This window comes from Anas acuta, chromosome 2 (genome assembly GCF_963932015.1).
Source record: "Anas acuta chromosome 2, bAnaAcu1.1, whole genome shotgun sequence".
Classification (NCBI taxonomy): domain Eukaryota; kingdom Metazoa; phylum Chordata; class Aves; order Anseriformes; family Anatidae; genus Anas; species Anas acuta.
The window spans coordinates 25,003,451-25,125,346 of record NC_088980.1 but is presented as its reverse complement, the minus strand read 5'-3'; the positions used below and the strand labels follow the sequence as shown (position 1 = coordinate 25,125,346).

The 121,896-nt window shown below is 37.7% G+C and overlaps 3 protein-coding genes across 4 annotated transcripts in view; 2 read left to right on the top strand and 1 right to left on the bottom strand.

Annotated features, from left to right (window-relative positions):
* Positions 1-3,816: 3,816 nt before the first annotated feature.
* On the bottom strand, positions 3,817-81,071 carry VPS50 (VPS50 subunit of EARP/GARPII complex). Its single transcript, XM_068673962.1, has 28 exons — positions 80,910-81,071; positions 78,930-78,998; positions 70,953-71,075; positions 70,271-70,342; positions 64,769-64,822; positions 62,447-62,517; positions 61,343-61,460; positions 61,226-61,261; positions 58,544-58,626; positions 54,238-54,280; positions 51,267-51,365; positions 48,824-48,964; positions 47,837-47,972; positions 42,976-43,073; positions 41,796-41,890; positions 41,024-41,122; positions 38,482-38,572; positions 37,164-37,340; positions 29,340-29,458; positions 27,993-28,099; positions 22,706-22,827; positions 19,156-19,236; positions 12,952-13,100; positions 11,726-11,822; positions 11,413-11,571; positions 8,924-9,045; positions 7,083-7,272; positions 3,817-4,561 (listed from the first exon to the last, which is right to left on the bottom strand). Exons 1-28 carry the CDS (start codon positions 80,940-80,942, stop codon positions 4,442-4,444), a joined length of 2,904 nt encoding a protein of 967 aa, XP_068530063.1. The 5' UTR covers positions 80,943-81,071; the 3' UTR covers positions 3,817-4,441.
* Positions 81,072-84,077: 3,006 nt separating this feature from the next.
* HEPACAM2 (HEPACAM family member 2) lies at positions 84,078-109,485 on the top strand. 2 transcript variants are annotated; one of them, XM_068673960.1, is made up of 10 exons: positions 84,080-84,234; positions 89,702-90,052; positions 90,944-91,228; positions 96,695-96,991; positions 101,694-101,819; positions 101,908-101,932; positions 102,058-102,095; positions 102,735-102,808; positions 105,476-105,594; positions 108,919-109,485. In XM_068673960.1, the coding sequence occupies exons 1-10, from the start codon at positions 84,165-84,167 to the stop codon at positions 108,926-108,928; spliced, it is 1,395 nt and encodes a 464-aa protein (XP_068530061.1). In that variant the 5' UTR covers positions 84,080-84,164; the 3' UTR covers positions 108,929-109,485. The 2 variants fall into 2 exon arrangements, with proteins under 2 accessions (XP_068530062.1, XP_068530061.1); XM_068673961.1 differs by lacking the exon at positions 108,919-109,485 and having other exon boundaries at positions 84,078-84,234; positions 105,476-105,598.
* Positions 109,486-118,492: 9,007 nt separating this feature from the next.
* Positions 118,493-121,896, top strand: part of LOC137852328 (sterile alpha motif domain-containing protein 9-like) — an 8,931-nt gene continuing 5,527 nt past the window's right edge. The window contains exons 1-3 of the mRNA XM_068673959.1: positions 118,493-118,651; positions 118,843-118,948; positions 120,896-121,896. The exon at positions 120,896-121,896 is cut by the window's right edge and continues 5,527 nt beyond it. Coding sequence (XP_068530060.1) covers positions 120,897-121,896 — 1,000 coding nt within the window. The 5' untranslated portion in view covers positions 118,493-118,651; positions 118,843-118,948; position 120,896. The remainder of the gene's footprint in view (positions 118,652-118,842; positions 118,949-120,895) is intronic.

Genomic DNA, 121,896 nt, shown 5'->3' with positions numbered 1-121,896 from the left:
GGTACATGTAACAGTGAACCTTTCATTTACTTATAAAAAGCTGCAGAAATAGCTGCAGTCATTCTGCGTATCTGCTCATCCATTAATTTTGTGCCTAGTTAAGAGGCATTTCACTGCACCTCTTCTAGAGCTTCAGCTTGCTCATACATTTTGCCTTCCAAAGATCAATGGCAGTTGTTTGCCAGCTTTAAGTCCAGCAATATTGAACTCCATGCAAATGAACCTAGCCATCTGTACATCCCTGCTCTGAAAGTTGTTTTTCCTTTCACATACGTACCCAGACTGAAAGTTTCAGACCAATCAAGCAGAGCTGAGGGCTAATGGAGGTACTTCATTTAACAGCACAACTGAGCAGATTCAAACTTAGTTCACATCCACTGTTTTTCATTTAGCTTAAGCATTTATTTTTTTTGGCAGGGCAGAATACTCCAGAAGGGCAATGGATGCACCACAGGGAAAAAGAGGTCACTTACCTCCTTCCTATGTTCTCAAATATGCACTTTATCACATAGCATATGATTTCTTCAATGCCTATTAAAAAACAAATGAAAAACCCCACACAGATCTGTCAGGCCTTTACTGCAGTTTAAAGGTGCTGCCTCACATCACGCCCTGGGATCTCATGGAAGAGCAGGAGGAGATCCTTAAGAACCGAGTCCCCACTGTGATGAAAAACAGCTCTGGCTCTGCAAAAACAAGGCGTCCAGAAATCTCCTTAAATAGCCAGCAAGCACGGAAACTCTGCAGTTTGCAAGCCATGTTATTTCCTTACTTGCACCATAACCGTGGTGTCTGGTGCAGTGTTTAGTTTTTACGCGATGCTGTTTCAAGCAGTGGTTATAAATAAAATAGATACTATCACCCACACACAATAAATCTGCATTTTTTTCTCCATCTATGTTTGCACCATTTATAATATAGCAGGTGCCTGCTGACATTCAGTCTTTCAAGGATTTTGGTAGAAGACAGCACTATTTATCAACTTTTCTTTTTTTTTTTTTTTTTTTTTTTTAACTGGCTTCATCTAAATTTCATGTTACCAAAGCACAGCTTGTGATACAGAAATTTCACAAACATTAACCATGAGCAAGTTCTCAAGCAGAAAGACCCCAAAATAGCACTTTCGTAGGAAAGTCTTCGTAATTGTGTGTACTCAGTGGCAGCAAGACGAGCCATGTCCAGAGCTTTGCATTAAATAGATTGCATCTTTGGTACCATGAGAGTTGCCTGGGCCATTCACATCTGTGAAAGCTGAAAGGGGAGGCCAACCTTTCACGGACGGCTTTGAGACAGCCACAGATGGCTCTTCCTTTTCTCCCCTAAAGGAGAATGGAAGAAAGAAGGAAGAGCATTCACAAGCTATAATCTACACCTCACGTTTAGACTTTGCTAAGCAAGGCAAGACTCTACACATGGGAAGACTCTCACATGGGGAAAAGGGAGCCCAGAATAGTCAACATCTAGAAATGTAGCTACTTGTCTGAAAGGTGAAGGGTTCAAGCCCCTGTTCACATCAGATATCGGACCTTACACGTGGAAGTGGGGTTCTCTTCACCCTATCCCCTCAGCTGAAGCACTGCTGGACCACGCTGGTCTTTCCCGTCAATGCCATTCTGCTTTGAGTAATTAAACCTAATCTGTAGCAAGGCATCCTGCACCAGGTCACACCAACCACCCAGTTCCCCCCTATTTTTGTCCCAATTGCTGTTTCTTCTGAGACTATCCTAAATGTTAGTTGCAACAGAGAAGCCAACTGTTGGCAAGCCAGCTGTAAGCGGATCAGGGCAGACACCGGCTTTGCTAACCAAAGACTTGAAAATTAGTCATCTGTGCTGCAGCTGAACTTGGAGGGTATCAGAGCACTCATTGAGGGACAGGATTTAAATTCTTCATTAGGCTAAAGGACTGACAGATGAATCATCCACCCCTGCAGTGCTGGTCATCCTCCTGGGGGATGACTGAAAGAAATCATCTTCTATTATTAAAGCATTCCAAAACCTTTCTCCAAAACACAAAGAATGTTTTAGACCATATTCTCTGTTATAAAAAGCAGTAAGAACAGAGGCTTTTCATTCCATAGGAGAATGAAGAATTAGAGAGATGCTCAAAAATGAATGGCTTGTGAGGAATTGTCATACCAGAGCACAGAAGCTACCAAACAGTAAACTGATAATTCTACATTCAGCCAAAACTCAGATTTATTAGTCAGTCAGGACTAGGCAACCTGTACACCATTTAAGCTACATGTAGCTTCTTCCTTAGCATCAATACTACACGGTAAGTGGAGGTTTCCGAGGCATATACAGAAGAAGATCAAAATTGCTTCACAGGTTTAATACTACACCTTGCACATTTTATTATTTGGGAGCTTCAAAATGAGCCAACCTACAGCTACCCTACGCACACACACACAAAAGCTCCTTACCATGATTCATGCAATTGCCCACCTCCTTCCTTGACCCTATGCTCCTTTCAGTGCTTGCACTCCTACCTTTTGGTAAGCAATCAAATTACAGCAACCTAAAGAGTTCAGAACAAATTAACCATGTGCTCAGTTCAACACAGCTACGGTAAAGTTAGTTAAATTCCTTTTTTTCAGCCACGAGAAGGAAATTGAAACAGATCTTACACTAATTGTCTCTGACACATTTCTGTTTCTTCCAAGAGCTCTTGTTCAGGATCTGACTTCAGGGCAGATACAGTGACGCAAAAGTCCCTGCTTTTAAAATGAACTACACTTTTTTTTTTTTTTTTTTTGAATGACCTTTTTAATGCAGGTAGAAGTGATTCAGCTTGAACACATACATTGACACTCTGCTAAACAAGTTTTTGATAGACTGACAGTGTGGTGTGTACAGAATGGAGCAAATTTTTGTTTTAAATCTTATTTCCTTTAAAATACAGGTGAAAAGGGGAGATGAATGCTACACAATCAGAATTTAAAATAGCAATTCTACTGTTCTGCTAAAGCTGTATACAGGCCTTCCAGGAACTTGCACAACAATGCTGAGACTTCTGACGATGAAATTAAACTATAGAAAAGGACAATTATCACAGTTCCACGAAACAGTTTTCTGCCATTAGGTACTGCTGTCTTTAAGTGCCAATTCCTGTAGCTGAATTAAAAAGTAAAAGGGCAAGTATGAAGCCCAAATTGAGGATTTACCATGTCGTATACATCAGTGGATTGTATCCTTCGTACATTATTTTACCCGTTAGCTCATTATGAGCATATTTCTTTTAAAAAGGCCTGAGAGGATTACAAACAAAATTATCATGTGATAAAATAAATCTAAAACACTGTATACTGAAAAACAAAAAGATGGAACAGAGCTTGAGTACGTTAGAGAAGTCTTAATTTTAGTTAGTTCAAACTACTTTAGGAGTCCTTCTGGTTCTGCCACAACAGTATCTGAGCAGTCTACAGGTATCTTGTGTACAAGCAATATTGCAAGAAAGTAAAAGTGTACACAAAATGCAAGTCCTTCTGCTGAAAGCAAAACTGAAAACCTCAGTAGTCAGTGATACTTTAGCAAATTGATTTCTAGGACAAATACCCAGCCGAACAATTTTGATGTGCTCAGGATCAGTACAGGTCAGGTATACAGCAGAGCAGAAAGTAGTAAGATAAACCATCCAAAACTTCAGCCAAAAAAAACTAACATTATTATTCCTATTCTCTAGCATTATTGCTTTGGGAACAGGAAATACTGGCATTGGCACAAAAGGGAAGTGACATGAGAGGAACAATACTAATTTCTATTGTAAGCGACATTTTGTGTTGTTGAATTAGGCAAATAAAGTCTCACAAATAACTCATATTAGTGTACAGTATTTATTACCTTCCATTAATCTGAAACCAATCATTTTGATATGGCTAAATTAATTCTGAAATAAACATTTTTAAATACATAAGATGATGAGAGACTTCAACATGAGAACATTTAATTGATCTGTACTCTTATCCCACATGCAAGGTATGTCATTCAAAGATATCATACATTTCCTTTCATTTTACACTGGTCCATAATAAAGAACAAATTCTCAGGAGGGAAGCAGTGAGGAAAAAAAGCATATTTTCAAGTAGCCCTTTTATTAAAAAAGGAGCATCAACTATATATTAAGCCAATGTGTTTCTCTCTGATTTTGATTTTACTTACAGTATACAGTTTTGCAAAATATACAGCTTACCAATGATACACAAAGAGAAGCCCTTTCCTAGGGGCAAGTAACAAAAAAGAATACAACAGAAAAGGATTCTACAGGTTAAAAAAGTTGTATTTTAGAACATTATGCCAATTCAGAGTCTCCATTGCTGGTAAGAAAGGTCATGCACAATGCTTTTTTAAGAGAATGTTGTCATTAGTCCATGAGAGATTTGTCTGCATGCTTCACATGAACAGAAAAAGGTACAAGTCACAAGGGAAGTAACTCTCTCCAGTTATCTTTTAGGCCTGTCTATGTCATCAATAGCAGCCAGCAGCTTCTGTCTTGCCTTCTTGTTGATGTGGGATCCCAAACAAACATTCACCAGATTTGTCAAGTGCTTAGTGGAATATTCCTGGCAAATAAAAGCAGATTATGTTATGGCAAACAATAAAAACAGTGGATAAAGATAGAAAACTAAAAACCAGACGTACACGCTGTGGACTTTTCAGCTGATAGCAGCAGTTGGTACACAAGGGAGACTTAAAATGGTAGTTAAGTCAGGCTTGGAGAGTTTTCATAGCTGAGACAGAGAAGCACAAATCTGTATTTTGCTACATGGCAGATTATAATGGAAAATGCCTGCGATTTTAGTAGTGTTGGACTAAGTTCACAGAAAATAATACTTATGTATTAAAATCATCTTTTTAATATATTTTCCATTCTTTGGGAGGTGTGGTCGGAAATACAAATATGCAGATTAGAAGTTTTTAAACACCAAACCATTTTTCTAACAAGCTGTGACAAAACTTGATTTTTTGATTTCTCATCTCTGATAAGCTTCTAAATACTTCTGTACAAAGGGTATTCAAACACCATTAATTTCAGTACATGATAAAGGAGGAAAAAATTGCAAAAATGTTAAGAAAAAAATTCTTAACACCTGTCAAAACACCACATTTGCCAGTACTACCTTTACCCTTAAACACCATCCAAACTGTAGCTTTCACCAGCGAGTTTAAACAAGAGTTTTTCCATATGGATCACCAAATGACAGCTCACAGTCTCTCTCATAGCTCCAGGTTTAACAAGAAAAATGATACTACCAAAGTATTTATTTCATCCATTTGTAGTTGGATCTAAAGTAATTGCAAAATACTCTAAATTATCTCTAAATGCTCCATTTTAAAAGACTTTCCACTTTAACAGTGGACCAGCTCCAACAGCATGCAACCATTACCCTCTATTAGTCCTGGTATGGTTAGGTTATGCTACCATGAAAGAATGCTAAATGCTTTCAGAACACAAGTGAAGACTTATCTCAGACAGCAATGTTGATCTGGATTCAGTTTTATTAATCAAAGAAAGAAAATGCAATGATTTTATCCACTGTGCCTTAAAACTTAGTTGAAACAATCCACTCCTAAAGGCCTAATTTTCCAGTTGTACTCTTAATGATCCAATTGTGCACTTTGGCATATTCAAAACAGAATACAAAAATTTTCAACTTCACTGAAGGCTAGAGGTTCATCACAGGAAATTTGGCTTAACTACTACTTCAGATCATTTTTGTAGCCCCATTTTTAGCAGCATTTAGTGTACTTATGCTCATCCCATTCATACATGTTTTAATGCTTCCTGGTATATGAACTACAGCAAGAAACCAGAACGGCTCAGCTGGCAAGCTTCTTTACTGTAATACTGTAGGGTGGAGTTATGGAAAGATTTTTGATTATCTTATGAAAATTTGCTATTTCAAATCACATTGTACTAGCTTTAGCTATGAGGCACTGATGGCTTCCAACTAAAATACAGTACACTTTTGCAGAGCTCAAACCAAAAATGGATTATGCATATGCACTGATGATTTCGCTTTGTTGATTCACTTGAATAAAGGAACAACTTTTATAGGGATGGTGTCTGAAGAACACATTGATAAATGACTTCAGTTAACTCTTTAGATTGTAAATGGTCAACTACCTACAGCAGAATTATCTTCACAAGTGAAAATAATGTCTGAAAATAACAGATATGGGCATATTGAAGAAATCTTACAGTCTCACTTTAAAAAAAATAATAAAGATATGTAATTTGGGGGGTTGGACTAGATGATCTTTCAAGGTCCCTTCCAATCCCTAACATTCTGTGATTCTGTAGGACTCATCAAGCTACCAAGTCTCTCCATCATCCAGTGCAGCCTTGGTCTTTAATGAACCACTGTTAATAGATTGCCCAGATGCTCCACAGAGCACTGACTGGCCATGATTTGCCAGATCTAAAATCCATTTTCAGCCTGTAAATTCCCTGACAATGAAGACCACCAAATAGCTTTCCTTAACAGCTGCATACACCAATGCAGGTGTTTCCTCTCCCTTATTGCTGTTCTAACCTCACAGCTGATTTAGAAAAAAGTTTGGGTCATTGCTTAGGCTATGAAACAGAGTTCACAGTGTATATAGGCTTCAGGTGCCTGGGATCCAGATGCTTCTTTTGCTGTAGCAGAGTTGCTACCTAAGGAGTGGAAAAAACTTTTCTTTGGGTTTCAACTCATCTCAGAACAGTGGGTAGATTTCTGCTCATATATATAGTTCATAGCACATCTTCCCAGGATGAACTCTATCAGCTATAGAGATAAGACACAGACTTAATAATGGTAAATGGTAGTAAGAGCAAATAAATTTATATTTTCCTTTTGTTCAAAAGTATGACTATTATTATTAATGAACAGCCTTCAAAGTCTCTGTTTGTACTTCTTGCAAATACATATTAACTTCATATGATAATAACCGTATACATACACACACATGTGCATATTGCATCCCATACAATATTATTATAACAAATTAATGTACACATGCATATGAGCATATTCATTTTTTAACACACAGAGGAACTGGTCATTTAGAGTTGTAAAAGATTACAAATTTAACTCTTACCCTGTGCTCCTTTATCCAGCGCTCCATGTCATTTTCTGTTAAGTAGTATGCTTTAATGTAGGTCTCCACAAATTCTTTATCTGGAATGGGCCTAATGTCTGTTAACTTTTCTAGTTTCATTAAAAACTGTTGAAAGTCCAGTTGCATCAAGGCACGTCCTTCATTGCTGCATTTCTTTACATTAGCATAACTGAAAAGAGGAACACAGTGGAAAGTAACAATTAGAAGGAAATAGAAATGAATCTTACTTCTCAAAGCTGTTTAACTTAGCCTTTCAAACCTTGAGGAGGAACATAATTAAGATTTTAAGTTAAAAGCAGACAAGAATGCCTCTTCGGATTTTTGATGCAGTTTTTATTTGCATTAGTATAATATGTTTTAGTCCCCCACATAGAACGGAAGCCCGCAATATGCAGTAATACTAAAACAAACAAAAAACACACGATAAAGCCACTAAAAATCCTACATCGAGCAGCTTAAGAATAAAAGTGGGATAAAGGAAATGAAATCAGTATTGATCAGTGTACTAGACAGTGGCTCTAGTCAAGTGATCATGATCATTGAAATGTGAAAGGTACCATGGCAATTTTAAGAATGATCAACAGGAGCTTGCTGAACTAATTGTGGAAGCATCAGACAGGTACAAAGCTATCTAAAATCACAGACAACAACCAGAAGATAAAGTGTGGCAGCACTGGCTAATCTCTCTGAGAAGTTAATGGTTTGATGAGAACAAACTGACAGAAAACTAGTGATAGGTTTGAGCTCAAAGAAGAAGGAACAATAGATGAGTTTAGGACAGGGAAATACTAGGAGGGAGTCCAGTGGGGTGATAGGCAACAAACTAAGGAAACAGTCTTTTTGAATGGATGAGAAACAAACCCATTGGTTGGTAGGAAATAGTGATGTTAGCCAGTTGAAAGGAAAAGAGTTGGGGAGAAGACAGTTGTTTTGTCCCATTTACTTTGATTTGTGGCATGATGTTAAAGTGGAAACAATTATCAAAAAGGAAGGATAGTTTTTTAGGACATCTTATGACGAAACTGGGAAGCTACATGGAGGTCACAGCTGGATTTAGTCTCCCTGAAGATAAAATTGGTCTCTCAGAGACTGCAAGCAGAGGGAGGGAAATAGACATGAATGTGAATGTGATGGCTTGACATAAGCAGTGGAAGCTGGTGATTCATAATACACAACTAACACTTGGAGAACAAGGATGCTGTTGGGGTCCTAAATTAGAGGAAACAGCAGAAGAGTGGGATGGAAAGAAGTGAAACAGGCAGTAGGAAGTGTAAAGTAGGAAGGTAAAGATAACCAAGAAAGATATATGTAAACAAAAGCTGAAAGAGTGAGACAGCACATATTCAACAATGCAGATGACAGCACAGACAGGTAGCAAGTGGACAAAACCGCAAAAATAAATGCAGCAGATGAAAAGACTACAATACTCAGGCTACAATAAAGACCCTGAAAAGACTGGGACACTCATGGAAAGGTAGGAATGAGCATAGCATAGCAGTTCCTGTCTAAGGTGTTTGAGTCCACATTTACCAAGCCAACTAGGACGCCTCTCCATTTCTGATGAAACTGGAGGGCTCCTGCTCTACAGCTATCCTAAGGTAACTGCTAGGGTTGACAACCTTCTTCCTTGCAACTGTCTTTCTTCCCAGCAAAGAAAAACAGCATCACCACTGAGATGCTGCAATCACACTTCAGCCCCTTAAACTCAACAGCTTACCAGTGCATTGCAAAAACTAGGACCTTTAAAACCATAATATATGCATTCTCATTACAGACATACATGTATTTACCCAAGACCAAGACTTCCACGAACTACTTACCCTTCCACAAGAGTTCTATTAGCTAAGCGAATGCAGTGCTCCCAAAGGATATTTGAGACTGGCAGTGGAATACGGACTCTCTTAGATACTTCATTCAACCTTCTGTTAAATTCTTCAAATTCCTGATGAAACATGAAAGGTCATTACTCCATCAGCATGAAAGAGACCGTGCTATATACATGCTTAGGAAAAAAAAAAACAAACAGATATGCACGTAAAACAAACACTGAAAAGTAAGAGCAAAGCAAAGAAGCCTAACAGGCACAGACTATAGAGACAGCCTGTGCAGAGTAGAAAGCATACCACATTCTAGTATATCATTCATAACATGACTTCAATAATTTTATTTAAAAAATAAAAAACGCTACTCTGGTTCTACAGAGGTGTAGGTAGTTCTCAGCAAAACTGAGACATCCAAAAATTAGCCAAGTATCTAATCCTTCAAATGCTGTTTCATTGCCTCACTCTCTAAACTCATCTTTAACTTTCTGAAAGCCAATATACAGCCCCTGAAGAAAATCCAGTGATAAGCTCTTTATCCCTCTAAATACCTGCCCCATCAGCATTCAGAGAGAAGCTCAGAAATATAGTAACCATTTTCATTCCTCAAACTTCTGCATTATAAAGCTTTTGGGTGCTTTAGGAAGAACTGAGAGCAGCCACTGAAAACAAACCAAATCCAGCAGTTTAGCCGGATACTGTGTTGCTAGATAACAGTTCAGAAACAGGCACCTGTTTCCACCTGGAAACATCAATGGACTTGAGCTGTTACTATAAGTGACAAACTAGTCATAACTGAAATTAATTACTGCTACAATGATTTTTGTGACTTACATAAAGCGAAATAGAAGTTGGCTGCCAGGAACTAATGCCTCTATCATTTAAAAAAAAAATCAAATAACTTTAAAATAAAGCAGACCTTGACACTGAACTGCATGCATAACGAGCAAAACCAGTTTGTACTGCAGCCTATTAAGGCCATACTTGTTCAACAAAATGCTTCCATTCCACAGCTGGAATCTAGCTTTTGTCCTTTTCCTATCAAGAATTCAGCAAGAGAACAAGAAAATAGCCACTCAGTTGGGAATTTCAATAACCATTTTAAGCTAGTATCTGACCAAATAACTGGTGTTTAACGCAAACTTTCTGAGAAATGTTGCAAGAGGAAGCACAGTACCACAATACCATGCCTTAACAGGCATACAGATGACTCTTGTGAAGATGCACATGCCTGTCACTCAGGACCAATGAAATTCTTGAACAATCCTCTTTTCCCAATTTATCCACTTCCATACATACTATGTGACAGAGTAAGGAATTCTGCATATGCGCACACACGGCTAAAAGCAGTTGGCTATTACGTTAACCATTCTGTTTACATCTGACACTCCTGGAGTCACACAGCAAATCACTAATTGCTAAGTAGTAATCTAAAAGCCTCAGTAGAAATTATTATTAGTTACAAAACATAGAGGCCATAAATTCAGAAAGGTTTTTAATTGCATTAGCTGGTTGTCCTGAAGCAGATTCATCAGCAGTTGCACATTCATAAAAGGGAAAAGTTCTACTGCAGTGACCAAATGCTATAAGTACAAACTGATTTCAAAAAGCCACAGCTGCATAAAGAAGGGTAGTCACAAAGATTCAGAGAAATTCACTGCAGTCTCCTCTTTTTTTTTTTTTGAAGCAGAGAATAGCTGTAAAGTACTAAAGTGTAATCAAATCTATTATTCAACACAGATGCTTAACTTTCTCTGTGATATATACCTCACAGATCTTTAGATTAATTTTTCTAGTTTCCCTGTGAGATTTACTGTAATTCCACAACTTCCTTCTAAAGACCTTTACAAATATAGTTTAGGCATAAATAAAAATCTAACAAAGGACTGTCACAAGAATTCATTCCATATGCCATAAGATACGGCAATTGTATAACCACTTCTACTGAATGCAATTGAGAAGTTGGCTGAATAACTTCTCATTTAGCTTCCTTTTAAAATGCTAACTTCTAAAGAAACCAACTTCAATTAGATAGCATACTATTATTAGTAGTGCTGGTCTGTCTGATAGCACCTGTGATACTGCTCAAAGACAACTGATATAATTATGCAGAACTGCAAACAGCCTTTGTTAAAACAAATAAACACACACCACTTCCTCAGGCCACTGTATTTTCCTATTTTCCTCAATGTTACTTCCATTTAATAGGCATTTACCTTCTATTCAGGACTTAGACATGAAACTCATTAACTTTTTGGGGTCACTTTCATCCACAACGTAGTCAAAAAATCAGCATTGAAAACAAACATTACTGTATTCTGCTAGTAGCAAGAATAATGAAAATTCTGGACAGATCTCCTTATAACAACTTAGTATTTGTCAGAATGCTGTATGGCTCTAGTCATGCTGCTTTAATAGCTTTAGTGAAGTATTACAGCAGTTTAATGTTTAAATAAGCTCTAGCACACTGTTTCTCAGAAAGTATTCACCTTTAAAAGAGCATCTACGTATACATTGTGTTGTGACATGATTTCCTTCACATCCCATTTTACATTAGTCATGAGAAGCAGCATCTGTTCATAATCAATGGCTTTAGCAGCAACAATCCAATAAACCGGTTTGCGTAGTTCACTGGCAGTTGACACTGTCTGAAATCGAATAAAAAGGAAATTCAATTCAGTAAATTTCTGGCTAATAAGAGCAACTCATAACTATGGTGCACAAATATGGGTACCACACAGTACAAGTTCCAAACTTTCTGTTTAAAAAAAAAATATCACCTGTGAATTACACAATTCTGACCTGAGAATAGAACTGCTGAAGAAAAGGCTTCTTGGCAGCTGGCATCACAGCATCAAGATGAGGTTGAAGAAACTCAAACTGCTCAGCCAGAAATACCCTTTGAAAACAAATGAAATTCACCATGAACTAAATGCAACATTTGGAATGCCTCTATACTTCTGTTCCACCACAGTTAAGATATTTGGAAATGATATGTAACCTTGGAAAATGTATTCCTGATAAGAACTATACATTTTTACGCTAACATGTCAATGTGTATGCTCAGTTCTGACAATTTTAAAATGTGATTGTGATCAAGAAAATACTTCAATAAAAACACTAAGGCTTGAATAGCAACAATTCAGATTTCTGTTTTACTCAGGATGTACTGCTACAGTCTGATCCAAAGCCTAGTAAAGTCAGTGGACAAGTGTCCCATGATTTTCATATGGCAGGGCAGTTTACATTAAAAAATCCATTTCAGAATTTCAAAATAACATTCCAAGTTACATACTTACTAGTGAACTTTTAAAAGACAGAAAATGAGATCAAATTCTTCAGCATGGGTAGGATTATTATTTTTATATATATAGTAATGTAACGAAGAAGTACATTTTTAACTAAGCATAAATGAACATTTAAAAAAATACAAACAACCTCATTTGGCAAAATATTTTAAAAACAAATTACTAATCTTTAACAGTGTCCTCTTCTGTGAGAGGAAAAAAAAATAAAATCTGATTCTTACTACTATTCTGACCAAATAAAGAACATTTTGTAAGAGTTTTGCATTCCTTGCTCATTATAATCTTCTTTTCACAGGTAAACTTCCACCTGTTGCCAAAAGTATCAGAAACAAAGTCAAGCCAATATGAACTAAACAGTTCTGAGTCTCATATTAAGTACTCAAATACTGATAGCTATGGTTTAAATGGCACATACATATTAAATACTCCCATTAGCCTCTTAAAAATTATATTTTTTCCTGTAAGATTTGGCTTTGTAATATCACAAATTACTGGACCAGCTGCAGTAAAATTTTATTGCTTGTGCTTGCAGGTGGTAAACCAAATGATCGGGTCCTGGTACCTTTAATTAAAAAATTACCTCTATTGCTCGTTATTAAAATCACATTCAGAAGTAGGAATTTTTGACCTCTGAAGAAGGTTTTGGCATGTAATCACAATCTCTTAAACGATCCTTAGCTTCCAGTGACCACAAAACACGGTGTACAGTAAATAACCTACAAGGATTCCGTGGCTACCACTCTCTCTGCCAAACCATACAGCGAGTTGCCAGACGTCAGAACTACTAGATGACTGAGATGTGGGCTTGGCACCTTCTCCTTTCTCTCTTCAGCAGCTGTGAGAGTTCCTGCGGGATCAGCAGAGACCTCCTAAAATAAAGAATTAAACAACTGAAAAAAAAAAACAACAATTGACTGGAAAACAGTAAGAATGGCGGTAACTGAGCAGTTTCAGATGGCTTCTTATCTGATAACGGAATGTTTCTAATTTTATGATTTAACTTAAATCAAGCCTGAATCCAAGGTGACAACCATGTTTTCTATTTCAACAGTATGGTGTTCAAACAAGTGAAAAATCACATCATGCAGATCAATATCTGTCTCAGGAAAAGTAAAAAAAAAAAAAAAAAAAAAAAAAAAAATATTGAACAAACTAATGCCCATACAAGCTTTAGCCCAACTGCCTACAGAGGGATTAACTTCTCACCCCTGGATACAGTTTCTTCAATATGACAGCAAACAAAGAGACAAATCAAAGGAATATTATTCATGTGTGGGCTTAACCACTCCTGTGATCTGTGGCTAACTTAGGTAAAATACATGTGATGTTTTTTTAAACAACACTAAGTTACCATTCCAGCACAACTTTTATCCTGCAGACAACTCAGTTGCAAAGAGCATGGAAAATGTTCACAGCAACAGAAAAAACACCTCTAGATTTGACAAGTATAAATATCAGTTACAGCTAGAAGAGGAATCACAGAAGGAACAAATTTCCAGAGCTACCACAGTGGTCTAACTAGGTGTATAAGTGGATACCACCTTATGCTTACCTATTTGCCAATATCAGATCAGGACATGAAAACATGAAAGTAGTTATGGCTTTACGTTTATTAGTCATACTATGCTTACTGCTTACACAGACTCTACAAAATATGGAAAGTGCTACAAAAGAAAAATGATACAAAACACAAATCAGGTGATGAAGGTTGGCATGATACAGCACTGAGTTCTTAACTAAGAGCCTTTCATGTCCCCAGGATAAACACTCTGTGGCCAACAGGTGGTATGACAAATCAGCCTGGTTCTATGATTCTAAGACATTACCTAACTCATTCCAAGTATTCCAAGGAAAAATACACGCTATAGATCTTGAAAAGCCAAGAGAGAAGGCACTGCATGCAACAGATGAACAGGTGAAAAGGAGGAAAGCAATGTGTAGGTTATTCTGGTGGAAAAACCTCACAGGGCCATTGTGGTTATAATGCAGCAATTAAAGGTGGAGCAGGAAAAAGAAATTATGTCAAGTTGAGTAAGGAGTTCGTGAGAAATTAAGCGATTCAGAATGAGCAGAAAAATCAGAACTTAAAATTCCTATAGAAAAAGCAGCACTAAAATGTATCTACAGACTGGATGAAAGCCAAGTCAAAAATTACATTAAGAACATAAGACAACTAGGACAATAATATTGTCCAACAAAACCAAAACGGTTTGAGATGCAGAGGACCAATGTCATTGCTAGTTTGCAATGAAATACTTATGAGTATTCTGTTCATCTGCCCCAAGTATCTCACTTTTGGAAGCTACAGCACCAGTTATGGCAGCTATCTTGCATACAGAGGTTATTCACAAACAGGTAATGGCAGTATCATGACTGAAGAAATATTTTGTGAAGATAAAGAAGTTGCTAAGAGACAGATAAAATATGGCATCAATTTCCCTTCCAAAACACAAATAATCATAGATCACAAACTGATTGATGCCACATACTGACTTGGGTTGTACTGGTCTCAGTGTATTAATTAACATGGTCACTACTCATCATTACTATTGCAAAAACACATTTCTGGTAGAAATGACAAACGTGAAGACAGAATGGGTGCAGATCTTTCTACACATCCTGCTTGGGGAACTGACAGCGAGGAGACAAGCTACACAGAAACAGACACTTGTTTCAATGTATTTGGCCTAATGAAAGCAGCAACTTGCCATTATATATTGCTCTTCTTTCCCTTTTAATACATCCCGCTGGTATGAATGAAACAACCTAGAGACTGCTGTTTCTGGAAAATCCAGATCATCTGTGCTGTTGTGTAGCAGGTATCTGTACTGAAGCTGTCTTACACTTGCTACAGAAGGGGCTGAATATGGAGTTGAGATGTACATACGAAGTTCAATGCAATGTACCCAAACAATTTTTTTTCCTCTTACCTCTCAGAAGATGAAACTACACCCTAATCCGCTTTAACACAAACACTTAAAGAACTTGCGTTTTTTTTATTCTTTTGAGTTTGCCAGCTAGTATTTCCTTGAAGCTACTTGGTTTTGCTTTGACACACCGAATTTGTTACTCAGTCAATGAGATCCCAGTACTCTTAAGCATTATTTACTATAACAAAACAAAGACAGTTCTGCTCAAAAGGCCCCTTTTATTTGTTTTTCACTAAACCTATTTCATTTATTTGGCATAAGAAGTTTCAGACCATAATTAAAGCACTGTCAATATTAGCAGTGCAGAAATTAATGTAAGCCATAGCTGGACAAAAACTCCTCAGTGGTATATTTACAGTGCTTTGAATCTGCTAGTACATTTAAAGCAGCAACACCCAAAGAACATGCTTGCTCAATCCTGTAAAGAGCTAAGCAACCAACTCTAAGATTGTTAGCCTGGAGCATCATACACTAGTCCTTCCATTACTGTCATTGTGACCACCTTACACAAAACATTCAAGATTAAAAATTTATGTATCATAAATACAGGGAGCAGGGACAGATTCACTTCCAAATGAAATGCAGTGTTTTGAGTGGAGAAGGAGGGGTTTTGTTTGTTTGTTATTGCTGTAAAACATAGGATTACTGTAATGTTAGTTGTATCGGTGCAGGAGCAGCATACATGTATGGACATTGAACATTCTGGATCCCAGCTGAGGTGTCAGATCATTGCCCCATGGTAAAGGGAGCATAGCTGAACATGTGTTTGTATTTCATCTTTTTCCTGTTCACAGTCTAAAACAGGAATTTAAACTACAGGTGGACTTGCTGCAGTTTATAGAATACAGTATAAAGTAGTTTCGCTGTGAGGTATTGCACTGTGAAACAGAGGAAGAGTGATTCAGCTATAGCTGAGTACTTACAGGGGACAGGGCCCTCCAGCCGAAGCAGGGGTATGTGATGCATAAGAAGGGACATGGGGAAGAGGGGAAATAACACTTTAAATACCTGCAGTCTTTTTGCTCAGTGATGAGTCAGAAACCCATCTCACTGTTTCTCGGTGCTCCAAATGAAAACTGGGATAGTACTTCCTTCACAAGTATGGTGACTATACTATAACCACAGTATATATTAAAAGAATACGCATTTCTTGTGCTGGAAGTAAAAACTTCGAACAGAGCAGCTCCATAAAAAGCTGCAGAGAATGCCTCCAATCAACCTCCATACTCCTCCTATTGAAGTTCTGGTCCAAGACAATCCCAAGCACAAATACAGGCTGGGTTGAAAATGGATTGAGAGCAGCCCTGAGGAGAAGGAGCTGGGGGTGGTGTTTGGTGAGCAGCTCAGCATGAGTTTGCAATGTATGCTGACAGCCCAGAAAGCCAACTGTATCAGGGCTGGAGAGGGAGGAGATTCCCCCCTTTTGCTCTGCTCTTGTGAGACCCCACCTGGAGCACGGTGTTCAGCTCTGGGGCTCCCAGCACAGGAAGGACATGGAGCTGTTAGAGGGAGTCCAGAGGAGGGCCATGAGGATTATCAGAGCTGGAGTACCTCTGCTATGAAGACAGGCTGAGGGAGCTGGGGTTGTTCAGCCTGGAGAAAAGAAGGCTCCAGGGAGGCCTTACAGTGGCCTGCCAGTACCTAAAAGGGGCCTACAGGAAAGCTGGGGAGGGACTCTATGTCAGGGAGAAGAGTGACAGGACAAGGAATAATGGCATTAAATTGAAAGAGGGTATGTTTTACATTAGATAGAAGGAGGAAATTCTTCACTCAGAGGGTGGTGATGCACTGGCACAGGCTGCCCAGAGAAGCTGTGGATGCCCCATCCCTGGAGGTGTTCAAGGCCAGGCTGGATGGGGCTTTGGGCAACCTGGTCTGGTGGAAGGTGGCCCTGCCCAGTGCAAGGGGGTTGGAAGTCAGTGATCTTTAAGGTCCCTTCCAACCCAAACCATTTTATGATTTTATGACGATTCTACAAAGACACAAAAGAGAAGGCAGCATGGCTTCACCTTGCCAAAAGCGGACCCTCCCTTCCATTTTGCTTTTTCTTTCACAAAGCAGGACTAAAATCCAGCCGCACAATAATAAAAGTAGTATCCTATGAAGGTATCTGATATAAACTAGACAGCATTAATTCAATCCCAAAAAGGATACTGAAACCTATCACGACAATTTTATTTTATTTAAAAGAAATGGCCTCTAACCCCCCCAACTTTTCCTCTTTCTCTTATCAACAAACATAAATAGACCTTCATTCACTTGCTATCTCTTTTAATAAATGAAGTCCAAGCTAGGAATGATCCAGTCAAAATTAATAAAGAGTCTTGACATAGACAATAGAGCTCAACCTTCACAAACACTAAGAGATGTGAGGAACTATTCCGATCTACATGAAGTTCTGACAAAGCATTAGTAACAGAATCAGAATAAACACCTGTTGGGACCAAATAAAATATTGAAAGACGCTGCCACTGGGAACCAAAATGTAGCAGAAATGATAGTCCTTAATAAAGTTATTATGAATAGAAAACAATGCAAAAAAAATCTTAACAGGCCATGAGACTGAATCCCACAACATAAACATGCAAAATATTTTCAGAAAGCAATTTACAACAAGCTAAGAAAAGAGACAGGAATTTTGAGAGGAGCACAGAACAATCCATACCGTCATGAGAAATAGCCATTTTATGACAGTAAAGTTTAGTCTTCATTTTCACAAATTCTTAATGATGATAACAATAAAAATACCCTGGAAACTTTTCCTTCCTCGTGAATCAAAAAGTAAAAAATTCTTACTGACAGCATAAAACCAGCATGTGTTCATAAGATATTAATAATCTTCACTGAATGTCTTGAAGTAGCAGTTGCTACTTAAGATTTCTTCCTCCTTTTAAATCTTACCTAGACCACAGCTATTTATTCCAAGTGACACTAGCGTTATCTGTAACAGCACTGTTAAATGACTGAGGAAGAAAAAGAAATCCAGTTATTTTTCCCAATTTACTCCTAGAAATATATTTTTTTTAAATTATATGACTGGAAAAAAGATCAAAACAATGCAAAGCATTATCAGGAATACTGACTACAGATTAAATTTAAAAAAATAATTCCAGGACTATATACTTTTCCAAAATCTTTAATGGATTAATCTGCAAGATCTTCCTAGATTTTTTCTTTTCTTTTCTGAATACATTGATTCTGAGATGAATATCAAGATGACTAGTTGGGTTTTTTTCTGTATTATAGAGGCCTAGGGTTAATAGTTCTCATGCTCCCTCTACTGACTTTGTAAGAAATGGCCCCAAAACCCTTTAAAATGTTTCTTGGAAAGAATGGTTTAGGATTCAACTGTTTTGAATGCTTCAAAGAATTGAAAAGGCACCTTAGTATGATTTTGTTGAATACCAAATCCCTGTGAAAGTTGTAGTAGATCATTTGTCTCCCACTTCTGCCTTGAAAAATAAATTCTTCCTCCAGCATACATGGGATTAATTACTGTACAACATATCTATGATACTCTTTAGAAATGTCTTCATAATGTTTCATGTGTTTTATATTTAAGTCCAAAAAAAAAAAGTATACAATTCCAATTTTGTGTACTTCTTAACAATATTGCTTCATAAACACTGCTCCTCATTTGAATCTACCAAATCTACCTGCTTACCCTTTGTAATGTGATGTGAAGGAACAGTAATCTACTACCAGTGTGACACAAGGATCATGTTCACTCTGCAATTTCTGCAAATAACACAAAGTGACTGACAGAGTCTAGTTTGTAAAATATGACAGAAAATTCCCTGATATTCAGAGATGACTTAACAAAGGGCTTAACTTACATCATGATATACTAAGAAGCTGTCTTTCTCATTACAGACATTGAATATGAGAAGAGAGAAAAAAGAAAATCAGTCAGCCATGATGAAATACAATTCCTGAATTTCTGACACAACCCTCTATTTCACTAAACATTAACAAAATCCAGGTAGGTACTTACCAGATCAATGAGGCTCTCCTGGATTCTGTTCAGTGTCGTGCGTAATCTGCTGCTACTGAGGCCCAATCCTGTTGATTCAAACTGGAAGAAATATTTAAGTTTGGAAAGGAACAGTCCTTAGTTTAAGCTTTACAGGGTTACAACAAAAGTTCACTGGATACAATTTACACATAAAAGTTTTAGTACATAACTGCAGCTATAACTGTACAAAATGAAAAGATGATCAACAGAGGTCACTGCACTCAACACTGCATTGATGATAAAGGATGACCTGAGTACATTTCATGAAGATGACAACTTACCATTCAAATCAATCAGTACACATCCTTTACTGCTGTAACACTTTAAGTGAACACAGGACTCTAGATTGCATCCTCTGGGACACCAGACTGAAATGGCACACAACTGTGCCCCAGCTGAGACTTGCATGCACACCACACACAAGCCAAATGGCCTTGACTTCTCTCTCAAACTGTAAATTTCTTCTAATCCCTTACTGAATATCTAACTTGCAGGTGTAGAGCTATACCATTGATCTTTATAAAACAATCATTATTACCTAGTGTTTTTAAAGATCGACCTGACAAATGTGCCATCTTCATGTTCACGGCTCAGCAGCATTATGGGGCAGGTGTTGAGCTGGGATAAATCAACACACTGATTCCCTGGTAAATGCAACGAATTATACCAGCTGAGGGGCTGATCTGATGTGTGATTAGTGTAGCTACTTACCTTCTACTTGCCATTACAAGGAAACAAGAACAAACTAACAAACCAAAGGCGGTGGAAATGGGACAACTACAAAACACACATCTAAGTCAAGAATCTGGAAGTATTTGAATACAGTTCTGGTATGTGATTCACACCCCAAAAAAAACAATCTACTGAACAATATTTAGAGCAATGAAGTTTACTGTATTAGACTTCCTTTCAGTGCACTAAATCAGGGAAAGAAATGTTTGAGTCCTCTTCCCTCTTTTAAATACAAAAATGAATAATTTAGGTCCCCATCTACTACATTTAACTTTTCTGACTTAAGTCCATCTGTCCTAATTTTCCCATATATTCAGTGAAAATTATATATATATATATATATAAAATATATATTTTTTTAATTGCACCTGCAATTTTCAGCCATTAAATTTCATTTTAAGGGAGTTGTTTCTGCACCATCGGAATACAGACTACACAGTCTGCCGTTATTCCTTTCTCTCTACCTTTCCATTACTAACTTTCAACAGCTATCAATAACTTTCAAGTACTTATTTTATAATAATATATTTATTGCTAAAAATGGCAATTTCATGTTACTGTGAAACATACAGGAATAATAATAAGAAACGCAAAAAAAAATCTTAAGTTTCCGTAAAACATTGCAGAGCTCTAGATTCAGCAGGCAACCTGTTACAGCTTGAAGCTGTACATCTGTATGTTTAAGAAAAGAAGGAAAAAATAATAAATAATAGGGAAAAAAGAGATTATTGTTTAGCATCTCCTCCTCCAGGCCAGAATTTCATGACTTTAAGCAGAATATATCACTCATCAGTATAACTCTTCTCTTGCTTCATCAGTAGAACTCTTCTCTTTTGCTATTTCTATATAAAGTGGTAGATATTCAAATGTCACAAATGACCTAGTAAACTTAGCATTACAGAATTTATAGAATAACTTCACTCATCACCAATTCAATGTGACACTTTATCTTTACAAAAAAAGGTTTAAGTGTTTTCTACAAGAATGGCCATTGGATTTACAAATTATAATAATGTGTTGTCAAAAAAAAATTAGTACCTTAAATTTATTCTGCTAAGGAAAACTATGCTGTGGCATGTTCATCAGTATTGTACACTTTCATGAGTATATATTAAATATATGTAATTTATTTTAATTTCAAATTAGGTTGTTCCATAATTTGAGATAAGTAGGAAAGACAGCCTTAATGAGGACTCCAGGAATTAAAAAGGTTTTGAAATAGTAATTTTGGTTATAATGGTGTGCAACTTTTGGCAGTGAAGAAAGCCAAATACTGACTACACAGGCTAATCATTCTAAAGAGTCCTGGAAAGAGCAATGACCTAGCATCATGACCGGACATAGAAGTCAACATATGTATTTTAAATCCCTGATTTCCACTGAACTGGCAACAAACTATGTACAATTGATCATTCCTCCTGTACTAACTCACATATATAACATAAGCACAGTATTTCAACCACTTAATGAAGTTATAATATTAGCATACTTTCAAGAAACCCATTCGATGCATGTTTTATAAATAAAAATTAGAACAGGAACACTGACAGTGGTCCAAATCACATACCATCAACCATCTCTACTTTTTAAGGGTTTGTAACATAATGGGAAGTGAGAACATTTAAGCAGCATTACAAGAGGGTTTATCTCATTCATAGACCCTTTGTAAGCATTATGTTTCCCACAGAAAATCATCTGTCAAAACAAAAACTAGGCACATTATGAAGACATCACAATTTTACCACCCATCTGCTATAATGTTTACCTGCCTAGCACTGTGCTGTTCTCTGAGAGAAGTAGAAAGTAAGGAACTTGGTATGGGCTTTAAAAACACAAAACAAACAGAAGGTGCAAATATATATAAGCACTGAATACCAGAGCAGCTGATTAAGCCAATGGAAATCAATTAGCTTAACAAAAACAAAACAAAAAAACACACACCCATCTTCTAAACACAAACAAATTGCAAATATATTTGTTCTGCCAAAGAGAACAGCTCAAAAACATTTAGAACCATATGCTGAGAGTCTGAAAATCCAATGCAATTTGCCAAAAGATGATGATGAATTTGGAACCCTATTACATTATTGCTTGTGAAGTAATTTAGGGGCCAAGAGAGGAGAAAATTGTTTTTACATGCAGCTTTTCATAAATGCTTTAAGACCATCCTGTTGAAAGTTGATCCATGTTACGTAAAGACATTGCCAACAAGCATTTATTTTAACTACAAGATCACTCAAAAAAAAAAAAAAAACACTAAAATGTTTTTGTTAATGCAATTAGCTTGACAGAGTAATAATATACCTGAAATACTGAATTTCAAACCTCTTAAACCTGAGCTGCTACTTAACCTTCATGGACACTTTCTCCTCTTTCTTGAGCTATTATCTAAGCTGGAGAAATACATATAGGAAAATCAAATCACTTTATCCTTTCTAGGCTCCAAGCCACCACGTGCTATTGCAGCCTACTCCTTTGCTCTCCACTTTCTTCCACTACTTCCAGGTACTTCACATTGTCTTTACTGTCTATTCAAAATACTGCTGGAAAAAAAGACCACAGAACGTATTCAAAACACAATCGGCTTCATGTCCCAGCAATAATGATGCTCCCTATACTTACTCCCCTTGTTGCTGATTTAATCAGCCTTTTCTAACTCCTGCATTCAGATCCATTCTGGTAACACTGATTCTCTGGAAGACCATATATTTGGTACCATCTTAAGTAAGGAGATCTCCTCTGTATTCTCATTCTATGTATATAATGATACTGTGAAACAAATTATGTTTCTACCCACCGTGTCATTTCGGCCAAAAAACGTATAGACTGCATACAGATAGTAGTCGAAGAGCTGAGACATGAAGTGGATCACATCAAACGCAATTGGTTTGAGAATATTCATCATCTGCATATATTTACCTTGAAAATTAAATACAGAAGATCAGTTTTCTCAGTACGAGTGCTACAAAGATAGTGGTGAGCTTGACAAACTCAAAGAAAATTTACAAAGTTTATTATTTAGCTTTGACTATTGATTAAGAGCAACTTAGCAATATTTTAGAGATTAGCAGGTTTAAAAATAAAGCTACATATTATGGCTAAGACACCATAAACAACTCAAGACTTCTCTAAGCATGGATGTTAAACCGTATCAAAATGTCATGAACAATTCTTGGCCTTCTGGTACCAAATTAAAAAAAAAAAAATAATAATCACTTTAAGTAATCTGTAGTGATATACAGAGCCACTGGAGACTTTACGCATTAGTGTGTGTTTGTGTTTATATACACTTGATATATACACTTTATATGTGCGCATATGGATAATTTTCGAACATTAACTTCTGAAAATAATAACTGAAAAAAAAAATCTCAGGACCTTTATCTATACGTCAGGTGAATCAAACAGATCACAGGCTTTGGACTCAAGAAGGAATTTTTTGCTAAAGGTTTAATCCACAGGGCCTATAGGTATTTTGTTTTCTAGCACAGGCATGTCTCTTTTCAAAAGGTCGTAAGAAAAGTGTACTTAATGAAAACCCCTGATTTTGCAGAGACCCTGGACTTCCAGTTAGCTAGCTCAGAAATGACATACTACTTGCCTTATTAACATTTTAAAAGCATAGAGTATAGTCAGCTTTGGGTTATTATAGTAACAGACAACAACTTTTGAACCAAAAAGTAAATGCAGTTCACCCAACATGTAGGATATAGCACATCATTTAACAACATTTCATATTCCAGACATGTTTTGACATGACAGGTTGGAAAAAAAACTGCATGAAGGTGCCAGAATCATTTCTTTTTCCTGTAGTCTGCAACACTGTTTAATCAAAGCTAACACTGTGCCCAGCAAAGTAACTTACTAATCAATATAGAAAATATGGTTTTATGTAGAGAAACAAAATCAGCTGTTAGTATCAGAGGGAGTAACTTGAATCTTTTAAGCAATTACTTGTGCTCATTAAAGATGACATTCATTTGATAAATACATGACACAGCAGTATGGTAAGAATGAAGCAAAAACCCGATATTGCTAATTCCCACGTTTCTATCTAGCTTAAACTCCCTGCTTGAACATCTGCGTCCCACTTTGCTAACACACAAGAATATATTTTGTTATTTTTGGAGATCTGACAAGGGTTGCAATATTTAATATTTGGCAGGTTACCCCACTTGTTAATTCTGCGCTTAATTATCAATGCTTTGGCCTACGGTATTATGAACAAGCTGAAAAGCAGACCTAAAAAGTTCCACTTAGCTACATTTGTTTTTCTGTGTTGGAAGACAATTCCAGCACAGTTCTGTGTGGAAATTTATGAATGTTTGGAAAGGATGACACCCTATCAAAGCAGCTGCCACCTTCATGTGTGTTATCGGAATATTCCATATTGCCACAGAGTGATTTTTTCCACTTTGTGCTAAACACATTTTTCAAACTTGCCTGCAACCTATACACAATATAAGGGTGATGTGTCACATTCTGGACAGTTAAGATTTCCAAATATCTGTGTAACTGGCATAAATGTTCAAGGTAGTCTCTCAGGCAGTGTCGTGCGCTTTTCCAAAGGGCTATACTCTGCTCAAGCACTGTCCCTATAAAACTCTTCTGTGGCCAAGAACATTTCTCTATTACTATGTCACTCAGCATCTTGACACAACAAGTGTGCCAAGAACATTTCCTCCCAGTTTCTCTCTCTCAGAGGATGCCAAATTTTAACATCTATACGTTGTTACCTAGTTGCACTAAAGTTCACAGTTTGGGTGAAAAGGGTGTACGAGAACATTTAAAAACAACACTAATATCCCAAACACGTGCCATGAATTTCCAGAAATACCACTTAAGAGTTTCAACAAGTCAAAGTAACTACACTTTCTAAAAACAATTCATAAAGGCCAAAACTGATGAACATTTGCCAGTTCTTTTTGTTGTTGTTTTGTTTTTAAGTATTTCCAGCACTTCTTCTGTCCTTAAAGGAAACAACTAGACAGTACTTTCTATCAGACTAATCTATTTAAATATGATCACTACAACCCAAAAGGTAAATAAAATGTATTCATAAAATATTCCTGTTGATGCACAGACCCTAGGTCAAAATATTCCATAAAAATTTAACACAGGTTCATTCTTCCTTTATGTTTTAAGTCAACATGCAAGAGTTTGATAGGAAAAAAATAACTCCATAAATTAATCTAATGGTTCCTTTATGCTGGAAACAGAGAAATAACTACCTGGTTATGGAAAACAAAATAAATTGAACCGTTCACTTGAAATTCAAATTAAAGAGTTAGAAAAGTTCCCACTTCAGTTATACACAGTAACTCATTTATGCTCTTTAATTATACTAAGACACACTTTGTTTTATTCATCTAGCCTCCAGAAAGAGCACTCAAGAATAGTTCGAAAATGATTATGAGCATTGCCATACTCTTTCACAGCAAGTACTACTACCTGCATATCAGCTATTCCTAAAAAGTGAGGCAACAAGTTCTTCTACTTGTTTGGGCAATTTAAAATCCCATCTTTATCTCACCCCAGATTTCCTGCCATAAACCTGGTTTTCTTTATGATTTATCTTTAACTAACATGGGGAAGCTGATCTACATCTAGTAGAGGTGATACTGACGGAAGATGATACGGGAGGCAGGAGTGTCAGTGACAACACGTAGCATGGACAAAAGCTGCTTAAGTACTTGCATTATTGCCACCAAATAAAATCTCTCTGAAATTACAGCCTTGTTTTCAAGGACCAAAACAGTAAGAGAGTACAGGCTTTCTGATCATGGGTATTGCATATGCAATTCACTTTGTCAAACGATCTGAAAAATAAGACCCTTACCCCACATTGGTTGCTTATGTCTCCTGCACAGAAGTCACAGAATATCCCAAATTGGAAGGGACCCACATGGATCACTAAGTCCAACTCCTGGCTAAGTCAAGCAGTTCCAGAAGACACCTGCCTGCATGTCATGTCCTAGTACAGTAAAGATATCCAGGGCAAGTACCATCTTCTGGAGCTACCAACTGTACTCCATTGATAACGAAGGGATCCCAGACACTCATCTCAGTTATGCTCCTTGGAACTGAACAGTGACTATGTACCATGGCATTTTCCTAGCCAAAATCCTGAGACAGTGTGAGACAGACCAAAGCCTTCCACAGCATTAGCAGAAACCATTGTTAAAAGATGGGCATGTTTCATGGCATCCCTGCATTCTGGGGAGAATGGACCAAACCTGGATCTCTTACAACCTCACATCATGATGCCTGGCTAAATCAGGTGAGCAACAACACGTTTACCTTTTTGTTTTACAGGGATGATTCAAGAGACGAGAGGGGAAATGCTAATAAAACTGATAGTCTGGCTAAATGGTGGTATCTTGTTTCTTGTTCCTGTAACCATTAACCATTAGTTAAAGAAATGTGTATAATGCCTCTGGGGATACAATCCGGAAGGACTGAATTAAGTATTTATATACTAAGACCAAAAATCATCACAAAGGATGGACACGCTGTCAACATCTATGGCAGAGGTGCAATATGCAGTTTATGTCTAACAGAAAAGCGGTGCAAAACAATCTGTTTCATTTATGATGTCAAAGGGTAGGTACTTCAAAAAAAAAAAAAAAAAAAAGATATAAATTAAGACAAAAGTTACGAGGCATCATAGTGTATTAGAAACATGAGAAAATGTAAAGAAACCAGAAGAAAAAATGACTAGGACAAGGCCAAGTGGAAAAAAGCAAAACTAATTCACTCAGAAAGTCATATTAAGAGCTAGAAGTATCAAAAGTCTTGCTGAAACTTAACGTGGCAAAACCAGGAGTTTTCTAATTACAGAAGATCAACAGAAACAAAGCAAAATGAGGCAGGAAACACACACAGAGACAATACAGACAAACAGGATAGCACCCTAAGCAAGAATGAATAGTTTGCCCAGGGTTTCCCTTGGGACAATGATACTGACAGTGGGAAAAGGGAGGAGAAGGGGGATAGGATGACTAATGGAACTGAACTGGCCACTTTCATACACACAAAGTGGGCTGGACAAAACCTTAACACAGACAAGTTAAAGAAATAAAGGAATCAGGACCATGAAAATGACCATGAAATAAGCAGTCTGGTAATCAGGGTAATAACCTGTATGTACGACAAGCAGTCAAGGCACATGTTGTACCAGTATGACTGAAAAACAGCAAATAAAAACATATCCAAGAAGAGGGAAATAGTCATTCAAACAATCTATTGCTTTAATTTGTAGGATGCAGGGCTTTAGATTAAGCTTTGAAGATAATACAGAAGTGACACAACCAGGAGGCGGCAAATGGAGGCAAAATTAGGATAAAACAAGTCATGGGTCTACTACAAGTGAACTGTACCAGACTAAGACATACATCCTTGTTAGGGAAGTTATTTGATTTTCTATACACAGTGTATTTCACCTATCTAGGATTTAGTCAAAGGGTTTAGTAAAAGAGAAGGCAGAATGAAGAGTGTTAAAAAGGGAAGTATCTGGAAAAACTACTAGTGGAGTTTCCAACAACTGGCCTCTTCTTTAATATTCTCATGCATGACTCTGGCACAAAAATATGAGTGTGATAATGGAAAAAAAAAAAAAAGAAGAGCTGGTACCAGAACAAAAAAGGATTGGCATAATGTACAGGAGGAACTGGAGGGCCTTGATGACTGCTGCAATAAGAATCAGATGAAATTCAGTAATACAAAATGTAAAGCCACGCATTTAGGGATCAATTAATTAAAAACATGCATCTTTCTGCATTAAATGCTCATCCTTTGGAAAAAAAAAATGGGAAAGTGAAGGACCTGCTGGCTGTACAAGCTCATTACAGAGTTACTGAACTGCCGGTGTAAGGAAGCTATGAGAAATTCTAATTGAGAGCAGGAAGCTGCAATACAACAGCTAAACAATCCAGTAAGATCTCATCCAAAGCACTGCACATTCAAAAAGACTAGACAGGGTCCAACTTTTTTTTTAATGTCTTAAAATTCATTTAGCATACATGCTAGAAACCAGAGGTTTGCATTAAAATAAAAACATATATTCTGACAATTGTTCTACGTACCAACAAGCCTTACTACATTCAGTGTAGTGTTTGTTAGGATAGGTGCATTCACTTTATTGAGGTTATAATCCGATCTCTTTCTGCTCCTCAGGGTTTCTCGAGAAACACTTAAAAGAAAAAAAAAGAAACACAAAGTATACCAAACATGACTACCTACTATATTCAAGGACATGCAAATAAAAATTAAGTAGAAAATAAAGCCCTTCTGCCCTACCTTCTCTCCCTCTTTTAACAGGAGGGTATGTCTTCCAGAGCAATATTTATGCCAAAGCAAGTTATGATTCAAACATTTAAAATAGCCTAGCCTAATTTACTGAAAACAGTACTAGAGAAAGGAGTTTCTAAGATACAGTCCAAGACTTGACTTCTGCATGTCTATGTCTGATCTCAGCAATCATTTTAACAACTCTGCATTCGCTTCACTGTTTATGAAGCAAAGAAAATTAAAATAATGTAGGCTATGACAAAACAGGAGCAGATTAGTGAGCTATAGCTAAAAAATGACTATCTAGAAATGGAAAAAATTCTGAGGCACATGAAGCTAAAAAGCCATTAATGTTATCATATGATGAAATTCTCTGCTATACCTCAAAACAATATTCTTCCAAAAATTCAGAACATTACAATTTCACAGTGACAGTGTAGTTATGACAGAGACTGCATTTATTTTTTTTTTTTTTACCATTATGTAATTTTCATTAATACCTCCACAAAGTCACTGAAATGAAGTAGCTTGTGATGTCTGATGAAACCATGCTAACGGTATTTTATCCTAGAGTGATTCTGTAAAAAACATTGCCCACCTTTGAACCAAGTGGTGCCTTTCTAGTCCTCCTGCAACTCACTACATACAAATAAGGTTAGCTTGCTTCAAAAATGCTGAATGAATATCTGTTACAGTGGCCTAGACAGACAATTGCTTGTTTCTTTTTTCATTTGTTTGAAATCTGTAAAAGACGACTGTTCTGCAAAAGCAGAAGCCCAAGCCTCAAGTCATTTGTCTGCACACAATTCCCTTTAAGACAAAAGAAATTATACATATGCACTACAACAGCTGTAGAAGAACCTTCAGTTAACATCTAATGCTTGATAATCAGTTTTCCACTATGTGCTTTAGAGAGCCTTTATCCTCCTTCAAAATCTTGCTTTCCAAAGTTTCTTTCTGCAGTAACAATGAAGAATTTATAGATTTCATGTACGGGAAGAGCTATGTGCTGAGGCCTTTCCAACTGTGCAGGCAGCATAAGGATTATTTGATCATTATTCTATTGTTGTAAAGTAGAGATTAAACAGAAGATGAACTAGAGTACTGAGACGAAAAGCATGAAAATGAGACAGTCTACCGACCTTTTCATAGGGGCATCTCCTGTCTGCTCATCTACATAGTCTCTTTTCAACTCTTCAGGAACATCACTGTCACTATCATACTCTTGATACGCACTTTTTTCTTGTTCATCCGATTCATACTGTAAAACAAGCAAAAAAAATTACTGCCATTATTTATATTGTTATACGCATGTATTTATACAAATAACTAACTTTACAAGTTGACAGGTGGCTGACAATATTCATTAAAAACGTATCAGACAAATTATACAAAACCAAATGTATTTTAAACAAACTTCAGGTATTAGCTATGAGTAAATATTTATCATCCTACTTCTCCCAGCTACTGATTTTTTTTTTTTTTTTTGCTTTCTTGTTGCTTTATCAAATACTCATCAGGTACCTGAGTTTTATTATTTGTTTCACAATCTGGGGAAAAAAAAAAAAAAAAAGAGTCAACATTGATCCAAGCAGTGGCAACAAAAGCTGGCACCACACCATCCTCAATTATTAATGCAAGGACCAAATTACTGCTTTACAAAAATACTTGCTTATACTACTCATATTTTTTCAAACGTTGTAGTTGGTTGCAAAATTGGTTTTACTATGTTCCAAAAGACATTTCTACTAGATAGTCTTTCAATCACTGAGCCTGTTAGAGACCAATGCTATTTTGACTAAGCACAAACACTTCAAAAAAATAATTAGTCAAATGCTACAAAAATACAATTATTTCTTATGGCTCCTATACAATTATTTCTTATGGCTCCTATAAAGTAAACACGCATTTTTTTTAATCACAGTTCTTTTTCAGTACATACTTTCTTCAGCTTTATGCAGTTCTATTTGTATTGACAGCAAGAAGAGTAATTTTGTATGTATCCTTCTGTTTTCTATATATAAACTTTGCAATGTACATGAAACAAAAAAAGCTACTGAGGAAGCAAGAAACAAGCTTCTGCAACCTGACTTGATATACCTTACCTTACAGAATAAATTAAAAAAAATAACACCCCACAATGGAGTGTAATATTCTAAGAAACACTCTAATGCTGTAAGTCAACTGTATCTGTGGAACAACTCAGTGGAGGTTACATCAAAAGCTTTTTCTTGCTCGTTTTCTTATAGAACTTGACCAGCGGGTATTTTGAGCATGCTTCTGTTTGTGCGTGTGCTGGTTCTGTCTTTCTTTGAAACATACAACATTTTTTATCTAGTTAAAGGCACAAGATCCTGATACTTGAACTACAGATCTAGTCATCAATTAAACAATTGTTTCCTCTTTGATGAAAGAAAGCCTCGTGAATCATTTGCATCATTTGTCACAGATCCCACAACACAGTCCAGAATAATCCTCTGAAAAATGTGAATGTGTAGCTAAATTAACAATATGTACGTGCCTTGAGATGTACTTCCTTCAACTGAGGGCCAGCATCTAATGTTAATTGCAACATTTGAAAAATAAGAAGCTTAAATAGTTACAGACATAACAATTGCTGCCTCCAAACACTCAGACACGATCTTAATCATCTGAACCTGTGTTCCTCTATTCAGTTGTTTCATTGCATTTCAAAGCTTGCAAGAAACTTCTGTTCAATTTAAGAATCAAAAGGTTAAACCTAATGAATGATGTGTGAAAAAAAAAAATGAGCAACACAGGCTACAGTATATATAACACAGTGTACGGTTCCAACAGTAGACATGTGTAGTGCCTGAATATGAGTTATGTGTAAAAATACTATTCAGAAATTAATAGACAATAAGTGCTTTTTATAGTTTATGAAACCACAAATACATAGTAGATGTGTACAACTGAGATTATTTTTTGTAAGAAACCTGACATTTGCCACTCTGAGAGTAATATTTAACATCAATCTCTTTTTAAAGTGTTCTGGCACTTCAGACACATTTATAAATAAGGAGATAAAGTTTTTCGCAAGGATAATTTCTTAACCCAGAAAACGTTAAAGGAAAACAAATCCTTGATGCTCTCTGGATATAAGTCATTTTCCTGAAGTCCTACACAGCATTAAGACTGCCCACCAGGCTCCAGAAAGCATTTTCACCTGAAGACAGACTATAATCATTTTTTCTCGGCTCTGGTGAGGCCGCACCTCGAGTACTGTGTTCAGTTTTGGGCCCCTCGCTACAAGAAGGACATCGAGGTGCTTGAGCGGGTCCAAAGAAGGGCGACGAAGCTGGTGAGGGGCCTGGAGAGCAAGTCCTATGAGGAGCGGCTGAAGGAGCTGGGCTTGTTCAGCCTAGAGAAGAGGAGGCTCAGGGGTGACCTTATTGCTCTGTATAAGTACATTAAAGGAGGCTGTAGCGAGGTGGGGGTTGGCCTGTTCTCCCATTTGCCTGGTGACAGGACGAGGGGGAATGGGCTAAAGTTACGCCAGGGGAGTTTTAGGTTAGATGTTAGGAAGAATTTCTTTACTGAAAGGGTTGTTAGGCACTGGAACGGGCTGCCCAGGGAGGTGGTGGAGTCACCATCCCTGGAAGTCTTCAAAAGACGTTTAGATGTAGAGCTTAGGGATATGGTTTAGTGGGGACTGTTAGTGTTAGGTCAGAGGTTGGACTCGATGATCTTGAGGTCTCTTCCAACCTAGAAATTCTGTGATTCTGTGATTCTGTGTGATTCTGTGTGATTCTTTCAACTTTCCAGAGGGAAAAAAACAGGAACATACACTAAGGTAATGCCAGTCTCTCAATCACCCAAAATACACTAGGAAATACATTTTTCAGTCGTCCATGGCAATTTCCCCCGAGTCCCAATGTATGCATGTTTTTAAAGCCACATACTGCACTATGAAAGCAGTATATTGAGAAGTATTCTTATGTATTAGAATGTATTAGAAACAGGCTAAAAAAAAATGTTGTGATCAGTAGTATTCACAGACAAAATTTATGCCTCATGAACAGTTCAGACAAATGAAAGTTATTATTAAAGCAGCTCTGTTGATTTCAAAATAGGACCTGGCTCCAGGCTTGACAAAGAGTCATAGTTTAACTAACTTGGCTGAAACATCTGCCTGGGAAATTATAACCATTTATTATGCATTAATAAGTAATGTGTTCCAATTCATTTAAAATCCAGTGATAGTGAAATGATATATTGACTACAAGCTGCTAACTACATACTGACATATGGATATGACAGTTGACATAGTAACTTTCTCAACATAATAGAATTACAACATTTTGAAAAACTGTTTTTTATATGTAAAAATATTTGATTAAGCCTCTTCAACCTAATGCTATTAGTAAGCTGGTAAACTTATTTATGACATAAAAATGCTGCATGATTTAAAATTCAGAAGTAATTCATAACTAGTAAACAGTGAACTTGTATTTCTAATATGCACAGTCTTCAATACGAGATCAAAAAGTTAACATGGTATCTCATGGTTATTAGCAATAATCATTTCATAAGTGTTTTAGTAGTCAACCCAAAGAAGCACATAGGATAATGATACATGTATCATTCATTGAAGATAAAAGAGTGCTATGAAACTAAGTTAACTGTATCACAGGAAAAATACGTTAGGGAGCTACAGAAAACAGACATAAAATATCTCACTAAAGCTCAAGATAAAAAAAAAAAAAAAAAAAAAAAAAAACAGACCAAAAAACCTGACATGCAGCACCCTAAGGCCTTTTCAGTTGTCCAGAGCTACAATAGCTAAGCAGATGATAAAAGATTTTAAAATTCTCAAAAGAGAGACTGATAATTCTTACCATCCTTCAAATCATTTGACAAGTAAATCATTTGATTTGTTTATATCTAGAGAATTGGCGTTGCAAGGGGATCTAGAAACATGTCTGCATTATCTGGAAACAATATTCTACAACCTCCTGAAATAATTTTAAGGACTAAAATGCATTCCCCTTCTGTAACTGATCACTTAAGAAACCAAAACATAAAGCCTTGTAGTTCTATGCTTTATTACCTAAGCAAGTTATTTTGTCTTCTATTTAAAAGATAATTATTTTTTGTAAGACCTTGGTTATTTCTGTGTGCTGACATGTTAGAGCAGCTCTTAACAGAGAGAGGACATGAGAAACTGAGAAATGTGAAACAGGAACAAAGATGATCACCGGGAGAGTACTCGCCAGGGTCACAAGAAGCCTTGGTTCTAGTACCAGCTGGGATACACATCCTGTACAACTACTGACAAATCATTTAGCCCATTCTGTGCCTCAGTTCTCTAAGTAAATGTGCATAGCACTTCCCTGGGTCACAAAGATTTCCGAAAGGATTTTATCCTTCAGTGACTGTGAGGTAACAGGCAAATACACTGATCGAAACCATCCAAGTGCCTTCTTAGTATTGTTAAACACCCTCGGCTGCATTCTCAGCATAATTCTTCCACTTTATTTAACATCTTATAATATTAAAGGCAGTTAGTTAACCACTTGCCACTGCATTAAACTCAAGTTATCGTATGGAATAAGTCTGTTTATATGTGGAGTTGCTAAAAGCATGTCAAATGAAGGACATGTTCACCACAAAAGACTTCTATAAGACATGAGGAAAAATTAGAGGCCTCCTTCTCCATAATCAATTATAACTTACATTAAGCAAACTGCATCTTAACTTTACATGTTAATTCAAAATTAAATGTAAGTTCTATATGCTGCTTCAAAGTTCTCCCAGTAACATTACCTTGGAGGCTAATAAAATTGTAATATGAATGACTATGAATCTAACCTACACTTCACAAGAACACTAATAAATCATATAATTGTTGCTTCACTTTTTCCACACAGAACATCCTGTCCCTCTGCTGTCAACAGAAGGCCAAAATTCATAACAGTTCTTCACCAGACACAAATTCAGATTTTATCGATTTAAAACATATTAAGGTTTCACTAATACAGAACACTCAATTGGCACACAGCATTGACAAAGAGGACACTGCAGCCAGCCTTGAAAGTCTGATAACATACAAGCCTACCAAATGGGACACTGTTCAAAATTAAATGCAGAGAAACTACATGGACTTTGCTGCACATGTAACACGCTAGCCCACTGCTAATTCTTGGGATGACGACTCCCTCTAGCCTGTTTCCCCAAAACCACAGCCTGCTACACTGCTGAACAGCTGAGGCAGCTGCTCACAGCTCTGCCAGAGAAGGAATGCAACTTTTTCTCTGCCACGGTGTTTGCAGCAATAGCAGCACCTGTGTGCAAATCAGGAGACAGCCCTTTGGTAACGAGCTAACAATTATTGTCTTAAGTATCTTAAGCTCTGGCTAGGACTGAGCTTAAAAAAAAATACCCTTAAAAAATACAGCAGTGAACAAACCATGCAAAAATAGTAGCATTTAAATACTGAGATTTATTCAACGGGGAAAGTTCAGAATAAAAACGTGTTTTTACCCAGGATGATTAGACAGCAGAATTTATCTATTACCTGTGGTGATAAGGTAACAAAGATAATGGAAAACTTACTGGATAATGATATTACTCATTTACAATTGCTCAGGCAGTGGGGGTGGCTTGTTTGTTTGTTTTTCTCCAAGGAAATTCTGTAACAAATATAGGAAAACCATTCCACACATTTAGGTTTTAAACTCATGCAGGTTATAAAGTGTCCCAGTAAGACTTACAGGACAGATTACCTCCCATGAGCCTGCAGTGTCTGTGCTAACCACTACCAGAAGCGGGATGCTGAAAGAGAAGAACCACTGGTCTCACATAACATGACAATCCTTGTGCTGCTAACAATAACTGCATGCAGAGTTGCTATTTGAAACACTGTAATCACTCAGAAAGCTAAAGTTTTTTTTGCTTTTAAGCCCTATTACTTCTCAAAATAGGTTCATCACTGGATAAAAGTGGCGGGGGGAATATACAACTGAAGACAGAAGAAGGTATCACTGACTGGTCTGCTTGGCAGCAATACAACAATTGAGACTGGCAAAAGCCAACCAAAAAGAACATTCAACATCTTCATCGATCAGTGTTTGCTACCTGATGTTTTCATCAGGTGATTTCACAATTATAAAAGCAAAAGCCTTGAGCTAGAAGAAAGATTCTGAAACATAAAATGTTATAACTGGAAAGAAAAAAAACAGTTCTGTTTCAACTTGAGTGTAAAGCTTTCAGATTTCTCATGCAAGTCTGCAGATAGAAAGAAAAGTTCCTTAACATATCTGCAATAAAGACAATTCTAGCCGCCTAGAACTGCAAGTACTCTGCTTACAAGCCAGTGCCCCAAAATACAAGGGCTGCCTGGATGTTGCATATACACTCATTTGCTAAAAGTGAATTGCATAGGTTGTTGAAATCATTGTTCAAAAGTTATTTTTTGTTGTTCTTGAGAAGTTCTTGACCCAGCCCCAGAAGCTAAAATCAATATCACTTCACATCTTCCTGCATATTCTACATGCAAGTAGTAGCCAGAAAAAAAAAAGAAAAAAAAACGGGTTCTGAAATATTTGAGTATTTTCTCATTGACATTCATAGTACAGGTCATGATGTGTTTCATTTGTTCAACCTTCAAAAGTAAGCTGGCTTGAACATACCACCTTTTCCTTAAGATATATATATATATATTTTTTTTTTTTTTTCCCTAGTCCTTTTTCTTCAGAAAAGTAAATAAATCTTGAAATGCATACCTACTCACAAACATATGCAGAAGTCTGAAATGAGGTCTTCAGCAGCAGGAGTTTTAATTTTGAAAACCTCAAAAGTACTGTGGGTTTTACCATTAACAACTATTTCACTGTGGATCTTTTAGCAAATACCTATCAAATGGCTGTCCAGATTCTACAAAGGATTGGTGTTGGTTTCTATATGGTACTGTCGAAATTAATGTTTTTCAGAATGACCTGGAACACATCTTTGCTTAACACACTCATTTGGAATCTACATTTAAATCTAACAGTGATAACTATGCAACTCCTCCCAGTTTACTGATAGAAAAAGGCAGAACATACATTCTTTTATATTCCTTGATACGAGAACAACTACTACCAGCTTCCTTTAAGCACAAAGCAACAATATTTCATGCCAATCAACTGTATAGTCTCTGCAAGTGACATAGTAGGAAAGTGGCTACAGTATTATACTCAGGCATGTGAGAGACAGATCAAGCTGCTTTGCAGGTGAAGTCCCACAGGGAAAACAAGAAAGGCAAAGCTGAAAACCACAAAGCATGACAAATAAACTGAATAAACTAAGCTCAACTCAACCTTATCACAAAAAAAAAAAAAAAAAAACAATAATTAAAAAATGTTACTTATCAAAGGGATAAACAAGAAGCAAAAGCTTTAACAAAAATATGTTAATACAGCATTTAAAGAATGGTATAAAGTTTGAAATTAAAATATATTCGACTACTGCTAGATTTGGTCAGAAATCTGATATACTGGAAGTTATTGTCCAGATTCACAACAGTAGATCCCATAGTAAAGTTAATGTCCTAAGCATTTAAATTATAAATAAAAACCTGTTTAATAAACATCAAATAATCCTTGGGAAATCATGCATGTGTAAACAAATACAACAGAAGGAGCAACCCATAATGACTCTTTCCTAAGAAGCCAGAAAGACATTCCTTCCAAAACAATAAAAATTACTTTCACAGCATCTAATCATGTTGTAAAAGAACCCACAGAAAAATACCAATTGCAATACCAAGTGCAACACATTTTGCTCTAGTTGCTCTAGCACTAGAGCAACCTGCCAAATTAAAGGAGTAAAGTGGCTTTAGAATTTACATAGTACAAGGATTGGTAAAATACTAAGGTACTGCAGTTTACCAACATTGACACGTGAAATAAATAACAATTTAATGAGAGGTAGATTTGGTTTTTATTCCCCGAAACACTCCATACCCCATTGGAAGCTAACACATCTTCTGTCTCATCATCTTTGCTGTCAGCCTGGATTTCAAATGGGTTTCCTCCATTACAGTACTGCTCAAATAAAGTTACTGCTGTTGAAATTGCTGAAGCAGGCTGCTTACTAGGTGACACAGATGGGGAACGTGACTGCTCCATGAACTTAAATTCCTATTAATAGAAATAAAGTACAATTTTAATCACCAGGAAGACAGTTTCAGTACTATTATGACTACAGTTCTATAAAAACAGAGTGTAACAACAAACTTGTGGGCAATTTAACCTGATATGAAATATTTTAGCCAAACCTTGCTTCTTATTTAAATATATTATTTATACTGGCTCAAGGTAACCTTGAAATTGGTAATCCTATACTGCTCATATTTTTGACTTTAGCAGTTATTGGATATGATATGTAATACACCTCCTGCATTCTGAAAGTATTCACTTGCTAAAACTCATTGAAAACAGTTTTGTTTGTTTTTTTTTAATTATTATTTCACAGAAATCAGGAAATAAAAAGACCTGTGATTTTATCCAAGAATATAGGTTTGTTTATTTGTTTTTACACAAGTTACCTTGTAATTTACTAAAGTAGAAATATTTTATTTCGTCCTTAAAAAGTTATTTTCAAAAACTTTGTACTGTCCAAATCCATTGCATATGAAGTTTCTGATGATTATCTTTTGCTTGACATTGCTCAGCTCTATCCCTTTCACACTTCAGTGATAGCTCCAATTATATGCACCCATGTTGGTAAAATGGGTGAAATTCACCCAATATATGATAAACTACACACAACAAAAATCTCTTTCAGACAGCAAATGAGGACATCTATTACTTGCTTTCAGTGGAACTTCACCACAGAAAAAAATACTTTTTTTCCCCCTGTCTCCAAATGAGCCTATGTGACCTACTTTTTCAGGTGTCAAAATTGGCACCAATTAGCGAGCACTACTGAATGTAATTATTTTTAGGCACGCTTTTTTCAGCATCTTACTCTCAGAATAATAATTTAGAAATGGAAAACTGACATATTAATGACACATTGAAACATGACAAATAAAGGCAAATATTATGCTTACAACTCTAGCATCTTACATAATCCACTAACAACCTAGAACAGGAATATTGCTGTTTTAAAAGCATATGAATCTAAAGTTTTCAATGCCCTGAAATGAAATTTACATTTTTTCAAAACCTACTACAATCATTTTCACAGTAGTTCACATATCATGCCACTTCTCAGAACACCTAGACTCCTAGCTATTAAAGTATCAATACATTTGTATGTGTTATTCAAAGAACGTACATGAAGCTGCAAAATACTAAAGCTGGATTTAACAGGGCAAAGTTCCCAGGTCTCGTTCTCCAAAAACATTCTTAATTCTTCAAGACGTGTTCTGAAATACAACAAATGAATATTCTTAATTGGCAGCAAGAACAAATCAGAAAGCAGACAAACTATGCAGTGAAAAATGCTTTCAAAAACATACAAGAAGTTACACTTGAAAACTGATACTTAAATTAACTTACTCGTTCTTTCAACTGACAAACCAGCTAAAAGCTGTGACTAGTAACGTGGCGTTTGTTGTATGGCACCTGTAAAGAAATTCTCAAAGAATGCCAGCCTCCAAAATTTGCAAACAATTGTGGTTTTCGTCACAACTATGAGAAAGGATTGTACAGTAATACTGTACTGTTTTTTCTCTCTGTAGACTAAAGAAAGCAGCACAACACACACAAACACTCCATCAGCACTACAGCTTCTGTTAGCCAAACGTAACACAGATGTTTCTTTCAATAAGCATACAAAAGCCAACGGATAAGGAAAGTGGAAAGAGCTAGATGTTTTACAGACATATAGCCATATAAGACTTAAATGGCTACTAATCACCTCTACTATACTTTGCTTCATATCTTAAGCTTAGTAGTAACATGAAAAAGTTATTAGGGAAATGTAATCAAGCCATTATGTCTCTGCATTGTTTTTATTATGCTTTTAATCATCAGAAAAGCCTCCATTCAGCCATAAGCAGAAATACCTTTAATAAAGAAAATCTTTATGCCACATAACCAGGAATTCACATAGAAATAAACAGCGAGTGCTTACTGAGGTCACATTGCTGCATCTTTTCGTCCTAATATACAGCATACTGTTTTGCTTAATGAATAGCAGTTGGTAAAGTATGCACTGGGTTTCTAATTAGGCAGTAAAATATTCTGGAAATAACATTATTTGAATAAACTGTAATCACTGCTACAATTACAATTTTCTTGCCTCGATATGTGCTGAATGATGACTGCAGTTCTCTGTGTCTATTTAAATTCACCAGTTAAATGCAAATAGACTTCATACTCCAATTTTAGAGGCACTAGCTTGCAGTTCTCACAGTGAAGACAAAAGAAACAACAGATAGATATATTCTAAAAAAACAGTTTCAGATTAAAATTCTTTCAGAGGAAGACTAAGGAGAAAGATTCGCAGAAAAGCAAACGTTTGAAAGCTACATAGCACAAGATTTCATACCATTGCAAAACTGAAATCAAGCCACTGAAGAAGTATTTTAACAGATGCTGCTGATTTTCACCAGCACACAAGTCTAGAAAGTGATGCAGGTCTCTCATGCTTTCTCTGAAAATCTTTGATGATTGGACACACCTTTTTTTACAAATGTATCAGAAAGAAAAGTGAAAAGAAAAGCATTCTAAAATCCCCTTCCTGATGTTCTCTGCCAAAAACCCATTCAGTTTTTCCAAATAACCAACCTTTATCCAACAAAAGGTTTCATGCATGCTCCAGCATTACATGCTCTTCTATACTTTTTGAATGATGCAACCAGTTCCTTTTAATGATTTCTTTATGCCACTGGTTCTCTAAAACACCACAACACACAGGAGGCCGCAAATGACACCATCAGTTGATTACTCCTGGACTCAGAGCATTTCAGTTCTATCTAACTTTTATGTATTAATGAATTCCTAAAAGCGCTAGCTTTTGTTCTCAATTAAGTACACAAGGGCAGTAAAAACCACATTAGCTTGATCTGAAAAGGCGAGACACAAAAGTTTTATATAAATCAACCTGGGGTATATAGCTGGAACTGTGGTGTGTTTTTTCTGTTTTGTTTTCTGCTGTGTTTCTCCCCCAAGTTTGAGGATGAAAACATCAGCCAATTAATCTCCACAGTACCCACACAGCACACAACAGGTAAAAGTATCAAAAAGTTAATGTGTATCTCATTAATAACTATTTCTTTTATTTTCACCTGAATGACCAAAAAAAAAAAAACACTACCTTAATAAGAAACACTAGTGATTTCAAAAAAAAATATATTGTTTTTTACATATTCTATCAATGTCCTTAATCTTTATTGTGTTAGAAGATAATTCAGAAAATTAGTCTGATTCCCTAATTTATTACCCTAATTTATTAGATAGGTCCATTAAACAATCAAAAATGTGATGGTCAAAACATTATTTATTTAACTAGTCACACAGGAACTGATCTTTCAAAGTATCTAAAAAAAATAAATAAATTGCCAGCAAGTATGGATGTGAGAGGAATTCACCCTCAGAACCCCAGGAAAAAGTTTAGGAGATGACCTGTAAAACTACTGAAATGTTACATAAAGTGTTTTTCATCCTTATTGAGATAGCAGAAACAAAAGCTTCTTCCCTTTTCCAGGGTTCAGAGCCCTATTCTCATGGCAACATATATTCCACTATGAATGCAATCCGTCAACCTCCATGCAGGAACATTATTCAGTGGAATTCCTATTGAAAACTTTAACAACTAAATACAACAAAATAAATGTCATTATTCTCATCTATTGCACATATTGTACTCTCACCTGTGGTATGTTTTGAAATAGTTAACACTTTGTTTTCTGATAGATTCTTGCAAAACTTCAGACTTACTGCCACAAAATTCTTCTCCAACTTGCATCAGCCTGAAATAATAAAAGAAAGTTTAGAAATATTTTATTTATTCATACTGCTGTTCCAATCTGAATTATGAGACTCACTCATTACCGCAAGAGTACACTCAATTCTATAACAACAGATCACTTAAGTTGCTTCACTAATTCCACAAAACTCCATGTCTCATTTCCCTCCAAATCCTATCACGATATCCCATATACACAGTGAGAAAGAGCCATAAGCAAAAGAAAATGTCTGCTTGTGATCCCATTACACAAGGTAAGCTGGACAGCTCACAGCCTGAACCCATCCTTTTATGACCAGACCAGAAGGATCCAGTAATAGTGCAGTACTGCTAGACTGTACATTTTGCGGCTCTTGATTGAGAAGCCCTTTAAAAGCTTTAAAAAAAATCAAAATTGTCAGATCTACACTCCTGGAATCTTAAAGCTGGCCAACACTACAGTCATATTGCACTTAAGCATTACTTGAGCAGCGAAGCAATTCATGCTTCATCCCAAATATATCCTTGGTGCAGGCAGAAAAAGAGAGAGACTAGCACTCAGGCTCCCACATGAAGAGGAAGTGCTCTTCTCTCTATACGAATTAGGCTGGCGTATCGGCCTTAGTTTACCATGCTGTCTTATCAGAGTTCAAGTTGGTCTGGATGTAGTAACTGGCCCTATAACCACATCAGTATACCTGCTGATTACATCAAGTACAAATATGAAGTCATCATATTTGAAGTTTGACAGATCCGTTCCCAGAAGATACGTTTTCACTTTCAGTTGAACATCCTACAAAAACAAACATTTCAGAATTATTTAATGAACCCTCAGAAAATTTATATGCAAAATATGAGGTTTTGTATGCTAAATACACTAAAGACATTAAGATAAATGCTCAGGTGCCAGGTTCATTAGCACTTCTCAGTTTGTTTCCACTTATAGCTTCTTTCTGAGGTCTAGTGTACAACTCCATTGTCTGTAACGTTAATGACTTGATGTTGACTTTCTTAAATAATAACATGATCAGTTTATTTAATAGTTTATAACACAAAGTCAATCCGAGACATTTTATAGTCCCTGCAAAAAGAGAGTGTTGGATTACAATTCTAGTATGTAAGAAGTTTACAGCTTTTTCATCATATGTTTTGGGGTCTTGCTACATAAACTGATTCAGCAATCAGTCTAGGAATATTATGAAACCAGGAAGATTTACAAGATTTCAGGATCTCTATAGCTCTACTTACACCAGAAAGGATACAGAAAAATCATTATTCAGCTCTGAATTTCAGTACTTCCAGTTTCGATTTTCTGTTTATCCCATTTTTTCTTCATTCTTCCATTTCCATACCTCCCACAAGCTATTCCAAACTGTAAGTAGTTCAGAGACACCACAGAACATGTTGGAGAAGGGGTCCATAAGCTCCTTGTAACCTATGCCCACGGAACTGAGGGTGTATTCCACTCTGCCCACGTTTATTAAATGGTTTGCAGCACTCCTTGTCATCATCAGCTAGGCCCAATTTAAACTCATTTCAAGAGGCAGGGAAACGTAAAGCAGTATTATGACTGTTCCAATAGAATAAAAGCACAAGATTGTGCTTTGGAGCACAAGATTGTGCTATGGAGCAGCAGACAGGCTGGGATAAGTGGGATCAGGCTGAGAGTTGTGTTACTGTGCTTTGGTATCTTGGCTGAGTTTCTAAGCAAAGTGACCAAAGTAGTTACTGAGTCATGGAAATTTCATTTCCATGGTTTTGATACACGCAGCTCAAAGCAGGTCACTTACAGCAATCCTCAGAGAGAGGGAAAAAAAAAAAAAAGATCAGTATAAATATAACTAATTTTTTAAATGTTTATACCACTGAAAAACGTACCTGCCATATTCGTGAAAGCCCATGTTCCAATTTCTTTTTTACATAGCTGCGGTCGAAACTGTTCTCCTCAGTTCCAATCACATTGCTGCCATCTGAAACTGAAGGTGCAAGGTATTACAGATATTTCCAAAAGCCTCAAAATATATCCTAGTTTTTGACCCATGACGAAACTTCTGCCTTAGCCATTACTATATCACCCACCATGCAAACTCCAGGAGAGCTCCATTGCTCTCAACTTTCAAAAAGAAATAAATAGAGCACTTACAAATACTACGTGCTAGTACAGACTGAAGAGCTCCTGATTACCATTATGTAAGGAAGATACCCATTCAATAAAATCAAAATAAGATGAGAGAGTAACTGATACTTCAAATGCAAAAGATAAAGTTCTTAGATATTCTAGCTTTGTAGACAAGAACCATAAAATTATGCGTTTCAGGAGCATGACCTTTAACTTTTTCCCTCAGTAAATTCTGGCTGCAATTCTGAGGGAAACTAATTAAACTTTTTACATGAACTATGCAAACAGTATAGTGTGCTTTTTTTTTTAAAAAAAAAAAAAACTCTCATACTAACCTATGCTTATGTATGAAATAATCTGATAATCATCTAGTGAGATGTCTTTCATTCTTTAATTCTAAAAACTTCATTTCTACAGCACTGGATCACCTTCCAGAAAAGCATTGTAATGCAGATAAACTTCTCCCATGCACGGTCCTCTCTGTCTCCACAGAGGTTATATTTTAACTGATATTTTAAAAAGGAGAAAGTAACACTTGACATGCAATTTTTGATCATACAGTTGTGGTTACACTTGTATTCTGTGATGGCAATGTCACATAATTTGCTTCACAGTCCGTGACTAGCACAGGAATGCTCTTGTCTTTTTGAGACTATACATACATATTCTCCCCATGGTAAAAACAAAAACAAAAAAAACACCTGTGATGCTCTCCTGAAGGCAATAATTCTGACAAATGTATTTTCCAAGACTGATTTATCATGGAAGATCAAATATATAAGCAGAAAGAATAACACAACTAGAGAAACACTAAGCAGATTTATCCTTTCCAATTCTTATGAGGAAACAGAAAGAGCTATCTTAGAGCATGCTATCATGCTACAGGAGTTTCTTCAACTTCTGCAGAGTGAAGCCAAGCCTAAAACAACCCAAATCTTTGACCTGTTCTCAAGACAAAGACTGTAGTCCTTGTCTTCACTGAACTGCCATTTACAAGGGAATGGATGGAGAGAAAGTCATACAGATACTATTGTTCAGCAACAATTCATGCAATATTATCTCCGGCAACCTCCTCTCCTGGTGCACCTGTGTTATGGCCAGTTATGGTAAGAGGTGCTGTTTCCAGTCTTTTAATGAACTGTGCTGCAGTTAATTTCATGCATGCTAATACTTGAATTTAGGATAACTTCCTTGGTCTGCAAGCATTTCCACTTTTTGCTTTGAGGAATTTGGAACAGGTGGCAGAATAATTTAATATTCATTATTTCAAGTAAAAAGAAGAATCTGAGGCTTGCAGGAGTTCTTCTTCTAGATGTCTGATTTGAATATAGTAATTTTTCAGGTTTCTCAGCATCTCTTTAAAATTAGTAAAGATAGCCTTCAGTTATAACAAAAGGTTCTTGTTTAATTTTTGCTAGGCAGAAGAAAAAAAAAAAAGACAATCAAATCACTGTCATCTAGATTTATTCTTTAAATACCAAGTGGGACTTGCACTGAATTTATGCAGTATTATAAATGGAATGCTTTGAAATTTAAAACAGTTGAAATTAAATATACATCCTACATCAGTTTCTTCTTGCATTTCTGTTGATCTTTTATAGCTATTAAATTTGCTACCAATTTTCACCTCCAGGTTTATACCTGTGAAATCAGGAGTTTTAAATGCTATAGTGATCATTTTCTTGCTCTCTTACAACACTTCTGTCAAATTATTGCCTCAGGAATGCACATGAATTACACCTCCGTAACAATAAATTTCATGAAATGTGAAGACCCAGCCCAACAGTGTGGAAAAAAGCAATGCAACTTTGAAGTTTACTCCACTTTGAATGAAGACAAAATGATCTGCTGATGTCCTTTCAATCTATTTTTCTCTCTGATACTGTACTACAAACACAGCATGTACTTTAACCATGACCAACAGTGCAATGAAAATTTTTCCAGCAAGCAGGAGTGAAAACCAAGAAATTGTGTCAATGTGCTGTTTACTATATGAACAGGAACTTTTTTATAAAAAGAAATTCAAACATAAGTAGCAATTTACTAAATACGATATAGAGGTAATTTCATGCTATAAAGTTTATACTTTCAGTTGTTAACTATCTTCAGTTATGATTAAACAAATCCTACATATCAACAATTAATTCTGCCTTACCTAACTTCTTTAATATAGTGTTGGAAAGTGTTGTTATTCAGGATTCATAGAACTATATATTTATATTGTGTGCGTTAGCATTTCCTGTATGACAAGATGTACTAAAATACATCTCATGCTTTAAATAATTTTGTTTATGATTTAATTTATATGTAGAGATAATCATCCATTTATTCCATTAAACTTCAAAAAAAAATAATCCCCTACGGAACAGGTCACACTGTAAGTTAAGGAAATGCAAATTCTAAACTCACTTTCAGGGCATTTTGGATACAAGGAAGAAATTATTTACTGTGAGGGTGATGAGGCAGTGGAAGAGGTTGCCCAGAGAAGCTGCAGATGCTCCATTCCTGGAGCAAGTTAAAGACCAGGTTAGATGAGGCCCTGAGCAACCTGATCTTGTGGGTGGTCTGCCTGCCTATGGCAGGGGAGGTGGAACTGGGTGATCTTTAAGGTCCCTTCTGACCTGAGCCATGCTATGATTCTTCTGTGTCCATGGTTCCTTCTGACATGCCATGACCTTCTATAGGAACTTTACTCTTTGACTTGAGAGTGTATCATAATTATTAAATTAATAAATATCGAATGAGACCATGTACAGGTTTAATAATCACTAAACGATGAGCAACAGCTTTTAGAAAGAAAGCAGACATTGGTAGATATTTATATTTCCTCTGAAATTAAATTGTACTTGTCAAACTCCCTGTTGTGTATTTAATCATTGCTGAGGTTTTTGAAAAAGTAATTCAGAAGCTTAAATAAATTCTAGTTGGATAGCACATTACAATTAAGCCACAAAGTCTCCAGCAACTTAAAAACTAAGCGACAGAAAATTTGGTGAATTTGTAGTAACCATACAAAAACACTCCACCACATGTTTTAGAAGCAAAACATTTAAAATGACTCATACGATCAAATATACCACTTTATTATGCTTAGTGTTTCCTTCAAATTGTTTGCCGGTGCAAACAATTTCCTTTCTTCAGGAGTATCAAAAGCAACTACACTATGGGGAACTATTTTTAAAATTACACATGGAGCTGAGCAAGTAGTCTACTGCAATAATTTTTCCATGTAATAAACTCTTTATGATACGTGCCTTATTTTACACTTCAAAGACTACAATAAAATCAAAACAAGAGATGTATGCATTTAAAATAGTTTCAGAAAGATGCATTATTAAGAATGAGAAACAGACTGAATATTTCTGCATCTCTTCTGCATTGCAATTCTGAATCTTAACTCCGAAATACTTAGAAAACTTTCATCAAAAATAACAGTTTCAATAAATTCATATCAGATTCCACATAAAACAAGGACTGAATAAAATACCTGCAATATTTTATCTCTAAATTTAAAGTAGGAAGACAATATCAATTAGTGTAAATTTCATTCTTTTTAAGACTTACAATCTGTGTTTCTTTAAAGAAATGCTAAATTTCAAATGAATTCTTGGAAGCACAGTCTTCCAACACCTTTTCTTAACTTCTATTTCCATTTTTTTCCCTTTTTTCCTGACAGTCTAATGTAAAAGATACAAGTTTTAAGCAAATCAGGCAAGGAAGAATAATTGCAGCAGCAATTCTACACTCCTTGCTCTTTGACAGAAGTATTTTTCTATGTGCAGATCAGTAAGAAATGAATAATCCTGATTCAAATAAATTGGAGTTTTGCATAAATCTCAATATTGTAAATTTCACAGTATGCCCTCTGCCAAACAGAAGCATCTTGGATTAGTGGAGAAATACATTAAAGTCTGTCCTTAGACATTTTATATTAATATAAAGTATGTCCATCAAAATGTACCCAGAGGACAGAGAGGACACATAAAAGTTATGTGTTTCTGCCCTAAGAACATAAACCGGAGCAACAGTAACACAAAACAGAATAATACTACAAAGTGTTTGCCTTTTCCTGTAAGTGTGTCAAGGAAATTGTTACCATATCTCAACATGTAGATGACATGCAACACTCAAAAAACTGGATTTCCTGAAAATCATGACAGTTACCTGTGACAGATTTATTCCCTACTGTTTATGTTGTGTTTCCTAATACACACTCCAGTATCCCAATCCACTATGTTTAATAAGCAATAAAAATTTCAATATTGATGAAAAAATCAGAAATTTCACATCACTCCCATGTTAAAGGGTACACTGCTCATCTCCTCAGATTTTTTACTCATCTGCCACAGCTGACTTCTTATTAAGCAACAAATACTGTTTAAAATAAAACTGTTTATGACTGTAGTAATGGCAAATACATGTATTCATTAACACACACAAAAAAAAAAGATTACTGAAAGCTACAAAAAAAATGGTATTAAAGTCCTTATTGCACACCATAAGTAACAATGCTGAAGGCAGCAAGCCAAGATTACATAGGTACCTAAGTACGAATTAATGACTTGAGCAACAGAAAAGCTATTTCCAAATAACAGAAGTTTTGTTTTGAAAATAATTTACCAGAAGATACAGTTGCTGTCTCATCTTGATCATGATTCTCATGCCACTGCATTGTTCGGTAATAGCTGAGCATGACTTCCCAGAGGGCTTTACAGAGATCAGCAAGGCATGGAATGTAGCTGTCTGATGTAATATGCTATAGAAAAACAAAATAATATTGTGAAACTGTTACCAATCATGTTCATCTTTTGCAAAGGCAAAATAAAACATAGAAAACCCTCCACATTCAAATAGTTCTGCTGCTGGATGCATATCAAAGTACCTGAGAGCTGACAAACGCCTGATCTCAGTCAGCTGATCTAGCACTGTCTAAAAACACAAAGTTTATTTCTTAGTGTCTTTTTTTGGAATTGACCAATCCAAAGGGATTTACCATACCTCTTTTATTTACAGAATGGCAGAGTAAATACAGAAGTGAAGCTGTACAATCAGCACATCTGACTAGGAAAGATGGGTACAACCACCCCTGAGACATGCAGGCACCAATGTTCAATAATATATTCGGACTTCAGTAATATATAGAAGCCATCCTGGCTGATGATCAAATGATGATCAAAGTGGTAAGTATGCAGTAGAAATTTCTAAGACAAGATGTCAGGTAAAGTGATTAATTTGAGAAGGGCTCTTGCTGGGTAAAGAGAAGAGTATAAAATTGCTCATCTGAGTGGGAACGATAAGTCACCTTTGCCTCACTTGATGCGAAGAAGACAAAGTTTTGAAGTGTTGGACTCCTATTTGTATCCCATGATTTATTTCTTTAAATTTTAGATGATATGTATGCTTACAATGAAGTGCTAAGATATAATTCCATCAAAATCAGTATTAAGCTGAAAACAACGAATCTCTCAATTAGCCTATGAGATGTATTAAGAAACTACTGTAGCTGCAGGGTTACTTTAATATCTGAGTACTTCCTTACTTAAAAGACACCTACAACAGAGGAAAAATTCAGATTAAAAAGTATACATTTATGCAAGAATCACATACCGTACAGAGGTCTTTGTACTGTAACTTCTGAAACTTGGTGTCTGTGTTTCCTGCACACAGCTCCACATATCCAAGAACTACTTGAAACACAGTGTTGTGAATGGCTTGAGTGAAGTGCATATGTAATTGGTCCATTGCTGTCTGAAAGAAAAGGAAAAGCAAAAAATCAAACAGTAAAATTCAATTTGTCATATGGCAGAGATTTCAAACTTCAGCCTTTACCAGTACTGAACACTGGATATTGTAAGCATGAGCTTCAATATCTGTTTTAAAAACATCTAATATAGGACTTACCTCAAAATATACTATATATTATATACTACATTGTAATGTACAAGAGTTCATGTATTACCAGGAAGAAGTTTCCCCGTCCATCCTCCCTGTATAACTCACTAGTTTTCTGATGTTATCACTACCAAATACTAATTTTATATAATACATTTAATTCTGTAATTTATTCATTCATTCACTTTCCCAGTCATTGACAGATACGCCTAAAAGCAATGGGTTGAGATCAGTACTATTTTTCCCTACTGGAAACACTTCCAACTGAAAAGAAAAATAATGCCTTTGCAATTAATAAAACTAAAATGACAGTTAGAGTCTTGAATACATCCTCTTGGTGCACTGAGTTCTTCCTTGCACAAAATAATGTAAGAAACAAGCAACAAGTGTTGCAGAAAGCCTGCACATCATACCAATAAATTTCTCCTTACTAAACCGTAATTTAATTATTTTTTTTTGCAATAAAAGCAAAATGTGAAGTTTATTTAAGAAGAAAAAACAACAACAAATATTTTTTCCATAAAAAAAGAATCATAGAATGGCTTTGGCTGGAAGGGACTTTAAAGTCTGTACCATGAATTATCTCATTTATCATTTGTTAAGTAACTGTATAACATTAGTCCACCTCAGACACCGAATTTTATTACCTTGTCTTGAAACAGTAAGAATCAGTATATATGGTATAACTGATGAAAAATCATTTCATGTACCAGGAGGAAAATTATCAGATCCTGTGGATTTGAAAACATTGTTTTGCTACTTGCTTTCTGACATTCTTAGGTAATGACCAGAGCTGAGAACTTCATTAGCACTGTAGGAAATGAATAAGCAACACTCCCTCTATCCAGTCACAAATAACCAATCTTTTGCAGCTAGTCCTAACTTGAATTAGTCAAAAAAATAAAAGGCAATTGAAAACATGAAAAGTACTGAAGACACTGAAGCTTCATGCCATTTTGTTTAATGAAGAGGGTCCAAAATGGGAGGGATTTCAATGATGCAACTAAATTGTTTTCAGGATAATTTCAAAACGCATACTTCAACAATAATAAAATAAAGTAGAAAACAAGTTACTCTACCATGAAAGCAAATAAAGCAAAATTGTGCAGCAAAATAATAATGTTCAGAAACTTCATTCCTTTCCAACAAAAATCTGCCTTTCTCAACCTATTGTGAACATATTATGCCTGCCTTTAAATTTTCTCATTCTATAAATAAAGAAATTGAATACAAAGAAACAACAAAGGAAAAGTCTAACAACTAATATTCTTCCCTAATGTTAAGTTGCAATCATTAGGTACTCCATCAATTCTGTACAATGTCAATGCATCAGAAAAGAAATCAATTTCTGTTCTATTGCAAAGCTATACTGTTTTAACAGTCAAACCACGGAAAAATAACTCAACTTTGCTATAAAGGTTCTAATTAGAAAGAAAGAAATAAAGAACAAACAAAAATTTAAGAACAAAACCAAAAAAGGCATCCTAATGTCAGTCTTGCTCCTGAATACTGGGAATCAACATTTAAAAACAAAAAAAATATTATAGAATGGAGTTCTCATCCTGTATTCAGCAGGAGACAGGCACTCTGATATGACTGCTAGAAGCTAAAGCCTTCTGGAGGAATCTCTTTTCTAAACCAGAATATTATTGCTACACTGGCACTGTCATGTTCAGCATCCCTATGTTATGAAAACAGATCACTGATGAGAACTGCCTGCAGGACTATCTCCTCTCCTTTTTGTCATGCCTTGTGTCACTTTTTGCTGCCAAAAAAAATCTTCTCACATCTTCATTCCTGTCACATTCAAGTACTATAAAATGGGAATGGATATATATACGGTGCTGGTTGTGCACAGCTCACTAACATGGACATAGCTACCAAAAAAAAAAAACAGCACTCACATTTCAAGGTATAATTTATAATGCATAAAACATTACATAAGGAGGTGAAATATGGAATTATTAGTTATATCATGTCCCAAAACCTACGTGTTATGGCATTACATGGCTTACATTTAGCACTTAGTGTTAAAATAACAGAGCCTTTGTAAGTGAGATTCATCAGCATTAGGATAATCAATTTCCTCCCCAGTACACAAAGCTTCACATTGTTACTCCACTGTTCTACACGATTTACTCAGCACACAAATACTAACCTGTGTTTTTCCAAGCAGCCTGTAAGCTTGCTGAACCTTTGTGTAATGACTTATATCGAAGTTCTTGCATATCTTGGAGAGCGCTACATCCAATTGCTCCTGTATAAATGAAGGCACAAAAATGTGTTAAACATTTAATATAAGCAATATACTTGGTTTGTTTTAACAATAACAGAAAAGGAAAATAAATGTATTTAAAGAATGCTGATAATTATGCTTGTATGCAGACAACACTGGACTATTTCAGGTGGTGTATCTTGCCACATGCAGCACTTCAGTCCAAAATTTCTGTCAGACAGCTGGCTTCACCATCTCCAAAAACAAGTACAGCAAAAAGTACTTTACGCCGCTAAAGTTGAATTCAAAGTGATGTTTACTTTGTGAAGGCCTAGCACCCCAATATCAGAGAGCTTGGATTTCAAATTTGGTCTACTCCCACTCATAAGAGAAACACAGATCTGGTGAAAAAATGAAAGGGCTCCATAGGTGTTTCAGCTCAAGCAATTCAGACTTCTTAAGCCTATAACTGCCATCTATTAAATGAAATTCCCGTTTTCTGACCTAAAAGTTCATTGTGAAATAAGTCACTTATGAAGCACTGTACTGGCACAATGACCAGAATTAGAGAAGAAAGCACTAACACACATCAACATGCAGTTACTAGTTCTGTCATCAGAGCAATGTCTGGACAAACATACTGAACAGCTTGACAGTAAATGAAGCCCATTTTTTATGTGCACTGAATGAAAAGATTTAACAGGATCATATACTTAATAACTAACTAATAAGCTTTCCAAGATTTTGACTGTGAAACTGAACACAATTTTCATTTAGACTCTAGTATGTTCTGAGATACACAGCCTCTAATTATTTTCAATCAACAATGCAAGAAACAAGGGCACAAATCAATAATTTATGCAGCTAAAAGATAGTTTCTCTCCTTACTAGCCACTTCAATTCTTATTAATTAAGAGCAATCCAACCTTACCCTTGCAAATCAAAATAAAAGGATTGTTTAGTCCCTGTATACTTTTACTCATTCCACTGGAAAGTTTACATGAAATATTTCATTAGCCACAAAATATTTATAGATTATTTATAGATAGATTTTTATAGATTTTGATCCCAAAGATTTGTGTTGCTTTTGTTTTAATGGTGTTTTTGGTTTGTTTTGTTTTTTGAAAAAAAAAAAAAAAAAGAAAAAAAATCAGTATTTTCCTTAAGCACAAAAAAGGAGGATAGAGTAAAATCAAAAACTCTGCATTTTGTTCCTCAAGATGGTAAAAGTACAAGCAATCTAAACAGTCAGATATTCCTCAGTGGAATTCCTCAATATGAAATTTCAACCACGTACTAGTATTAGGAAAAAAAAAAACTACTTTTCATATTTCATGCATAACAGCTTTACAGACAGAGAACCAGGAATATCAAATTGACCGTGAACAGAACACAAACACACAGTACATTAATTTTTCAGTTAGATTTTCCAGTATAGCCACCTTGTATTTTTTGTAACATTGTCTTTACTTTCATACTATTAAGGAAGAAAAAAGAAAAAAAAAAAAAGAATGGAGATGAACAGAGGCATTTGACTATCGAGAAAAGTCATTATTGAAGTAGTAATTAGTGGAATATGATTTAAATAAAATAAATAAATAAATAAATAAATACATAGGAAACTTGAATACGATTCTTTATCTAGCTATGTATCACTTACACCAACCAACATGTCACATCTTTCCAAACTTTGCTGGATTTGCTCTGCAAAGGTGTTACTGGGAGGAAGTAAAGATACATGTCTCCTTTTAAAGCAATTTCAGTGTTTGCTCACAAGGAATAAATGGTATCCTCTGAACATAACAGGAATGAAAATTGAGTGATCTTAAATAAAGATTAGTTTAATGACTGGACTAAGTGAGAGTGAGATGAAAACAGTTATCTCGTTAGCTCTTCGGAACCAGACATACTCTACAGAGATGCATATAGCAGGGAAAGAGTAAAACATCAAAGAAAAGCTTTGCAAAAAAAGTAAATTTACAAAATGCACAAATGAAAAGGTAACAAAGTTCTAATTGTACAGGGAATTAAATAACAAGGTACAATAATACATGTTCTTATCTGACTTTCCAAAGTGCAAATGGTCAGAGAGAGGTGTAGAGAACTGTTGCATTTGATATGCATTGATATGCATGAGATGCATCTCCTGATATGCATTACATACATAGAGATTACATGCACTACATATACATTATATATACCTACACTGTTCGACTTCTGACAAAAGCTTGCTCAAAATCACTTACTAATGGAGTAAAAAGAATTCCTTTTGTTCCTATTGTTCACAACCCCCCCTTTTTTTTGCCATCAATTTCCAGCAAGAAACCTACCATTTCATATTTATTTGCTTTTGTGATGCTATCTACCAACTTAAAGTGATGTTAGTTGTATCTTTCCTGGCTATTCAAGTCTTACTTGCTATGCCTTAGCATTGTCCATACCCAGAAGTTTCCAGTTTGCTGACCTCTAAAATTTCCAGTGAAACTGTCATCTCTCGTGTATTTTATCCAAACCTACTGGCATGCTGCTCCTGGTTGTTTTTCACAACTATTTAGGACAAGTTAAAGAATTCACAGCAGCTGATGGACTGAAAACCACTCTGCATATTCATCACACAGGGAACGTACCTTTGCTCCAGCACTTCTAGTATGACTTATCTATTTTATTGATTGCTTTACCACTTGAGTTGGCACAATTAGCAAGCTGGTATGATAGACTTGATACCATATTTTAAAGCATTTAAGTAGATTTCAGCACAAGAGGCTACACGAATAGCACAGGCTACAGTATTCCAAAGATTATACTTGAAAGAAACATACACATTCAGTAATTGCTAATAGCAGTGCATTTTAGAAAGCTCTAGTATCTAGAGGTTAACAACTAATATACACTGAACAAATATAATCATTCTTACCTCTATTTGCTCCAAAGTATCTTGCAGTTTTGAATTTAACTCACTATAAATGAAAGAAAAAAAGTTTAAAATCAAACTACTGATCATATTGACAGTGTTGTCTTCTTAACACTTCAAATTAAAGTATCTGTTACAGAAGCATATTATTCCAGCTTTATAATGCAACAGTGTTAAGAGAGCCCAGACAAGACCTCATCCTGCTGGGATTTACCCACATATTCAAAGGTATTCCCAACCCCGCAGAAACTTGTGTTCTAACATTTTGATTCAGCACTCTGGGCTACAGCAATACAGAAACAAAAAGGTAAAGGGCAGTCAAGTCTTTGCAAACTGTGGTACAGAACCTTTTACCCATTGCTCAGGAAACCCTTGAAGAAACACTGTGGGAAAAACATTTAAATTTTTAAAGAAAAGTCAGAACTTAAGCTTACATAACTCTCGGAAAATCTTTTTAAGACCGTCAGTTCACTTGTCTGAGCTGTACTTGGTATAGAACGATTAACAAAAAAAGCTACCATATTTTGGACAAAGAAAGGCACAACTGCTGCTCTCTAACAATTAGCTTCCAGAATTTTGGAATATCAGCCAAAAAAATACACAAGAAGGGGCTAATATGTTTTTGGTTTTGTTTGGGAGGGTCAAGAAAACAAAGACATCAGGGGGATATTCTCTTCAGCATAGAAAGCACGGAGTTCTGATGGGATAATCACCCTACCTAATTTAAGACAAATAACTTCTGTACTCTGAATCTTTTCCTAAGGGGCCTACATTACCTATCAAAAGACAGATTCTAGCTTCCTTATCTAGTTCTCTCCACTTAAATGATATGCTTATCACCACTCCTTTTTAGTTCTGTTAGATAAGCTGGATAGAGCATCTTCCTAAGAAAGGTTTAAACAGAAAATAAAAATTAAGAGAAAGAGTTGGCATTGAACACTAAAATCAAGTAGGCAGTAATTCTTTGTTGTTTATCCATATGTAACGAGCCTCCAGACAGAAAAACCTTTTTGGTTTGTATGTTGAAGTTAACTGGTCTAAAACGCAGAAGCTGTTGACATCAGCAAAACTTTTTTTTTTCACAGGCAGCCTTTGCACAGACTGAATAAATTAAGCAATTGTACTGATACAAGCCCTATTAAAAACTCACAAATCCCTTGATAGTAACAGGTACTGCATAAACATGAGAGGGATTCTTCTCAAATAAATGTCATGAACATGCTGCTGCTTGGTAGCATTTACCTTTTCTAATTTACTTTAAAATACACATGAATTTTTTACCTCAGCCAGGCAGCTGACATGCTCACACACATGAAGAGCTTGCCTCAGTTTGTAACCACCTGCTACCATAGGAGGCAGATTAGGGACTTGAGCCTTCATGTCACAAATCCCAGCAAATCTCCCAAGATCTGAGCCATTCTAGAAGGTGTATGCTCTCTATCTCTTGGAAGAGGACTTCAAAAGACTTTGCTCTACATGCAACACAGCCAAGGCAAGACCACCAACGTTTCCTACCTGTACTGTTTAGAGCAAATTCTGTGACATCGCTGTCTTCCCAATGAAGCAAGGGCTCAAGCAAGACTTTTAAATACACAGATTCACAGTTTATTTGTTCAATGAGTAGGTATCAAAGACGTATGCAAGTGTTTGCAAGAATACATCCCACACTTACACCAACCAATCTTGGAGAAGGAGATACAATCACAAGATTTCCTATGAAATGTAACTTTGATCAAGTATTGAACTGAAAATGTAGAAATGCAGCATCCAGCTAAAATTGTCTGTTTTCTAGTACCCAATTACTAAGATAATGCTTAGACATAATGGCTACAAGATTATTACGAAAGCCCATCTACCATAATTGAGACTTCATGAATTAAATGAATGCCTTGAATTAAAAAACGTATTAAAAGTATTTTTCACATCCTTATCCACAGAAATCTAAATTAGCATATTTTTAGAAGGTACATCTCCTGTGATATAATAGAAAGAACATTTAGACCCAGATGCAATAGACAGAGTGGTCCTATTATCTGACACTACAGTTTTCTAAGGGTTTTTGAAGGGAGTCTACTCCCATCATAACTAATCAACGAGCAGAAGGCAGATGACTTTGATTTCTATTTATAAACAAAAATGAATCACATAATGCAAGCATGGAATGCAACACAAGCACTGATCTGCTTCCCTTGGAAGAAGATAATGGAGAACAAAGATAAAAAAAATAGTCCAGCCTACTATGTTAAAGGAGGATGAGCTCTCTTAAAACCCAAGAGATCAGGAAAGCTGCAGTGCTTGTCTCTTCAGACTATGCACACAGCAAATTAAAAAATATATATATACACACACATACACACACTTCATATAAAGATTTAAATCCCCTGCTGATTAATAAGAGCTACACCTAACTCCTAGCAAGAAAAATCTGAAGGAATGCACTGATTCTTTTCATGTGCACAAATGAAAGTGATACTGTGAAAACGTCGTGGTAAGGTACAGAGGTGATAACTCTCATAAAGATCTGTAGGTAAAGTATGTTTTAAATGTCAGCGCTTGTCTGACTTTTTGATTAACTGTTTCTATTGTGGTCCCAAACAAAAATGCAAAAAATCTAGCCTAATCCCTGCTAGCAAGATGTTATTCCATACGATACATATTCTTTGGGATTTCAAGAAGTAAATCAGTGCACAACAATGAAAATATATGCTCTGAGGCTGAGATTTACTGTAAAAAATGTCCTACTCTCACAATCCACACAAAAATAAACTCACAAAAAAAACAATCTCAGAATAAAGAAGCAGTCCTGATTTTCTATCATCATTCTTTCTTTCAAGAAACTGTCTTCCTGGATGCAAGTACATCCTTTTGAGTGCAACAAAGTAAATCCTCACAACTATTTGTCACGTATCTTGTCAGTATGATAACAGATTTAAAATAATATGAATTTTGCAGTTAAATATTCCAAATGGCAAAAATATGAACTGTTAGTTTAAGTTCAAAATTTTGCTAGAGCGAACATAATGCAGTGGAAATTAAAAGCTGCAATGAAAGATTGAAGTGATTCAGCATTAAACTTTTTATATAACGTACATAAAACAAAATTTAACTTAATAACCTGAATCTCAAAAGTACATGTTTTTGCACATGAGTACTCTGAAGAGCCTAAGAAATCAAGCTGCCTTTTCAAGTTGAATAAATTTTCTTCTCCAAAAAAAGAAAAATGCAGGAGATACACATAATAGATTAGACAAGCCATAGAGCTTTGAAAAGAACAATATACTAAGGAGAGCTTCCTGAACAACAAAGACACTACAGATGACACCCAGGTGTGAAACACACTGCAGAATCCATCTCTCTATAGAATGTAGAGTCATGCAGAGCAGAAGTTGTTCAGGAGTCATCCTGCATCTTGACAACCTAATTACAACTGAGGGAAACCATGAAGCCATTTCTCATTCAAATAAATAAAGAATATTTTTCATTCACCACTATATATAGAAGGGATTCAAAATTTCAAAACGTTGGTGTTTTTTTGTTTGTTTGTTTTTGTTTTTTTTTGGGGGGGGAGTTGGAGGGAGGTAAAAGAGGGAAGTTGTATCAAGTAATGTAGGCTAATTTTGGCTGTATTTATATCCATGTACAAGTTTTATGGAACTAAAAAGAAAACAAAAATGAACTTTTCAATATGATACTTCAAAATAGAGAGAGGCTTATTTCCAGGCAGAACTTCTAACCTCATACACTTTTTAGTTGCATCTTCAGATCCTTAAACAACCATACCTCAAAAGGAGACCTAAACTGAAATCAAGCCTTATGGGTAATTACTCTGAAGTTGCAACAAACCATGCATTTATAGGACAGAGGGAGGCAAAGTCTATATATTCAGAGATTTTGGTCCTGCTAAGTCAAGCAGCATTCTGGTAGGAGCTCAAATAATGTCAGAATTTTACCCATAAATTTAAAACTCTAAAAATAACACAGAAAGAAAACCCAGATAATCTAATAATCTTCTTCATGGATGAAATGTCAAAAATCACCTTATTTTTCTCCTTTATTGTCCTATTTGGTATGACTTTGAACTTGACATTCACCCAATTCTTTAACATTGTGAAGACTTAGTAGTAGTAGGATGGGGTCACGACACTGCTGAGAGGATGTTTATGGTTTTATAAATGCCTCAACTTTACTTTTCTAAGCAGAAATTTAAATTTAAATCAAAACTGCTCTAGATAATCAGAATTAACCATCACTGTTTTGTACCATTTACAAATACTATCCGGAAGCTGAGATCAGCACAATGTCACCTCACCTTATACAACTGTAGTGTTTGAAAGTGCTGGCAGCTTTCTGGCATTCCAAGCACAGCTGAATAGCTCCTGGATAGTCCTCTTCCTTGGGATAAAAATAGAACAGAAAACTAATTTGACTTTTGAAGCAAACACCACAACACCCATTTTTGTTTACATGCTTATGTATAAAGACAAAGAACAAAATACTTCACCTCTTACATCTGTACAGTATCAAGTTGGAGGAAACTATTGGGGGTCTATTGCAAAAATTAATTTGCAAGCAATTTAGAGTTATAAACTGGCAACATGTTAGCAAGATCCAAAAACACTGCATATATTACATTATCTTATGCAAATGACTTGTTTGTTTACTCACAGATTCATACAAAACAGAGCAGAAGGCTCTTACTACAAAACAAATAACATTTTCCCACTTAATTTTCAAACCTTTGTTAATGCAATATGATCTATTTGTGAGCAGGGGAAGAGGTAAGTTCAGGCACTAGTCAGCTGCAGCCATAATTTACAAAACCAACAAAGAGACAACAGAGACACACTGAAATTAAGCACGAATAAACACATTCTATTTATTTTGACACATTTGATAACTAATTAGTACTGAATTTAAGACAAATGGTTCAGAGAAGGCCCCAGGACAAAAAAATATATATATATTTTTGGACGGAAAAAAAAAAACAACACAAACATATATAATTTACAAGAATTTCCAATAGACAGAAAAAAAATCCGTCAGAAAGTATATGAAGACACCAGGACAAAAGCAAACCAAAACCACACACAAGAGCATACAAGAGCCAAGATCTCGTCAACAGTGTCTTGGCTATAATTATTATTTTTGTATCCTATTAGATATGAGGCCATTAGATGAGTTCCTTTTTCTTGAAGAAAGGAAAATCCCCTTCAGTAGCCAAGAGCTTTCCTTTTTTTCCTAATTACATTCATTATATTATGTGCTTCAGAGGGCTCAAATGCAAAGCTGCTAATGAATTTTCAAATTCATTGACTGAAGAGCAAGAACACATGGGCAATTTATATTTAGCCATTACCATAAAGAAGTTTCTCAAATAAAACTGTTTTTAACAGCGACATTCTAATGTAGATCAAGTTTAGCTATTAAAAAAAAAAAATGCTTTATGCACTAGATGATAATAAAACAATACACTGGCTTAAAATGATTGCTGCAATTACAGCTCTTTGCATCTTTCTCCATTGGAAACCTGATGCTTGCTCCATTAAGTCTACCAGGGCTGTAAAGTAGCAAGTTCCATGCTCTCCTCATCACAAATTGCTAAGCCTGCTTCAGTAACACGTATTACTAATGTATTCCAGATGTGGCTCACCCCTTTCTGTTTCTGTCACCTCTGTTTTAGTTGGAACCCTACCTAAATGTTCATCTCTGTACGGCTATGACGTTTATTTTATATACTTGTGGATGTATGTGTGTATGCATATACATGTATGTAACTCGCATATTCCAACCTACTAACTTCCTCTCAGTAAAGATGATAAAATTGCTAATATCTGGGACACAGTATTTGGGAGAAGACACTTGACACAGTTCTAAAACTCCAGTTAGTCAGAAAGGGCAGTTTTAGCAGGTAAAAGTTTAAAGATCCCTGACAAATCTGACATTAGGGTCTGTGTGCAGATGCAACACCCACACCTCTGTCTCAAGACAACAACTACCAGCAGTGAAGATCTGATTTCCTGTGCAATACAACACAGCACAGAAATAAAAAGCTAATAAAAATCTAAGCTTAGTGAGCAGAAAATAACATTGGTGGAGCCTCAGGTGAATTAATAGGTTCTTGCTTGATAAAGAGTAACAAAGTGTGAGACAAGGTGTATTAAAGCGTATGGAATTAAAGAATCTTAAGGGTTAAAATTACTAAAATTCAATCTCCACATTTAGTAACTAGGGATTACCATAATGACATTCTATCCAACCTCAGCTAAAAATAATTGGCAAGCTACCGAGTCAAAATAGTCACACAATATCATCAAAATATAGCTGTTGATAAACTCTTCAATCTGACTTTCACACAATTTAAACATCTGAAGACAAGATCTTATTTTTGCCCTGCACAGTATCTGCTACATTTTAGGCAGTATATATACACGCCTTAACAGTAGAATTTTCAGCTTCATAGCCTGTGTGCTACAACATTTTCTACAATTGACTATTAAAAAGCCAAGCCACTAAATAAAGAGAGAAGTTCCCCCACTTCAAAATAAAATTCTAAGTAGGAAGGCCATATAAATTTGTAATATAATATACCAGTAGAAGTACTTTATTCAAACTAGGTATATCAAGAATCAGCTAAACCTTGCTTTCTTTTTTAATTCCAAATATGAAGCTAAAGCCAGAAAAGGAGTATAAGCAGAGGTGTAGGGAGGAGAGTGAAGACAGAACTCTCACTCAGCTAACTCAAGCCTAAGTTCTGAAACTAAGTTCTGAAGGATTGAGTCTTTGATAGAAAATACTGCCCTGTTCCCCTCCACGGGGGCTATTTAATTTGGTATGAAGTATTTCTCAAACATTTAAAACAAGAACAAAAATACTATTTCACAACAAAGACTCATCATAGCCTGTTCATAAAATGAAGGAAGGAAAGGACAAAATTAGGATGACTGATAGAAATAGAATAGCTTCAAGATACAATAGTCTGGGAGGGACTTACCTCTAGCATCTCACTTAAGCGTACATCAGTTCTTTGCTAAAAAGAGAGAGAAAACAGTGGTAACTACAAAGAAATGAAAAAATATTTTACTATTGACTGAAAAAAATCTTTACATACCAGTGTTTTTATTGTTCTCAGAGACTTCAGCAGTCCAATAAGCAACTGTCGTTTCCTTTGATTTGCAAGAAGTCCCAAACTAGTTTGTGTGAATCCCTCCTTTGCTATATTCAGGTGTCTGTAGAAGTTAACAATGAACAGGACATGCTTCCATAATATATAACATAAGGCTTACTTCAAATAAACACAAGTATGCACATCATCAGACATGCTAGAAAACAAAATTGCAAGCATTGTTAGGGAAACCCTGAAACTGAGATGACACCGTGTTTTAGTTTATGCCGCCAGGCAGCTAAGCACCACAGTCATCCGCTCTCCCTACCACCTCCCCTAGCGGAATGGGGGAGAGAATTAGGGGGAGGGAAGTAAAAGCTTGTGGGCTGAGAAAAAAGTTTAATAAGACAGAATAGAAAGAGAAATAATAATAACAATATGCACAATGCAAGTGATGCACAGTACAATTGCTCACCACCTGCTGACCAATGCCCATCCCATTCCCAGGCAGTGATCCCCCCACCCTGGCCAGCCACCTCCTATTCAGTGTTCAGCATGGCACCACAGGGTGTGGGGCATCCCTTTGGCCAGCCTGGGCCAGACGTCCTGGCTGTGTCCCCTTCCAGCTTCTGGTGCACTCCCAGCCTCTTTGCTGTCAGAACAGCATGAGAAGTTGAAAAGTCTTTGATTTAGTTTAAGCACTGCTCTGCAATAACTAAAACATCGGCATGTTATCAGCATTATTCTCATCCTAAATCCAAAACACAGCACCATACCAACTTCTAGGAGGAAAATTTACTCTATCTTAGCCAAACTCAGGACACACACCAACAGACTATTTAGAAGGTATGTTATCCCTTCTGCAGAACTTGTCTGTGGATCAATGGTATACCCCAAAAGGTGTCTGTTTAAATAGAACTTCCAATTGACAGTGGAAGTTGGAAAAAAAAAAAAAAAAGCAACTTGTACATTTTAGCCCATTTACTATTGCTAATTCCACTCAGCACATAAACAGGAAATATTATCAGCAAGTGACCTCCTGGGTTTACAAATGTCTTCTTAAATCCCTTTTTCCCCCTTTCAATTTCTGCCATTATTTAAGCAAGGTACCTTCTTCCATTTGCACAAATAACAGCCGCTAATTGAAGACCAGTCTGTAATGATGTAACACGCTCAAGTTCCTACAGAGAAACGAGAGGTTAAGTAAATATACAAGTTAAAGTTCTGCTACCTACCAGTGAAGACTAGCAATTAGATGGTTTATCTTGAGATGTTATAATGACTTTTTAGAGTTCCTTTATATATTACTTGCTTCATCTTTTTATATATGCTAAACACTGGTATGTAACATTAAAGCAAGCTATCTTTTCAAATAAAATTCTCCTTTGAAGGAAGATACTTGAAATACGTTTTCATTGCCTTGAGAGCCTCCTCATTTATATACTCCACATGCAGCCTAAGAGTCCATATATGATTAATAGAATACCCGCCCGCATAGTAATCAGGGACAGAAATACAGATTAATTTGCATTAATATGCCAAAGTGTAACAAAAACAAAACAAACAAAAAAACGTTTCACATATCATTCACACATTTCACATTTTCTTGTTTAGAAACATCTGCATTCTAAAAATTTAATAAATGTCATTTCATAATGAACGTTAATTGTATCCTGTTGAATTTCAGCTGAAAACTCTTCAGCACAAGCAACCTGAATTTAGCTTGATTTCAACTTTGTCAAGTGCCTAGCATAATCTCAACTCCGTCGAAAAAAAAAAAAAAAAAAAACTGTTTTTCATGTACATATTCGTTTTGTTAGTACTGCAGAGCAGTGAGCATTCTCTCCACTCTTAAATTTATGTTTTTAAAATACTCCTCATCATTTACAAACATATTGAGTGCTATCCATGGGAAGAAGGAAGACTTTCACTTTGAAAATTAAATTTATTTTGAAGATATGGCAAGTGAAAATAAGTTTAAAATTCAGTTCCGTTTAAGATCATCTCTTAGCTGGTCAGTCAAGAAAGATGTATCACAATCTCTCCAGCTGCTTAACCAAAATAGGATTACAGTAATGGCTTGTATGACAATGCTTTCTTCAGGACTCAAAGTATGACCCATCATAACCAGGAAGATGCAGAACAACCTCAAACAGATATTCTGAAAGACTGGAAGACTTCTTAATCTTTTGTATCATCACAAGTGCGTGGCTCTTGGCCCTGAATTATTTGACTAACACCAGAATACTACAACATATAAAGAAGACTTGGGGCAGTCACTCCGCTCAGCATGTGTGCAAACATGCCAGTCCCCCAGACATCAAGTTGAGACCAGAAGAAAATAGCTGAAGGGTCAGCAGCCAATGCACAAGACACTAAATTGCGAGCACTGGGAATGGTTAATTCTCCAAAGCTGCTAAGCCAATTTTTTTGTTCTCTTCAGCAAGGCCCTAGTTGGGTCTTTCCAAGTTGAGGGCCTCTCATGTACCTTTGTGATGGCAGACTTCTTATATTTTGCATTTATTTGAGACAGTAAATATAATTGGCCCAGTGTTTTGCCTTTGAGCTCAAGAAACAAGTACTGATGGGCCATCAGGGGAGCACACTAAAAAGGTTCTGCTGTGTGAGATGCTGTACACACAGAGAATTATCCATCACAGGGTAATTCTCAGACTACTTTCAAAACAATCCTGAGTTTTCCTTCTGCAGAGTTTTCTCAGTGTCATTTCCCGATAAATCAGATTTAATTAAAAAAAAAAAAAAAAAAAAAGATAAATCAGATAAAAGCAGGCTGAGCTGACCACATGTATAGGGTCATTATTAAAAGCAAATCGGTAGGAAAAAAAAAAAAAAAATCTCTTCAGAGAATCATTATGATAGCCGTTCTTCCAATTATGTTCTGGGAGGGAAGAGAAGCAGAATATTGGCATGGTAGTAGCTAAAGTAATTCCACTTCATTTTGCTCTCAGAGGTCCTTGACATGTTGAGACTCCATTTTCAGCTCAGCATTCTGATACTTTCCTCTCGTGATTGAGTGAGATCAGCAGAAGATTTCTGGTTAAGTTCTCTTAAAAAAGGTCATTGCTGTTTGCTCTTGCGTATAAAAATCTGAAACCATTCCTAAACACAGGTGCTCGAAAAGCTCCTCTTCGAGTCCATTACAGGCAGTGGTCAAGCATGTGAATTCATGTTTTCAGAAAACCGTCTTAATATAGTCATATGTAGAAGCATTTAGCATCCTGAAGAGCCCCCAGGTTAAAACACCCTTCATTCACCCGTTAGAGATCCAGGTTTAGCTAGAACAACTACTTCCAGCCAAGCACTAGCATCTCTTCTAACCAATTACTATACTTAATTCCAACTGAAACAAGAGCAGTATTATTAGGGGAGAAATTTGAGTGGTTTACTGTTAAAAAATGACAGTAGTCTTACCTCAACATATGCAGGTTGCTTTTCAAGAATCAAGTCTGCAACTTTCTTAGATACCTTAAAAACAAGAATACCAGAGGTGAAACACAGCAATCTCTATAAATAAGCCAGTCTCTATACTGAAGTTCTACAGTGTCTTTGTGATTGTGTCACTCCTGATGTTTTCAAACTTATTAATAAATATGCCAGCCATAACAAGTTTAAAAACCCTAGAAATCACATGGATCATTAAAGTAAAATGCTTATTTACAATTCCATCTAGGAATTTATGACCGTTTTTAAATTAGTCTCTTACTTCTCTGCTTGTTAAAGAACATGCTAGAATAAAAATAAGAATAAAATATGTAACTCCAACTGCTTACATTGCGTTTATGCTACTGCTAGACCAGAAACTTAAGGAAACCATTTACCATGGGGATCTAAGAAAGTCATGGTGACGCTTACCTTTCAGACAGATACCATATTAAATAAAATCCATGCCAAAATGAATATTCACCCTGTGCACATTACACCATTTCTTTAGTTCTCAGAACATGCATATTTCAAAATTTTCTCCATTGTTCTAAACTAACAGTAAGTGGAACACTCCTGAGGGCCCCTGCCCGCAATGAATTTAAGAATGAGCGTTGTTGCTTTGATCAGTCTCTTGTGCGCAAACAAAAAAAAATACAAAAATAAAAAAAAAGAAATCCAACATTAACAGTCATATGAATGTAAGCTTGAAAATAGTTTGTAGGTTTTGGTTGTTTGTTTATTGCAAACTGTTTGTTCAGTTTCAAACATGACAAAAACGTTATTGGCATTGCTCTATATTCTTCACAGGGACCAACACTTCCAGAAATGAAAATAAAGTAAAACTGGCTGTGACTGTCAGCCATCCCCAGGACACTTGTGGGAAAGAGCAATGAGGAGGATTTTTTGTTTTTTGGGTTTTGTTTTATACACAGCAGGTTTGGAAACTGCTTATTCAAACACAGTACAACATTGGGATCTTTACAATACAGCACTCCTGTAACACTCACAATGGCTCCACCAGTTCAGTTCCCATCCCTTGGAAGAGCACTTGCATGCAAATGGTCTTCAAAGGACTCTGATATTACAGCTTTGTTTTGCAGGACAGCAAAAGATCTGCTCCTTGTGATGCGCAGGAAAGGATGTTACGAAGCCAAAAGCTACAAGTCTGCACAATTTTGGGGCTCTCAGGAAGTTATGCTCTATACAGTCTATATCCTACGAAAATTTTCACTTCTTTTCAATCTCTTCTTCCATTTAGCCTTGTATATGTGTAAACTTTACAAGAGGCATATCCTTGTTAGCCATTCACGCCTCCAGCACAAATCTAACAGCTTTATTCTTCACTGTTAAGGGGATTCATTAAGCAGTACACATGAATAAGAGACGATGCATTTCATTTTCACTTTTCTCTATTTTTGTTGTTGTTTCGCAAGTTCTTGATTACTTAATACCAATAAAAACCTAAACACTGTCAACCATCTGCCACAGCCATTTTTGTTGTTTGCCTGAACTTACTGATGGTACTTATCTGAACTTACAAGCAATTCTTTTCTTTCTTTTGAATGAACCATCATATACTAGATTATTATATACATTTCCACATTTTCTCCCTGCTTTTGGCAGCTTCTATACTGCTGTGCTGATTAACTTTTTAATTCTTAACCTTTGTAACTCAGAAATGCAACTACTACCAATGAATGTGGTTGCTGAAAGCAGCTTCAATTATCAATGCATGCAAACTGCAATGTTTTTTGAGGAGACCAGAAAACAATTTTCTTTTTCCTAGCCACATCAGGAAAAAGTACTGTCTCCTGAAGGAAAAAGAAAATACAGTTGTGTATATCAGACTATTAATTAAAATGAAACCAAACAGATGTACAGGAAAAAAGCCTCCTAATTCAAATTATTTGTACCCAGATGACTACTCAAATTAAAGCTGTCATGATGCACATATTAAATAAGTGTTGAGTGGCTCAATGGAATTGAAAATGGTAATGGAATGGAGAAACTACAGAAAACATGGAGTCTATATTGAAACAAAGACATAACCAAAATCAGTAGTGCAAAAGTAGACAGTAACAGCCAGTGAGAACCGGAAGATCAGAGCTCTACTACAAATAATTTATTGTCATTTGAGTATTTTGTGTTATGGGAATTGAAAAGTTGGAACTCTCTCTAAATCACTATTGTAATTTCCTGGGTCAACTATACATTCAGCCACTGACACGAGAAATACAATATTTATCTTATTTCAAAAGTAGACTTCTTGAGTACTGTATCTAATTGTCTAGAACATGGGCCATATTTCCTGGAAAATATGCTCAGTTCTCTCCTCTATTATTTGTCAGCTTCATGTACTTTCCAATTCACGTCATGCCATGTACTGAAACTACTACTAATGCTCTTGAAGGCCTTGATGTCCACCAGTGCTGGTCACTCTTTAAGCGATGCCTCCTAGAAGCACAAGATCAGGCAATTCCTAAATATCGCAAGTCAGGCAGGCGTGGCAGGAGGCCGGCGTGGCTGACCAGGAACATTCTTATGGAGATTAGGCGGAAACAGAGAGTGTTTCGCTACTGGAAGGAGGGCCAGGTGACATGGAAAGAATACAGAGATGCTGTTCGTGTCTGTAGGAAGAAAATTCGTGTGGCTAAAGCACACCTAGAGTTGAAGCTGGCTGTGTCTGTGAGAGAAAATAAAAAGGTTTTTTTTAGATATGTGAATGGAAAAAGGAGAACTAAAGAATACATAGGGTCGCTCCTTGACAGGGAAGGTCTTCTCACAGATGATGACATAGGCAAAGCAGAGACGCTTAACGCCTTCTTTGCCTCTGTCTTCAATGCCGATGATGGGCTTCGGGACCCAGGGTGCCCCGAGCTGGAGGACCGGGACGGTGGGGATGACAAACTCCCAACCGACCCTGAACGTGTGCGGGATCTGCTACTCCACCTGGATCCCTACAAGTCCATGGGTCCGGATGGGATTCATCCCCAGGTGCTGAAGGAGCTGGCGGACATCATCGCGGAACCTCTCTCAATTATTTTTCAACGATCCTGGGAGTCTGGAGAGGTCCCGGTAGACTGGAAGCTGGCAAATGTTGTGCCGATTTTCAAGAAGGGTCAGAAAGAAGACCCTAGCAATTACAGGCCTGTCAGTCTCACATCAGTGCCTGGTAAAATCATGGAGAAGATGGTTCTCGAACGTATTGAGGCGCACCTGGGGGACAATGCAGTCATTGGTCCCAGCCAGCATGGGTTTGTGAAGGGTAGGTCCTGCCTAACTAACCTGATTTCCTTTTATGATAAGATCACCCGTATGGTGGACCAAGGGAAACCAGCTGATGTGATTTTTTTGGACTTCAGCAAGGCTTTTGACACGGTTTCCCATAGGATCCTACTGGACAAAATGTCCACCATACAGCTAAATAAAAACATCATACGATGGGTGAGCAATTGGCTAACGGGCAGGGCCCAAAGGGTTATGGTGAATGGGGCTGCGTCAGGCTGGCGGGCGGTCACCAGTGGGGTCCCTCAAGGCTCCATTTTAGGGCCGGTACTTTTCAATATTTTTATAAACGATCTGGATGTAGGAATAGAAGGCATTTTGAGCAAGTTTGCTGATGACACCAAACTTGGAGGAGTTGTGGACTCGAATGAGGGTGGAAAGGCCTTGCAGAGGGATCTGGATAGGTTGGAGAGCTGGGCGATCGCCAACCGCATGAAGTTCAATAAGAGCAAGTGCCGGGTCCTGCACCTGGGACGGGGAAACCCTGGCTGCACGTACAGACTGGGCGATGAGACGCTGGAGAGCAGCCTAGAAGAGAGGGATCTGGGGGTCGTGGTAGACAACAAGTTGAATATGAGCCGGCAGTGTGCCCTGGCAGCCAGGAGGGCCAACCGTGTCCTGGGGTGCATCAAGCACGGCATCGCTAGTAGGTCGAGGGAGGTGATTGTCCCGCTCTACTCTGCGCTGGTGCGGCCTCACCTCGAGTACTGTGTGCAGTTCTGGGCACCACAGTATAAAAAGGACATGAAACTGTTGGAGAGTGTCCAGAGGAGGGCTACAAAGATGGTGAAAGGCCTGGAGGGGAAGACGTACGAGGAACGGCTGAGGGCACTGGGCCTGTTCAGCCTGGAGAAGAGGAGGCTGAGGGGAGACCTCATCGCAGTCTACAACTTCCTCGTAAGGGGGTGTCGAGAGGCAGGAGACCTTTTCTCCATTAACACCAGCGACAGGACCCGCGGGAATGGAGTTAAGCTGAGGCAGGGGAAGTTTAGGCTGGACATCAGGAAGGGGTTCTTCACAGAGAGAGTGGTTGCACACTGGAACAGGCTCCCCAGGGAAGTGGTCACTGCACCGAGCCTGACTGAATTTAAGAAGAGATTGGACTGTGCACTTAGTCACATGGTCTGAACTTTTGGGTAGACCTGTGCGGTGTCAAGAGTTGGACTTGATGATCCTTAAGGGTCCCTTCCAACTCAGGATATTCTATGATTCTATGATTCTACTCCCGTGCTGTTTCCCACTGTGCATACAAAATGGCCAAAACATTGATAACATGTATTGGGATTGTTCAGCATATGCCTATGAAGTTGTCTCTCAGCCTTGAGTGTATTTCCTTGCTAAAATAGGTCACCACCAGATGTCCTCTTAGGCTCAACACCTCTTGGTGATGAAAGTGGAGTTTTCATTTGCCCAGCTTCTCACAACATTTCACAGGTTTATTCTGGGAAAAGACATCTTAGGCCAAAAGAACTTGTTCTTTGTGTATTGTTAGTGGTTTAATATTTTCTGATGTACATTTCATCTATTTAAAGATGTGAGTTAGAAATAATACTGTTATTTGCAGATACTCTCCAAATGCCAGCTAATACATTCATTTCCTGTTCATCTTCCAGAGAAAAAAAATCAATATTTAATGTATTTTTAAAAAGCCTGAGAAGTAAAAAATACCCTTCAGAATCTGCTACTCCGATTCCCCCATAAATTACAGTTATTACTCATTATTTCATTTCATAGTAAGTATATACCAGTACTTACTAGAAATACTTGGGGCCAAGTTAAAAAAAAAAAAAAATCAGCAAATGAAAAATAAGGTAAAAATACAGACTCTAGGGAAAGAGGCTGGTTTTTTTTTAAACATTTTGTGTTCTACATTGCCAAAAGTCTCTCAAAAAAGGGATTCTACAGCACTATTAAGTGCTGTGTTCAGCATTTATTTCTTGCAATACATTGGAAAAATTGAACTAAAAATAAAGTTTCTTTATTAACAGCCCATTTGATCCTTCTTACAATACTTATCACTTCTTAAGATTATACAATTTACTGATATGATTTTCCATTACAAAAGCACACAACAATATTAAAGCAAAAAATGCTTTTTTTTGAAAAAGTAAAAAAAAAAATCACTTTAACCTACAAGTATAGATAATTAAAAAAAAAAACTCTGAGTATAGTATAGAGTTTAGAATACTAAACACCTTTACTTACAGCAGCTTGCTGTTGTTTTAATTTGTCTCTGTACTCTTCCAGTTCTTGAAGACTAAGTACTGGAGGAAGCCTCTGAATGTGAATAACAAATAAAATTCAGTGAGAAATTAAAGTACATAAAATACATATGCAGTATTAACAAACCAATCAGTTTAATTAAAGAAACATTCTTATTGCTTCTGCAATCTAATTTGTATTCAAATAATGGATACTGAAATTAATCAGTGTTAAAAAGCATAATGTCATAATTTCCTCAAAGTTACGCCATTTTAAGACATACATATACATACACAAGTCCCTAGCCATTGAAACTATTAACTTCTCAGTCTATTAATTCCATCTGTTTAAAAAAATACCCAAAATACAGAATAGACATTTTTTCCTCCAACTATTCGGACTTTCTCCTAGTAGTTTAAATTTCTAAGTATGTTAGCACAGGCCTGATATTATCACATCACATTAAAAGAGACTCCATACTAATACCATAGGTTGGAAGCTCCATACAACTGCAAGAAGATTTGGGCATGGGGAGGGGCAACAAAAAAACAAAACAAAATCCACACTGTTTTGCATTAATTCAGGATATAAGAAATAAATGGAAAATGGATCACTGAAAGAAGCTGACTTTTGGCCTTCAATGTTTGGATACATTACTGCCTTTTCTTTTATAATGACAACTTACCTCTAATTCATACTTCACAATATCAAAGGAATCACTGGAAAAATAAACTTCTTCAATACTATTAATTATTTCTTGCTGAGCTTGAGGATCAGTTGGTTCTTCCCGTGATTCTCTGAGCTCCTCCTTCACAAAACAGAAAAAGAAGGATTTTCGTGACATAATATCACATCCTAGAAGGAACAATGCTTACCAAAACAACTATTTTCTGCAAGTCATTAAGAACTTTAGTACAAGAAGCAATAATTTCTTGAGAATAGAAAGATCTGTACACTGCAGCTTGCATTCCTCGTTACAAACAGCAAGACAGTCTAAACTTTCCAAAGAACAGTGCAAGTTTCATTGTCACAGATTACCTAAACATCTCTTCCTCAGTATTTATTTGTGGCATAAATGGATGCTGAGTCTGCAGTTTTTCTCCTGAAGCTTGGCATATTGTAGAATTTTTCATTAAAAGTAAAAGCTAAAATCTGATTTATTTATTTTTTAACCTGAAGAATTACCTTTGTAAACCTAGGGTAGACGGTGTCACTACACGCATAACTATTCCATTTAGCTCTCAGAATTCACTTTGGTAACTTTGATAAAAGACATGCCATTAAACACTTGACTTTTTTTTTTATATAGGCAAAATCATGACAGATCTGCTTCCTTTGCACAATATTAACACATTACAGATTTTTCTCCAACTAGCGGGGTGGTCTAAACAGGCAGGCACCAACAGCTTTGTGACAGCTAATATTCAAGATGTGCATTCTCCTCCCTCCTGGCACAATCTCACGTGGAAGGTTTTCTCAGGAGCCCAGCTGTGCCCACTCGTCACCACAAATTGAGTCTGAACCTCTCATCCTCCCATACTGGATTTTTCAACTAATATTTGAAGTTCAAGTGGGCTGTTCCCACTGAAAGAATGAAAACCTTTATTAGAGATTCAAAAGGGAAACATTCAGGGTAGAAGGAAGGGAGGGAAGGAAAGGCAAGTTAAAGGTCTGATCGTATTATTTGTTATTATAATTTAACCCTGACAAAGTGGTCCAGCAGACTGAAGTGTCCCATCAAGACCCCAAGCCTCTGACACAAGTTGCTACAGTGGGACAAGGTGCCCTTATTTCCATCACCAAGAACTCAAGAGCTTATTTCACCAGCTAAAGGCAGTGGATTTGAGATTAATTTACTGAACAATCACAAACTTCCTCATTTTGCACGTCCCTCGGTAACATCAAAGCCCGTACGTTACAAGGCAAAGCGAGATTTCACCCACACAGCAAGGTGCTGTTTTTCCTACACAAATAAACGCAACCAAGGTGCGACACGCGAACAATTTCCTAAAGCATCAAAAAGAGCCGCTGCTCCTCTGAAACAGCCTATTAAAAAAAAAAAAAAAGGAGGGGAGGGGGAACGGGCTGGCACGGCGGAGCCCAGGGCAGAGGCCGCCCCGCGGTGCTCGGGCGCCGCCCGCCGGGGGGCGGAGGCAGCGGCCTCCATCTTCTGGGGAGGCCGCGCAGGGCAGGAAGGCCTGAGGGGAACGGGGCACCCCGACAGCTCCTGTTCGCCTCACCCCCTTCTGCCTCACTGAGGGCACGTGAAGCAGAGCCCAGGCTGTCAGGGATGAGAAGGAACAGGTTCTTGAAAGAGGCTCCGGGGGGTATTTTTCGTTTAATCTGTGATTTTGAAGCTTCCATCGCATGAGGGCGCATGAAGCAGCAGATGATGCCTGCGTTCAGATTCAGTGGCAGGCTGCTCTTGCAACAGTTTCACTAACAAAACAACTCTGTCATCTAACCATATGTGTTCCTGTCCTTTACAACAAACAAAGTGTGTTTCCTGCTCGGCTTCCTAACAAATGGCAGCTTTATGCTGAACACAGAGCCCCTCTATAAATTAGTTTAACATTTTACAGTACACGAAGCTTTATCTATAAGAAACTAAAAATAAAAAACATCCAAGACAGGGTCAGCTTAATTTGTTCACTGAACCACTGCAAATGGAATCGCCTAATTTATCACCTGGATGTTTGGCTATAAGTTCCTGGCATGGCCATTTGTTTAAAAAAATAAATAAATCCAAGAAAGATTTTGAACAATCTGAATTTCTTGATGGTTTCTCGTCATGCTGGTAAAATATGTCAATGCCTTAAGTCAGTGGTGACTGATGTCCCCTAAACATACATTAAGGATACCATGGACACATGTTCTTTATGTGATTCTTTATGTCATTATTATTTATGTGATTCTTTATGTCATATTATTTGATTTTTACAATTTAGAGGCACTTAATAAATTGGGAGGACTGTTCTTAATATGAACGTTTCAATGAAGCCTAATCAGTGACCTTTTTATCTTTGTAGAATAACACATTTTTCAGCACAAAAATAACACTGAGGTTGGCATGGCTAGAAAAATTACTCAGAAACCATCTTCTCCTGTCTCAGAAAAACCATTTATCTCAGTGTTTCTCACAAAAACACTACCTGGGGAAATATTTATTAAATGGGCAGGCTTTTTCTTTATCTTATTCATTCTTTCTAGAAGAACAGTCAGTCCAGAGAGAGACTGGACTCTCCAGGATAAACTTAAGCTCCCATATAAATTACACCAGACTTTATGCCATGGTAAATTGCAGCTTCCAGTCCATTATGCTCCACTGGTTTCAAACAACTAACAGGCTCAAGACCAGTCTTTTCACTTACCACTGAAGGAAGCAAAAATCCTTGCCTAGTTTGCTGTTATTCAGTTTTCCTCATCCCTTCAATCAGGGATACAAAAAAAAAAAAAAGCTTACAATACGAAGCCCATTGTTTCAAGGGCCTCAGTAAAGGCCAGATTTAGCACTGTGGAGGTAGTATTTGCACACTGTGAACAGGCAGAGAGAGAAGCTTTATTAAATCCCTCAAGTCAGTTTTATACCTCAAAAATTTTATACCTCAAAACTATTGCCAATGAAAAAACTGCCTTTAAAAAATAGTTTAAAAAATTAACATTAAAAAACATTTAGCAGTAAGTTAATATGTAAATTCAGAAGTTCAAGAAGTATTCTGAATAGAAAAAGCTATAGAAATTTGGGATGGGAAAAATCACGTGATGATGACCGTGCAGAGAACTTCACTAAACCAAATCAGATACAAAGGAGATCAGAAAGAGTGACACATCAGCAAGGTGAACCCCAAAGTACTCCAGTCCAACTGCCCAGATTAATACATACATTCAGCAGTAGGAACTCTCCAACCAATAACCAGCCAACATAACATCTAAGATGCCACTTCGAATACTCATGTTTCCAAAGTTTTGCTCAGCAAGACACTTTACCTACTTAAAATTTGCATCATTTGTGGTGATGTGCAAATGTGACTTCTTTTTTCCCCTTTCCATGGTGTTTTGGACCATGCTTTCATTGAAAGACAATTTAACCTGTCAAACATGCTTCCTTGCAGGCCATGCTGAGTGCTACCCTAAGGATCAGGTCTCTCTTACATAATGCCACCTAAACAGATCCGTGAAAGACAGTTTCTGGGCAGGGTGCGAGGGCGAAAACAAAGAACTGTCTGTCTAACAGCTTACAAATTTGAAGAAACCGTTGCTAAATAAAAGTATTTGCATCCACAAACTTCTCACATTGTTTTGCCTTCCTGGTGTATGGAAATAGAAGTTTATGGGTCCAGGAGCCTACAGCAATTACTTGAACCGTATTTCAGAAGAGTCGCTTCATTGCAGACTCATCTGAAAGGCAGTTCAGGAAGTTCTAGATGACTTACCCAGATATTTCCCTGTGTGTCATACTCCCACTCTCTCTTTTGTTCTACGCTGCCTGCAACACGAAAAACAACATTGCTACTGAAGCATTACTAGTACAAAGTTGAAGCAAACACCTTCTGCATTCCACTAACACTCAACCAAAAGACTTGGGAAACAGACACCGAGAAGTGTTCATGATCAAGACAGTGTTAACAGAAACTGCTTAGAGACAGAAAAATCTAAAAAGCTTCTAACCTAATCAGAAGCTGAAGGTCAGCAATAGCTGATACACCTATATATGCATATATATAAACCCACCTCAAGGTAAAACATTTATTAGCTAATCCACAGCTGTGGAATGAAGTCCCACAGGGAAGTCTGTGGTGGTCCCTTGTCTTTCACGTGAAACATCCAGAACATTCTTTTCATCCTTCATTCTTCAATATGCATACAGAGTGCTCATTAAAAAACCTTCTCTCTACCAAAACAAACATGACACTGTGGAAACAATTCTCCTGATAGGCAGAGAGTAACAAAGCCTGACCAGACATTAGTCACACCACTTAATGCACACAGCTATCGTTGGGGAAATGGAAACCCACAACAGACTAAGAAATCTATATCTTCTCTATCTACAGGAAAAGAATTAAAAATAAACTTCCAGTATTGTTTACCACCATAAGCAACAAAGCCAACTAATTTCTCTGTATGGCATATGAGCTGATTATCATCAAGATAAAAATAACCTAATTCAAAATCATCTCATTATTAACCCTACACACTTGAAGTGTACAAAATATCCCTCTTAACCTTTTGTGGAGGGTGTATTGGGGTTCCCCATGACTGTAGGGTGCAGAGTAATGTCTGACTGTTTCAAGGTATGTCAGGAATGTGGAAGGCAGGGAATCTACCAAACAGAATTGTTATCAGCTTGGGGAAGAACAAAGCTGACAATCACAGAATGGTTCAAAAAACAGTACTGCAGTTCTATACCATCCTTAATACACACCATTTTCAACAACCAAAAGACACTGATATGCCAAGAATTGCAGTTCCCCAGCACAACCACAATCCAGATGGAGTAAGGTATCTCAACCCAAAGAAGACACAAAACCATTCTGCAGGCTACTCTTTCTTCTAGAAATTTTGCCTTTCAGTTCAGATTTACCTCACCTACAAACTCCATCTCTGACTTAATCCACTATACGTTTATTTCTCTGTGTTACGGAGTTGGTAGTATGGTTCTGTATTACAACAGAAAGTAAAGCAAGTTAGCTGGTGATTTATCTTCATATGATGCAAGCAGACCGGAATTTTTCAAGACAGTTACAGAACCTATTGGGAGTAATGGATAATGTGAGTGCATGCACGCAGGGGTATTCAGTAAAATAAAGGTAGTAAATCATTTCATTGTTTGGAAAAAAAAAAAAAAAGGAACAAAAGAAAATACAAAATCGAGGAGCACAGTCTCCACTTTCACATGCTTACCAGCAAGCCACTGGTCAGCAAGTAACTTTCAGATATCAAAACCCATGAGAATTTTGTTGGCTTTCCTCTCAGGAGATGTTTTCCCCTGAGGAGATCCTTTCCCCATTCTCTGTATTTTCCATTTGACTTTCAATTTAGTTCAACAGTCACCATTTCAAAGACACACTTTTGTCCCTAGAGTTATCATTATCTATCAACGGTTTGTGCTCTTTTGAATAATTCATGCTGACTCTGCAGTCCTTTATTCTGTACACCTTTCTACAACATTAACTTAGCATTTGAAACTTTGAGCAACACTTGTCCTAAATCAGTCTGGGGATTGCACTTTGGCTATGGAAGTGTGATGATGAAAGCGTAGCAACGTAACCATTCTATAGTCAAAACAGTATTTGGCTTGTGAGCATGAGACTTTTGTTATTCAAGATATGAAAACATTATTAAAATGTGGCAGCAGAGAACAATATACACTTTCAAAAAGCAGCCTGCAATATTATGATTAATATTATGTTTTTTCACTCATTGCCTTTAAAAACCTTTTTATTGCCTTTACTTTTGCATTCAAAAATGAATTCTCTTCACCAAATTTGTCCATTATTATAATATAATTATTGAGAGGGGTTAGCTTATATCCAGCAAAGCTACTTGAACCAACCTGTAATTACATTATTCTGATTTGTGACATCAGTACATTGCTATGGCATTGAATGTCGTTTTAGTTCAAAACAAACACGTATATCCAAGGGCTCAATGACTTTCAATTTCTGCTCAGTACTGAAACTGAATCTCCTTGAAGGTTACTCATACCACAAAAAGACAAAATCTTCCCCTTCCCGCTACCCAAAATTCCTGTTTTCAGCAAAGGGTATCAGGATCGATGCCCACAGTCCAGAAAACATATTACGGTGTCTCATCTGATGCCTTACCATTTGGAAAGTAAAATCATACAATGAAGGTTTTAGCAAAGTTAAGAAGGGATAGTAATATTAACCCTTCCTCTTAAAAGGAAAGGGATGGAAGTAAAATTACTGTGATATATGGCCTTGGACCATAGCCAGGAGATAAACTGATCAAAACACAGTAATTTTACTCAATATTCACCTGATTTAATGTTTTATCAGATAAATAGGTACCTGTACAAGAGATTAACTGAATATAGCTTTTTGAGAAGGAAAAAGCTAACGTAATCATCTCAGAATATTCAGATTCAGAATCTGAATATTCAGAATATATATTCTTAATACAGCAGTTATTTTTAAAACCACTCACCTAAAACATTTTGAAAGGGAATAAATGTTAGAAGAATTAAAAACTATAAAAGCTTCATACTATGGCACAGAAGAGAATAATACTCTAATTTTATCAGCTTTGTAAAAAAAATCAGGTGATGAGTCCTAATGTTGATGCAGTCTTGTCTTTTCAGCACAGAATTCCTCATTTTCAGGAGATTCTGTTCTGTCTGCAGAACAGTTGCTGATAACTTTCTCACGTTACAAAGGGTTGTAAGCATACAACTACCAGAACTCTTCCAAAAAATAACAAAAAAAAAATTGCAAATTGAGAGGTATTTGTTTTCCCGTTGTTATTGATACAAAGTGTAGGTTTACCAGACACATAACATCACACCGTTACAGAGCAGAGAGCCAACCAAGATACCCTGCATCTATTTTTACCTGGAGAGTCAACTTGGCAGAAAAGGCTATTTGAAATTGGATGCCCAGTGGGTGGCAGGAATTTGCAGTTTTGAAACCTGAGCCATGGAAATGTGACAGTTCTTTAAACGTCACTGCAACTGAATACTTTGAGTCTTTGAAATCAATATATTGGCCACTGTTTAACAGAATATTATGTACCAATTTAGAGATTGTTATATGATTTTTTTTAAACATGGAATAACACTGATTTTCTTGTCTGCCTTAGTACAAGCATCATATTACAATGTTATTACAATTACATCTCATATTACAATTACATCTCTTATGTAGAGAGAGAAATACAGGTTTTTTAAATGTAAAATAAGGCATCAAAATTCAGTTGAAGACAGTAACTTAGATAACTCATTGGTTAAAGGCAAGGTCCAAATTAGGAGAAGAGAGTAAGTATCATCCACAGTAAGTCTTGCAAATCATCTAGCAGTCAAATATTGCAACAATTTCTCCCTCATACACAGATTACTCAGCATGATCTGTGAGACGAGAGAGAGATGACATCATCTGAATAGTGAGATAAATAAAAAGTAAAATGATTTTTATTATTCTAAAGCTATAACATTTAAAGTAGAATATGAAGTTAATTGCATATGCTGAAGATGAAAACCATGAAATTCTGAAATATACTTACGGCACCAAAAGCATGCAAAGACCGAATACCAAGACTAGAACTATGCAGGCTACCCTTATATCATGTACTTTCCTAAGTGACAAAAAGCACTTCCTTCCCTTCTTCCCCCTCCACCCTGATTTGAGCAGGAAACCTAAAAATATTGAGATCAACATCCAGTGACAACTTCAAAGGTCCAAGAAAGAAATTTTAATGCACCCTCATTTTGACTTGACGCACTGTTTTGCCTCAAAATTCTAATTTTTTCATTAAAAAAAAAAAATCTAAAGGTATTCAGGAGGAAACAAAACCATCAAGAAGAACGGCAACAAATCTGGAGTTGTGACCAAAGGAAAAAAAAAAAGAAAAAAAGCAGCTAAGTGTCATTTAAATATAAAATGAAAAATTAAAACTGAAGGGGGTGGGAGGAGGTCATGTATCATACCTTACTAGGAATCCGTAAGTTTTCAATAGGACTGAGGTCATGGACACTCTCCTGAGGACTTCTTAGACCCTTTAAAAGAATTTTAAGTCAGTTAAGGTTGATTACTTTACATATCTTGCAACCAAACTGCCCAAGTCTTACCTGCTACTGAAGAAAAAAAAAAAAAAACACAAGTCCTTTAATAAATTACACTGACATAAGTCTGGAAGGCTAAACCTTTATTCTATAAAACCTTGAGGCCACTGGTATATAAATTATATTCCTCAAACATCTATGCACTTCCAGCTTTATGCAGTAAGTACCTTTTTAGGAGAGTTCACTAATATCCTCTTAACAAAGTCCACTTACATCTTCCTGCCAACTTCCAAATGTTTAAAAATGCAAGTGTGTCCAAAAAACACAACGTTTTTTGTTCCACAAACTTAATGGATTAATGCAATCAATCAAATTCAAGGCAAGTGCTACCTACCCTGCTGCATAACTATAATATTTTTCTAAGTTGGAAGATTTCTCAATTTACCGTATAAAACTATTAGGAATCATTTTCTGTACACATAACCAAGCTGAAAAAAAAGATGCATAACCAACATTAGCTCTTTTATATCGTTATTATTCTTTAAAACCCACAAAGCCACATAAATAGAATACACTCTATTAGACAAGCTTCGTACAGGAAGCATCAAGTAACCAGATGAGTACATGTTTGTTCAACATGATATGCATTTTATGAAGCAGTATCACAGAACATGTTTCTTAGCACATTCTCTGCTATCTTTCTAAGCAGAAGTCAACTTAAAAGTTCAAGTTTCAGATGTGGCTCTGACTCTACCCTTCCCTTGACCCCCTGGCAGTTCACATGAGCCCTGAGTCATAGTCAGATTTCTCTCAAATTCTCCCCAGTTGACACCAATGACAGTGTTTCTAAGCCCCTTTCACACCCCCTGGGTACCAATGCTTTCTCTGAACTGAAAGGAGCCATGCAATTGTGAGTGAGCTCACATTGAAAGAAGTGTGCTTTTATCCTCTGACAGTGTTTTACAAATTCATCATGTGAATGGTCGCTACGTCACTGCACAGTTGTTTCATTTTCCCCATATGCAAAACCTCTTCATTCTGGTTTTGGTTCTCAGATTCTCTTGGGCACGGTTTGAAAACACCCTCCCTTCCCAGTTACTGCCCCCAAAGGCTGTGAATCTGAAATTCAAGGTAACAAACAACCAAAAGCAACTGCTGCGGCTTCTCCTACTCCACACGAAATCTTCCACAACCACCTCAAAACTTTGCGTTGAAGGCAGCTTATTTCCATCAGCAGCAAAAAGTTGCACTTATTGAATGCTGGGTGGGCCTTTATCCCTCGCAAAGGTTGAGAATTGCCTAAATTGTATCATTTTCAGACCACACCATTTGCACATCGGGCGGGCTTCCAACAGCTCCTATTAGGTGGGGCCGAGGGCTGCTCGCTCACTGCTGGGCTGACTCCTGACAACAGGGGATGTACAACGTAAAAGAAGGCTCTAAACAGTGCCCCAGCCAAAATCTCATTACCCATCTATAGCAGTGTAATGGTACAGGGCCCAAAATGCTATTTGGGGAATTCGGCGTCCATGCTGGTCTCCATTTTAAACCCTGCCTCCTGCCCGTGCTCCGGGGACAGCGCTGGGAACCAAAGTTCAGCTCCTGGCTCTCCCACCGCCTCCTACAACCACCTGGGGCAGGCGATGAGCTGGCGGGCGGTGCTTAAGGCACTTTTTAAGCTCTGAAACCCAGACACGGGGCAAACAGGCTTCGCTTAACGACGCTCCGTGCACCTGAGCGACTCGGACACCGCCCTGTGAACGCTCCCGAGCCGCACACCCCGACACAACCCCTGGGGACGGCCGCTCGGCGGGCACAGCCGCCTGGCCATATTACAGCGCCACGGCCCGGCGCCCCTACAGCCGCACCTCACGCAGGGCACCCCGCCCGGCCCCGCTGCCTCACCTGCCGGGCCATCAGCGACTTGATCTTCTGCATGGCGCCGCCCCGGCAGCCCCGCACGGCCGCAGCCCCCTCACGGCAGCGGGCTCACGGCGGAGCCATGTTGGGCGCCACCTGACCGCGCCCGCCCGCTGCTCCCTGGGACCTGCAGTCCTCGGGCGGCGGAGCCGGGCTCGGCGCTGGGCAGGGCGGGGGCAGGCGAACTACAAGTCCCGTCAGCGCCGCGGCACGGCCGGGCCGGCAGGGAGGGAGCGGGGCTAAGGGCGGAGCGCGGCGCTGAGGGAGCGGCTGCCGGGGGGGGGGCGCCTCAGCCGTGCCCGAGGGGGCGGCTCTCGGTGGGCGGCCCCCCTGTGGAGGTGCCCCGGTGTGGAGCTGCCCCCCCGGTGCCGGGCAGCGCTGTGCCCGCGGGAGCCGCTCTGCTGAGCCCGGCTCGGGGGGTTTGAGGCGGGGGCTCCGCGAAGGGTCGCCAAGAAGCGATTTGTGGCTGGAGCCCTTCGCCCCCCTGCCCTGCTAGCGCGGTCCCTCGGAAGCCGTGTTGGTTCCCTGCCAGCCGAAGTGCCCCTCTGTAAACTTAATGTCGGCCTGTTTAGGCCTTGAAATCCATTCTCTGAGAAGACAAAATGAGGCACTGTCTAAAAGGACAGGCTGGCAAACCCACTTAGAGAACTGCAGCTTTCAGTTTGCCTCAGATCGTCTCAGACGTTACGCAGAGACAAGTGCATCAGGCCTGCTCCGGTGATGATGCAATTTTGCATGTCCAGAACAGGCCTGTGTGTCTCTGTGCTTAGTTGAGATACATAGAACAAATTAAAAAATAATTACATTATAAATCTATTTTGTGTCATTATTCAAAAAGGTAAAATTTATCATCCTTGCTTAACTGGAGATGACATACTCAATACTTACGCTACCAGTGCAAGCACTGTGACACGCTAATAGCTGCAGAAAGCAGCTATGTAGACATAGCAGCTATATACATTTAGCTGCAGAAAAGACCTTTTCTGCAAAAGAGCTCATCCTTTTGGGGATGACTGGAGTCCGCACACAGACCAGCTCAGCATACATTTCTTACGCCCCGTGTTTACGCCCCCCCCATCTGTTCAACTGCAGAGTATGTCAGGTGCTGCTCTGCCAGAGCTGACAGAGCCACGGAGTGAACTTTGCCACCCTTTCCAGCCTTGTCTGGCAAGAATTCTTTAGTTCTGGCTACCTTTCAGAATATCATCCATAATTATTTCTGTAGAAGGTCCTTGAGAAGCTTAGCCCACAACAAAATTATTTCTTAGTAATAACTAAAATTAGCGGAAACACTCAAAGTGTTCAGGATGTTGCTGCTACAAATAAAGTTGCTTTCATGCAGTTTTAATAGTCTTTTATTAAAAAGAAATGAGTGAGGTTTGATTTACTGTAAGTCTCAATGACATTTAACAACCAGCACAAACCAGAGTTTTATGGGAAAAAAAGAATGTATGGTTTTGGCTTCCGTTTTATTAGTGTGAGTTATTTGGTGTAAAAAAGTTCAGCATATTAATGACACCGGGAGTATAACCAAATGCTGGAATAAGGGGGCACACTTACTTGAAAAATATAACTATGCTAATGGAGGGGGGGGAGAGGAGGGGGTGGAGGTTGTTTGTTTGTTTTTAATTTTCTTTGCCCACATAGGTCATTTAAAACACTAATACAGATTTTATCCCAGTGAGAAAGCTCCCATTCACTTTGGTTAGAAATTAGCTGGAACACACAACCAATATTTTATTACATATTGAAACCAAGAAGATAATCATTTCTAACTCGGGTTCTATAAAAGGTTGCAATTTGATATATCTAGACTACAGTTAAGTGTATTAAACAGGTTTCAAACAACAGCATTTGGGAGGAGCAGGGCAGTGGGCACCTGAAGCCTTTGGGAATATGCACAAAATCCTCTTAATCTGCAGGCTTGTGTCAGGTGATGACATTATTTCTGGTGGGACCACTCACTCTACCTATGCTTCTGTTAACCTGAAATAACCCTCTTGTTTCTTACATTTTATTATATGGAGCTGCTAAAAATTCTGGAAGGCTCTGGGTATTTTCACCTTCCTTTAACTGAAATACACATTGAGTGTTCAGTCTTGCTGCTGGAGGCTTAGCAGCTTGCAGACCCCCTGCTCCTAACACCAGCACAGGCACCCACTGAGAAGCAGAAGCAATCCCCTGCATGAGGCAGGGTACAGCCAAGCCTAGTATTTATTAATCCATAACAGCCTAAGTACTGTATAGGGAAAACTTAAAGTGTATTTTTCTATGGATAAACCACCTCTGTCGATGCAAATATTTGCTGTTGCAAACTATTACTGCTCATGCAACTGTGGGAGGGTTCCAGGTTTGCCGCTGATTAGATTTGTACAGTGAGTGACAGCCTTGGACAGAATCCAGGTCATACATTAGTATTAATATTAAACTGATGTAGGTTCATGCAGAATAAACAGTAATCAGCAGCTAACTCAACAACTCTAGTAAGTTGTCCACTCTAGCCGCAGGATTCTGTTAGCAGACTCCTGATGGGCACTTCAATTTACATGTCGTTCAGAGAAAGGCAACAAAATCATCACTATTTCACTTATGTTAAAGAAAAAAGAAAAAAACAAAAACATATGGGCTAGAAAATGCTAGAAATGCTAAAAATGCTAGAAAATGCTAGGCATGGTGTTGCAATAGCTTTTTTGTATTTTTTGTAACAGAAAAGAGGAGGCTATCATTGGAAAAAAATCTTATCAGAGAGAGAGAGAGAGAGAGAGAGAGAGAGAGAAAGAAAGAAAGAAAGAAAGAAAGAAAGAAAGAAAGAAAGAAAGAAAGAAAGAAAGACCTGAATACTAATTCTAATTTGAAATAAGAAGAGCTACCTAGCAGCATAATATTTTTATGAAACAGTATAGCTGAAGGATGTTAATACTTGTACATTCAGTGCGTTCACTTACTTTTATTAATTTGGCGTACTTTGTATTCTGCACCTCATTTATTACATTCTCTGTCATATTTACTGTGACTCCTGGGGAAGGGTTATGATAAAGTCAGAGGCAACGAAGATGGGTGCTCATCTAACAGGTGTTCCACTCCCTTTGTTCTTTGTATACACATATTCAAATCACACAGGGCTGGGGACAGGATAGGGCCTGTTAACTCATTGCTGATTTTCCTTGCAAATAAACCTGCAGCTGCTGGTCCAAGCTCAGAGTTAGCACTGAGAAGAAGGTGGTGTTTGTATGGGGCAGGATGCTTTCATGGAGCCCTTTAGCCAACTTATTTTGTGACTTACAGTGCAAAATATATTTTCTGCTTGTAGGTAAGAAACTGTATGAATTATATTTCATTTTCATTTTGGAAATGTGGCTTGCTTTTATACTCGTAAATTTGAAGATATTTCTGTTATATTGTCAGATGTATTATTTTAAGAATGTAGCCTAAAGGCTTTTAATCAGATCGTGTTACTCTGTTTTATGAATTAAGCTAAAACTTTTAGAAACTGACAAAAAATAGTGCTATACATAATATGTAAATAAAACATGCACATTGATGAAAAATATATTGTCATGTTTTATTAAGTAAGATATACAAAGTGCATTCTTTTTAACAAGTAAGGCTTGACAGGTTCTGAACCAAAGTTTACAGAGAAGATGTTACACATCTCTCTATAATTGTATGATATTCAGACAGAGCTGATACGGTATTTTCCTGTTTATTATGATGACTTGAAGTTAATACCTAAAATTTATATATAATATTTAAACGTACTTGGTACTAAAACTAAATTAAGCTTTCAGTCAGCTGAAGAATGTCTTGCATTTATTCAAGACATTCATTGCATTACATTTATTCAATATTTGGATGCAGTTTTCATAATGGTACATTTGCTATCTGTGCACTTGATAAAAAACAGATGTTCTGTGCACTTTTACAGGAAGATCCTGTGGTCAAATGTTAGATAAAGTCGTATTTCTGCAAAATCTTGTAATTTAAATCTCTGTATTTAATTGTTTTTGTAAATATCACCAGAGGTAATATATATTACAAATGTAATATGTCCTTTACTAATTTACTAATACGGGCGATTTTTTTCTTTTTTCTTTTTTCTTTTTTTTCACTAAGTTCATATACGGTCACCTAGTTTCCTTGATTTTGAGCTAAACACTTTGTCGAGAGCTTTGGCTTCTTAACAATTGCACTTTCTTATGAAGAGTATCAGACTTCTTTAAAAGTGAAAAACCCTTTCGATAAGAATATGGTGAATATTCACTTCTTTATCTACATTACTACTTTGTTGGACATTTCTGATTAAAATTCTGCAAGAGATATTGGCATGCAAACAGAATGCTTTGGAGTACATTGTTGTTCACTAGCAAGTTTCTTCTGATAGTCTTACTCAGGTATAAACCTCTCCTCCTATGGGAAATGGGTGCCTTGTACTTTTAGTAATGACAAAAATCCAATGCAGTGGGGGCATGACACAAAGACCACTGAAGACATTGACCTCAGAGGGCAGAATCAAGTCAAGTAATGAAGCTCAGTAGAACTTGTTCTTGGACAAAAATGCCAACCTTGGGAAGAGCATTCCTGAGAAATAAGGGGTAGAGGAGTAGCAGATTTCCTGGTCCATTATATCTCTCTCACTCTTTTTTTTTTTTTTTTCCACAAATGAACTTATTTGCAAAAAGTGTCAAAACTATTGCCGCATACCTGATGACATCTTACACCAAGTTGAGGGTTTTTGGAGAGCTTGGGAGCTAAATGAACACTTAAGTAAAACTTAGTTGAGAATCCAAACTCACTGTGACAAGGAGATGGGCATGTTAAATTCAGAGAATAATAAAACCTCGCTAAGCAGGTTTCAGTTTACGCAGTAAACTCAAAAGTTATGTCATAGTTTTTTATTTAAACTAAAGCTGCAGTCCTTGTTTTGTGTCAATAATGATACTGTTGTGCTTGCTAATACTGATGACAGCAGGGTGAGATGGAAGCAAAACACTGGGCTCCAAATGGAGGTCATTTTTGTACAACCCACTTGGCTTACGAGTAAAACAGAACCTGTTTTGGGGAATTCCATCCTCTCTGAAAAATGTGTATTGTAGTATATTTAGAAAACTATAGGAATAAGTTTGAGTTACATGGAATTTGTGCTTGGTGAGAAAGATGTAAAAGGACATCAACTTGTTTTCACTATTGACATTAATTCAAGGTTTAGTCGTAAGTCTTCAGTTTAAATTTAACTAAAAATGAAAACATAGGAAATTAGTCCAATATTCCAGACTGCAAAAGATTTGATCTTCGTTAAAGCAGGATCCCCCAGCAGTGCTCCCGTAAGGCCCTTTGACAGAAGGCCATTGCCCAGTGACACCTCTGAGCCTCAGGCTCAGCCTGCCGGCCGTGGGGAGCTCCCACCTGCCCATGGCTCCCTGTGAAGCCACCCCAGCAGAGCCAGAGGGGACAGCAAAGCCTGAAATCACCCAAAACCACTCCCTGATGAATGACAGGATAGCTGGCAAGGGGGAAACAGGGCTTCTTCCCTCACCTTCACCCATCTTTGCTAAAAGAATTTCCTAACTGAACTCATAGTGTTAAATGGAGCTGCTTTTCCCCATGAATTATGTGCATCCAGGCTGAACACTTTTTAAGGTTTCTGTTCCCACATTTTTTAACCAAGAAGAAATAAAAATTCCCAGCCACAGTTCTCTGTATTTTCTTCTGTGATGGTGATAGCTTTTGTACTGGTGTCCCCAGTTATCCTGCTCACTGGACCTGTTTGTTTCTTGCTCCTTTTTTGCACAGATCTGTGAGAAGTATCAATGGTAATACATATTTTATGATTACCACTGCAGCTGTTACTGGCTTCTTATCCTACAGCACGATCACTTACTGGCAGCTAGATAAACCCCAAAAGTGAGCAGTGTCATGCATTTAGTGAGGAAGGGTATGGCCAGATCTCTTAATTGACCATTTACAGATTTCCCAGTATCTGTGAGAGATCTTTCTTACTTCATTCAAGGAGATTAAAAAAAATAATAATAATAAAATAAAATAAAAATAAAAATGAAGTGTATTAGTTGGTTATATGAAATGTATTTTCAACATTAAATATTTTGTGAAGGATATTATTGAGGAATTATTCTCTTAAATGGACAGCAGCAGTTTGATTTGCATTGTAAGGTTTGCAGGGAGGGAATTCACTTCTGTTAAATGTTAAAATAACCAGCAAAACTCATCTCCCATTAACTAGAATCTAGCTAGTCCTAAGAGCTGAGCAACATTTAAAAAAAAAAAAAAAAAATCAGGCCACAAATATATTTAAAAGAAGTAAAGAAGTAGTACATGAGGCTTCAATTCCTGTACTTCAGCTCTTTCAGGTTTATGATCTGGAAAAAGCTAAGCATGTGCTTAACATGCTCCTGTGCATCCTCCACTTAAGTTTCTCTGCATGTTTTCTACACTTTTCCTCCCTTTTTGTCCCATTCTCCTCCCGTCTCAGCTGACCCTCTAATGTACTTTCCACCTCAGCATCTGTGCAACTCGAAATCCTCTGCCTGCTTTCTCTTTAGCCCCTGAGAAAGTGGGTTTGCGAGTCTTCCTACTAAGGGATTTCAACATCTGCATGTAGCAATATGCTTTCTACCCCATAGCTTTCTACCTCATAGCTTTCTACCAAGCTGTTTTCCTTTGGTTTCCCTGCCATACCTTCAGAAATGCTGTGAGCCATCTTCCGAAGCTGAGTGAAGTTGAGTTCAGCTTTCTGAAAAGGGGAGCCAGCTACATGAGTCATTTTTTGTAGACTTTGTAGCCCTCTTTTTCATTGACTGTAAAACTCAGTAGCTGCTGAACAGAGGGTATACAACCAGAGGTTTCTTAGCAAATGTGTGTTTTTCCTGCAATACAGTCAGTATCTCAGAGGTGTTTTTTTTGCAGCACCTTCGGCCACATGGACAATATTGCCAGCTACCCCCAGCCAGTCCTCTCTCACACATCCCCACTCCACTGCTTGTCACGCCCTTCCAGAGGGTCTCTAGCATTAATTAGTGGCATTACACACTCCCCAGCTACAGCTGTAGCCCCCAACCTCTTTTCATGTCCCTGCCCTGATACACAGCTCTAGTTGTCTCTATTAGCTTGTCATAAACAGCCATGAAGTGAAATCTGGAGATTCTCATCCCAGAAGATATACAAATCTACTTTTTTAACTTCTTTACTGAAAGGGTTGTTAGGCACTGGAACAGGCTGCCCAGGGAAGTGGTGGAGTCACCATCCCTGGAAGTCTTTAAAAGACGTTTAGATGTAGAGCTTAGGGATATGGTTTAGCAGGGACTGTTAGTGTTAGGTTAGAGGTTGGACTCGATGATCTTGAGGTCTCTTCCAACCTAGAAGTTCTGTGATTCTGTGATTCTGTGAAATGTCATGTTGTTCACCTGAAATGTCATGTTGTTCACCTGAATTGATATTTTTATATTTTCCTCTTATCTAACTGAGGAAATTATATCAATGATACCGTCCAGGTGGAGGGTGCTTGTACTGCAGCAGGAGAGTTACCTGGCTACAGATATTCAGAATAACTGGTGCACGGTGTGAGCACAGCATATGTCCTTGGGAAGCACATTCGTTCTCTTTCCAGCACATTCCTACACAGTGGTGGACAGATTACTTAAACCAGATTTATCAACATGTTATTACTAATCTCTCAAAGATGCAACTGAAGTCAATAGGAGTTACATCTCAAACATATTAAAAGCTGTTTGTGTGTGCTTTGAAAAACACAGTCATTAATATTTCAAACTGATGATCCAAAATTAGTGGACATTTTTGCTGCTATTTTTCTCGGTGCTTCAATTCCTCATCTGTGAAGTCTTATCAGTTATAATGGTGTTGGGAAATCAATTTGTTAATGACAATGCTTCACACCATTGTTGTGCTTGAAAGTACCATGGAAAAGTTCGCATGGAAATTGATCACACAGTCCTAAGGGCAAAGTTTTAATAATGTTCTGTAAATCTGCCTGAGAATGACACGATGAAAAATGGTTCTAAAATAAAGCCTGGGAAAGCTGGTGATTAACTGAAGGGTGGGTGGCTGTTTTGCACCCTGAAGGAGGCAGTGCTCTTGGAGGACATCAGGGGACTGGAAATTTTGCTTTTGCGCATATCAACGGAAAACCTTAATTCTTGCTTTTTCTTACAAGATTAGTAATCTTTCTTGAATTTAGTCTGAAGGGTACAGTACAGACAACAGTGATGACTAATTGCTGTCATTTTAATCACACTAATCTGTGAAAGCGGGCCTTCTTAGATTTTTCATTGATTTCTCAGTATAACTGGCAAAGTGACAGTAACAAAGTTCTCCCTGAATAAACACACACACAAAAAAATCCTCAAAATTGAGTTTATAGTTGAAGACTATTAGACAATAGGAGCTCTGCAAATTGAAAGTATAAGGAAGTAAAAGGATTTTAAACATTAAGGTAAATTCACCTTTCTCCATTTTCGTCAAACTTGCAAAAACTGAAAAAAATAAATTAACCAGAAATCATAAATATCCTTCCAGCTTTGGCTTTTCCTGTATTTCAAAGCTGGAGTTCTACAACTAGATCCTACTCCACTGAAGTGAAGGAGAGCTTTCTTACTTGAAATCTGAATCATAACCATAAAGAAAAAAAAAAAAAAAGTTTTCATCTCTGAGAATTTTTTCTCTGTGAGAATTTTTCATTTGTTCCTTCCAGTGTTCCCATTTGTGTTTTGGGTTTGTTTATTTGTTTGGTTTTCATTTTTATGCAGGTATTTGTTCTGCCTTGAAGCTGACAGTACCATCTCATACTATCCATGGTATTGAGGGGCAACCTCTCCAGCTTACTGTTGACTACAATTTCAACACTACAGCTTGTGAAATCCAAATAATTTGGCTGTTTGAGAGGCCTCAAAGTAATCCAAAATACTTGCTTGGCTCTGTAAACCAGACAGTAGTACCAGACCTGGAATATCAGCACAAGTTTACCCTCATACCACCTAATGCATCTTTGATGATCAATCCATTAAGTATCAGTGATGAGGGCAACTATATTGTAAAAGTCAATGTCCGTGGAAATGGAACAATAGCTGCCAGTGAAAAGATTCAAGTAGCTGTTGATGGTAAGTTCATAAAACGTAACAACTTCATTTTGAAAGTAAAATTTCTGTGGTGTTCTAGTACTGGTTCTTGGAATCCAGTTATGATAGTGCATTATTCAAACCAACTGTGCATGAATAAATGCCAATTATTGCTATGTTATTTTCCACTTCTGCTGGAGGGAATGCTGCAATAAGTCATCTTTAAACAAGCTAATGTACTGACTAATATTTCTTGATCATAAGTAAAACATTTAAGGAATCTAGAAACCAATAAATAATATGACAAATATATGAAATACTATTTCATAAGGCTCCATTATGCTATCAGTGATAAGGACATATCGATTTTCAATGAACTGCAGTTTATGGATTATACGGAGGGAGCACTGTAGCTGTTTGGCTTGAAACAATTAAATGAATGAGACGTTAACGTGATAAAGTTGCAGCTGCCATTTCACTCCCACGCCCATGCCAGTTTGCAGTCATCCTCACGACTGGGCTGCCAGTGTGTTTCAGTGGGTCCTGGTGCCAGCCAAGCTGCAGGCAGCACTGTTGGGGAAGTCACTTACTGTGGGCAATGTCATCCTTTGCGCTCTTTTCTTTGCTGTGGCCACAGGGATTTGCTTATGGGACCAGAGCTGGAGACACCAGTATACCCAACTGCAGTCTTTGTCACATAACAAGTAATATAAACAGTCCAATTTTGTTTAAGTACTGGAACAATTCTTACAGTCACCAGCTGAGAGTATGACATTCTTTTTTTCAACCTTTAACCATATTTAACAAATACAATTTGAAATATCAATACTTTCCGGCGAGGATGATGACTGGTGTTTGCATTGTCTTAGCAGTAAGGACTGTAATGTACTGGCTAGTCACTTTTATTACTCTTCATATCTCTTTATTTTATAGTTCCTGTGACACAGCCGATTGTGCAGACTGAGCCATCTTCTGGGGTAGTGGAGTACGTGGGGAATATCACATTAAAATGTACCGTGGGAAAAGGCACGAGGGTGGTTTACCAGTGGATGAAAAATGGGAAGCCTCTCCATGCTGGCCCTAACTATATCTTTTCATCAAACAATGCTACACTTCTAATTGTTCCTGTTGTAAAAGAGGACATTGGGAATTACAGCTGTTTGGTATCCAACCCTGTCAGTGCAATGGAAAGTGAGCAAATTGCACCAACCATATATTGTGAGTATATGAAATATTCATAATTACCTTTGTATTCATAATTACCTTTGTTTGATCTGGCTGGAAAGAGTGCCTCTAACTATGGAAGAGAGGCAGAAAACTATTGAGTCAACATTATATGTGAGCTTGCATTCAAAATAAGCTTGTTTGTAGGACCTATTAGAAAGAGTCCAGAGGAGGGCCACAAGGGTAACCAGGGGGCTGGAGCACCTCTCCTATGAAGACTGGCTGAGGGAGTTGGGAATGTTCAGCCTGGAGAAGAGAAAGCTTCAGAGAGACCTTATAGTGTCCTGCCAGTACCTAAAGGGGACCAACACGAAAGCTGGGGAGGGACTCTTTGTCAGGGGTGTGGTGATAGAATAAGTTAGAATGGTTTTAAACTAAAAGAGGGGAGATTTAGTTTAGAAGTTAGGAGGAAATTCTTCACAATGAGGGTGGTGAGGTGCTGGCACAGGCTGCCCAGAGAAGCTGTGGATGCCCCAGGAGGTTTCCAAGGCGAGGCTGAATGAGGCCCTGGGCAAACTGGTCTGATGGGAGGTGTCCCTGCTCATGGCAGGGAGTTGGAACTGGGTGATCTTTCAGGTCCCTCCCAACCCAAACCATTCTATGATTCAATATTTTCTCAAGATAATTTTGAGCCCAGTCCTGTTTAACACTTTCATTAATGATGTCAGCATAAAGACTGGGAGTATATCAATGAAGTTTACCTGTGTAACCTTATATTTTGACTGGAAGCTACATGTTTTCTAGCTGTTGGAGTAAGGAGGTTCTGCAAGAGCTGTGCACATTGCTATTGCCATGGACTGACAAATATATGATTGGGATTTAGTACTGTGAGAGTTTACTGTAGTGGAAGGCTGACCTCAGTGGTACAAAACATCCCTTTCAGTCCTACAGTCCCAAGGTTTCTTTTGTGCCATTTAAGATCCCATACTGATCCTTACAAAGTTCGGAGACACTTTAGGTTTCAGTTCAAATTCATTTATTATTTTGTTGCTGTTACTGTTGATTTGCATATGTTCTCCAAGAAGCAGCACTGTGGAAACTGTAATGGTTTACTGTAAGTGAAATGAGATTTTTAGGCAGTCTCTACAATTAGTCTACAATTAAGGAAAAGCTGAAGCCCAGAAAGAGTGCCCATCTTCTGCATATTTTGAAACTGTTTTATACAATGAGATATTTCTGTACCGGAAACCCAGCTATATTTTTTTCAGCTATATTAGCTTGATAGAAGAAAATAAGCCTCTTTGCAAATATACCTTATTCTTCAATACACCTCATCTCTGTGAAAGGTAACTTTTCAACAAGCCAATTGTAGACCATAGTTGTAATGATAAGAACACTGCCCACCTGGACATTCCTGTTCTGAAGATCTGGTAACCCAATTTCATGATCCTGTCAATACTCAACTGCTTAGCTAGTCATGTGAGTAACCTCTTCAGTCAAAAGTTATCATTTAAGTGTCTGTGGCTACATACACAGACATCAGGATCTAAAATAGATGAGTAACATCACAAAATAAAAGTTGTAATAGGCCATGAAGAGCAGGATATGATACCCTCATGTTTGGCCATCACTGCTTGCAGGACACTGCTATGAAATATTTTTAAGGGTTTGTAATGGTGTTCATTTAAGATGTTTATTTAAATGACCTCTAAGCAAGCTGCAAATGCTCCGTTGCCACCTTTCTGACTGCTGTGTTAATCTGTGGCACTGTCTGTTCAGTCCATTCTTATCATATAAGTAGTTATATTTTCAGAATATACTTTTTGTTTCATCAGAATCATTTATTTGTGTGTAACTTAAAATATGAAATATATATATATATATATATAAAGAGAAAATAGTGCAATACTGAAAGGCTGCAATGCTTGCACTACTATCTACATCCAAATTTGTGATGGGAATTGGGGCCTTCCTTCTTGAGCTATACCAAGTCGCATAATCCCATCCAACCTCTGCCTGCAGAAGTGGTTTGTCTTCCATCCAGCAGTTGTCAATAACACTCTGGGATAGGCCCCAGGATCCCCATGTGCCATATGTCATTGCTGCGGGGGAGTTACTGTAAGTGATAAAAAAAAGGTCACTCACAGTAAATACCTGCCATCTGCTTAGAAACTACAACAGTCTCGTGGAGATAGGAGCAATTGGAAATATTCCCACAGAACAGTAAATTGTTGCCCAGAACAGGTGATTTATTATTTTACAAGTCATTTAGTTAACTAGCTGCACTGAGATGAGAGGCTTGTTTCTGTTGAGAATGAAACAGGAAAGAAGTAGAACTGGGTGATCCATGAAGGCAGGCATTATGGTTTGGTTTGGTTTGCTTTGTTTTGTTTTTACTGAGAATCAAAAGTTGTTTTTGTTCTTCATTGCTCATTAATATTTTCCCACTTCTCCGTTATGATAATGCACCACAGAACAATTGCTATTGCAGTAGCTTGATCCAGAAAAAAAAAGTTATTTCAAGAGAAGAAGAAGAAACTGTTGTCATGGAGGCTGCAACAGCAACAGCTGTATTGCTGTGATAGAGTTGAAGTTAATAGAGCAAGTGGGATTTCATCCCTTTGGACTTCCAGAAGCCAGAATATATTTAGTCTCAGAAAGGAGAATGCTGATTATTTGCTTATCAGAATCATATTTGAAGCTGCATATGCCCCTCAGCTACCTAGTCTTTAGGAATCACAGTGATGTATGCAAAGTCCAGGAGAGGCAACCATCTGATCCAAACTCTGAAGGATTATCTGATGGTAACTTCTTCAAGGATGGACTTCACTGAGGTGAAGCTGTTTTACAGACTTTGACAATATTTGAATATTTCATTTGTTTGTTTGTTTGTTTGTTTGTTTTTGCAACAGCAGTTGTCAGAGTTTTTAATCATTGTTTCTTTTGATTTGCAGCTTTCATACCAAAGTGTGGTCCTGCATTAGTGCCTGCTGTGTGTGCTGCACTGCTATGGCATTGGTACAAAAGCAGAACTCAGTCCTGATTCTTTTGCAGACTGCAGTAGTCTGCCACTATAGGGAGGGATCAGAGAGGCCTGTCAGCTATTCTTACCATTAATATCTGTTTACATATGCCAAAGGTTATATTATTGGTGAAAATAAAAGCTAATAGCGGAAAGGTCAGATAGGAGGAATCACTGAATCACTCTGAAAAGTAAAAAAAAGTATACTCCCTCCTATAAATAACGTGAGGGGTTTTAGTTTTGTTTATAAAAAAGTTAAAGTTCTTTATGTCCCACTCCTTTCCCATACAAAAAAGCAAGGAGCAAGTCCTGGTGTGTGGTGCCAGTGTGGTGACTGGGCACCACACACACAGAAATCTTCAGTCGGGGTGCACTCAGCCACACTAAAGTAATGGTGACAGGTTTGCACTTCCCAGAAGTATTTATCATAGCGTGAAGTGATGCTTGGGTACAGTAAAGCAAATGACTCGGGAGTTATGGAGCCTGTGAACAAGGAGCCCTTCATCTCAGATGCTAGATTTTTTGAAATGCCTTGGTTCTTCTCTGTGGCACCTGTGGTGTAGGTCAGAGCAGAGCTAATTCATTCTGATGTGGATCTGTACTATATGGCCTAACAAAATATCACACACGATGCTGGGTCTTCCTTAAAATGAGACTGCAAAAATCTTACCACTAAGACATAAGTAGAAAAAATAAAGATCTTGACAACTGTAAGTTGTAAAATATGAAGATATAGTTAAAAATTGAAAAAATTCACATTGTGGTGTCATAGTGTCCATTCTCTTTCCTAAACCTCCACAAATAGGGAAAGAAAACCACAAAAGCACACCTGAAACAGCCTGTGTGCAGCTTGCTATGTGCTCTTGAAGTGGCCACTCTCATAAAACAAGGCAGAGAATAAACAGAAGCATACAGGACAAGGGGGAATGGGCTAAAGTTGCACCAGGGGAGGTTTAGGTTGGATATTGGGAAGAACTTCTTTACCGAAAGGGATGTTAGACATTGAAGTGGGCTGCCCAGGGAAGTAGTTGAGTCACCATCCCTGGAGGTCTTTAAAAGACATTTAGATGTAGAGCTTAGTGATATGGTTTAGTGAAGGACTTGTTAGTGTTAGGTCAGAGGTTGGACTCAGTGATCTTGGAGGTCTCTTCCAACCTAGACAATTCTGTGATTCTGTGATACATGTTACCAGTAAATCTAACATTAGCTTGAACTTCCTGATAAGAAATAGAGTCTGAAAGAAGCCAGCGTTCATCTTCATATGACAACAAATTTCACAAAAAAAAAAAAAAAAAAAACAGCTACATTATTTTAATACTTCCAGACAACCATAGGAACATAGAAATATTACTTGATCACATTAAAATGGACATAATATTGAGTTACCTGTCTTCTTGCTATGCTGCCCTCGGTGAACTTTTCTACGATACTGTATAATGTGTTTTGGCTTCTTTTAGCATCTGTCAGTGGTAGGTCTGTATGTTTTGATTGCACATGGAAGCCCTTTGGGAATTATCAGCATTAAAATAATCAGTTCTTTTGACTGGAAAAATTAATTTAAAAATTAATTTAACTAAATTTATTTCTTATTCTCTACATTATTTTCTACACCCAGATCCTTGTAAAAATAGGTTTTAACATGTAAAGATGGGAAAAAAAAAAAAAAAAAAAAAAGATCCTAAATGATCTATTAATCTATTAAAAATAGCATGGGAATAACACTTACTATACTTAAATATATTGTTTTCTTTCCCATTTTCTTATGAAGATTACCCTAAAAATACATAGCTACTCAATTATTTAAGTAATGAGCACATGTCAGCTAGACAATATGTCTCTTCTAACTATATTCAGAAATCTGTCTTGTAAGGTACAAGGGCTTCCTCTTCAAAGAAACCTAAATGTCAAAGCAGTAGAAACATACTAAAATAGGGGAAGGTTAAAATTTATTTTAGCAGGCATATATTGAAAACATTTTATGAAGTTATCTAAGGCACACCCCACTCTAAAGTATACCTCTAGGATAGTTGTGCAAATAATTATTATACTGCTGAGTATTACAGTGACTATTTATGTATTTCAAAGCTATTTTATTCACCTTTAGTTATGTGGAGAGATTACAAATACCAATAACTTTGGCATTTGAGTAGAAAAGCTCTAGCATGCACATGAAAAATTGCTCCTTTACTTCACAACTTTTCCAACTGTGATCAGTTCTCTTTATTTTTGTGGTACTGAACAAGGCATAGACCTGTGCTGTTTCCCTGAACAGTGATTAGATCAGCATTAAGCGGGTGTAGTCTGAGATAAACCTGGTAAAGATCAAATTATTGAACTGAAAGCCTTTTAATTGAAATAATTTAATCTAATGACAGCCATTCTAAAGACTAGTCCAGTTTAAAGATTCCTAGTTTAAAGATATGCTTTTACCTAACGTTTAAATGTGTACTTCTATTTTAAGTTTTCCACAATGCTTTCTTTTTTCTTTTTCAATGTAGATGGACCTTACGGACTCAGAGTTAAGTCAGACAAAGGTCTGAATGTAGGGGCAGTGTTCACAGTTGACATAGGGGAAGCTATCCTGTTTGACTGCTCAGCAGATTCAAATCCACCAAATACTTACTCATGGATTCAAAGGGATGACAACACCACTCAAGTAATCAAATACGGACCTCACCTGGAAGTGGTATCTGATAAAGTGTCCCAGAAGACAATAGATTACATGTGCCGTGCTTTCAACAACGTGACTGGAAAACGAGATGAAACTCACTTCACGGTGATCATTACTTCTGCAGGTAAGAACACTGGTTCCTTGCTGTAACTATGGCATCTGAAGAGACTGTCAACATGAGGAAAAAGTTCTTACAGAGAGAATATACATGTGAAGTGAGGTCTTTCTAACAATGTAGTTAAAGGGATTTGAGCCATTCAATTGGATCAAGGTTTTACTCACAGTGTGTCAGAGCATGGGACAAGACCCCCTGCGATACTGAAGTTTTGTGTCAATTTGACACTCCAAATACATTTGGAGCTTTATCCCATGAGTAGAAAAACTTCCTTAGTAGGCAAACCTCATCATGACCAACTACCATGGCAGAATTATATGTTTCTTACTATGTTTCTTACTTTGTGCTTTTAAAAATGATAACAATAAATGGAGGAAACATTGCAAAAATCTGCTGGGTGCCAGGGTTGGCCTTTCCTGCCAAGGGCAGATTTTGTCCAAAGCTCACTGTCTCATTCTCTGCCTTTCAGGAGTTTTGAGCCCTGGGGACCCATGGTGGTCAGTACATGGGAGAGTCTCAATCATACCTCACTGGCTAAAGTGATCAGTCACAGACTAACAGCAGTGAGGGTCTTTAATATCTTCCCAGTGTGAGGAGATAGGTATTATAAGAACCTCAGTTTAGCATATGGTGATAATGCAAGCTGTGATGATGAATGAATTACAATCTGCTTGTAAAAAACATGTTGCTTTTGTATTTAACAATCTATGAACTGTCCACTATGTTCTGCTGAGCACGTCCCCTTTGTTTCCTGTAATTTATAACCTCAGTTCCTGCATCAGATTGTGTTAAAGAGCAACAAAGCATATTTTAAGGAAAACTCCAGAAGCACACAGCTAAGAATAAGATACTGAGGAACTCTGATAACTCTTATTAATAAGGATCAATACAAGTGTTTTCAGATAAGGACCATGTGCTATTACTGTTAAAAAAAGATGTAATCAATTGCAGTTTAGAAAATTTAACAGAGCAATTTTGCTTGTGCAGAACAAAGAGCTCAGCCATTTGTTAGTAACGTAAACAAGGTGAGCAGATGTCCATTATTCAAACTGGTATGTAATCATCACAAATCCTTGGGGTTAAGTATGCTGAAAGGAAGACAGGTTGCAATTTTGCAATGAGAATGCTGCATTTTAAATGTTACAGTTAGTGGAGAAAGAAAATGTGAACAGACCTATGTGTCATTAGAAATAAGAAAGACATTTCCCAGGAAGTTCATGAAAGCTGTATGGTATATTCATCAGTAAGAAATAAGAAATTCAGCTGAGATTTCCTTTTAAAGCCCCAAAAGGAAGGAAAAATCCAGAACTTAATGTTTAGTTGCACTTAAAAACATACATTTCCTAACTGACAAATATTTTACCTAAACAAAGTTTTCAAAACTATTTTATCCTGTGTATTTGAGGGAAAAAATCCCCCCTCTACAGATATTTCTTCTTGAAAAATATTTATTCAGATAGCACTAAATCCAGATGTTGAGCCCACCTGTTGCAGTGCAGCACTGATTGAACATAAAGGGTATGAATTCACCCACCTCAGTGACCCTGCTCAGGCTAAATTCTGCTTAACAGAATTTACAGAACTAACAGAAATTTTATAGGATTAAACAAATACTATGAATTCTCTTCCATGTGCCTTTTCCCTCTTCCTATAATCCTAGGTACAGAGCTTGAACTGTGCCTTTCAAAACACTGGAAATGCCATTTAAGCAGCAATAGGAACATCAATGGCTTGGAAGAGTTTGCAATCCAACCTTAGTTTCAGATTGAAACTCACCTCTACAGCACTAGTAACAGATGCCTAATTAATGCAAAAAATCATTAACAATTTTATTAATAAATTACAATTATATCAAAAAGTGCACTAACCACAGTCTGTTTTTGGCCAAGACTAGCTAGGTTTTAAAATAATAGGATCTATCTCATTATGTACACAAGTCATTTCTCACTCCTCAAACTGAGTCAGTTTGAGTGTTAAATGCATGCAAATACCGCTTCTTTGTTTTCTGCACAAATGTGCTTGTGGATATGAGATTTATTGAGTCTAAATTTAAAATAATTATTTTTAAGAAGGATTTTTAAGGACTCATCTGTCTTTCCAAGTTCTTTTTTTTTGTTTGTTTGTTTGTTTCTTGATGAAAGAGGTACATTGAAATAAAAAAAAATAAATGGTGAATTTGCAGAGATTTATTTTCATGAATGTTTGGGATGCATCTTGTTTGAAATCCACACATTTCATCCATGCAATAGCCAAAATGTCTCACTGCACCCAAAGCCAGCACAATGTCAGTGAGTTATGTAATGTGAGTAGATGCTGTACAGGCAGTACAGGAGTTCATAGGTGGAAATGCATCCAGCTAAATAATGCACATTTGAGTTGTGTTAATAAAGCTGGCACTGGCAAATACACAGCATTAATTCACATGTATTGACTGTGACATGGCTTCTAATTTAACAAATTCTACACCATTCAGAGCAAGAGGTGGGAATTACGACTGCACAAGCAACTATGCTTGGCATTTCCAAACTTTCAAATTCCTGTCTTTGCAAGTTCTATGTAGGTGTTTTCAACATATTTTTGTGTATTTAATTGTATATATTCTGCTTGTGCTGTATCAGTAAATATTGCTGGAAAAGTTCTGCTAATGTGTATCTCCGAAAAAGGAAAGAAATCCCATGTATCTATATAGGCATGAATACAAGCAAACATAATTTATTAGATTCTGAGGGTATTTGATAAATAACCAGACTGTCAGTGATGTAAAAACCTTTAGAAAAAACTCCAGTAGTTCAGTTAGTCCCTCCTACTATGCAGCTCCTACAGGTGGGATGATTTCCCTCCCATCCAGCACAAACTACTTGAAAGAAGTATCAATATCAAGGGGTTGCAGATGAAGAATAAACAGAGGGAAAGAGAGGTGTATGCAGCCCTACGATACGAGGGCAGTTGTGTTGAGTTACAGATATTGTTGTCTTAACCTTTGGTCCCACAGCAAGCCCCCTGGACGATTTTGTCTTCTGCCTTCAATGAGCTAGCAATGCCATATTAGCAAAAATTATCCCACAGTCTCCTGCATATTGAACAACCCCAAGTGTGGGATGGATGAAGCCATCAGTTGTCATAAAGCATTGAGTCTGTGCTACTCCAGCTATACATAATCTGCACTGGTTTCTTTTTTCCCCAGCTACTCTCTGTTTTCACCTGATAGTTTTCAGTCTAGGAATTGCTTGCTTGATCACTGTAATTATAATTCTTTATTCTATTAGCAAAGTCAATCAAACTTTGCCACTATCAAACGTGGTTTCTGCAGTGTTGTTGCCTGCACACCACTACCTTTGTGATATTTGCACTTTATGAAACATTTCATTTTATTTATTTAAGTAAGGGCAGACAACCTGAGAGACAAATAGCAGTTGTGCTGGTGACCAGCGTATTATCTTTTCATGCATGAAGTAGAAAATGTACACAACACAAGGACTGCTGGTTAGATACAAGGTGCTGGCTCCAGCCATTCACAAAGACCTAATAACTTACAGGGAGAGGAACAGCAGCTTCATCTGTAGGCACTTTGATATGAACAGGAACCTGTGCTGATCCACTGAAAGCCAAACACCGAAGCAGAGGGAAAGATACTCATTTATGGTCCCCATGAGAAGATGCAACACATCTGACACACCACATGCCACTGAGGGGGCTCTGTCACAGATGTCTGAATGCCAACTCAAATGCTGTGCAGCCCACAGCTACTTTACAAATTTCTGAGGTGCGCACAATTTTATCATAGAGCTCCCCTGCCCAAGAGCCATGCACAGTCAGATACCTCACCCCTTAGCTCTAGAAATCAGGGAGCTTGTTGCCTTCTGTCTTCTGCAGTGCCAGGAGGGAGGATCTGCCCTACCATCTAGCTAAATGCAGGCTGCCCTATCAGACAGTAAAATATACCAGGGAGGCATATAATTGTGTGTATGTGAAATTGTCACAGCTCTGCTGACTCTAAACACACCCTGCTGTCCCTTCAGGACTCCCATGGGGGACAGGATGGCATTCATTGCATTTTGGAAAGCCAGTTTTGGAAGCTACCACGTTCCAGTCTTGGCTTGCAAATAGAGTGCTTTGAAAGCATGATAGTCTCCTGCTGTTTCCTAACACAGTCTGACACAAACACAACCAGCTGACTGCATTTTTATTAGAAGAAGGAAAAACTATCTCACCTCGTGATTTGTTTGACATGTCTGTTGGCCTGGCGGAGTGGAAATCCATACCCTATAACAACAACCTGCAGAGGAGAGGGTTTGCTGTTAATCCACGGTGATGGAATCACTGTGGAGACCTGGTTCTTGCTCCTGGTTCACCTGTGATTTCCTGAGTACCTACAGGTTCTGTTGCCTGTTTTCTTTGCAGTTCAGAGTTTCTGTGACTAGGAGACATTCATTTACTTTTTTTGATGCTCTAATTCCTGGATTATGTTGACAGACCTTCATTTAGCTCTAGGTACCATTCTTTTCTGGACTCTTCTGGTATGCATGTAATTCCTTTCCCAGTTTAGGTGATTTGTGGGGAATCATTACCAATTCACAGGAACCTAAAATTTATATCTATTACACCTATATACTAGCTTTTTATGAATTTATATAGATGCATTTTTCATTGTTGGAATATCACTTTGGACAGAACAGGAGACTAAATGTGGTACCCATCTTCTTTGATACAGGATTGGAAAAGCTGGCCCAGAAAGGAAAATCTTTGTCATCTCTTGCAGTAATAACTGGAATTTCATTATTTTTGATCCTAGTTATGGTCTTTCTGTTCATATGGAAAAGGTATCAGCCACATAAAGGTATGTAAAATCTAAGCATGTTCTGGCTATTCTTCTGAAATATTAGAACATAAAGAATGATTTTTTTTCCGTTTTCTCTTCTTTTCAGTGATACGACAGAAGCTGCAGAGCAGGTACAAAAAAAAATATTTTTTTTGGTTTTGAAATCCACTCCATTACAAGAATTACACTTTTTCATATTAATTTTCTCTCCTTGGCTTGTGACATCAAATTAAAAAGCATGTTTATGTTTTTTTAGGCCAGAGGCTGATTACAAAAAGGCACAGACGTTTTCAGGTAATGCTAATGAAAGAAGTGTGAGCATAAGGTCAAATCCATTCTTACTGAAAAATAGCATCTCTATGTACAAAAAGAAAGAAGGAAAGGAAGGGAACTACATTTAGCTTGGGCTGTACACCTCTATTTTTGCTTTCTTAGGATAAAAGCAAAAGGAGAACGGGTCAGCATGGGTTTAACTCATGTGTAGAGTTCACACCAGTATGCATCCTGCTGGCTTGAACTCAAGCTGTTCAGGTAAATTAAAGCTAAACTTCTGAATGCTGATGGCACCAAGCAATACCACAATCTTGAGATCATAATGAAATATAATTGGGCTTGTATCATAGAACTCCACTGGACAAGAGCTGTGCTCAGGCAGCTCCTGAGGTCAGCTGGAGGCTCTGCTCTTGGTCCGAGGCCCTGGGGATCACCAAGCAGTGTGCACACTGGTGGTGCAGCTGCCCTGCCTGGCTCCATGCCAGCTCAGTGGTTTAAAGTGGTTTAAAGTAGACCAAACATCCAATATTCATCTGTTTGTTGTTTTGGTTTTGTTTTGAAATTAGGCCAAATGAGTTTTCCCATCCATATTTAAACTGTCTATTCCGGATTCATATTACATCTTGACATGTTTTTCATGTTTGTTCATTTTAACTTCAGGACATGAAAGTGCGTTGGATGATTTTGGGATCTATGAATTTGTTGCTATTCCTGATCATGCCAGTGGTTCTAGGGTATGTGACTTTATGTTGCAAACTGATATTTTTTTTCTATTTCTTTAGGAGTACTAATTGTCAGCACTAGAATCCTTTTGCCAGTTCATTTCTGTTGGTTTTCATAGTTGCTTTTATGACACCCTTTTCATAACTATTGTTTACTCAATGCTTTCTCTTTCTTTACTAAGTTTCCAGTTCAATACATGTATCATCATGGTGCAGGAGGGAACTACCCAAACTCTACATGGAACAATGTCAGTTCAGTTACCCTATGGTAAAAGAATATCATTGGTGTTGGGTAGATGAGTAATAGTGAACCATTCTCCCTTGTCTCTGCATTGTTGCTCACACAACATACAACTTTGACAGTGCAGAAAAGCCTCAAGAGATATTTAAAGTATTGTTTGTAAAAATATACAAAATACATCTCAGTTACATGTTTCAAGAATTCTTTTGGTAGTTTCATGTATTGCAAGGGAGGACTTAAGCACACGCATTTTGCTGGCAGAAAAAATCTCTACTACGTATGCTATTTCTTTGCACTGTGACTGTGCAGATACTATTATTGACCATTATTCTGCTGTGGTGTAAGATGGATAAGCTAGAAAAATAGGCCCAAGTGAACCTGCTGAAGTTCAACAAGACCAAGTACAAGGTGCTGCACCTGAGTTGGGGCAATCCCAAGTGGATGAGGAGACTGGGAGAAGAACTCATTGAGAGCAGCCCTACAGAGAAGGACTTGGGAGTTCTGGTGGACGAGAAGCTCAACATGAGCCAGCAGTGTGTGCTTGCAGCCCAGAAGGCCAACTGTGTGCTGGGCTGCATGAAGAGAGGAGTGGCCAGCAGGAGACAGAGGTGATTGTCCCCCTCTGCTCTGCCCTTGTGAGACCTCACATGGAGTGCTGCACCCAGGTCTGGGACCCCCAGAACAAGAAGGGTGTGGGGCTGTTAAAGGGGGACCAGGGAAGGGTCATGAAGATGATCAGAAGGCTGGAGCACCTCTCCTATGAAGACAGCCTGAAAGAGCTGGGGCTGTTCAGCCTGAAGAAGAGAAAGCTCCTGGGTGACCTTATTGCAGCTTTTCTTTACTTAAAGCAGGCTTATAAAAAACATGAACAAGCTTTTACTTGAGCAGATAACGATGGGACAAGAGGGAATGCTTTTAAACTAAAAGAGGGGAGATTTAGATTAGATACTAGGAGGACATTCTTTACTCTGAGGGTGGTGAGGCACTGGCACAGGCAGCCCAGAGAAGCTGTGGATGCCCCATCCCTGGAAGTGTTCAAGGCCGGGCTGGATGGGGCTTTGAGCAAGCTGGTCTGGTGGGAGGTGTCCCTGCCCATGGCAGGGGATTGGAACTGGGTGGTCTTTAAGGTTCCTTCCAACACAAGGCATTCTATGATCCTGTGGTTCAGTGATTCTAGCAAAATGACAAAGAAAACGAAGAAATCAGCCTACAGAATTTAGGGACAACAGTCTGAAACTTGAAGGAAGTACAAGAACTTTCCGTTTGTTAGGGAAAATTTCTGGCAGTAGTCTTGTTCATTTGGAAAGCATCAGGATGGTCAGGTAAGGGACAGCTCTTAAACATGATCATGTAGGGGCTCATCGATAGTCAAGGCTATTTTGTTTTTATAATTATTTCTCTCCATACATGATGTATTACAAAAACAACCACAGGTAATAAACTCTTTTCTCTGTTGGGATTAGACGACTGACATAGGCACTGAAGAGCTAGACTGCTATAGTAAAAGTCAGTGTAAGAACAGAATTTTACAGCACCAGCAATAGAAAGCTTTTAGAAAATGGAGGGGCCAAACTGGGTCTGTGAATGCTTGTGACAATAAGAGGCTTAGCAAACACAGAATTCAGAACCTAAATCATACCAGCCCTGAGTAGCCTCTGATATCCCTAGGGCTGATCGTATCACAAAGTCAGATCACTGCTTAAGTATCTTGCAGAATCAGAGCCTTAGTAAGTCAGGGAGGAGAGGTGACCACAGCAGAGTGGATTTACAGGTACTTATATCCATTATAATCTGCAGCACAATTTCAGGAAACAGGAAAAGCTCCACTGGTTTAGCTACTCAGATTTGTGACATTGCAGATATAGTCAGCATTTGATCCGCTGATTCATTTTAGTCAGCAAAAAAATGGAAAAATAAGAAATTGGAAATAATGAAGAACTGGAGGTTGGATATGGAAAGAAATCCTTATGGATTATGAGTCTAGGTATGAGTCATGGTAAATGAAAATTTCTCACAGTTAGAGAGAATTTCTCTCACTTTAACATGATGGTGGGAGTTCTATACTGAGCCTTTTCCCTAAATATTTTCTAATTTTTTACTATCTATTCTCCTACTTCTATCTTCTGTTATTAAATTTTCCTTCCTTGACTTGTGGAATAGTAATATAAAATAGTTGCTATATTAAATGCAAAAGCAGCATTCTAAATCTTCTTAGATCTTAACTGACTTTTGTTTACATTACTATAAACATGACGAAAATTTACCCAGAATGAAATGTGAACTAATAAATTGTTAAATCCATGCCCAAAATGTTGATGGAGAAGGGATGATCTGTTGTTAAAGTGTGAGAGAGAGAGAGAAGTTACATTACCAGTTTCATTTCTGTTGAACCTTTTCCCATTTGTAATTACAGCAGAAACACTCTTTGCTACTTTTAGGTTTCAAGTCAATCTGTTCCTGGCCCTGCCACTGTCCCAGGCCAGGATATGCTTAATACAGTTTATGAAGTTATTCAGCATATTCCCGAGCAGCAGCAGCAGCAGCAGGACCATCAACAGTAAGTTAAAGCCTGTGTGCACTCGTGGTAGCTCAAAGACAAGGACTTCTGCATATGTTTGAGACAGAGCAATTCACATGTTGGTGGTTGGTGTTTGATTCCAGTGAAAGGGGTAAGGAAGCAAAAAGATGTGAGCTACATCAGTTCTTCCACCATTTCCTATACAATCCTATACAATTCCTATACAACTTCCACTTTACCTCCAGACTCCAACCTTCCGTTTCATCATGCCACATTTATCAAAGCACGAAGAACAAAAGCTAAGACCTTTAAACACAATTTCAAGGGGAAATTCCAAAATGCTTTAAGAGGGTAGCTACAGTTTGACAGCACTGAGATCTCAGCATTTCCCACTGAGCAGGTTACATCTTTAATTGAGGCAGTTTAATTGGCAGCCCGGCTTCCAGACATGCCAGTCATGTGCCAAGAAGAGTTAGGGTATTTTTGCACTGTTGAAACTGGCCAGGTGGTCAATGACCAAGGGTTGTTTGCAATGGTCACTGAAGTACTGACAGGCAATGCTCCATTATCTGAGTAGCTGATGTCTTAACTAATTAACTGATTTTAACTAATTTTTAGAGCAAAATAAGTATTGTTCTGCAGTACCATGGCCTGGAAGTCCAGGAAAATGCCTTTGCTGAGTTAATTACCAGCTAGGGGATGCTAGTCCTGTTTTTATTCAAACCTACTGCATCGTACCTCTTGGCATAAGAGTAGTGAATACACTGTAAAGTTTTTGTCATGGCAGTGTAGCTACCATAAATCTGCTGTGAATATTGGCAGTCTTACAAATTAAGAACAGCTCACAAGACTTTATTTGGTAACAAGCCTATTTTATCACATTTTCCATATTTTTTACTGTGTTACATTTCATTTATTCTTGAAATGGAAAATACTCATTCTTGCAAATACACTAATCAGTTGGCTGAGTAATCACAATGCTTGTGTGGCTGCATTACCATTCAGTACTTGCACTACTAAAAATTTTGTGCAGGTTACAATTTCAACTGTGCATCCAAATTATGTATGCAAACATGCAACCGTGCTTGTGAAAGCAAGCTGATTAGCGAGAAATGAATAACGAATTACTAATGACGTTTATACTTTGTTTGGAGTTACTCGCTTTGAATCAAGATGATTTTTTAGACCAGATGTAAGAAATAGCAATCACAAAGTACTTTTTCTTCTTACTCTTGTATGTCTCCCTTCTCAGCTTTCTCGCTGATGTATGGCTCTACTAAAAGAATGCATTCAAAGTAAAGATAACTTAAACTTTGTGACAGTTCATATTCCAACTCAAGCTTCACAAAATGAATTCTGTAGCTGTAAAGGACTCGTTTGTATAACTACATTTTGCTGTTCTCTTCATTTAACAATATTTTTAAAAAGAAACATAGGAGCAACATTTCCACTAAAAAGACCAGGATAGGTTCTGCTAAATATGATAAAGGGTAAATGACTCAGCTTCGAAAGACTTTCTTAGAAAGACGAATTTTCCAATTCCTGACCTGCAGTGAAGGAGCACTCTTAGTGAATAAATTGGAACAATTAATACTTGTATTTTCAGCAGGATGCTTCAGCACTGAGTATGATGAAAAGTAAAACATCACAAAACTGGAAATGGAGCTGGGGAAGTAATTTCAGACTCCTGTAGTTCAAAGTGGTGATTTGCCTATCGATGGGTTCCATGAACTCAGTATGCAGGCTTCTGTACAGTAACCAGCAATGCTCATGGGAAGCGTGATACAGGATTTGCCTGCACTTTGCCTGTGACAGGAATTTCTCTTTGTGAAAAACAAAAGAATAGATGTTAAGGCAGCCAAATTGGTTTGCTGGGAAAGTGATCATTCTGCTCATATTCCCTGCGGTCCTGACTAGAAGTGCTGTAAAATTTATTAGAACTAAAAGGCAAGGAAAAATAAGTAGAAAACACATTATTTCATAGTTTAATGCCCAGATTTACTGTCTGAGAATCTTTCAAATCCTCTCTTTGAACCTAAAATCTGCAGTGTCAGTTGATTTTCTATCTCTTTTTATATAAATCCCAGCTACAGTACTGGCAAATTCTCAGACTAACCAACACATAACACTCTGAGAATAGCTTTTCACTAACACTTTTTGTTATGCTTTTATCAGCCTTTTCATTCAGTCACACACACATGCACCTATGCCTCTGAGCTCTAATGAGCTCTAAATAACTGCAAAAAGTTCAGCCATGCCCCAGCTCTTCAAAGGTAAGAATACTGCTGAAAAGTAATAAAACTCTTAAACTCCCCTGGGGTTGAACTGAGGGACTGAAAATCTAATTGCGGTCAAAAGAATAGACCTGGGATGATAGCTGGGTTGGCATTTTTATGTTCTTATGGTGATACTAGCTGTTGAGTGCACCAGTCTTTTGCAGATTTGCCTCCTTCCTCAAGGAATCCCAGTGCAAACATCAGATATGTATTTGAGGAAACTCCCATGCCCCATCTCTGTGATAGACTGTCATAGGATGTTACAAGGCTGTAGCACATTCAATCATTTCATTAAAAACACTCCTCTAAACTGATTTTTTTTTTATCATCCTTGCACGTTTTTTAAACTAAATATAAATCCTTTGTCAAAGAGGACAATTGACTTTTTCCACATATTAAAAAAATAAAAATAAATTAGAAAATGGCTACAAAAGCTAATGAGCAAGAAGTTTAGCCAGTTCTTGTTCATAAGCATTGACAGCTCAAAACTCTTCTGACAGAGGAAATTGTAACTTAGGTAGCATTTTCACTTCAAATGAAGATAAATCTGCATCATCTCCCTCTCCTCTCATATGCACTGTTTCTCTCAGATCAAGCATTGCCATGGCACAGATTTCTGCTCTGCCATCTGCTGAAGAGCAATGAGGATGTAAACCTTTGCCAGACGTTTTGGCATGGGGTTTGTGCTGTGTACACCGACAGCCTATCATTACTGTTACTCTTTAGCAGGTGCTCAGTGCAAAATTGTTGATAACATACAAACAGCTTGAAATATTTGTACTGAAAAGGCAGCATTCTGGTGTGCCATATTAGCCAGGAAGGCATCATTTATGTATGGCTCAGACCTGTCTTGCCACTAATTATATCTTTCAAAACTGGAGATCTTATGCATACTAAAAATTCAGCCAAATATCAGTGTGTTACAGTTATGCCCTTGGAGCTATTTTTCATGCTAAAGAAGTGTTTTTTATTTTGTGTCTAGCATTGCTGGTTTGCGTATATGTTTGCAACAGTGTCCTTTTTTAACAAAAACAAAAAAATAAAGGAAGCATTGTGTACAACTATTGTTATATCTGTTCTTTCCTAGATGTATATGAAGATGCAGGAACAGGAAACCAAAGCATCTGAAAATACAAAATGGACTTAATTTTCTTTGTTATATATTGAAAAGAAGTGCCCACAACTCTGAAAATACCAAAGGCTTACACCAGCTTTTCTTGAAATAGCAGCTTATCTTCAGACTTTGGGTGCTCTGAATTGAATTGTCTTTTTTTTTTCTTTTACTTCTGTTTAAGTCATAGTTTCTTGCATGTCTCTTTTTCATTCTTTTTTTTTTTTTTCTTCCTTATTTATGGATACAAAAAGTCAAACAGCTTAAAAATCATAGTATAAAGCCTATACATTTTATTATAATAGTGGGTGGGAGAGACATAGAGGACCCACAGAGAGACATAGAGACCCACAATGCCTCCCATGCTTGTTTTATTTTAAAAAATTGAAAGAAAAAAAAAAAAGTGCAAGGAAGATTTTCACTGGGCTAGATTTTTACAAGAGAAGGTCTCCATGAAAAGTAATAGATAGTAATAGATGCAATATGTCAGATTGCAAAAGACATTCAAAGTTTAAAATAAAGTCATTCTTTTAACTCTTTCAATGTAACAGTATCTTTTAATTTACCAGCTTAGAAACTGATCTGTAAAGCAGTTACAGTATAAAAATGTACATATGTATATTATTCTAAATAATGTGTTCATATTAAATTCTGTTTCATTTCCATTTGAAGTGGTTCTCTACTTGCTGCCAAAGAGCCTGGTTTTCATTGACTAGAGGAGCAAGAAGCATTCGGATCATTTCTGCAAGCTACAGAATGTTTAGACTATTTATACATTACAATTCTCCAGTGCAAATGAAACCAATTTTAAACAGACAATGTGCTACAAGCCCCTTTGCAAATACAATAAACCTCCTTCAGAAGATCCTGTTAGCAGGTGTCTGAATCCTGCAGGAAAATTCAGTATTATTTCCATAGGGTCAGCTATTATGTGGCTTCAGTTAGCTTCAGCCAGAGAAAAAGGAAATTATGAAATGAATTAGAATAATCTACAGAAACGGGGAAAAAAAAAAAAAAAAGAAGAAAAAAAAAAGTGCACTTTAGTATCAGCTAATCCTGAGGCAAATCATCAGGCTGAATAATGAGTAATAAGAAGTACACAATGTGCCCACCCTTGAAGAGAGGCTGTATGGGGTTATTTAAATGATTTGGTATTATGAAAAATAATTTGCATTTTTATAATCACTTCCCTAATCCATGTTTACTAAACATTCTTCCTCTCTCCTTCTTTCAAAGAAAAGGAAAAAGAACAAGCTTTTCTGTAAATACTCTGATTTCAGGATGCCAAAAAAAAAACAAAGGGGAGGTGAGGGGGTTGGGAAATGAGGAAGAGAGCACTGAGCACTCCCCGGTGGCAGTGGTGCTTCCCAGATTTGAGGGAAGCACTGAGGTGATCTCAGAGTAAATGTGCCTTCCAGATTTGCTCCCTAAGAAATAACCCTCTGACACAAAGGTGTCAGGCAGGGGCTGTAAGCAAAAATATTTGTGCAGAACTATTCAAAGTACTGGAGTTGTCCTGAATGAATGGGGAGCTAAGGGCCATTCCTCCAGATTTCTTCTTCATTCATTCAAAGCTGACTGCATTTGCATCCTTCAAGTTAGGGCAGACATTTAGAGTGTGCAAACTCTGAATTTCACCCTCTTTCCTGCTCCTCTTCTCACTGGAGAGGATAGAATATTTTAATTGCTCTAAAATAAGCATGCAGATGTTTGAAGTGCCCATTACCATTCTGTTTTACCACATTCGATGTCATTGCAGGGCTATGGAGCAAAAAAATGCAGATATATTTACAGAAATAACTGTTTCTCCACCTCTGTAGCCTCTGTACCGCCAACACTGCACATTGTTCGAAGTATTTTCTTGACAAAGACAAATGAGTTCAATGCCAGTTTCATTCTTCATTTTTTTTAAGATGACTTCAGGCACATTTGGCTCATGCCTAGGTACCCTACAGGGTTCCCTAAACATTTGCTTTCAGAACCTGTGCTAATGTCTTTTGATAATAGACCAGCAAGCCATTTCAAATTAACCCATCTGTCAATAATACGAGATGGCCTTAGTAATCTAACACAAAAGTCTACCCTAACAGTCTTTTAAACTTTTGCAAAATACCTCTACAACATTTTAATAAAATTATTTCATCTGTTAAGTTCTGTGGGTGCATGTATGGATACACATTTTCACTGGGAAGGATATATATCATTAGGTTTATAAATATGGAACAAAAATGCACCTGTTGCCATGGGGAGGGTCAAATAAAATCTCTCCCACCCATTTGTGCCATACCCTACAGCCCCACTGCTGCCATGGGGTTTTTCTCTCTGGATCTAGCTGCAGACTCTGAGTAAAAATGTGAGTGTGCTGGCAGGTCATTGCAGCCAACTTCCCATTCCCTCTTACAAGCAAGGCCAAAAAAAAAAAAAAGAAAAAAAAAAAAAGGAAAAAAAAAAAGGTAAGAAATCTTATTTTACTCCAGAAAGGAAAAAAAAAAAAAAAAAAGGTAATAATTTGGTTAAATAATTCTAATAATTCTTCTATCTGTGACAGCAGAACTAGCTCTGCAAATAAAGTATGTTATTCCAATGGAGAGAGAGCAAACATAGGCAAGTTGTCTTCTGCTTATATTATATTGTTCTCATCTATTTTAGTTTTGCTGTGTTTTGTATATTAGTGGCCGTTAAACAAAAGCACACTAGTGGTTTAAATCCCTGTTCAAACAATGCTTATTCTTTGCTATTCTTCCAAAATTTACATAGCCAATTTAACTACTTTTGTGGGGAGATCCTTTCATTGGAGATATTTAAAAAAATGTTGGGAGAAAAAAAAAAAAAAGAAATTAAAAAAAAAAAAAAAAGAGCTCTGAAATATCACAGGCTTTTCATGGATGGAAAATAAAGCCTTTTCATATCAGATTCCAGACCTTTTTTTACTGATGCTATCACACTGAGAAGAGTGCTAAACTTTTATTTATTGCTGTAAGATCTATTTCAAATCCAGTGAAGTGTTTGTCCATTGATGAAGTACACATCTGTGAGTTCAAATGTGAGCTGAGGATTATGAGAATGCAGAATCTGTTCAAAACTTGAAATGTGGGGGAAAAAAATAGAAGTATTTTTCTCATTTATTTTGGTGGAGGCTTTTGCCATTTCATTTAACCACTGATAAGTGTAAATAATGGCTTTCTTTGATGAAGTAGGGTGATGGACTTGAGATCAAAAGTGAGGAAGATGAGCTATAACTGAAAGCAGAATATAGGAGCAGCAATGCCAGCCAGAGCGGCTCTAGGCTTTTATACCCATATAATTGCAAGGTAGTGTGTAATACTTTGTCTTTTCTTATATAGCATTACATAGCTTCAAGATGATTCATAACAGTATTAAAGGATGTTTCTTTTTTTTTTCTCTTTTTGTTTTACTCAGATAAAATGTAAGCATTTTTCTATGGCTTTCCTTCAGTGTTAGCATAATTCCTTCGGAAATCCGTCACTTACCACACTCCTATGTATCTGCATCATACAGCTTTCTGGGAGCTAGATGGCAATGGTTTCCCACAGAAGATGGAAGGAAGCTCTGGTTAACTACGCTTGAGACGGAGAGCAAGAGAAAAGGAAGGGAGATGATACTAGCAAACACTAAATTTTTTTCTTGACAGAAGTGGGAAATTAGAATGTCCAGGGTGACTTCAACACGACAGGTAATTGGGCATTGATTCCTCTCTCCTGCCTCCCACAAGAGTTTTCCTGATTTATAACAGCTGCTATGGAGGTATATAAACGGCTGTGTTGAGAATACTTTTGCAGCAAACCAAACCTTTTTTAATGCCACTGTCTTAGAATGCCCTTGAATGATATGTCATGCTGTGTTTTTTTGAGTATATTCTCTAGTCACACATGAAAAACTGCAGAATGATGTTCACACCCATCTCTTAAAAACATCAAAGTACAGGGTACAATTTTTATCACTGACTGACAACTTAAAAACCCGTGACAGTCTATACAGAAATGTTTGTTCAAAAAGTTGCTCTTCATAAGGCTCCTGAGTGTGTGCAAGGAGCCCAACTCCTACGGAGTAGATGTCCTGCTCTCCTCCCTTTCTGCAGAGGCTGCAAGACTTTTCTAGAGAGCAACAGAACAAGGGCCTCCAAACACTTTGCAGATGGACTTAAAGCGATCACATCATAAACAACAAAACTGATGCACACCTGGGATGGAAAGGGGCAGTATTGCAGTGCTAGTTATAAGAGAATTTAAGAAGAGAAAAAAAAAAAAAAAAAAAAAAAAAGGAAAACAAGGGATCATTTCTTCATTAGAATCTGTGGTATATAAACAATAGACAAGGAGTCCGAAAGACAAACAAAAGATTAAACATCTAAGGATCCCATTCAAGTCAAAGTTTACATCATGGTTCAGTTAAACTTGCAATGCAAACACCAGCGTGTTGATGGAAATCCTGCTCCACCTAAAAAGATAATATGCATACATCTCTTCAGGCTATGTGCTGTGTTCCAGGGTGAGGTACAAAGCTCTTGGTCACAGTGGGTCTGATAACTCAGATGCATTTTAATATAGAGATAGTGCATGCCTTCTGAACTAGTGCACTTCATGTAACAGCACGCCCTGACCAAAAATAAAGGCATGTTCTTTAAAGATACATTTTCTATTGTTAACTCAGATTTTCATCATGGTTCATTTTTTGCATTTCCCGCAGTTCTAAAAAGTACTTTCTATACTTTCTATATTGTTTTTTTTTTTTCCTTCTTAATAGGAAATGAATAAGGTTGTTTTACTAAGTCAAAACCTTATAAAATTTAAAAAGCTCACCTTATAATTTTTTTATTTTAAAAAAAAAAAAGGTGTTGGGAATCATTCATTTATTTTCCTTAGAACTACACTTTCCTGCTTAAGTTCACCTTGCTTAGTTCTGATATTTTTCAAACCCTATTCAGTTCTAAATCTGTCTTTCAAATCCTTTCCAAGTCCTTTCAGCCCGACATGCTTAGTCCCATCCACACGTTGTATATACAAGTATCAAATGTTACAATTATATTAAATTATTATGGGTCACTATTCCAAACAGCAAGCTAGGACAGTTAGAAGACTGGATTCCATTTTAAATTCCTTTCAAGTGTGAAGATAGAGTCAAATGAGGAAAGCCTTTAAGAAACAGCATAAATAAGAATTCTAAATCTTTTGGTTTAGAAAATGTATCAAACAGGGAAATGTTTTATCCTGGTGGGAAAAAAAAAAAAAAAAAATCAATAGAAATAAAATAAGTCTTCTAAAAAGCTATTCAAAAAGGGGGGGGGGGGGGGGGGGGAGGGGCATGATCACTTTTTCTCCATATTCGATAAGAGGAGGAAGAGGAAAGACCTATTCAGAAAACTCAAGCCAGATGGCAGCAAATAGGCTCCCTAGGAAAATCCACACTATTCCTTATTGGAGGTTTACAGAACAAGTGGAGAAAGAAGTCTAGTTCTGATAGATTGAATAGCTCAGATCGTAACTCTTGTTCTACAGGTTCATTCTTGAGACGCCAGAAGAAATGAGTGCTCAGTTCTATCTTTTCCCTATCCGTGTGTCGATCTGCTCGAGGGTAGGAAGGCTCTGCAGGAGGATCTGGATAGGCTGCACCGATGGGCTGAGGTCAACTGCATGAAGTTTAACAAGGCCAAGTGCCAGGTCCTGCACCTGGGGCGCAATAACTCCAAGCAGAGCTACAGGCTGGGAGATGAGTGGTTGGAAAGCTGCCAGGCAGAGAAGGACCTGGGAGTGATGGTGGACAGTCGGCTGAATATGAGCCAGCAGTGTGCTCAGGTGGCCAAGAAGGCCAACGGCATCCTGGCTTGTATCAGAAACAGTGTGACCAGCAGGGCTAGGGAGGTGATCATCCCCCTGTACTCGGCTCTGGTGAGGCCGCACCTCGAGTACTGTGTTCAGTTTTGGGCCCCTCGCTACAAGAAGGACATCGAGGTGCTCAAGTGAGTCCAGAGAAGGGCGACGAAGCTGGTGAGGGGCCTGGAGAACACGTCCTACGAGGAGCGGCTGAGGGAGCTGGGCTTGTTCAGCCTGGAGAAGAGGAGGCTCAGGGGCGACCTTATCGCTCTCTACAGATACCTTAAAGGAGGCTGTAGTGAGGTGGGGGTTGGCCTGTTCTCCCACGTGCCTGGTGACAGGACGAGGGGGAACGGGCTAAAGTTGCGCCAGGGGAGTTTTAGGTTAGATGTTAGGAAGAGCTTCTTTACTGAAAGGGTTGTGAGGCATTGGAACAGGCTGCCCAGGGAGGTGGTGGAGTCACCATCCCTGGAAGTCTTCAAAAGACGTTTAGATGTAGAGCTTAGGGATATGGTTTAGTGGGGACTGTTAGTGTTAGGTTAGAGGTTGGACTCGATGATCTTGAGGTCTCTTCCAACCTAGAAATTCTGTGATTCTGTGATTCAGAAATTAGGATTATGATATACGTGGGATTTCCATCACAAGGAATGAGGGTCATGAGAGGACCCTCACCACAGTAGGAGGGAACTTGTGAGGGTGGGAAAGGAGCTGTGAGCTGTGTGTTTCCTAGAGAGGCAGTGTTTCAGAACACGATGCCCAAGGCTTTTAAGCAGGCAGCTACCTTGTGAAAAATAACACAAAGCAAGCTACCAAGTTACTGGTCATGGCCTTCCTGTACTAGGCCTCAGATGGCAGAACACAAAGAATATGCACAATGATTGCAGCTGTTGCTTGCATTGATTTTGATAACCTGAAAATGTAGAGGCCCGTACAAGTGTGTAGCTTTACAGCACCTTAAGATGCTCGCAGCAGTACGGTCTGCCCTATGCTATAAGGATGGCAAACAACCTCACAGAAACCTGCCCAGACCTGAGCTGTACATAGACTAATGTGAGAGAGTGATTTGGCTCTGTGGGCCAGCTCACTGCACAAGTATACGGTGCAAGACAATAGGCCAGGACCTGGGGAAGCGTGATAGTTCTTCAGAGGCAATGTGGATCAACAGAAGCTGCCGTGGAAGGTCAGTGTAAGATCATCTGTTAAATATTCATGCAGGAGAAGAACGGTTGCAACATCATCCTGTACAAACACAGCTTAGGGAAACTCAGTCCAAAGCAATACAATCAGGAAATAGCCAGCAAATTGAGAAAACGAAACTAACACCCACCGAGCTTCTCAACTGACCCGAAATAGCAGAAGAAGCATAGCTGCTCTTTTCACAAGCACTAAGAGCATGCAGCCACAGGTTTATACCTGCAGAGGTTCCCTCAGGCTGTGATCTGACCAGAGAGCACACTGGAGTGAGGGTGGGATGGGTGGCACTCTGAACATCAGTCCTACTGCCTGACAAACCACGAACTGCATGGAAACAGCCTATAGCAACATGCCTGCTGCTCCTAGAAGACTAGCAGGTCCTGCTGTCTCTGGTCTGGCTATTTAGCATTACAGTGCTCATGAGACTTGTTCCCAGGGAAAAGGATCACTTGCAGTTCCCTACACTTTCCCTATTCAGCAACTGAGAATTTAAGGAAAAGACAAGGACTGTATCTTACTGTGGAGCTGTGGCAGGGGGCAGTCTTCCCTTGCTGCCTTCTTTAAGGAACTGATAATGGTGACTGCTGAATGCAAATGTAAGCAAGAGAAGCAAGTTCAGCAAGATTGGGCTCCTCATTTTTTCATCCTTTTGTAATTTTTTGATAGAATTGCTCTTGGGTTGGGGCATAGGAGCAGCTGCTTGCAAGAGATGGAGTTTCCATGGGACTGTCAAAGAAAGCAGTAATGCCAGAGAAATGCACTGAAGAAAAGCCTTAAGACTTTTATGAAAATGGTCTCTTGGGTAAAACATATCACTTTGGAAAAAAAAAAAAAAAGAAAGCAAACAACACATTAGGCACAAGTAGTATGCTATATGCTTCCATAACAGTAGTTACAGAGCTCTCAAGGTCTAATAAACTACCTCTATTGATGTCTATGTTATAATAGGCATGGGAGAAAGAATAAAGATAAAATTATTTAGCAAATGTCTGTGGCTGAGGATATTGCAGGAAGGAAAATGCTGAAAACCACATCCCACTTATTAAATCTTTGATCATATCTAACACAATTTTGAAACAAAAGGGAAAAACAAACAAACACACAAACAATCAGGAAAAAAAAAAAAAAAAAAAAAAAAAGCTATTTCCTGTTAGTGCAAAACTACAAACGCATTTTGCAACCAGGCTGCTCTGTATCATTGAGATGTAATGCAGTGGTCTACAAGCTGTACTTTGGTCATTGTAGGATTTATAGAACTGATATAAATGGATAATTCACAGCATATTTTGGCAAGTTTTTATATCAATAAAGTACTTCATATCGAGTCCTCATTTGGAAAAAATCAATATAACAGCAAGTGTAAAGTCTGCACAAAGAGCTATTAATCTGAGGCTCAAAGGATGCACAGTGTTCAACATTTACAACAGTCACATAGTACTTTATCAGATCACTTTATCACACATTACAGGTACCAATTGTACTGGATTTATGTGGCAAGGTTTTGGTAGCAAGGGGACTGCAGGGGTTCCTTCTGTGAGGAATCCAGAAGCTGCCCCATGTCAGAAAGATGTTGGAAACAGCTCCAGCTGGCTGCAAAAAGGACCCGTCCATGGTGAGAGATGCTGGTTGCACCTCTGTGAGAGCAAATTTAAGAAAGGGGAAAAAAATGTAACAGCAGCTGGGAGAGGAGTGAGAAAATGTGAGAGAAGCAGCCCTGCAGTCCCCAGGTCAGTGCAGCAGGAGGGCAGGAGGTGCTCCAGGCACACAGCAGCAGTTCCCCTGCGGCCTGTGGAGAGGCCCCTGGTGGAGCAGGCTGTCCCCCTGCAGCCCATGGATCCCACATGGAGCAGATCTCCACGCTGCAGCCCGTGGAGGAGCCCCTGGTGGAACAGGTGGATGGGCCTGGAGGAGGCTGTGGCCCATGGAAAGCCCCCGCAGGTGCAGGCCTAGGGCCAGAGCTGCAGCCCATGGAGAGGAGCCCATGAAGGAGCAGAGGGTCTGGGGGGGGCTGCCGCCTGTGGGGGACCCGTGCTGGAGCAGTTTGCTCCTGGGAAATGGACCCCATGGTACGAAGCCATGTGGGAGCAGTTCTTGAAGAGCTGCTGCCTGAGGGCAGCCCCTGCAGGATCCATTCGGGAAGGATGGCATCCCATGGGAGGGACTCCACGTGGAGCAGGGGCAGAGAGTGACAGTGAAGGAGCAGTGGAGATAAAATCTCACGGACTGACAGCAGCCCCCATTCCCCATTCTCCTGAGATGCTCAGGGGGAGGACATAGAAGAGGGTGGATAGGGGGAAGGTGTCTTTACTTCACTGGTAGTTCTCACTGCACTAATCTGTTATTAGTGGGCAATATATCACATTAATCTCCCTTATGCTGAATCTGTCTCAGCTGTGATGGTAACTGGTGAATGATCTCCCTGTCCTTATCTCAAAGAAGCTCCATGAGCTTCTTTTCATTGCATTGCCCCCCATAAGGGAACCACAGTGCTTTCCCAGCTAGGAAGAGGTAGAGCAGAAGGAACTCTGCCTTGCAAAAGAGAAAGCAAAAGGGGAGGAGGGAACTAGAATCTCCTGTTAACTACTTCCTCCAGCTTCTTTGCAACACCCACCTTCAAAGTTGCACAGTTTAGAGCATCTTAGTCACAGACATGGAAGTGTAAACCAGAAACATGCAAGAAAAAGGTAAGGAGAATTAAATATTCTGTAGCAGGCACTGCTATCTGTCTCCTCCAAAGATGTGTGTTTGCCACTAGGAAAAAGTGACTGTATGTCTATCAATGCACTTTTCCTCCTACTATTTCTGATCTCAGACTTCTTAAAAGTTTATAAACTAATTTTAGGGTGGTTTGTTTTGTTTTGTTTTTCGTTAATAGCTTAGAAGAGTAATTCAGCTGAATTTTAGCTGTTGTGTATCCTGCTTGAACAAAATACACTTACTGGACAACTATAGGAAGAAAACTGCGGAACAGAACAGTTACAGTAAGTGCACACATTTAATTCTACTCTGGAATATTTTATGAAGATGTGATGTCTTAGTCTGATACCATTTCTTGGTTCTGAGACATTAATTTTATACATACGATGATCTATAATCTATTAAGATAAACTTTTCTGAATCGTCTGTAAAAATTTTTGCACATGAAATGTGGCTGTTAGGAGATTGCAGTGAATTAATCCCAAGGAACATGTCCTGAAAGAAATTATTCTGCAGAAAAAATACAGTAGAGTGATTCTCTGCTGGAAAAGAACGCCTATGAAATACTTCAGTGGGTCAGAATCATTAACTAGCCAATAACATGAAACCTAGAAACACTACATCAAAACGAGGAAAGGAAAGTATCCCATTCTAGAGCTTTGTCTCATTGGGGGGGGGGGAAGGGGGCGGGGATTACAAATTTTAAAGCACAGAGTCACTGTTTTAAAGGTCATAAACATGTTTGCTTCTATGTTAGGAGTAAATTGTGCCTCTATTGCGAACTGTAAATTTGGTGGGATTTAAAGTCATAGTTTTACACTGCTGGCTTGAATAGTCGCTGAGCCAGAGAAGAGCTTTAGTTTCAGTTTCTTTTCTCGGACTTCAGATACCCTGGGTGGAGTTACTGGTGAGGATGATAGCCAGATCAGTTTTGTCATAAAAACAGCGAGTCTGTTTCCCTCTGCACCCACAATTTTTAATAATATGTGCTTCCCATAGTGTTATTCTAAAGAACTAGAAATTAGTTTTCCTTCTTTTTTTGTGACGAGAGGGAACAGTCTGTTGAGCGCAAAGCTAACTGCAGGCTTCCCCAGCCTGCTCCCCACCTTTGCCCTGGCAGTTCATTAGTTAAATCAGGAGGCAGCTTGACCGAAACTAGGAAGAAAACAGTACTCCAACACTAGCTATAAGAAATCCCTATTGTTGCTTCTTATTAAAGTTCATGTTTTAGGAAATCATGTAATAGATTGAGGAAAACATGTTGCTAGGATGGGTTAGATAACAAAGTATTCTTTCAAGAAACAAAAATTTCTTCTATGGAAAAAAAAAAAAAAAAATCTATGAATTTATTTTGTCTCAGGAATTATCAGGTACCAACAAGAAAAGAATATTTCCACTAGTGTGATGACAGTAGCTGGGTGTCATTCCATAATAAAATATAAATTTCAGAGGAATAAATATAATTCTCCTAAAGGAATTGAGGAGATGAAGTAAAATTGGACACTACTAAGTGAAATTTTCCCTTCCCTTTCTTTCCCTAATTTTCCCTGTGCTTCTTTATTGAAAGTTTATGCCAAAAGTCCAAATTCAATAGGATCAAGTGGATTGTAAGATGCTCTCCTCCCTGTCACTCATCTCCACAAATGCTGCAAATGCTGCTGAACTGCTTGATTTTATTTGAGAAAGCTCAATGAATATAAAATGTACTGAAAAAGTAAAATGGTAAATAATTTCCTTTCATTTGCAGTAGTAGCAGTTGAGTAATTACAGCAGTATATTTCCACCCAAAGGTCTCTTTGCAATGTTATTTGAACAAATTGAGTACCTAAACGCATTTTAGGATGAAAAAAGCTTGGAATTTTTCCTTCTCCACCAAATTATAGCCTTTATGAGAGCCATTTGTGACCATGATTTGTATTTGATGGCCCATACAACTGCAAGTTGGGTGTCCAAATGACAACAATCAGCCATCATTTTTATGTAGCGTCAGCTGTGGAAGTAGTTTAAAAACAGGATTCACATAAAGCTGTTCTGTAAGAAAAAGTAATCTTCCTATTAGAAGCAGACATTGTCTTATATATGATCTGACTTCACATTCTCCTGATGTCCCCTAATTGAACTGTTATATTCCATGTGTCAGATTACAGAAATTATGTAACAAATCGTAGACAGCATCAAGAAAATATGCATTATTCACTTGTTTAGTAACGTTGTATTTTTTTTCCTTAAAGAATGGAAAATGCAAACACTGAAAACAAAGAGAAATTACATTTTTATCAACATGCTGAAACATGGACAAAAGAAGAAGTCAAACAATTCTTAACTGAAATTCTTAAGATTGACCAGAAATATGCAGAAATCTTGTATGACCAAGATGTAACTGGTTCTACTTTGAAACTGTTGACTAAAGCAGATCTGGTGGAGATGGGCATACCTCATGGGCCTGCTATTCAAATCATTCATTTCCTGAAAAAGCATGGCATTCTGACTGAAAGTTCAAACCAGGCTGAGGGACAAGAAGGCAGTGAACAGAGTATTGGTGGAGAAGACGATGAAGAAATTGTAAAGAACGAGTGCAAGAAGAAATACAGGTCATTTAATTCCAGTATACTGCAGGATTCTGAACTGGAGCCTGTAGAAAATAAAACAGCAATAAAGTCAGCTGACGAGGAGAATGTATCGGAGAAGTCACCATCAAGCAGCCAGCACCCAGCCAGAAACATATGTATGCCACATCCTTTTGATAATTTCAGTGATGGTACTCGATACATACAACATCATATTCTTAATGTCCCTGAAACAGGGCCACTTAACCTCATTGATCCAGCACATGAATTCAAATTACTTTGCAACACAGAGAATGCACTAGAAGAAGATATTAAAATGAAATTTAGCAATGAAGTCTTTAGGTTTGCTGCAGCCTGCATGAACTCTCGCACAAATGGCACTATTCATTTTGGAATACATGACAATCCACATGGGGAAATCAAAGGAATAAAAGTTACCAAGAAAGAAGCCTACATTGACCATTTTAATAGACACATTGAAAAGTACTTTGATAAGCAATACATTGGAGCTGCAAAAGCTTGCATTAGAGAACCTAGATTTGTGGAGGTATTGTTACCAAATGAAACTCCATCAGATACGTTTGTCATTGAAATAGATGTGGTTCCCAGACACTCCATCTGTAATACAAAATATTTCTGTACCAACATATATGATTTTAAGAGCA

Coding starts and splice junctions, on each gene's coding strand:
- VPS50 (XM_068673962.1), bottom strand. CDS start 80,942: ATGCAGAAGATCAAGTCGCTGATGGCCCGGCAG. Junction 58,627..61,225: donor GCTTAAGTGAGATGCTAGAG/GTAAGTCCCTCC, acceptor TTTTATCCCAAG/GAAGAGGACTATCCAGGAGC. Junction 28,100..29,339: donor GGAGATGCCCCTATGAAAAG/GTCGGTAGACTG, acceptor TTTTCTTTTAAG/TGTTTCTCGAGAAACCCTGA.
- HEPACAM2 (XM_068673960.1), top strand. CDS start 84,165: ATGCTTTCATGGAGCCCTTTAGCCAACTTATTTTGTGACTTACAGTGC. Junction 84,235..89,701: donor AATATATTTTCTGCTTGTAG/GTAAGAAACTGT, acceptor ATTTTTATGCAG/GTATTTGTTCTGCCTTGAAG. Junction 101,933..102,057: donor CGACAGAAGCTGCAGAGCAG/GTACAAAAAAAA, acceptor ATGTTTTTTTAG/GCCAGAGGCTGATTACAAAA.